Below are 124316 nucleotides of genomic sequence, written 5' to 3' on the forward strand. Positions count from 1 at the left end.
AAAGTTCTGACTTCAATTAAATGGGTACAGTATAGTGCAGAGCTAAAGTGGCACTTAAATTGGATAGTGAGAATTGCAAATTACGAAACATTCTGCGCACCTATAACTATAACTTCTCTTGCCAGTGCACTAAAATTGGTAGTAGTTGTGGATAGGATTTATTTGAAAGAAGTTGCATAGTACACTAAAATTGTGTGAATCCTCAAGAACGAATTAAAGTCGTGTAGAATTATTCTGGTCGAACAACCACTCGACATGAGATAGTAACAAAAGAAAATGACAACTTGTCAAGTACTTCCGAAGGTTAATGGTGTATAGTATACCTGTGGACGGATTTAGGGGCGTAGCCAGTTTGAAGCACCCTGAAATTCCAGGGATTTTGGGCTCCAAGCCCATTTTTACCATCTTGCACCACCTAGAAATACTCTGCCTCAGTGCCTCTCCTTGGTAAAGTTTCGTTAAATTTTATGTTACTTACTAGACAGCTTTTTTTTTTCCTTTCTTTTTGAAACCTGTTTTGAGGCATACTCATTTTTTGTGAGGCATACTCATTCATTATATCATTTAGGATGGTTTTATAAGGGGTGTCTAAAGGTAGTGCAATTACCTATGTATCCTTAAACAATTTAAATTACTAGAGTGCCCTTATCCTCAAAAACCTAAAATCAAAAATCAAAATAAACTCTAAACTTAAACATCTTGGACTCCAATTCAATCAAGAAATTGATCAAGCAAAGCAAACACGAATTGAAATGAGCGATATTGGAGTGCGAATCCAAATCTCAATTGCTCTTAGATGTATTTTAGAATGTATGTGTAACAAACTCATCTTGTTTTTGATTGATTTTATTTTGTTTGATCGATAGAATATGATTTCAAAGATGAAATTAGGGTTTTCAGAAGAACAGTTCGGCTGATCTTGGAGTATCAATTTTGAGCCGAACCTAGTGTATGATTTAGAGAAACGCTATGATCGGCTAATGCGACTTTGCAAAATTTTGTTCGAACCAGCTGAACCTAAATTCGTCAGTTTTAGACTGAAGTTCGGCTGAAAACTTTTCAGCTGAATCTCCATTTTTATACCTAGGTTCGGCTGATAACTTGTCAGCCGAACCTAGGTATATTTTCAAAAAAATGGAGGTTCGACTGAAAAGTTATCAGCTGAACTGTTCATCTGGTCAGTAGATCTGGGTTCTAAAAATTCATTTTTTTGACAGATTCAACTTATAAAAAGAAATTAGACCTCGTATAGAAGTCTACCTCTGATTTGAATCACCCATTTTGGTCACTTCTAATCACTAAAGTCGTGTAGAATTATTCTGGTCGAACAACCATTCGAGATGAGATAGTAACAAGACTACTTTGCAACAAAAGAAAATGACAACTTGTCAAGTACTTCCGAAGGTTAATGGTGTATAGTATACCTATGGACGGATTTAGGGGCGTAGCCAGTTTGAAGCACCCTGAAATTTCAGGGATTTTGGGCTCCAAGCCCATTTTTACCATCTTGCACCACCTAGAAATACTCTGCCTCTCCTTGGTAAAGTTTCGTCAATTTTTATGTTACTTTCTAGACAGTTTTTTTTTTCTTTCTTTCTCTTGAAGCATACGAAAATATGAGCTTTGACAAGAAACCTATTTTGAGGCATACTGAATTTTTTTAAGGCATAATCAAAAATGCCAAAATAAGGTCACTAAATAAAAAATAACATCATCCCTTATCCACCTTTTTTGATAATGGCATAACTACCCTGTTATAATTAGTGTTAATGATTATGATTAGATTTGATTAGGTAGGAATTTTAAGGATTGATTAAAAATTAAATTATTAGTGGTGAATTAGTAGATAAATCATATTTATGTGAGAGAGTTGGGATTTTTGAGAGGAAGAATAAGTGAAAAAGAACTTGGGTTCTCAATTTTGAGATTTTAGTGATTAGAAATGACCAAAATGTGTGATTCAAATAAGAGGTAGACTTCTATACGAGGTTTAATTTCTTTTTATAAGTAAAATATGTCAAATAATTGAATTTTTAAAACCCAGATCTACTGACTTGATGAACATGTGGGCTGATAACTTTTCAGCCGAACCTCCGTTTTCTGAAAATATACCTAGGTTCGGCTTAAACGTTAGCAGCCGAACTTCACTCTGTAAAAAAAACTTGTATTACTCTTGTTTTCTGGTTTATTTTTTTTCTGGATGCAAAACAGCTATAAAGTGAAGTTCTCCAAAGATCCAAGTGTCTAGAGCCAAAAAATATGGAAGAAGTGCGACGAAAAGGAGCGAAGAACGTCTAAAACATAAGAAGGACTAGAAGTCCAAGTTCAACTCATCCAAATTGAAGATAATTCAATTTTGAAAAGAACGCAAAAAGAATGAGGTCATTCCGACATCGGAAGAAAAAGTTATGGAAAAAACAAGGTTGATACTTGAAGTTACAGAGATAGGTTCGGCTCAAAAACATGCAGCTCGAGTCAGCCGAACCCGCAACATAAAAATCAAGTTTTCGGAAGATTTTAAGGAGAAAATTTCGGCAATAAGATGATCCAGTGACCTAAGCCGAACCCACAAATGAGTTTTGAACAAAGTATCCAGGAGAAGGCTATTTCTTCTTTTTTTTTATTTAAGTTCGGCTGATTCGAACAAAATCTAGCATAAAGTAGCACTAGCCGAACATAGTGTTTTTCTAAATCATGCATTAGGTTCGGCTCAAAATTGAAACTCCAAGATCAGTCGAACTGATCTTATGAAAACCCTAATTTCATCTTTGAAATCATATTCTATGGGTCAAACAAAATAAAACTAATCAAAATCAAGATGGGTTTGTTACACATGCATTCTAAAATACATCTAAGATCAGTTGAGATTTGGATTTCTCACTCCAACATCGCTTATTTTGATTCATGTTTGCTTTGCTTGATCAATTTCGTGATCGAATTGGAGTCCAAGATGTTTAAGTTTAAAGTTTATTTTGATTTTTGATTTTAGGTTTTTGAGGATAAGGGAACTCTAGTAATTTAAATTGTTTAAGGATATATAGATAATTGCACTACATTTAGACACCCCTTATAAACCCAACCTAGATGGTATAATGAATGAGTATGCCTCAAAAAAACTGAGTATGCCTCAAAACAGGTTTCTTTGAAAATTATAAAAAAATGTTATATGTTCCTGCTATCAGTCCATTTATGTTCTCCGGTGCATATTGTAGTTTGTAGACTAAAGAAGCCGAGGAATTTCTACTCCATTGTTGTCAATTTTGCACTTTGAATATAAGTTTCATACACAACGATTGCGACAACTACGTAGTGAAACATCCCTGAACCACACATTAGAAAACTTGGGTTATGGATGAGTATTGTCCTTCCAATTCTTCCGACCATTAGAGAAAATTTGGGTTCTAGGGTTTATTCACATTGAAAATAAGCAACATGAGTATACAATTCTCCTTCAGTGACAAACACATTAAATTTTTACATTTCCATCCTACAGGCATCTTAGGGTTCCATGAGCGTTTTCGCGCTGAAAAGGGTTAACATTTGTCAAGCTTCAGATGTACTAGGGAAGGCTCTAAAAAGTAAGAACTGACCGAAATGCTTTAGATACGACTGTATTCTGCCCCAAATGGTGAAAGCAAGGCTCTAAGAACTAAGCCATGATGGTCCCATATATATATATATATATAAGTGGTAATTATGCATCTCCATCGTCACCACCTCTGCAAATACTCCCACATTCGCCGCCGATAATCGAGAAGTATCAGTAACATATGAAACCTTCTTCTTATTTTATAATTGAGAAATCCATATCTGACTTTTTAGGTTTTGAAATCAAGTTTGAGCAAAATATGCGAGTGATTGGTGGTCGTTGTTGGCATTGAAGATGGTGATGTGATTCGATTCGATTAAGAAAAGGGGATCTGGGAGGTTCTACGATAAAATTGATCTGAGACAGTGTAGACGATAGGTCTAATGGGCAATTGAGTTCAAGAAGATGAAATTCAGTTGAAGAAATTGATACGTAATTGAACTTGTTACACTCCTTGGATGGTTGATTTTCGGAGGAATTGGAGGTGCGCCTGATGGGTGATTTCTCAACATATTTATATAATATTTTTTGTTGCTGATGGATTGGTTTGCTGCTGATGAAATGATGGTTCTTTTGCTAACTCATTATATGTGAGAAGCTGAAGTGGTGGATTTTGTTGGGGGGTGGTGGTGGATTTTGTTGTAGTAGCGAGGGTGGTGGTGGTGATTACAGACTTGGTTTTTATCAACTCATGTTGTTGATGCCTTTTTCAGTGGATCAACTACCGTTGTTGATCCCATTTATGATATCAACTCCTGTTGTTGCCAACATTTTTTATGGGATCAACTACTGATTCCTATTGTTTGATATGGTGATGGATGATGTTATATTGGAGATGATGGTAGTGGTGGTTGTGAAGGTGTTGGTGGTGGCTTTTGTCGGGATGGTGTAATCAACAATGGAGATTGACTTATTTTGCAACTATTTTGGCTTCAAGAGAATATTAGGGAACTACTACATTGGGGATTATGTATGTATCAGGTACTGAAATCACCAACAATGCATGATATTAATAATTTATGGGATCAAATCCTACTGTTGATACCACTTTTATGATCAACTATTGTTGTTGATCCAATAAATGAGATCAACTCATGTTGTTTACTCCATTTTTATGGGATCAACTATTGTTGTTGACATCATTTCCTTGGATTAGTACAAATTATGCCATACATTCTGATTTGTTTTTATGAATGTTATTCTTGTGTTTCTTAAGGATATGTCAGTTTGCGGGTTCCAGGTTTATTGGTTTTTACAGGAAACATACTTATATAAATATGTTGATCTTATTTTTTGTGGATCAACTTTCATTGTTGATCCCACTTAAAGGAAGTAACTTTTGTTGTTGACCCATTCACTGGGATCAACTTTGGTTGTTGACACAATAAAAGAACTGGAATATGTATTTGTAAATTTATTGTTGAACTTTTATTTCCTGGATCAATTTCAGTTGTTGACGCCAAATTTTGACGGCAACGGTGGTGGCGGCGGTGGCGGTGGTGGTGGTGGCGGCAGCGTTGGCGGAAACAGCGGTGACAACAATGAAAATGGTGGTGGTGGTGGTAAAATATTAATGACAGTGGTGAAATATTAGTGGTGGTTGTAGTTAGTAAGTGGTGATGGTGGTGGATTGGTGTTGGTGGCGGTGCTGGTGGTGTTGGAGTGTCGGTGGTGGTAGTGGCAGTGAAATAAGAAAAAAATTAATAGATAATGATAAGGTTTGTAAATGAAAATAATTATAAGTGAGGGTATTAAGGTAATCTATATATTAATGGATAAATTTTTTAAATGATAGGGGTATATTTATTGTTGTATAAGGGTATTTTTATTGGGTGTCAAACCTAAGAGCATTTAAATAATCTACCATATACATAATTCTCATAGTTATTTCTCAAGTCTGAACCAAATACTGCGCATTTACTTCGAGGCATTTGATTGGATTTATTAATAGTAAATAAGGAGTGATGCTAGAGATACCGTGGTTTTCTCCTGCAATATCTCCCGCGGGGAAATCTAATGGTTTTGGGTGCGTTTTTAACATCAAGATGGTGCAGTGTCATGTGGGATCCCTGTTTTGTCTGTGTCTTGCGCGATGTTGTGCCGGAATAGTTGACGGTCAATCTATCATTGTTGGTAAATAATTGTCTACTCCTATAAGCTACTCCCTTCGTCTCACCAAGATAGTCCGTTTTGACTTTCTCAGAATATTAAGGAGACAATCCTTAATTACTTACCTATTTTATTTTAATAAAAATGCTAGTAATAAAGACTATCCAAAATTGTTGTGAGAATTATAAATACGAAATGTAAAAGAAAAATTAAAAAGATATTGAATTTATGAAGTATAAACTTTATAAGGAATTTAATTTTTAGAGTTAAATCTATATTTTCTTAAACGAAATGAATGATATATTTGTTTCCTCAATTATACTAATTTCTTTAATATTTTAGATCGGGTCACGTTAAAAATGGATTTTTGATTATAAAGAATTCAAGGGTATATTAGAGAGTTCATTGAAAAAGTATGACTATAAACAGAAGCTAGACACAATTCTGAAACTGACGAAAAAGGAATAGAGGATGATTTTTCAGAAACAGAGGGATTATATATAAAGGTATATAAAGTAAGGATCATGTGGGTACAACTCAAGGAGGCACTGCAACGTTGATAATGGAGGCACGTAGTTCAGCGCAGCGCTGCAGCAGTGATAATGGTAGGACCTGACTGCAAAATCCAAAACATTTTATCAGCTGCTCCTATATTATGTTGCTGGTGTCATACGCCATTCAGTGTACAAGTAAAACTGTATGTTAGTAGCAGCGGTCATTTTTTCAAACTCAACATAGAACAATCAAATCCAAGTAAAAGGCAGAAACATGATACACCCCAAAATGAGACAAACTATAGACGACATTACAACTTTGTTCTAAACAGACAAAGTTCCGTGTTACTAGCCACTTGCAAGTTATATCCTAATTACATATTTTACTAGACCTGAGATATGAATATTGTAGGATCGAGCAAGAGAGAGGAGAGCACAACGCGGAAGCAAATAAACGATTATATTGATAATCAGTTTGGTATAAAAAGTTTATGGCTCAATAGCCTACTTATAGTCTCACAAACTTGACGATCACTCAAAGTACTTTCCTAATAAAATCAAACTATAAATAAATCACACCTTTCTAACATAAAACAAACTCTAAATAGAACTCTTTTATAACTCTCTAGAACCAAAACACCTTGCTTCACAAGTTTACCATATCTTGGTTTAACTTCCAACATCCTCCCTTAAACCAAGATATCATTCAATGAGAATTTTGTAACCCTCTTCTTCCATTGATCAACGTTTGCACGTTCTTGTCTTTTCTCATTTTCCATTCCTTTTCTTCCATTGATAAACGTTAACACGTTCTTGTCTTTTCTCATTCCAGAATTCCGTCATCATAAACATACTCAATTCACAAACCATATCTAACTTAGCTAACAAACCAATCTTCTTCATTACTTAACAGCAATCATCAAACACTCACTTCGTATTGCTATTATACCATAACAACAATCAAAAACTTCTTTCACATTCTTCTTCATCGCAGCGGAACACAAACCTTAGCAAGCTAGAAACACCTCATTGTGATCTATGCAACTTTCTAATCAAACAAAAAAACAAACTCATCATCGAGCATTGTATCTCATCCACTCAACTCTTGTTTACCTACTTTACAGGCAGGATTTCCACACTCTTCAAATTCCACACTAGAATTTCTTCACTTCTCTAGCCAAATCCCCACTGGGATTGCTTCATACTACTCTTAGCCAAATCCCCATTGGGATTGATTCACACAACTCTTAGCCAAATCCCCACACTGGGATTTCTTCACTTATCACGATCACAACCTTATGATGTCTTTTCTCTTCAATCTCTCATCACCACCTGATGATTACTTCTCTTTCTTCATAAACTTGTTGTTGTTTATTCTTCTCTTGTTCCAGTCACACTATTGTTGCGAATCCTTCACACTTATTTGTTTTTCAAGATTCTCTCACAATCTTTCCCTTGTTATGCTTCTGCCACAAGCAACAACTAACACAAAGTCTGCCACACTTCGCAGGTCTTCCAAGTTTCTGCCACAAACTCTCCAACTACACTTAAGCTTAGCATGTTTAATATTAAACTTCAATATCCTCCCTTAAGCTCAAACATATACACCCAACATTCTTTGTCATTCTAATCTCTTAATTTGATCAACTTAATCAAATTGTACCAATCTTGACTGCAATACCAGCTTTGACCTCCATCAAACTGTATCAGTCCTCCAGACTGCAATACCATCTTTGATCCTCTATCAAACTGTACCAATCCTATGACTGCAATACCAACTTTGATCCTATTGTGTCTATTTCGAATCCATGACCTAACCCTTCGAAACAACCACTCACCCTAAGCTTTTTCACCTTCTAAAGTCAAATCTGCTTTCTACAACGCCTTTGCCAGAAAACTGTCACACTTCTCCACTGTTATAACCCTTCTGTCACGCATACTGTCACAAACTGTAACACTTTCTTTTGTTACGCTTTTGTAACTGTTACCACTCTTCTGTAACAAACTCTTTTGTAACAACTTTTCTGCAACTATTCTGTAACTGTGATTCTTCTTTGTAACACATCACATATTGTTAACAACTTCTAATAACACTTTTTTTATTATTATTATTTTCCGTCGTTCATCTTTGTTATCGCTCCATTCATCACCAACCATTCCCATCTCCATCAACAACGGTCTTCATTGTCTACTGACGATACTAGCAGCAACCAACCACGGCGAGCTAAACCTCATCACCGCCTTTCAAGCCGATCAACATTACAGACTCAAGTTCTTAACTTCCCTGTCTTCGATCATCGAACCTTCTCCGCAACCCTTGCCTGGACTTCGAGAAACAATCACTAGAGCCTCATCGATCACCTCCAGTTCACGACAGCAACAAAACTCTTCTGTTCGATGTAACAACACCCTTCCAGTCTTCACGTCAACTCCTTTATCTTCTGTACAAAGTACTCTGAAATTCTCAGTAGTACGAAGAACGCAATCGCCGTACAACTCTTGACTCCAACAACAGCTTCTTGATGGGATTTTTACAGTGGTTGTAGTAGTAGAGTTCGTTCAAGACTTGTGAAGGTTGTGCTTTTAGATTTAAATTTTAAGACTAAGGAAAATAAAGCAAATTAAAAGATGTTGTGAAAATTATGGAGAGACTGAGGCTAGGATTCCACCTTTGGTCGATAGTAGTGATTTAATAAAACCATAATTATGCAACTCAACATTCAAATTGATTCTAATGGTATTGCCTAGACATGTAGATTTTCAAAAGAATAAATGTTAATCCAAGCATAGAATATCAAAACCCTAAAGCAAGCATATTCTATCAAGAGAAAATACACCTAACTAATCAAAATCATATAATCAATTTTTAGTTCAATGCAAAAATCATAATAGAGTTGTTATAATTAATTAGAAATAGAAATGTATCACTTTTACCGAAACAACGTCTTCCTCCATCGCCCCAAAGATTGGGTTTAGCTCATTATGTTGAAAACACGCTCAAAAGTTGATTTCATTGCTCAAAGTGTTTACAAATGATGAAAATGGGAGAAAAAAAGATAAAAAACGGATATTTGTTACAAACCGAACTGTTACAGAGAACGATAGTAGTGAAGTGTCGATGTCACTGTAGCAGAACGACCAACACGTATGTGTCGTTTGCACTGTTGGAAAACGACTGTCCTGGTCGGTGTGTTCTTCGTGTTATTCAGCTCTGCAGCAGCAGAAAAGTATTTCTCTGTAACTCGATTTTTATGATTCTGTGATGTTCCCAACTGCTCCCACTCCTCTATATCCTCCTTCTGATAATCACAACACCTATTTATACCCTTCACAGGGTCAAGAATACTGTGAAATAACTCCCGAAATCTTCATTTGCTCCCTGCCAGTTCACGAGAATGTTCTCTTTCCTGTTTCTTCTCCTGCACGCGATAATCCTTAGCAGATACGCTCCAAACATGCTGTAAACCATATAATATTGGTTCACACTCATGAAGCAACAAATCTTCACGTATCTTTCATAATTAATCCACAGAAAACCCGAGAAAAATGCATGCCCCCTGTTTTCTCCAATTCCACGTAGCTTTCCTTATTTTTCAAAACTAACAGCATTACCAGACCTGTTACATCGTTATAGCTCAGTACCAATCAAATCTTAGAGAATCCCCACGAGAATATCTCCCAAATTACTGCAAAAAGATTTTGCAGGTTCAAAAGAATTTATTCCCGCCAAAAACAGTTTGAACGTGAAGAAGAAGGGGCGCCCTTATCGACTGTGCGGGTGCCTTTAGAAACTGGGGTGTCTTGGTTGCAAATAGCGGCTAGTGTGCCCCTTAGTAAGTGAGTGCCCCTTATCCAATACGAGAGTCTGAATAGCAAATGTCCTCCGGGTTCCCCGAGCAACTTTTCGAGCAGAATTTTCCAAAAATGTTTATTTCCCCAAAAATACCTACAAACACATAAAACACCATAATAAGTACGAAATAGAGTACCAACAATACGGAATATTGAGGACAAAATAGACACATAAATGCGTCTATCAAATACCCCCAAACTTATTATTTGCTAGTCCTCGAGCAAATTATTCTAGAAAATAAAATTCAAACTTACTAGGTGGCCCCATTGACCTAGTTAATCTCGGGTGGGTTTATCAGAGATGTACCCACAAAAACCATGACTTCTAATTGGTCAAAAGTATCCAAAGAGCTATGAGGACATATATATTCTCAACCTATCTCCAAGTAACTTGAATGCCAGAGAAATTAAAGGTGCCAACTCTAAAGCTGACTAAAGAAAAGGGGAGACACATCTGCACCACGGGTAGATAAAGAAATATCCGCTACACAACAAGATAAACATTGTAAGATGCGTCCGCTGATTTACAGCTGGATAAGATTAGGAGAGAGATAAAGATGAGAGGGATATCTACTAAACAGCTGGACTAATTACGTGTGATGAGTTGAACCAGTGCTAGAAAGATCTTGTACCAAATGGAAAGCGGACTAACAAAGCAACCAAAATGCATCTCTCTTCGACTCTCTCATAGTGATCAGTAGAAATAACGTCTTCTTCGGCTTCAACTGTTGATGATAAATTCTCGAACTTCGTAGAACCTTGACAATTAACTCTTATCCTTAATTTCTTGCTTGAAACTTCCTTATATATTTCTACTTCCCTACGGCCTTACAAAACGTAAAGATGATTTTTTCAAAAATAAATTTATTTATTTATTTACTCTTCAATTCTTTTCATTTTTTTTAACACAAAAATAACAAGACAAAAATTTAAATGGCCAAGAGAGAAGGACTTTAGTACTTGTAATGTCTTGGTATCATGAACTTCAACAACTTATATCATTTGATTTTCTTTGCTCTTATAACTTCTTGTAACTAAGTCTTCAACTTTGATTTTTGAATTATTCTTTTCTATTGTTGCTTCTAAACCTTAGACGTCTTCAACTTTCTTCATATATTTTGATGTCGCTCCATTTTTTGATGATGATAAGTTTCTACTGAGAGAGTTGTAATCCAGTAACTAAGACTACATTGTGAGGTTGCTTTGTCATTCTGGCATTTCATTCTGACCTACTTGCCTTTCCATCATGGATGGTTAGGTCCATCACGGTTACCCTCTAAAAGGAACAAGTTCTCTCCTGAATTTCAAGGATCTCAATGTCTTTTTCTCTAATGTCTCATTAGGTTGTTATCCCTAGCATTCCAATTTATATCTTTTCGGTGAGAAACAATATGTAAACTTAGCTAACCGGATACTATGTGACGCTAAAAGTTTCTCCCTTACCCCCAAACTTAAATCTAACATTGTTCTCAATGTTCTAAAGATGAAATTAAAAACATGAACAAGGAGAAACTGTTACCACTTGAGGGAAAAGAAATAAGGAAGGATATTACCATAAGCATGAGCGTAGGTGCCTCCCAGAAAATGCTAAATTTAAAGTCTTTAGCTAGACATAAAATACCTCAAAACGAATTGTCACCTTCCAAAGTCGTATACCAATAGTCGAAACAATTGTGGGTCCATAAGACCAAATAGGGCTAACACAAAAATGAGACAACTGCACTGGTTTAGAAAAATGAATAGAAGGAGCACATTCTCATCTAAGGTTTCTATCAAGACAACTGGGTTTATCTGGGGAACATAACAAAGCTTCATATGTGTGTCTTGATAAATAGATTCATCCGAAAAATGGGTCTCTAATACCTGGGTTTCCTCCTGGATAATATCAGGAGGATCGGGTTGCGGAGTCTGAAAAGACTCAAGTAATATTTCAGACGCACAAGGATCGAGTCCCAAGTTAGGATCTCCAATTAGCGAAACTTTACGATCACAAGAACCATCACTACCCCCAAATTTATGGTTTTCACTATTCACAGATAAACCTCTAACTATTGCTTGAATTTTTGGGTCCGTAGAGTCCCTAAAATACTCAAGAGCTTCTTCTAGTTCTATATATATGAGACGTCTAATATTGTGCAAAACTAATCCCCACACCTTACATGTGATACTAGTTTGCATACTAGAATCGATTCTCCTTTAACCCTCTGGTTTTCTTTTCTCAAACCGGGTTAGCGACTTAAAGAATTCATTGGGATTGTGAAGCCAAACCGATACTACTTTTATCGTAGTTGGGTGATATGATCTTGCATCTTCCATCGCACGAGTACAATCAGATTGATTGGATTGAGATTTGATTCCAAACACTTCCTGTCATCGTTTGTGATTCCACAACATATTGTTTCGCTACCATAAGATTAAGATTGTTGTTAGGTGATTGATTAATCTAGGCTGTTCTTCGGGAATATAAGATCGCATTATCAATTGGTTCCTATTCACCTTGATTATTATCAAAAGACGGAACAAAACCTTTAGGGTTTATCTGTGGGAGAAATTGATCCTTTGATAGACTTGTCTGTGGGAGACAGATTTGTTTATTGTTAAAGCCTGCGATTTTGGGTCGTAAAAACTCTTAGTTGTGGGTGAGATCAACTAAGGGAATCAAGTGTGCAGTATCATGCTGGGATCAGAGATGTAGGAGCATAACTATAACTTGGATCAGTGGGAGATTTATTGGGGTTAAACTACAGTCTGGTCCGAAGTTAGCTTGGAATAGGCTAGTGTATGTAGTGGCTTAATACAGTGTGTGTTCAATCTGGATTAGGTCCCGGGGTTTTTCTGCATTTGCAGTTTCCTCATTAACAAATCTTCTGGTGTCCGTGTTATTTATTTTCCGTATTATATTTGTTATATAATTGAAATAATACAGGTTATGCGTTAGATCAATCAATTGAAGATTCTGACCTAACGATTGTTGATTGATATTGATTGATCCTTGGATATTGGTCTTTGGTACCATCCAAGTTATCTCTCTTTAATTGAGACTCGAAGTTTGCTTGAGTACGATTAAATCGAGAGATTGAGATATTAACTCCTTGAGATACTTTTATCTAGATTGTGTCTGACTGTCTTGTTGATTCTCTAGAAAGTTTTTCGGAGTTAGTCCATACAGATTTCTAAGAGAAATATTGGGTGGTGTTGTTAGACCCTCTATTTCTCAAGTCCTCTCAGATTGCCAAACGAATTGTTGGGTGTGGTTGTTAGACCCACGCATTTTCAAACAGGAAACTCAACTAATAATCTGGTCTTATACTTCCGGGGAGAAGCCTAGAAATATTAGTCACCTAAAAATAACCTAACTGATTAACAATATAAGTTATTGAGAAATCACAAGAGTCTGAGACGAAAAACTGTTGTGATTACTTTTTATATCTTACCCATCGGAGATAAATCTCAAGAAAATCTTAGAGAAGATTAAACTTAATACAATAGAAAAAGTAAGATCAGAATACGCAACTACAGAGAAAATAGTTGGTTCTGGCTTCACGAATCCCAAGTGAAGTATTCAAGTCGTTAACCTAATAATGGTTTTGGAAAATCCTAGGTTAATGGAGAATCGACTCTAGTTTGAAACTAGGACGTACGAGAGTGTCGGGATTAGGTTTCCCAGATGCTAGAAAATACCTTATATAGTCTTTCAAATTAGGGTTGCTTAAAATCAAAGATAATATAACTTAGTAACGAAGCAATTGATATTCACCTTTAGATGAACTTCTGATTTAAGATTCAAGCTAAGTATGCTTAGAAAATAAGCAATCAATATCCATCGTTAGATGGTATTAGCATGATATATACAAATAAAATATACCCATATTTAGATATGGATGAACCGTACCTAAACATGTATAACCGTTGGCTCAATAACAGTTAACCGAAGTTAGCCATATGAACATTTTTAGTTTAGCCATATTCATCTATCACTTCTAGATCATATATGATGATCAATCAATCATGATAGATAATCAAATGAATCTAAATATGCTTTAAGAGAGTTGTTCAAATGTTAAAATCTAAGTTAGCTATATCAATCAATACTGCAGAATTTTCTCAAAAAGTTCATTCTATCTTTTATCAATATTTGCATAGAGACATAATAGACTGAACTTTTGAGAATATATGAGACAATAGCATAGTTCACGAACGTAAAACATATATATCATAAGACATTTGCAATATATAAATCCAATAACATTAAATATTGCAAGATCATCTTCCAAATAACTTAGAATGTGAACAAAAAAATTTAAAGACATTGCAAGATGAAAATCGTCGGAAATAGCTATGTGTAATCACAATAATTGTTATACCAAAACCTAGTTATCCTTCTTAAACATAAAAATAAATTCTCATAAGAAATTTTCTAGACATTATTTGAAATACAACAAGAATATATTTCACTTACTTTAGAGACTTTTCTCATATTCCTTGTATTCATCTAGTTCGTCTTCGATCAGATCAATCCTGGATTCGAGATTATCGATCTTGTTCTAAATTCTTTTGGTTGAAGATTCGAGTTCATTTTTCAGAGCATGTAATGGTTCCAAAGAAAGATTCACAGTTTGTGAGCGCTTATCATCTACAATAACAGGTCCCATTAGTGAGGGTCCATAAACCGTCACAAATAAACATTTGTGACGAACGACTTGCCGTCATGACTAGTAGCGCCACAAATGTTATTTGTGAAGATTAATATTGAGATTTGTGAAGATTTAGAGTGATTGATTAAGAATTTTACATAATTTCTTGCAATATTGTTAACCTTGAAGAAATGGCTAGAAGAAGAAATACATCCGAACAACCGACTATTGTTAGAAGAAGAAGAGAATTGCTGGGAGAGAAAGAAGTGAAATGGGAGTATCTACTAGAATGAGAAGTAATAGAGAAAATCAAATTCAACCACCAATTCAACAAACACTAGTACAAGGGAGGAATACAGATTATGATAGGGTGAGTATACACACTTGGCAATCAAATTCGGCAGAAGAAGTATAAGAAGAGCAACAAAACAGATACCATAGACAGGTAGAGAGAAATCAAGAAGCAGATGAAGGAATAATTCATGGAGATGAGAAAATTGGAGCGCTAGAAACATTGATACGAAGAATACATGAAGAAAGAAGAGATGAGGCAGAAGAACGTGCAAATCTAACAAGGCAAAATCACGAATTAAGGATGGAGAATATAAGACTACATAATAGAATATCGAGAAGTATTACAAAATCATATTCAAGATCGACTAGAAGAGAAATGAGGCGAAACTCACCGACAATCAATGCTGGAAACAATATTCAAGAAGAAATATCAAATCCTAATGAAGAATATCGCGAAAATAGAGATAGAGCTTATGATTACGTTCCACAAAATGAAACTTTTGATGATGGGAAAAATGGTAGAAATCAATAGAATGGACAACGTCAGGGACGAAATGACCAAGATGGAGAAGGAAATCGAGAGGAAGGAAGAAGAATTTTACATGAAAGAGAAACTCAAAGAAATCAACAAACGATTGAAGAAGAAATTGAAAGACATTATGCTGAACAAGCACGTTTAATCTGCGAACGTGAAAGATTGAGAGCGAAAATTGAAGAACAGGAGCTTCATGAGACAATTCACCAGAACAATCACGACAATCGAGAAAGAAGGCGTACACAAAACCGGAACAACGGTAATCTCAATGAAGAGTATGATAGAGTACAGAGAATGGCTGAAAGACAGCGAATGGAATTGATAAGAAATGAACAAAATCATGAAGGGGAAAATGAGAGACATAATCATTTGTGAATTCAAGATAGGGGTGAAGAAGAAACTCGCAGAAGAAGACGAGATGAAGATAATGAAGAAGAAATGCAAAATTTCGCGAGAGAAGAAAGACATGAACGCAGAAGAAGAGAGGGGAAATTAAAAATACCAATGGATCAAAATTCAGGGGTAAATAAACAAATCTTGAAAGAATTAGAAGAAATGAGGGGAATTCTAAATAATAGAGGAGAAGTAGGCAGAAGACAATTGGATGAAGCAATAGAAGAAGCTGCGAAAACTCCATTTACAAGGGAAGTACAATTAGGAGGAATACCACCGAAATGCAATTTGCCCGCATTAACCAGCATTTTTGATGGAACAACTTGTGCAATTCAACACATTAAAGCCTATGTGAGGTGCATGTTACAATGGGAAAATCATGATGCCTTATTGTGCAAGTATTTTGCATCCAGCTTAACAGGAGAGGCGTTAAAGTGGTTTGAAGGTCTACCAAAGAATACAATAACATCATTCAATCATTTGCAGACTACATTCCTAGGGGCATATATAAGTAATAATTCTTCGCGACCTGGTATAGAAGATGTGTTTGGATTAAAATAGAGGATTGGCGAAAGTTTGAAACACCTGACTAAAAGATGGATAACAATGTGTAGCGAAATGGCTGGCCGTGTAGATGAGAGAGATCTTATATTATCATTTATCAATGCTATGTTTGTAACAAACCTATTGTATGTCCAAATTTTCAGAGTTAAGAATACGATCACAATGACCTAATTGCGAGAACTTCAAGAATAATACATTGCTCTAGAGGAAAGGCAAAATGAAATGGAATCATATCCAGTTGCGAACACCAACTCACAAACAGCGAATGCAAGCTTATTACCCAAGCTAATAAACACAGTAGCGAATACTTCGCAAGTACAACAAGAGAAGGTGACGGGTAACAATCAACATAAACTGGTGGCTATGGGAAGCCGAGATCAAGAGGAGTATGAAAGAGAAATAAATTTCTACAATCGTGGTGGAAATAACAAGATTCAAAGACTCGATCAACCACAAGAAACTTATGGAGGTCAAAGACAAAATTACAATAGAGGACAAGGAAGTCACAAGGTAGTATGGGAAGAAATTAAGATGCCACCTCTAAATGCAAGTATGGAGAAAATATGGGAAGCTATAATTTTGATGGAGAATATACCAACACCATGGAACATGGGAACGGAACCACCTCCAAACCATAGAATCCATGAGTTTTGTTCTTATCATCATTTTCATGGGCATACACCAAATGATTGCAGAAATATAAAAGAATTATTTTGAGAATGATAGACCAAGGAAAACTAAACCACTTTTTGGTAGGGAACCCACAATCTCAACCATTGCCACCACCACCAGAGCATCACAAAGTGAGCACGATGAAAAAGAAGGAAACATTCTTCATAGAAGTTGGTGCAAAAGCAAAAAACCTATTCTGTCACTCTATCATACATTCACATAAGACAATTGAAGATTTTCATGATAATTTTTTGAGTAAAGTGTTCGCAAGAGATAACGATGGAAGAGAAATTATGAATATTGCGAAAATCTCGCCACTAGAGGAATGGAAGAAACAGATTATTTCATTTACCGCAGAAGAGATTCCCGAAGGTGAAGAGGTGCATGATAATCCGTTGGTAGTAATTAGAAATTAATCCAAAGCCAAAAGAATATGAGGATGATGAAGCTGAAGATTCATGGGGAATTAATAGAATTCTAATCGATACTGGAAGCTCTGTGAAAATCTTATTTTATCATACTTATAAAACTATGGGAGGAAGAGATGATGATCTTATACCATCAACACATAGGATATATGGTTTTAATGGTACTGCTAACAAGCCTAAAGGGAAGGTTACTATGTGAATTCCATTAAAGGGAATATCTTCCGAAATCTTATTATGTGTTGTTGATGTAGGATCACCCTACAATGCGTTAATTGGTCGACCTTGGCTACATGGGATTCTAGGTGTAGCTTCAACTTTCCACCAGTGCATCAAATTCCCTCACACCAGTGGTGTAGGAATCATAAAGGGAGACTGGGTTGAAGGAAAGAGGTGTTACGAAACTGAGATAGAATCTTGTGAAGGAAGAGCAAACAAGAAGGAAAATTGGCGGCACAAAATCAATGATACACAGAGAAGTGAGAGGTTGATGGTGGATGCAATCGAAAGAAAATAAGAAGAGGTGTTGCGAAGCTAATGCTAGCTCAGAATAAAAATGATGAACATACCGCTGCCAAGGAAGCAGTAGTAGAAAGTAATAAAGAAGCACAGGATGGCAAAGGTAATAAAAACAGAAAATATATGAATGATTAAGTTGTTGCGACACTCTCGCAATAAGTAAAATTCTCAAGAATACATTTTATTGAATGACAAAATTGAGATTGTGAAATGCAAATACAATATGATGATATACGAGACTCTCGCGGACATAATGAATTTTACAGAAGATAATCAGAGAAAAATGACAAAAGAGAAAGAGGCGAACCTTTATGGCGTACACCCTAGTTCGCGAATACAATTTCGCAAGAGGCAAATGTAAGACCTAAAGTACGTCATATAAGGGGGTACCTGTTGCATGGCTCAGGGAAAGGCTACACCGCCACCAGAACCTGAGTCATGGAGATTTAGGGTCAATAAAGCCCATCCGGGAGAGGCACCTTGGATTTTTGGTAGGTTCGGAAACCTACAATAAAATACTGCAAGTGCACAGTGTCTAACTAGTAGATAATGGCAAATACAGGTCGTTCCCACGAGGAGTGTGAAAATACTACAACTAACTAATACCAAAAACTAACAAATTAGTAAGGTGATGTTTGACGATTTTTCAGATATTCGGGACAAAATGACCATAAACAAATGGGAAAGGGTTGCTAAGGTTTTCGATTTCCACCAATTCAATCATATAAAACTCTACTAATTTCTTATTTATTACTCAAGACAAATGTCGAACTCAATCTCATGTCTCGGAAGATGGCATTTTTAATTCTCAAAATATTAATAGTTTCTCCGCTGTAATCTCCTTCGCTTCATGGGTAGTAATTTTAAAGCATTACCTATCAATCCTAAAGCATATCACATCAAGGGATTTAACCAAAGCACGAAATATCAAATGAAAAGCATAAATAATCAAGAAAATCACATAATCGATTAAATGTCAAGTAATATGAATAGAAATTACTAGTTAATGAATCATTATTAAAAATATCATCGAAGAGTTTATATAATCAAATTGATTTCCATCTAAAACCTAACATGGATTAGCTAGACATCGCTTTCTCAAAAGCCATAAACATATACCGAGTCAATAGCTAATCAAGAATGAAAATGGAGGACACAAACTTCAAACCCTAAACACAGCTGTGCAGCTGCGCCTCTGTCTCCTTCCTTCCGGTTGCGGCTCCCTAGCCGGCCTTTTTTTTTCTTCTCTGTCTCTCTTCAGTTCTCATATAGTGCTCCGAGAAACCAAAACAAGACCTAACAAAATTCTGTCTCAAGGCTAATGGGCCCAATCCCCCGGTCCAATACTGGTTTCAATCCCAAATCTGAACTCTTTTCCAAACGCCGACCACAGCCATTGAACCCAAGGAAAACCATATTCTGTATCTTCACGGACACTGCAGGTCAACAAACCCTGACAGAAACACTGTCTATCGACTGCAATTCAGGCCACTGCACCAACTCCTATCACAGAAACACTTCTCGTTTCCTGACCATCTGAGTCTCCTTCCACAAGGTCGCACCATCTTCCAGACTAGGCTATCTGACTCGAATCAAAATTTGTACCACCAGCTCCCTAACTTCTTTGCTCTATCTTCTCACTGACTATAATTTTCTGCTGTCTTCTCGTCATCCATGCAAGAACACCCAAACTCCATTGTAGTTGTTGCATCTAAGCCCCGTGAAGGAGAGAACGACAGTCATGATCATCATCATTCATGCCTTCACTGCTCAGCTCAAAACATACAAACCAGCACCAACACTCCATTTCAAAACCCATGCAATCATCAAATCAACCCATCACTGCCTGCAACTGTTCACCATTGACATCAACTGAATGAACGGCAGCAACCAGTTCGACTGCACCTTCTTTTATCTCCTCCATTTGAATACCGGCCACCTTTCTCCATTGAACTAGCTCAACCTGAACCCTATATTTTAAGTCCAAACTCTTGGCAGTATAAACCACGGTACCACTAAGAATTCGTCTTTATTCCCATCTCCTCGGACAGACCAACGCCAATCTATTACTACCAATCGAACAGTCACGCCTTGGCTTCCTTGTTCCCGGCCATGGCAGCAACTCCCACTTCTTACTATCCATCTCAACTTCTAACTTCTCAGCTTTCCATCTCGACCGATTAATCAATCCAACCACGAAAACCACTGCCTGCGACCAAAGTTTTAGCTGAATAAAGTTCAGCCTATATGCTGAACTGATGATGCTTCATCTCCTCTTCAGCTCCATCGAATCACCATAGCAACTCCATCTTCATCTCAGTCACGTCGTATAAATAAACTCTCCATATAGCCATCGTTAGCACCAGCAGATCACAGTATACTTTCTCCGAATGTTCCGTCTCATCGAGCATAATCCCATGAAATCCAGTTGAGCCAGCTGTTGTAGAGACCAAGAATGACCACCACTGTCATGAGTAGTGCAACCATGATACGACCACCAAAATTAACACCAGTTGAGAATATAAAACCATGAAAATCCCCTTGATTTGGACCATCGGCTGCAACAGCTCTCTATTGTTGTTGTGCTCATTTCTCAACAGAGAAATAACTTAATCCCACATCTCAGATCACATAGGAACCTCATAAGTCCATTCATGCGCTGTTACAGACACCATCCATCACCATCATATCAGCCATCTTGAGAACTTCTTCATATTAGTTTCTCGCTCAACCACGGCAACCATGGCAGTGCACATTTCTTCTTCACTTGCTTTACGAAAATCATCATCTGTATCTCCAACTTGGCATCAAATAACTGAGAACTGCACCATTACCTTCCATTGAAGTGAACCCACCGAGATGGCCAACCGACGTATGCATGTCTCCACTTTCTTCATTCATCACTGGCGTTCACTAGCAAGCTGTAAGGACCCTCAGTTTTGTCTTCATGCACAGTCCCAAACTCATTTGAACTATTAACCCATGCCGAGATTGGGTAAAACCCATCACAGTACGATAACCTCATTGTTGCTGCACTTCTCATTAGCATTTCCAGCCAAAACTTTCAATCCTCCTGCGACGCGAATGTTTTCTTAACTGAACCATGTCAACAACGACCTAACTTCAGTTGACTGCACTTCAGGCCAAGTGACCCAAATCCAGCAGCATTACACTAGTCGAAATCACCACTGGCATCGGCAACCAAAGCCCACCTTCATTCTGTCTTCTAACCTCCATCGTACTCGAACTCAGGTGCCTGCTCTCACTCATTTGTTGCTCTTACTGGACTGAAGTGTCTGCATAAAAGTAAAAGTATGAAGTTCTTTGTTTGATTTGCCACTATCTCTGGCTGTGTGGCGGCTTAAGTGGCACAACTTCATAACTGTTGGCCTGACACCCCACCATCTCATTCATTAAGTTCTGTCTCCTTTGGTTCACACCCTTGGGCCTCTGGCAGTGAAATGTCTTTCATGCTGATGATATACGGAGATACCAGGCCAGCTACGGTTGCCGATACATGGAAATACCAGGACAAACCCATTTCATAATTGTGGTTGTTGATACATGGAAATATCAGGCCAACCCCATTTCATAATTGTGGTTGCTGATACATGAAAATACCAGGCCAATCTTATTTCATTATTGTGGTTGCTGATACATGGAAATACCAGGCCAACCCCGTTTCATCATTGTGGTTGCTGATACATGAAAATACCAGGACAACCCATTTTATCATTGTGGTTGCTGATATATGGAAGTATTAGGCCAACCACTTATTACCATTTTCGTCGCAAACACCATTAAGTCTCACATTTTGTTGTTTATTCGCTGGATGATCGAATTCACTTGTACCTTCTACAAAAGCACTAAAGTAATATTATTAACCAAAATATTGAGTCCTAGCTAATATAAATATGGGTATAAAATGTAGAATTTACATGCTTATCAATACCCCCACACTTATATTTTTCTAGTCCTCGAGCAAAACAGAGATATTTTTGCAATTAATTTTTTTTTTAAGAAAAATTCTAACAAAAGCGGCACTACACCCCCACACTTAAACATTAAATTATCCTCAATGTAATTTAGTCATCCAACGTAGAAATTAAGGTGGGAAATTCTAAAATACAATATGCAAAAACTACACATAAAAATAAAAGATAGAGAAAAGGAAACAAATCTGATGGGTTGACTCCCATGAAGCGAAAGTTATTTGTTTCCCTGCTTTCTAGTACCACGTTCTCAAAAAATTTGAGGTTGGTACCCCAAAGTAAACTGCCGCTCATATATATAGAGTCTGAAAAGTTGGGGATCAACCCAACTAGTCGGTTCGGCTGAAAATATGCACCTGCAAACACTATATTCATCCAAAAATATATGTGAACCCATTCCCCTTATAAAATAATCTTTAGTAATCAATCCTCCTGCGACTCGAATGTTTTCTTAACTGAACCATGTCAACAACGACCTAACTTCAGTTGACTGCACTTCAGGCCAAGTGACCCAAATCCAGCAGCATTACACTAGTCGAAATCACCACTGGCATCGGCAACAAAGTCCACCTTCATTCTGTCTTCTAACCTCCATCGTACTCGAACTCAGGTGCCTGCTCTCACTCATTTGTTGCTCTTACTGGACTGAAGTGTCTGCATAAAAGTAAAAGTATGAAGTTCTTTGTTTGATTTGCCACTATCTCTGGCTGTGTGGCGGCTTAAGTGGCACAACTTCATAACTGTTCGCTTGACACCCCACCATCTCATTCATTAAGTTCTGTCTCCTTTGGTTCACACCCTTGGGCCTCTGGCAGTGAAATGTCTTTCATGCTGCTGATATATGGAGATACCAGGCCAGCTACGGTTACTGATACATGGAAATATCAGGACAACTCCATTTCATAATTGTGGTTGTTGATACATGGAAATACCAGGCCAACCCCATTTCGTAATTGTGGTTGCTGCTACATGAAAATACCAGGCCAACCTTATTTCATCATTGTGGTTGCTAATACATGGAAATACCAGGCCAACCCCGTTTCATCATTGTGGTTGCTGATACATGGAAATACCAGGCCAATCCATTTTATCATTGTGGTTGCTGATATATGGAAGTACTAGGCCAACCACATTTTGCCATTTTTGTCGCAAACACCATTAAGTCTCACATTTTGTTGTTTATTCGCTGGATGATCGAATTCACTTGTACCTTCTACAAAAGCACTAAAATAATATTATTAACCAAAATATTGAGTCCTACCTAATATAAATATGGTTATAAAATATAGCATTTACATGCTTATCAATTCTCAGCTTAAACATATGACTTAGGTTGGGCAACTAAGGTAATAAGGACTCTCCCAAGGAGTGCAGATCTGATCAAGGCGCCGAGGTACACGGTTGAGTCAAGAGTGCCAGGGACGTTTGATGCGTACTTTTCCATTCTTGACAAGTCTTGACTTATATTGCACTCGGCCTGAAGAAAACCCCACTTAAGGTGCAGTCTCGTAACCATAAGCCATATAAGTAAAAGGGATAAGAGGCTGCGAAAACAATTGGTTGTTGTTAAGACTGGATGGGAGGATCTAACCTTGTACGGTAAAAGTACGCCTCCTTGAAGGGGCAACCAAGAGGAGATAAGGACGGCACCCTCCATCAGGGAGCTGATAAGTGTTTTAAGACGCAAATGTCATGAGGCTTTTTATTTGCAAGAGTATTAAGGCTTGTCATATTTGTGCAACAATCCTGAAGAGGCAATAATACAAAAGAAAAAAATAAGACGAGATCAATGGGTTTTCGCATGAAAATGCGAAGACGCCTGCGATTTCGTCGCAAGATGGAAATGTCATGGGGCTTTATTTTCGCAAGAATATTTAGGCCTGTCATATTGTCGCAACATTCCTGAAGAGGCCACAATACAAAAGAAAAAGTTAAGGCAAGATCAATGGGTTTTTGCATGAAAGTGCAAGGACGTCCTGCGATTTTGTCGCAATGACAAGAGGTGGCATAATAAGACCTTTAATTAGGAAGGCAAAATAAGACCACACGGGAATGAAATTTTGAAAAGAATCAAAATTCATTTCGCATAAGATAGCGAAATTATACATAATTAACTGCGAAATTGAGGCATAAAATAAGAAAAATTTATAAAATCTCTCATTTGGATACAAATAACAGAGGCAAGTATGGGAATGAATGAAATTAGAAAATGTTATTTGTCTCCATATGATAGATTTACTGAAAGATTCAAAAATTAATGATTATATTGATTAATTGTATTGCAAGGAAGAATTGTTTTAATGAATGCAGGTCAAAATGAAAGAAACACAAATATACAGAAAGAAGGAATAAATGTACAAGTATTAGAGAGAATCAAAGAAAGAAATAAAGACTACTTCTTAGTTGATCCTTCATTATCTTCATCAGACTTGTTCCCTTCTTCGTCTGCGTCAGAATCTTCATCACCATCAAAACCTTCATCACCATCAGATTCTTCATCATCAGCTTCGCTATCATAGATAATCAAACTGGGAGTATTTTGTGGGATTTCTTCCAAGAGACAATGATAATCAGAATGTGGGATATTATGATCGTCACAAACCATTTGGATAGTTCGATTGCGAAAATACATAGTATCATTCTTAAAATTCGCAACAGTGATCTTTATTTGATTCTTTAATCTTGAATACTTGTCGTTGCGAAAAGAAAGATTCTTTGCGAGTTCTTCCTTTTCATCTTCGAGTTCCTCAATCTTTTCAAGATATCTACTTTCAGAATCTACGAGCAAAAGACAATCAATTATTAACTTGATGAAAATTCATAAGAAGCAAAAGATTAGTAAAGAAGGGAAGTTAGTAACCTTCTCTGTCAGAAATCATATCTCTAATCAAGGCTGTATGCTCAACTTGGAGACTAACATTTACACCTAAATATTTTTTGGCATCATCTAAGATTTTCGCAGCCCAAACAAATTCATCCTCATTACTTGTAAGAAGACGAGAACGAATTTGATTTTCCCTTTCGCAGTTCGATGTTCTTATGGCTAGCTTCATCTCGTTCAAGTTGAAATTCAAGAAGAGTCTCTTGGAATTTCGTCAAAGCTTAGCACCTTGATCAGAGATGCGATCCTTATCATCTATGAGACCGCTAATTTTAGTTCTTAACTCATTGGTTTTCTCTTTAGAATCAAGAAAGAGACGCTTAAATCAGTTGGCTAAGCCTAAATTAGATCTATGGTCAATTTCTAAGAGGTGAAATTTGGATCTAAGCTCATTTAGAGAAAGAGATGAAATTCTATCATTTGAGAAACTATTTAAGGAATTGTAAAGACGCTCAAGAAGGGTATCATTATCCAAGGGATTATGAAATGAACGAAGAAGGGTAGCTTCATCAGAAAGACCATAAATGTCTGCAAAAAGGATCATTTAAATAAGATAAAACAACAGGATGAATGAATGAAGGGAAAAGAGAAAAGTAACATACCTTAAAGCTGATTATTAGCTTGCTGAATACTAGAGATTTTGTTCTTATAAGAAGAAGAATCAATTTCTAGTTGTTTACTTTTTTCGCGAAGATCTTTAACTTCAGCTTCCAATTCTCATTCTTTGTGAGAAATTGAAGATTCTTCTTTTCAAGATTTTCGCGTCTCCTCTCTAGAGGCAATAGCGAAAGAAGCTTTTCCATCCTGCAAGAAAATATAAAAAATATTAATATAGAAAGAAATTTTGAGTTATGACAATGAAGAAATAAAAGCATAAAAATATACCAGACTATTAAGGGAATGCAAGAAGTCAGGAGTCACTGATCTAGAAACTCCACGAAGAGAACTATCACCATCCAGCAAAGGGACATCGCAAAGTGTAGCGAGAGTCTTGCAGGTGTTGGCGAATTGATTATCTCACATTCCTTGCAGAGAATCAGAAAAGAGGCCAGAGAGCTTAGCCATAGAAGATTCAGGGGGAAAATCTTCACTTGCGTCAAGATCATCATTGTCCTCATCATCCTTGTGACTTTCGGAATTTTCATGAGGAGGAATATTTGAAGGAGAAGAAGAACGGACTTTCCTTTTCTTTGAAGGAGGAGCAGTTGATTTTTCTCTGTGAAGAGCACCTTTACCTTTATCACCAGTCTTTGCAAAATCAACGGGCTCTTCTATTTCAGCAATAATCTTCACACACAGATAGAAATAAGAAATGGAAGCAACAGTATACAGTTTAAAATCATAAGGAAAAATTTCTTACCTCATCTGTGTATGAACGAAGAGCTAACAGAGTGCTAGCTTTCCCAGTCCTGTTATTGATAGTAGACAACCAACGATCATGCATTCTGTTAATCTTGGCAGTTGTTTGTAAAAACTTCAAAGCATAGTTCTCAGTATTAACAACAAATTCTCTATGAATCAATAAGTATGTCATTGTTTCAAAGCTTGAACTAGAGAAAGTAATTCAAGTTCATAAATAGACCATTTCTTTTGAGTATCTGAATTCTTCTCACTATGAAAAGAAACATGGTGGATTTCTTGTAATAGTAAAACACCAATGCCAATGATATATGAATCTCAATCTATTTCAAAAGGTTTAGAAAAGTCAGGCATAGCTAGAAATGGATTTGAACATAACCTTTGTTTAAGAGTATGAAAACTCTTCTCAGCCTCTCCTCTCCTGTCCAAACAAACTTTTCCTTTTTGAGACATTCAGTTATAGGAGCTGCAATAGTACTAAAATTTCGAATAAATCTTCTATAGAATGAAGCTAAGCCATGAAAACTCCTAACATCTCTAATTGAAGCAGGAACATGTCATTCTTGAATATGTATAATTGTTGAAGGATCAACATGTATACCTTCATGAGATACAACATATCCCAAAAATTTAACCTTAGAAGACATGAAAGTTCACTTCTTCAAATTCACAACCAAAGTGTGATCTTGTAACACCTTGAATACTTTTGAGAGATGAATGAGATGTTCTTTTTCATTACGACTGAAAATCAAAATGTCATCAAAATAAAAAATTTACCAACGAAAGGTTGAAGAACCTGATTCATAATCCAAATGACATAACCAACCACTCATATAAACCTTCATATGTTTTAAAAGATGTTTTCCATTCAATTCCCTGACGAATACGTATTTGATGATAACCACTTCTTAAATCTAGCATGGAAAATATTATGAAACCAACCAATAAATTAATCATATCATAGATACGAGGATAGGGAATCTGTAAGGAATTGGATTCGATTCAAGCATCTACAATCAATACACATTCTCCAATCATTGCCTTTTTTGGTACCAAAAAGGCGATACAAGCACAAAGACTGTTGTTAGGTCTTATTAACCCTTTAGATAATAAATCATTAACTTGACCTTGTAAAATTTCATGTTCACTTGGGATTAAACGATAATGTGCTTGATTTGGAATGGATGCACCAGGAATGAAATCAATACAGTATTGAAGATTTCTCAAAGGAGGTAATGTGACAGGAAATTCATCAGGATAAACTATGAAATCGAGATAACAATGGTTGTACCTTGAAAATACGAAGGTACCCAAATACACCACAATTTTTCTTTTATCCACATATAAGTCCTCTTACGGAAAGTGATCATTTATGGACAAAGTCGAGACAATACAACAAATCGGTATTCCCACTTTGTGTGGTTGTCTATGGATACAAGATCGAGAAAATACGACTACCAAAGTGTGATACTTGATAATAGGTTCATATCATCTGGCCTCTTCCTCAACATCCTTCGTTCTTTCCCTTAGTTGGAATTACTCTTGACCTCGTTTCTTTTCCTTGAGTTTCTTTTCATATTTTGTCGCAGCCGATGACGTTGACATTTTTTTGTTGTAGCTATTTGTTTGCTTAACACTTCATTCATTACATTATATAATATACTTGTTAGGTGATGAAGATGAAGTTGCGTTTATAGTTGTTTGTTCTTGTTTTGCGCATCTCTTCTTCCACTGTCGCGCGCAATTGATTTGGTTGTTCGCTTGCATTTTCTAAGTATGTGCTCGACTGAATTGGTAGTTGTTGATGATCGACTTGACATCTCCAAATGAAAAAAATTAACAATGATAAAGATTTATTTGAATAAGGTAGTTTATGATAGAGAATAAGATATCCTCTTTATATACACAAAGGACCATTGGCTATAATTTCAAAGAAAAAAAAGTCGTTAACAGTTACAATCGGATTATATAGGTGCATGAATAATCTGATTATTGATTTCCCTACAAATCCGAACTTGAACCCAGAATCCATTGATGTGTGCATTAGCGTAAATATGGTTGATGTTCATCACATCAATCCAGAATCGGCTTATATAGGTGTACAATATAAACTGATTGCTTGTGACATCAACTACAGTCGGACTAATATAGTGCACACATAAACGGATTCTGGGTGTATTTTTAGAAGATTTGGTGAGTGAATTTCAAAGATTTAGAGGTAAATCATTATTGAGTTCCTCTTAGAAGGAATAGATTAAAGGGATTTAACTCAATCACATTGTTTGTTTTCGAGTTTTTTCTCAAAACCCAAAAAGAAATTAGATTCCAACTGTTGTTTGTGATTGATTAGGTTTTTAGTTTTGATTTTGATGGAAATTGAAAAAAAAAAAAAATTTGATTAATGATTTTTGTATTTGTTAATTAAGTGATTATGATTTTGTATTTGTATTAATGTTTCTTTAAAGGTTAATTTAAAATTTTACCGCCTTTTAGACACCCCGTAACCTTTTTTTTAGATTGGTTATGAAGAAATCATAGGCCCCAGACAATCTCCCTAGGCTCCAAATTAGCCAGGTTTGCAATGTCCTCGTCATGTGTAACAAAGCAGAGGCTAAGAGACAAATGCAAAAAGATATAGCTAAATACTTAAATGGTGCGCATGATATTGCCTAGTCTGATACCATTCAGGAGTAGTACACATTCTACTGCTCTCACTTTGACGTTCTCAAGTATCCGCTTCTCTCGTCTCCGGGAAGAATTAAAATGTTTTTGCATTGAGAACAAAAAAAGCAAAGAATAGTACATTACATTAAGAGAGAAGCAAGCCATTACAAGAACAGCAATGATACACCTATCGAAGACTTTGCACCGCAAAGTGCACTTCGGGGAATCCAACGGTCCGTGAACAACTTTAAACATTGAGATAGGGAGTGGGGCACTTCGGGGCATCCAACGGTCCGTGAGCAACTCTAAACATTGGGATAGGGAGTGGGGCAGGAGTTGGCCCCACTCCACCTCTCACACAATTGTTCACGGTGCTGCCTGCGGTGTAGAATCTCGGTAGATGTATCATTTTTGTTACAAGAAAGCCCACTTCCATTGGGCAAACCCAACAACCCTGACTTATTCTCAATTTCTAAAACAGTATCCCAGTGTGAAATTGGTTAACTAAACAACACTGTTCTAAAAAGATTTCGAGTAGCACTACAAAGAAAAATAGAGCTCAAGGACACTTAGTTCAGAGCAGCAGTGATAATGGTAGGACACTTAGTTTAGCTGCTCTTATAATATGTTGTTACTGCATTCACCTAACTTAGTTCATAAGGAAAAGAAACTTGTACAAGTAACAGGAAGAAACATCACACTGTTGACAACATTACAACTTTATTGTAGACAGACAAAGCTCTATGTCACTAGGCACTTGCAAGTTATATTCTAATCACATATTTCACTAGACCTGAGATATGAATATTCATCAAGTAATCATCCCAGTCTATGGATTTGGGATCAAAATAAAATGTATCTTGATCCACTTGGTTCATCTTTACCAGCATTCGCAATCTCTCCGTATTTGCATCATCAAATCTACGAAATAAACATGGTCCAGAATTAGAACATAAAACTGCATAAGATCCCTAGATGTATTAAGAACATGGAAATGAAGGCTATAATACAGCGATGCAACAACTTGTGGCTCATTTATCTGATCAATATCAATTACTAGAATAACAAATCAAAGACATACTTTAGAACTTGTGAAGAAACGAAATATAGGAAAAATAAATGTAAAATTTGTGGAAAAAGTAGAAACACATACTGTCCTTTGAAGAATAGGTATGGTTCATTTAGTTCGATCATTCTTGACATCTGATTAATTCTCCGTTCCACATCCTTGCAAGTATCAGAAATATATTGCAGAAGGGCGACATTCACAAATTCCAAAACCTACAACAAAACAACTTCAGTTTAAAAGAAATCTTACCTAGATGAAATAGAGAGACGAGGGGTTGAAAAAGTTCAATTTTACATATAATATAGCGAATTCTAGACCAAGCAGAGCAAAGGATCCCAAAATATACAACAGCCAACATATTAAAATAATGACAAAATTTCGTAATATGTGAAAACCAAAATCAAAATCAGACAAATGCTACATATGGAACTGTCAAGTATGCAAGACCCATTTATAGGTATCCCATGATATGTCTGGTAGCATGAGATCTTGATTCAGTTGAGGAGTATGATGCACGCACACCCTAGTGTGTGGAGTAGTTCCTTACACAATTTACTTGTATTAACATAGCAATGAGCAAAAATGGATCAAGACAAACCTTTAAAGGCAACTCGCATTTGAAAAATACGTATCTTCTAAAGCTATTCATAGTAGGGAAACGAACAGGATTGACAGCTTGAATAGGCTTTCCATTTTTGCCTATCAATGGATTCTTGGAAAAATATTTGTAGACACTGTTCATCACCCTATCTGAGTTCACGTGATCTGCTTTAGAAGAACACACTTGGTAGATAAACTGATTATTTGTCGATGATTTGTGAAGATTTGCATGAACCACCATTGCCACAATTGTGGCATTCACCACCATGTCTCCGGGAACCTGTTTTCCACAGATGCACATTAGTATGGGTGTGTGTAGTTTTGTATTCAGAAAGCGGGTATTAAACAGGGTTGAAGTAGAACTTAATATGGAGGTTGCTTGGAAACAAATTTCTTCAAGGTCAACATGTTTTCAAATATTCATGAAGCCCAAACAGCCAAAAGAATCATGAATGAATGCTTGAAAACATGGATTACAGATCCAAAATGCATCAAGCAAACACAACACCATATCCACATAGGTTTGGTGTCTAGTTATCAATGAACCATCTGTAAATATAATAAAGTCTCCAAAATAATTATAAAAAGATAGCTGGACTTGCCATATCAATAATTGTCTCGACGTTTCCTGGATAGCATGGTAACTTCCCTTTAGCAGAGGCAAGGATGAAACCGTTTACCGTTCTGTATCAAGCAATGAGAAATAGTTAGGAAATGAACAATACATAACGGCAAAAAAGAAAAGAAAAATAGCCTGACCAACCAGGTTTTAAAACACTGGTCCCCATCCGCAATCTCATGTTGGACTATAGTACCTGACATCTTCAGACCAACCAGGGAACGGCTCTTTGTAAGTACCGGTAACAATGGTAGGTCTTATGATGACATGTGGAACATTTTCTCCTAATTTACCAATTAACATCTCTCCCATTGCTTTTGTAAATACGTATGTATTTGGCCATCCAAATAGTCTTGCTCTGCTTGAAAAAAGGTGATAAACGAGTAAAATTGTCAGAAACATATTCAATTACAATTAGATGTAGAATCTCGGGTACATTATAATCTTTTCTTATTTCATAAGATTCATGCATTGGTTAAGAGAATCAAACCTTTGCATGCCAAAAACTCCCATGGCATCTTTTTCTTCTTTTTCAGAGACTTGAGCAGCCATAAGTTCGTTTAGACGCTTTTGCGCCAATTTCAGCTCTTCTTCCATGTCTAATACATTTGTGGTTGTGTTCAGTGTTTCACCCATCTTAAAAGGTTTTTCTAATACAACTCCTGACTTCTCTCCGCACACATAAGCTAATTAACATGCATGCATCCATATAGAAAGATAATCAGTATAGAAATAAATGAATCTATTTTACTCAATTAATCTTACTGGGGAATGCCTTAATACTCAAAGGTGAAATTTGACAGTGCATTATATTTTATATCATTCTCAGAAGTAGTCACATCATGTGAACTGCACAAACTTTCGAGTGAGGGGTGTGCTATAGAAATTTTATTTTGGAAGAACTTTGTGACAACGAATTATACAAGAGACCAATTAAAAGTTTGAAACTCATAACATAATAGGGATACGAAACTCACCTGTAGATATATGGACAAACATCTCTAAATTAACACATTTTTTTGCAAATTCCAGAACATTCTTAGCTCCAATGGTATTGGTTTCCAACACTACATCATATCTAGAAGATGTAAGAAATAAACATAAGGATTTGCGAGGACCTAAACCGTTTCACGATTTCGACATCTTTATATGGTGTATGTCTAATGCCTCCCCTAAGTTACACAAAATCATCTCTTTGGGAAGTCTGATGGCTAAGAGTTATACACATACTGGTTTAAATAATGACTTGGGTGTAGTATGGGTGATTTCTAGCATGTACATATAAGTTTAAGATTAGATTCTTAATGTCCGTTGTCTCTTTGGCAGATATGTAAGTCTGAGTTACCTTTCATCAAACTTAGCTGTTGCAGCAAAATGGGCAACAACATCAACTTCTTTCAACAACTTCTTGAGCAAATTAGAGTCATCTGTTAATCCAAAGTTTTTTAAAGCAATATCCCCTGCAACTGCTGTTACCTTTGCGGAGATAAAGGAGTTGAACCCGACACCATATTTTGTTCTCAACACACTAAAAACCTCCTTCCCCAACACCTTGAAATAAATTACAAAAACTATTACTTCCACATATAAATAAATTAAGAGTCATATTTCAATAACATTAGAACGAGACTCGTCTAAAAGTACATGTCATGTTACAGTGGCTATCCTAAGATATAGAGCCAGGAAAGAATGACAGCGGAGATGGACTTTACTATTTGGTACATATATGTGCATTAAGAGTGACAACACCACATGCGAAAAGATTTCTAACAAACAAGGGTATGTACCTCGCTATGCAGACGTTGAGCAGCAGATGTTGGATCTAGAGCTCTTAAAGGAAGAAAGAGATGCTTTACATTAGGCTGGACTCTGAGTAACTTTTCCACAAAAACTGCACAAATACATAATAATACGTCAGAATTAGCTTAGAAATTATACGTAATAAATTGGAGCTATTAAAAATCTCACATGGACTCCACATATTCTTGACTTAGTATAAATGATTCGGCCGATGCCTGTATTTTTAATATCAATTGTGTTGTAACGATTTGTAATATGTGGTTACATACCCTTTCCGAGAAAGCCAGTAGAACCAGTGACAAGGATGCTCTTGTTCTCAAGAAACTCAACAATTCTGCCATTAAACTCCATTATCAGCTAGCTACACTCCTTATTGCACCAAATAAGTCGTAGAAAGGTTACTCCCACGTATAGTTTAACTTAGGCTTTTTTATTTTCTTTCCCTCGTGTTTGCTAACACAGTTTTTGTTAGATTGAACGAAAGGTTTTTCATGTAGGACTAAACAAGTTTGACACACTTATAAACTAAAATAATTGAATTCTTTTGTTACGGTTTCTAGATGGTTTTCATAAATGTGCGATGTGAACTAATACTGCCACGAGTGTACGTATGGACTATATTTGACCAGCTAATATAGAAATGATAGAAATGTGCGTTGTGAACTAACGCTCCCATGCAAAAGTGGGCTATAACCCGGGTGTTATTTATGGAAATTTTGTTTTACCAATGAGTAATCTGAATGTTTAGAGAGTTTAGCCCACTTATAGCAGCTTAATATATATGTACAAACTAGTTAAGAAATTACAAGAACTTACTGAACTTTAGTTGTAGTTTTACGTGTTTTCACTTTCTTCCTTCCAATATCAGTCGAAACTCATTCTTTCTTCCTTTAAATTACTCTTGTACTACATTTTTAACACAAAATTTCAACGTATAAAGTCTAAAATGCTCTAAAAATTCGCCGCGATCTACGGTCGGTTAGTAATCGCCATGTACTAGCCCTACCTCATACATGATCCTGGGTCCGTCCCTGCTCCCATGAGTATGTGTGGCTATATTTGACCAGCCAATATAGATATGTGTGATGTGAACTAATGCTCCCACGAGTACGGATGGACTAATCAAGATTGACATGTACAGTTTTATAAGACTAAGTGAATGATTTCTTCTGTAGAAATGCTCAAGATTGATCGACATGCTTAGCTTATAGAGTGAAATTGTTGAATCTTATAGTTCATGGTTTGCATGTGGTTAGGGACCTTAGGGTAACAGTGCCAGTGGGATGTCGACCAGTAGTACTATCAGTATATATGGACTAAATTCAACCAGCTAAAAGAATCACTCTTTCTTATAAAAGAGGGGATGTAGACATGTACATTTAGTACCAAGAACCAACGTCCTACCATTTTACCGTAACATTAATACGTCCTATAGAAAATTTTAATTGTTCTGACTGTGAAATATACCTGACCCGTTACTCCACATGCTTTTGTTTCTGCACTGGCTTAGAAAATTCTCAGCCAATTTTTCAAGAAGACTCGTGATATGTACTAGACAACACAAATGTTTAAGACTCGCATACCCAAATTTGTTTCTTTGTCGAGATGTAGAGCCTACTTCCAACTGTTAAGAGGCTTTATTTCGCGGATAATGGTATACCCCTCAACAACTGTATCAGGTGCCACTTCAATACGCCTGTAATTTGCGGAACTTTGAGAAAAATTTAACATATACTTTGATGATCCAGTATACTTTCCAAAGTTAAAATGTGTATTAGCAATCAAAATGCGAGCTGTGAGTACAAGTAAATTTCCCTTGCTCATCGAATCTAATTTGTTTGAAGAAATTGATTACTGAATCAGGATTTTTAATTCTGGTTGAAGCAGAATTTGAATTTTCTGATGATAATCCAATTGAGTATTTTAGGTAATCAACTACCAAAGGACCGGTTTCTTCAGGTGGTTCAGATTTTGAACTTGAATAGTGGAAAAAAAAAAAAGGATACGTCTGGAGAAACGAAAAGAGACTTGTAGGTTTTGGAAGCTTCCATTCCGGTGGATGATAAACATATTTAGGGTTCAGGGAAGGAGGAAAATCTCCTCTGAAGCTTGTTGTTTTTCAAAAGAATAAAAGACAGACAGACAGACGGAGGAAATGTGGGGAAAAGACAATGGATCCTTTCTGTGAGAGGGCGAGTATACCAATGTGGGCTGGATATGTTCAAGTGGCAAAGGCCTAGTATCCGGAAGAAAAAAAATTGCTCATAGTTGGGCAGCATTTCTGATCCAGCAAGCTTCACCACCTGCCATTGTGAACGGTGAACGGAAAAATTTTCATTTGCAAGTATTATTATCACTAATCATATGTAAAATGTTGGTAATGATGTTGCTAGATCAGAAAAGTTAAAACAAAATGTTTGAACGAGCCAACTTTTTTCCACCCAAGATAGAGACAATATTGAGGGTAATTTGCTAATTTCAAAAACTAATTTGAGAATAAAGCACCAAACAGAACAACCATTTAAACTTGAACGATTTTTTGGGGACCATGGTTTTATTTTGGGTAAAGGCATTAGAAGTAATTCTAGGTCACCCCATATCTAGTTATTTATTTAATACCTAATCTACCCTCTTAATTATTTTAGGTTATGATTAATGAATGATTTAGTTAAAAGTAATTAGTGAGATTAAATTAAAAGATGGGTTTATTATTAGTTGAGTAGAATTATTGAGAGAGTAGAGTTAGAGAAGATGAAGGAGAAAAACATGGAAAATAAATTTTTTTTCTAATTCACAAAGTTTGAGTATTCAAATGATGAAAACTCATCTGGTTTTTCATCTCCATCCTCTCCTAGAATATTTTTTAATCTTCAAAATGATCCGGATTTGAACTGGATTTTGAACAGTTCGGTTTCTTTATATGAAGAACAAGTAACCGAACTCATCTGAAGCTGTAGTTCGGTTACTTTATATGAAGAATAAGTAACTGAACTCATCTGAAGCTGTAGTTCGGTTGCCCCGTGAGATGAACAAGTAATCGAATCATCTGAAAGTGTAGTTCGGTTACTTGTTCCAAACACGCAGGTTACCGAACTCTCTAATAATTCCTAGGAGTTACAGCATTATGTTCGGTTGCTTCTCAACTAACCGAACTTTGGTGTACAAAGTTCGATTGGTTCGCAAACTGCATGCACTTTTGATCTAACCGAACTTTACGTAATATAAGAGTATATAAGTTTACAAAGTTCGGTTCTTTCGCAAACTTGAACCTAACAGCTAACCAACCGAACTCTGAGTTCGGTTTCTGCGATAAAATTGTGAAGTTACCGAACTTAACAAACAAAAAAAATGTGAAGTTCCAGCGTCTATTGGCTAAGTTCGGTTACTTTGTAGTTTTAAAATTTTTTGCGAACAAACCGAACTCTATTGGCTAAGTTCGGTTATTTTGGAACTCAACATAGTGGCCACAACAACACAGTTCGGTTAGACTGGAATTATTTTTTTTCGGTTCTAAGGGTGGAGTTCGGTTACTTTGTAATTTTAAGTTTTTTTGCGAAACAACCGAACAGAGAGTTCGGTGACTTAGTTTTAAATCCAATAGAACCGAACTGTTCTTCGTGTTCTTCATTTTCAAGAAGTTCGGTTAGTAAACTAGGGTTTTTTGGAAAATCGACCTAACCGAACATGGCTCTGTAACTCCTATTAAAACCTTATTTTGATGATTTCTATTCGATTGAAGCAATCAAAATCAAATTAAAGCGAAGGGTTTGTTGGAAAATACCTCCGGAGTGGTCCCATTGCAGAATCAAGTTGCGGCTGCCGTCTTTTATACTCGATAAAATTATTATGTAACCGAACTTAATTGTGATTGCATTGATGTTGTTACATTTCTTAAATAGGCGGTGGTGGTGGTGGTGGGAGGAGGTGGTGGTGGTAATCGGTGGTGGTGATAATCGGAAGTGGTGGTGGTGGTAATCGGCGGTGGTGGTAATCGGTGGTTGATGGTGGTGATAATCGGAGGTGGTGGTGGTGGTAATCGGCGGTGGTGGTGGGAGGTGGTGGTGGTTATATATATATATATAGGTGGTTATTAGGTTGGTTTTAAATTAAATTAGGTTAAGGGTACGTTAGTCATTTCAACGCTTTAGGACACCCCTTATCACTATAGGGAAGGTGGCCTAATAAAACCATGGTCCTTAAAAAATCATTCTTAAACTTAGCCGAAGGCATCAAAAGAAGAACGGTTTTTTGGGACCATGGTTTTTTTTGGGGGACCATGGTCTTATTAGGCCACTTTCCATATAATTATAAGGGGTGTCCTAAAATGTGGAAATGACTAACCTATCCTTAACCTAACTTAATTTAAAACTAACCTAATAATCACGCATATATATATATATATATATATATATATATATAACCACCACCTCCTCCCACCGTCGCTGCTACCACTACCGACCATCACCTACCATCTCCGACCACCACCACCACCACCACCTCTCTCTATATATATATAAACATATATATCATCAAAATATGTATATATATATATACATATCGTTTTGGTTGAAAAAAATGAGAACTAATCACCAAAATGAGTTGAAAATGGAAGTTGTAGAGAGAAGTTCGGTTAGGAATTATGTGAAAACTTTGTCGAACTAACCGAACTCAACTTTAATGGAGGTTTTTCTTTTTCCGGAGAAAAGTTCGTTTTCGTCGCAAAAAGTTCGGTTACGTCGCAAAAAGTCCGGTTTCGTCCCAAAAAAATGTCCCAACCGAACTTCAACTTTGGTTACGTCGCAAAAATGTCCCAACCGAACTTTGAGTTCGATTACGCCGCAAAAAATTCAATTACGTCGCAGAAAAAAGTTCGGTTATGCCGCAAAAAATTCAATTACGTCGCAAAAAAAAAAAAAAAAATCGGTTTCGTCGCAAAAAAAATGTTCCAACCGAACTTTGAGTTCGGTTACGTCGCAAAAAAGTTCAATTTCGCCGCGAAAAAATGTCTCAACCGAACTTTGGGTTCGGTTACGTCGCAAAAAATGTCCCAACCGAACTACATTTGTAGAAACAAAAACTCCATTAAAGTATTGGTTCGGTTGCCTGTGATTTTGGATTTATTAACCGAACTACATTTGCAGAAAGTTCGGTTACATGTTCTTCATATAATATAACCGAACTTTATTGACTTGGTTGAAATTTTTTGTTACAATTTTGATTTTGACGATATTTTATGCCATTTATAACAACATTCACTAAGTTACAAGCATATTTCGGTACCGAGAGAATATTTTTTCTCCATCTTCTTCTTCTATTACTTTGGTCACTCAATAATTCTATTTCTTTTAAATACAATCATCTATTAATTTAACCTTAATCAATAATTAATCACATTAACTAATCATTATACAAAAATAATCAGGAAGATAATTTTGGTATTAATATAAATATTTAGATAAGGGGTGACCTAGATTTACTTCAAATGTCTTACCCAAAATAAAACAATGGTCCCCCGAAAAAAAGGCTGGTCCCAAAAAAATCGTTCCAAAAGAATCAATACAACATGCTTTGAATTACAAGAAAGCCACTTCCATTGGGCAAACCCAACAATCCTGACTTGATCTCAATTTCAAGAAGAGTATCCCAGTGTGAAATTAGTTAACTAAACAACACTGTTCTAAAAAGATTTTGAGTAGCACTCCAAAGAAAAATAGAGCTTTTCCCTTCATTGGTAATGTCATGCTCCTTCCTGCCCTTCTTTCTAGTCATTACTCTTCTGTTCTTTCTACCCAAATGACAGCAAAAATTAGTGATGGCCAGATTTTCGTACCTTTATTTTTCCCTCTCTTGTGCTTCCAAGCTCCTACGGCAAATCAGCACCTATTACTCAGTCCAGCTTACAACGATCCATCAAGTAGTTCCAGATCTTGAAGTATAAGTGCAATGCAGGAATATATGGCTGACAGATTCTTCATCTTTATCACAGAGAGAGCATCTAGCAGAAGTGATTGGCACACCCTCCTCTATTGAGATTATCTACTGTTAGCAAGGCATTTTGAATAGGTCGCCACATGAAATGTTGCACCTTGTGTGGAATGTGCTTAACCCAAATAGAAGAGCGAGGGAAATGTTGTACCTGAAGAGATTGGTTAGAACACAATTGCTGACTGCAGAGCCATGCATAAAGATCTTTAGTTCAAATTTTAAGTTCTTGTTTAGCAAATTTGCAAGATATCTCATCAGCCTGTTGAGTTAGCACCACCCTTCTCCAGAGAGCCATCTTCTCCTCATTATAGCCATCACCATTTTGCTAATAGAGCTTGATTGGTTAGCCTGAGATTTCTTATTTCCAAACCACCGCTTTCCTTGGGTCTGCAAATCTTAGCCCATGAAAGCCAGCAGATTTTCTTCTTTTCTCTCGCTGCTCCCAAGAGAGTTGTAAATCACATACATCTCAAAGAGATAAAGATATGCTTAATTGGATTTAAACTAACTCTACTCAAACAACTTGGCTTTCACTTCCAGAAGCTAAGTTATGCACCCCATCCATGTCCTCAGAACTATTAACATTGTTTGGATGCTAAACATCTTGAGGTTCTGAAAGAGAGAGCAAATAAGAAACAACTTCCTTGCAAGACTTGAACTGCAATCATTTGGGATGGAAACACAAACCAAGATAATTTATGTAAGAAACAGATCTGAAAAAACAATCATAAGCTCGTAACAAAGCACCTTAAGCATAAAGGTTCCTCTCTAATTTACATTGCTACTGAAAAGCAGCAAATTTAGCCTCATCAGCAAACATCGTTTTGAAGGCTAACAGTAAAAAAATATTGCTCAACCCCAAGGGGCAGGGGTGGAGACAGGATAGTACAAATAATGGTGCAAATTGCAACATTATAACACCATCTGTTTGCACCATTATTGCACTATCTGTTTCCTTTGGCTAGCTTAGGTATGGGGGCAACTGCCCCTAAAAAAAACACTATGGTCTCTCCTTTAGGCAACTAAGGTCTGGGGGGAGGGGGCAATTGCCCCTAAAGCCACTTTCATCTCCTTTGATCAGCTAATATCTTGCGGAAAAATGCCCTCCCATGACGTTGACTGGATCCCCAATGCTACTACGGTTTTACTGTTTTAGTGATAAAAATTGATTTCAAAAAAAAAAGAAAAACTGAGTTAAATGACAGGCTGGCATCATCAGTGATATATTGCTAATTCAACGCGAAGTGAAGAGGGCAAAAAAGAATAAGTGATAAGCCAAACGAGCACCCACCCTGTGATAACCCAAAAGAGAACACCGGGATAGATGATAAAAATCCCACCCAAAAAGTAATAAAACAAACCAAACTATACCTAGCCATAGCTAGAGAATTTCGAGAAAAAGAACAACGGTGAACTGCGATAATCCGTAGTACTTTCAACAGTTGAAATGTGAACACTGAGTCCAAGTCAATTCCCCTTGGTTAGCAATGAAAAAAATACAGAAAACGTCATAACACTTGCATGAACTAGCAAGAATATATTCCTGTTGTCAGATGCATATGATAGATTATCATAACAATAGATTATCAAATCCAGGTGATGGCGGAAAAATAACATTCTTTTTGAAGTGTAAGTCCAGAATTATACCAAGGACCAGAATAGTCAAGCACACACCAACAAAATAAAGATAATAATAAGTATAGGGAGAAAAGAGAACACAGGAAGAATCCAGTATACCTTCTAACGCTTCCTTTTCCACCAATGCACATTGCACCAGCCATGTTCTGAAGCTTCTCTATATTCATCTGCATTTGTACGAGAGAAAATTAGGGAAACGAGACTGCTTTCCATGTAGTCAAACTTCTAAGACGAAATTGAAACCAAGCTAGGGTTAAACAGTGGGGGAAGGAGGGATATTTGGCTCAAAATTTTATAGCTTATATGGATCAGAATGTACAACATATACTGTTTTTAAACCTCGCCAGTATAAGGATGGAAATACCCAACACAGCATAATCCTTTAATACTTTGCACTATTTGATCACCTTGACCACCAGTTCAACAGTTAATAATGTTAACGACTACAACTATGTTTTCCTTCTTAAATGGGTTCATCTTCTTGGGATGATGTTTTTAATAACTTAACGGCTTAAATTATTAATACTACGATTAGTATAACAGTAGTAATAGTTCTTAAAGTCAGCATAATCTCTAACAGCATCAGAGAATACAAACTCATATTACCAAAACTGTGGAGGATGCAGCTTCAAATCTTTCAGCCCCTAAATGCAAGGAAGCCAGTTCCGAAACAACAGTCTGTACTGTCAACAAAGCACTTGTACGATCCGAGAATACACTGCCCACAGCTAACATCGATCGTTACTCAAGTAGTGTGTCCTGTATTAAGTACCAATCAGAAACTAAATAAAGGATATATTTAACAGTATAAGGATTCAAGCCGTTCCGAAACTTGTTAACAAAATTTCGCAGAAATAACGTGCATGTAAAAATCCCATAGCTTCTGACTTCTAATTATAAAGCATATACCCACTCTCTGGGGAAATCAGATGGACATAAGAATAACCTGGTGTTTTCTACGTCTGTTTTTATATTTTTGACTCGCAGTATAATAGTCAGTTGACTCAATTCTGGATAATTGAAAATTAACTAATTCTAAACTCTCGCGCGAAAAGTTAATAAGATGGTTGCATATGTTCGAGACAGCTGAAACTCAGACAGCAGTTCTGTATTGACACAGCAAGAAAGTCGTCAAACCATCCAGTGAGGGTTCTCATAACTTTCTAAAAATAGTTTGCAGATTACTTTATTTATTAGTGCAAAAAGGTAAAATAAATAGCTGAAACTCAAGCAAGATTTTTGTATACACAATGCAAGAAAGTAACTAAACTACATCACATATACAGAGCACAGCATCGACCAAGGTGACCTACAGTCATGAGATAAGAAAAAAGTACTGTGAAAAACTTACTTGTTCAAGAGGCTTTTAATCTCTGGTCGAATGTAGTCATCATTAAGTTTGAAAATCTGCAGTGCAGTTTGATATTTCCAAGGAAAAACTAAAAATGTACCCAGATCCCTCCATTTCCTAAATGGGAAATAAGCTTAAGAAAGGCAGGACGGAAGACTAAATTGCATTCTCTCATTCATTTCAAATGGAAGTATCTAATCTCTGGAATACAGACCTGCATAATTTCGCTCATGGACAAAAAAATGTACAGTAAAGGCACAGAATTCAAATACCACTAAGTTACTTATAACGCTCAACAACGTTGACTTAGAGAAAGAAACTAGTGGCAGTACAATGTAAGTTGGTTAAGGGTATGAGCCACTAACAAGGACTAGGAAACTGATGACATGATATGCAGAAGTAATCAGTTACATTGACACAGGAGAACCAGATCACTTTACAAACATCCCAACAACAGTTTGCAATTCACTATTTGTCAGCGAGAAAACTCATGTATTCAGTCCAAAAAAAGAATCACAATTATAACCGAGAAAATGTCTGTTTTGTGATCTGGAAACATGATCTTTAGGTACTTTTCAAGCGAAAGTTTATCCGTCTGAATGGATCACAGTGGAATCCTGCCAGATTTTAAATAAAAATTTGCTCGAGACTTTCCACTACTATCACAAACAATAACAGGTCCATTAACAATCTTACCTCCACCCGACCACACGGCTAAGAGCATAAGCAGAAGCAGGTGTAGGATTTACTAGCCTGGAAGCGGCCATGTAACGCTTTAGTTGACTGCCATTAAAGTAAGTATAGATTTTATGCATTCTTTAAGCACCTCTATCTGATAAAAATCTAGCAGTCATTTCTAAAAATGCATGACCGACATCAAAATGTAGTTTCACATTCTGTGAAGCATTAATGGGGTTTTGATCTCACATTGCAAAAACAGCTATAACCAGTCAAACTGAAACTTCCCCTCCAGTAAAAAAAAAAAAGAAGGAAATAAAGTTTGCATAATAAGTCACAGACTCACAAGACAAACATACTGGCACTCCGCCGTACAAATTATCATAACTTTCTTTTAGTTTTTCAACATTGAGCAGTAGAAATGAGATAAGCCATATTATAAACTTCATCAGAAGAAGTATAAATAATTAGAGTCTTTGTTAAAGTGCCTTCATCAAACATTATATTCAGGACATGGGAAGTACAAACATCACTCTCTTATCGAACGCTAGGTCAAGCATTTCGTTTTAAGTGCCATTGATGTTAATAACACTAGATCAAAAGAAACAATGCATATATTTAAAACTAACGGTAAGCTATCCTTCGTAGAGGTATCCCAATAAATAAATTTAGTCAAACATATGACCAAGAGGAACTTCTCTAATACTTTTAATACAGAAACGAACAACTCTAACAAATCTATCTGTTCCCAGTACAATAACTTCTCTATATCTGCTGTGAGTTGTAATGGATTAAATCATGCCCAATTCATAAGTAAAATGCTAATAAACTAGGGGGTGGTGCTAACAATATAACATAGCAGTGGGCGTACATGCCCTATCCACCCTTGGATCACGAATTTAGCTCCAAGAGGTTCATCCATCAATCCCAAGGATTAGGGGCTCCATGTGTCCACCAAATTGACTTGCTAGCACCAACACAGGCACCCTGGCAAGCTCAAAAATTCAGAACAAGACCCCATTTCAATACCATTGCCCAAACAATCAAAAAAAAAAGGAAAGGAGATACCTATTAAATCCATGTGTCGATTCGATTAAACTACAAGCAGTGGCGGAGCCAGGATAGGCAATGGAGGTGGGGCAATTGCCACCCGATGGCCTATACTGGGTCCACCACTACCAGTAATTTCGTCTAAATAACACTTGGATACTAGCCAACCAAGCCTATTTCAAATGCTTTGCACCCCGACATACTTCAAGAAAGAAACTAGTAGCAGTAGTAGTACAACTATTGGAAAATACGTCGGCTGAAAGTATAGGCCACTGTCAAGGAATTAATAACTATTGATACGACATGCAGATGTATAATTACTTGCACTTGATAAAGTAGAACAAATTCCCGTTACAGAAAGCCCATCCAATAGAATTCCAGTTCCCTATTTGTGATTCTGTGAATAAAAATACTTGTCGTGGTCCAATATATGAATCGAATATATAACCTAAACAATATATGTTTTGAGATCTGAAAAATGGTTCTAGGTACTTCTCAATTGAAATCCAATCTATTTACGCTTTTCACAAAGCACAACTGACTAAGGCCTTGGAAGTATTATCTATTCCCCAACCAATGGGGTACAAATTATTGCTTACTTACATGAAACTAAGTAAACAATCTATACAGTGAGTGATACACATGAAGGATGAAAGTAGAATGACAACTTAAATTCATAAGATAGGAAAGAAATATAAGATCCTACGGTTGTATTTCGAATGTATAGTTTGAACATATCAACAAGCAAAAATAATGTTATCGCAGAAAAGTAACAATTGACGAAAATGCGGAATTGCTGATCCTTGGCAACAGGTTATACAGCTGCTGGAGATGGAGAGTGCTTGTAATTCATAAAGGTTAAGAAAGACCGTATTAAAGTAATTTGAAAGTTAATCTAACTGGGGGTAATTTCTTGCTTCCAAACCTAAATTTGGGATCAAGAGTCCTGCTCAGTTATCTCACATAAGCTTCGGGATTCATTAAGTCCTAAAAAACTCTACCCGAATAAGAATTTGGACCGAATTGGAAGATAGTAAAGTTGTTACTAAGATCATATTATCATAGGACATCTTTGTGAATTGTAATTGATAAGCACAAAATGGAATTGAAAGTGAAAGTAGCAGCAAAGTAACCATACATTACCGTGGTCTGCAACAAAGGAGGAGGTTTCTTGATCCCACCACCACTTTACATTTCTACATTTGATACCGTTTGCCTACCTTTTCATCATATTTTGAATTGAAGAGAACAACGCAGCTACATTTTACCACCTTCTTCACTTTCACCATCTTTATCTCCTCTACATTTTCTTCCAAGTAGTTTTCCATTGAGTTTTTTTGCTTTGCTTAGCTTTCATACTGTCTGTTGCAGTTCTTTTTTTTACAGTCCAACCAGTTGAGGATATCGCGATAAAGAGTCTCATCATTTGCTGCCAAAGTAGCAAGCTCAGCAAATTTAGTACACAAATCATGGCAACGCTTGGTCGCCTCATGATTAGTCCAGCAACTATAACCCACTTTAACGTTTGTATGAGCTCTTATCACGTCTTTCCGCCACCATCTCAAGATGTATTTATCTCACACCGTTATGACACAAAACACTTAGAGCATGCCTGCATTGAATTCCGTCAACTGTAAACTTCTGACAAGAACATCACATTCTTCTGCATTATATGTCACATGAAAAGTCATCTTTTTACGAAAATCCTCGATATACACGTCTTCTTGGATGATGTAGATCGTACTTGTGGGTGTTTTTCAATCTTGGAGAAGTTACAATACAACATTGCTAATAACTCAACTTGAAATTCTTTAAATTTGGAGTTAGTATACCTTTTTTGTATCTGTTTCTCCATAGGGTAAGTATTTACCAAGGGAATAGTTTTTAGAGACGACGCATCATCCGCTAACTTTTCCTTTTCCACATCCTTCCTTAACGCAACTTCGTATTGCTCCACCAACTGTTTAATCGAAGACCTTGCATCTAAATACCCGTCGAAAAACACGTTACTTCCTTCACTTCTTTGAGTCTTTGATGACATTCCTGCCCAAAATGTGTCTTTCAGATAACGTGGTACCCGGCGACTCCTTTCTTCAAACAAATCCTTCAACCATTGGTTGTCTTGCAAAAAATTCAGCTTGCCAATCCCGAGTTTTCACCATTCATCTTCGCAAAAAATTTCAAAAGCCCTTCTCCCTTGCCAATCCGTAGACGTCTTCCTTCACCAATTGCATTTTGCTCATCAACCATTTCGGCACATCCTACACCCTCATTTTGAACCGCTATTTTCGCCTTCTTCTTTTACGCAGTCACCCCCACCATTAAGATCAATCCGCCGCGCACCACTACAAACTGGTTCAAAACACTTATAGGATTTCACATCCTCCAGATTACACTTATGATTATGCTCCAACTTAACTACTGACATAACCCATTTCCCATCCCCTTGTCGCCTTCGACATGCAATATAAGCCCCACATCCAGTTTCCATATTCCCTCTTGGGTTTACAGCTTTTCTTTGATGTTTACCTCTTGCACAACCAAAAGACACATCCATCATCATTTCTCTTTTTTCGCTCTTCTGTGTACAGGAAACCCTAGTTTTTAGCGTATTCTTTGTAGAAATTGTAGATTTCATCATCATCAAAAACTCCCCCTTTTGATGGTATGTCAATGTTATGATCAGTTCCATTGCTTCCAGTAACAATGTAGTTCACTAATAATGTCTCTGAAATTCAAAAAAAAAAAAAGATTCAATTCTTTATTTTATAAAACCTATAAATGAATCTAATAAGAACAATTAGATATGAGTAGAGAGTAGATGAGTAAGATATTGAATGGAGTAAGTAGTAATTTAAGCTTACCTTTGTCAGTAGATGGAGATACATCATGGATTTCTACCTTTTGATCTAAACATAAAACCCTCTTTCTTCCTCCAGTTTTTTCTCTGAGCTAAAAAAAAAACTTTCCCAAGTGTTTTTAGAAGAGAAAGCTTGGACTGGGTGACCACAAGTGTTTTTGTGGCACGACTCTTCTGCCACTTCGGGCTAAGGAATCTTACGGGCCTTTTATTTCTTTCTTTCGTGTGCCGAATTGGTTGCCCAGATGCCATCGAAGCACCTCATTCCTTAATTATCGGGGAAACTCTTGAGGATTCCGATGAATTCTTTCTGGGAAAATGGCTTAATCTCATATGGAAAATTATTTATGATTCCAGTTTTTAAGTTCCAATATTTAGATATAGCAGATTTCTAATTTTTAAGTTCCAATAGATATATCGGATTTCCATGGTCAATCTATATAACTATTGTTTAGAAATCATAGCTTAAATGATTGCCAAACTTTATATCGCGTTGAGTAATTTGTAAAATGATTTTTAATTTTTAGATGAGATTTCAGTTAGTGTGCCAAAAAAATGCTTGACATTGGTTTCTTTTTTGTTTGGTTGTTTTCATTGCATGGTTATGATTTAGGGATGGGTGACAATTCTAACTTAAAATTGCAAAAAAAAAAAAAAATAACTATAGAGGAAAATTTATTAATTAATGGACCCAATATCATAGAATAAAAGGGCATAACATTGGACCTTCAGAAGTAACAATAAATGGACAACCTAGTGTAAAAGACATAAAAATAGAGAAAGAGAGGAAGAATTCTTATTGAATGTGTAGAATAAATAAAGATTAATTACAACATCTATTTATATGGCTAGACAAAAGGGCAACCCGGTAATAAATGACATTTGCACTAGATATTATTAACTAATATACACGTTTATAACACTTCCCTTGATGATTATTGTGTCTAAGTTACTATAATACGTTAGGAAAACTCAAGAGAGTAAAACTGAAAAATGAGACTTAGAATAGTGTTGGACACGCATATGATGACTTGTTAAAACCTTGACAAGGAAAATCCAGTGATACAAAACCTTAACGAAGGAAAAAGAGTACAACGCGATATATCCGATAACATACCTTTTACAAAGATGCTCCTCCTAATGGATACTTTAGAAAATCTTGGCTTACAAATCTTTAAGACGACGCATTCCAATCTTGTGAACCAATTTCTTGAACGTTGAAGTTGGTAATGCTTTGGTGAAGAGGTCTGCTAGATTGTTACTTGAACGTACTTGTTTATTATCAATCTCGTCGTCCTTTTGTAGATCATGTGCGAAGAAAAACTTCAGAAATATATGCTTTATTTGATCGCCTTTGATGCAACCTTCCTTTAGTTGTGCAATGCAAGCAGTGTTGTCTTCGTATAGTACTGTTAGTGAGTAGCATCTGCAGCATGTGAAGGCTTGAAGAAATTCCCTCGTTGTTGTTTCTTCAAAATTACAGGATATTGAGATTTCCAATAACCTTTTTTCTTACAAAAATTGCATTCACCATTAGTAGTCCCGTAAGGTGGTCGGCTGTTACACGCAAAATAGGGTTTTGAAGAAACAACCAAAACATTTTTAGAGGGGATGGGAAGAATCCCTTTTCTAACTTGAGAATTCAATCATAATTCTTCGGGTAACAGTTCACTAACTACTGAATCCACAGAAGGGAGTGGAGAACAATGTAAGATAGAACCTCTAAGAGCTTCAAAATCATCACGAAATGCCACCAAAAATTGAACCAAACGTTGTTCTTGTCTGTATTTTATATAAGAACTATGAGTTCGAAGATCATCAGGTTCAGTTAAAGCTAATGGGTCCTAAAAACTAGTCATTAAAGAGTAAAACTGATGAATGTTTTTATCTCCCTATCTAGCATCCCTAATATCAGTTTCTAATTTGTAGCGTTTGGCGAAATTGGATTGCAAAAAGAACTTCTTCAGATAATCCCAAACTTCTTTAGAGGTCTGAAATTTTGCCAAATACATACCAATATTTGAATTGACAGAAATGTTAATCCAAGTGATTATTTTAGCATTGTTACGATTCCAAGTCACAATCAAAGTACTATAATTTGTAGCACTAGGATCCGCAGGTTTGGTAATATCACCGGAAAAATATCCCCAAACATCTTTCCCAAGTAGAAAATTTTTCATAACATATTCCCAATATGTATAGTCACTACCATTCAAACGAACATTAATGGATTGCAAAGAATCATCTTTTTCGTTATCCATAATCACAAAAGACAATAATCAAATCATCAAGAGAAGAAAAAAAAAGAATACTTATCTAGATTCACAGCCAAAAGAAATTCTTCACAATGGCGAAATAGGGACAGACGGAAAAAACACCAACAACACCAAAGTTTCTTTCATTACGGACTTACACGACTGATAAAAGAAAGAAACTCATAACACATGCTCTGATGCCATGTGCGAGAGGGAGAATGAATTCATTAGATATAAGAAAGGATTACATTAGTTTATATACACAGAGCTTACAAAAATAGAGAAAGAAACACCTAGAATATAAGCTAATTATGAAACATATAATACGCCTTAACGAGTATATATGCTGGAGCATAATATACATTAACATTTTAAGCGACATTTGCAAACCAAGGGGTCGTAATGGGCATGCTTGTCTTTTTAAGTTCGTAGTACTCTTTGGTTGATTTTGAGTTTGTGTTGTTTACTAGTTTTGCGACTATAAGGGTTTGTGTCTGATTATGTCATATTCTATTTAGGTGTTGTAATAGTTCTTTCACATGTTTTTTTGCGCTAGGCGTCAGTTGCAAACTGATGGATGAGAATGTAAATGCTAGGGATAAGTTTTCATGCATGTACAATCCCCATCCTTTGGTTTGCCTGATATTGGTGTCATCACGTACGAGTATCATTTTGCATTCTAAAATCTATCTAGATGAAGAAACACGTTTACTATTTATTCTTTGCAACCCATGTGCTTCTTATTTTCTTGAACATTGTCTTCTTTTTTATATATAGAAAAATTATTTAGTCTGACGTGTGATAAGTGCTTTATTTACATGTTTTTGAGTGTCAATTCCATACTTGTTTTAGCTATATTTCTTGCGTATTACTTTGTATTATGATTGTTTTCTAGTTTATGTCTTTTGTTAGATGAATCATCCGAAAAGAAGTGGAAATAGCTACAAAAGTGAAGTTTACAAGTGGAGAATGGCCAAAGACCAAGTGGAACTCGTACAAATACAATATTTCTTCTGATTATCATGAAGAGGACGAAAAGATGAAACCAACGGTGAAAGAATGAGGTCAATTCGACATTGTATGAAGAAGTTATGGGCGAAACGAGAAGTTAAGCTTGTCGGTCATCCAAAACCGACAGTTAAACAAGAAGTGCTAAAGGAAGTCACTGGAGTTACTCTGGGATAGCTGAAATTCAGATATTTTATAAAGGTGCCTGCAGTTTTGATCAGGGCAACCACGAGTTAAGTGAAGTTCTGTACGTGACTTGCAGGTGGTTCTTCACTTCTTTGTGTTCACGCAGCAATAGTGATTCAGCTGTGTGTCGAGGTTAACCAGGGTAATGGGTTTGAGAAGGATCGGCAGTAGATGATGGATGGTGATGACGATAAGGAAGATCTAGAGCAAGACGGAGAAATAATGCTACTTTCAATGAGATACGAAGTAGGAAGATGAGATTATATTGATGGAGTTGGCCAGAGAGATGGAGTCTTAGAACTATGGCTCGATATGGAGGATGTCGTGAGTGATGGACGCTGAAGGTGAGGCTGTTGTTGTCGGATCATGATGATATTAATGGAAGTGGTGATAGAGATTGAGTTAAATATGAAGATGAGTACGGCCTGATGTTGTTGCCATTAATAACGAGATTGAGCAGAGATGGCTTACTGATCGGAGCAGCGAATGGTGAAATGGTGTTGGAATTGGGCTATGAGCAGAGTTCGATTGATGCCGCTGGCATTAATGGGTTATAGGAGTTGAGTTCGAGGTAGCTGAGCAGACGAAATGATGATCTTCATCAATATGGTCGTTGTTATGGTGAAGAAATTATGGAGAGGTTGACTTACGAGTTTGGGTTGTTTTGGATGTTGTTATTGAGAGATGCTGACAGAGAAGGTGGACTCGAAATTTGATGTAATGATAATGAGGATTAGCCAACGATGAAGGAAGCTGTAGTTGATGGTGATTATGGCAGTTGAGAACGAGAGAGCTCGGGTAATTGAAGATTTTATCAACAGAGAAGATTTGTGGTGCTGTCAAGTTCAAGTAGAAGTAATTGAGAATACGAAGTTGATCAGGACACTGAAATTTGGTAGTTGACGCCTTTTGCGTTTTGTTTTGTGAACGAGAAGTCAGGGAGGAGACAAGTCCAGATTGGATTGATATTTGGACAGAGTTTCACATATGGATTATACTGCAGCAGCTGAAAATACCGTTGATCGATGGTGTGATTTTGAGTTTTAGAATACGGAACTGGTATGGTTTGTACGCTTTTTGGGTAGTGCGTAAAGAGGAGTGCTTACCAGATTCAAAATTTGAAGACTTGAAGGCCTATGAATAGCCTTGTTACAGCCGCGATTTCAAAAGACTTTTAGGGCAGAAAAACAAAAGAGAGAGGAAAGGTTCTTAACCCATATTTTAGGGTTTACCCCTTTAGGGGGAAGCCAAGCTATTTTCTTATATTCAATTTTATGGGTTTTAGTAAACCCATGTGTAACTAATTCTATTGATTAAGGATGAATTCAATGTTCCAAGTGTGAAGCTTTGTTAGTAATATAAATCTTTTTGGAGTTCTTATCATCATCGTTTGTGTTCACAATATTTAGGGTTTATGAGTAATTATTGGATTAGTTTGGGATGCATACTAGATTGATCTATTAATTGTTCTAAATCTAGTGGAAGTTGGGGGATAAGTAATCGTTTCTTGACTCTCTACACAGTTAGATATCGCGAGACCTTGCGGAGGGATTCTGTGAAGCAATTGCGAGTGAAAACAACGTTAACAAGTGGACCTTGATCTAAGAGTCTAACTACTAATATCAACCTAATAAATTCACAAAGCTTAAAACGTTCGGTTAGGTTACAACTTGAGTGATCTACTACTTGGTAGTCGAGAACTTCCGTATCCAGTGAAAGAAGGAGTTTTGGGGATATCATTGATCTAGCTGTTAATCTACGGTTGGTGATGAATGATTCTAATGAAAGATAGATAAGTATACTAACTCAGTTATCGCTTGGTAACGGCGAAGGATTCTTTGATCATCTCTTTTCTTTTCTTATTTTCTTTTTATTTACTTTAATGCATAATCCAACCCCCCCTTTGTCTTTTACTTTATTTTGCTGATTCAAATAACCTATCAATTACACAGATCTCTGTGGGAACGATCCTTACTATCGCTATATTACTAGTTAATTAGTGAGAAAAATATTAATTAATTGGTTGTGGTTACGAAACGCATTGGCGCCGCTGCCGGGGAGCGGTTGTTAATTGATTTGTTATTTCTTTCGCGTGTTTTTGATTTCTTGTGATTCGTCATGTTTCCTTACGGTAATAACATGTACGGAGCACAAGATTACACATGTAATAGTGGTAATCAATATGGTTTTTAATTTCATTCATATGAAAACTACCAACCATTCTTAGGATACAATCAAAACCAATCTTTTGGCTATGATCAATTTCCTACAGAACCTTATGGATATTCTCATACATATCAACAACCTTATGACGGGTATGTAAGTGGACAATCACAAGGATGGGAGGATAATTATGCTTTTGATCAGAAATTCTCTAGTTTTGCAGATAAGATGTGTACCATGATGGAAGAGCTTCAAGGACAAATCACTCAATATTACCAAAGTCAGAACGAATCAATCCAACAACTTCAAGAGGGCATTGACAAATTACGAAGAGACATGGATCAATAGAAGGAAGAGATGGATAAAAAAGAACTTTGCTATCAAAGAAACAATTATTCTAATGTGCATGTGGTGTGTAATGAATATTTGATCGATGATTATGTTGGAAAAGACCAACCTTTGGAGACTTTTGATGACGCTAGTGTAGCTTACTCGAGCCTTGATCTTAATAATGATCAATCACCTATTCAAAAGGTAGAGCTTTAGGAAGATGCAATTAGTGCTTTTAGAAAATTCCTTAGGGAAAGATACGAATCCGCACAAGTGTATGAGCGTTGCAACAATGAGGAATTTATTCCAACTCTGGATCATAATAAGCATCCTTCACCTATTCCAAATGAGGAGTTTGGATGTCACTTACCTATTGTTATAAGCGGTGTAACACCCTCACAACAATATCTTACAATTTATACCGATGAGAATTATTTTAGTGAATGTCCCGATTCTGATGACGAGGTTGTTGAAGAGATGGAGATTGAGAATGAAACCAAATTTATTGAAGTCTTGGAAGACCCAATTGAACTTGTTAAAGAACATAATGATGCTAAGATTTCAGTTGAAGCAGGTATTGAAAGTTTGATAGAGGACCACGACATACTTGAGATAAATAATTCACTATTAATTAAGCAAGATGAGGATCCGATACAAGGTTTCTATAATCCTTTGCACAATTCTATATCTATTGACCCTTTCCATCCAATTGAAGTACTTCCCAAAAGAGTTGTTAACCCAGCTTTTAGGATTGGATTTGTGTGCTTCCAAAGTTTTAACGGATTATTTTGCTTCCAAGTATCCACCACTAATTGTGTTTGATCATAGCGATGTGCAGGTTCACCAAGATGAACCTTTTGAAGTTCCCTTATTTTATGTTCTCTATCCACTTCCAAGTATAGAAAGGACTAAGTGTGGGGGAAACTTCAATAAAGTGATAGATTCAATATTTATTTCTTGTGCTAATGTTTGTGTGAAGTTGTTACTAGAATAGCAGATTGTTGTCTGGATGGACTACCAAATTTTCAGATTGTTGGTTTACGGACGATAACAAAAGAGTCGGGCTGACGACTTTAAACCAAGCGCTGCATGGGAGGCAACCCCATAGGTTTTGTATTTCTTATCCTTTTGTCTTTTTTATTTGTCTTTTTTATTTATTTTCTTGTTCCATATCATGTTAGGATTTCCCACCCTGACTTTACTAGGAAGATTCAATTACATTGAGGACAATGTACGGTTTAAGTGTGGGGGAGTGGTTAAGCATATATTTAAAAAAAAATTGCATAAAAGCTCCAACTTGTAGAGATTTTAGAGTCATTAGTATACTTCTAGCTATGTTTACATATGGAATTCTCGGCCGAAATAATGGAACTTAGAAGTGCTAGAGAATACTAAAAATTAGGTGTTATTAATCTTTGCGAGAAGTCATTACTATTTGTGGCTCAACTTAACCATGCCGGTGATGCAAATGTGGTGCAGAAAGATATTTAGTCATAGAGTTGCTGATCAATCATTAGTGGAGACTACCCTATTTATATCATGTGAAGCACCGTCCAGCGGAAAAGCGAAAACTAGGGTTTCACGAGAAGGAGCTCCGGTTTTCTCTCCTTCCCTTTCTTTCTTTGCGTTCTTAATATCCTTATGATTTTGCGCATCAATCGAGCAAAACCAAGACAATAATCCGCCTGTTTTAGGAAATCATCAAGATAATCAACCTAAAAGGATATGGAATCAATCTCGAACAAGGAGCATCTATATCCCAAAAAATAACGCTGCAAACCCTAATGATATGAACCCTTATCCGACCAAGTTTGGGAAGCAGCACGAAGATGACAATCCTAACGCGTTTAGGAATCTGCAAGAAGATGGCAATCCTAACGCGTTTAGGAATCTGCATGAAGGTGACAATCAAGGCGCGCATAAGGAAGGCTCTTATGCGGCTATATTAAAGAAGAGAACACATGTTTTGTTAAGGATTGATGTTGAAACGCTCTCTCATCCTCCTATTCGTTCTACAACAAACAATGATGTTTTGATTAAAATTCCGCGAGAGACTCACGCAATAATTAAGGCTGTATGGAGATTTAGTTTGGTTGGGCGTTTGAATTTTTCAAAACCCTAAAATTCGAAAATGTTAAAAAAGATTTATTGAATCAATGGAAACTATCAGGTTCGGTTCAATTTATTACATGGAAAAAAGTATATTTTGTTATTAAGCTATACAATGAATATGATCGAAAACGAGTAAGCTATGATGGTCCGTGGAGGATTAAGTCTGCAACGGGGTTCCAACAGCTTAAAATTAATCCATGGACGCCTATGTTTGATCCTGGGAAGGATAAGATTACTAGAGCTGCAGTTTGGGTTCGTTTCACGGCTTTGCCAATGGAGTTTTGGGATGAAGAGACGATTTTTCGAATGGCAAGAGGGCTTGGTAAGCCGGTTTCTGTTGATCCGCGTACTTTGCGTCACGAATATGGTTACTTTGATGCTGCTTTGATTGACATAGATTTCTCTCAACCTTTAGGAAGGATTTTGATTGATGGTAAAGAGAATGAAGAAATTTTTGTTCAAGATTATGAAATTTTAAACAGGCCAAGTTTTTGTGATTATTGCAAATCTATTGGCCATAAAAAATCTGATTGTAGAACAAAAAAGTATGATGATTTGAAAGACAAGGCTGATGAAGAAACAGATCCTGAGATCAAAAAATCAATTGAAGCTGATATGGATGATCTTAAGAATTTCTGGCAAAAAGAACGAATTCCTAAAGGTAAGAAGAACGTGCCAGAAGATCCTCCAATCATGGAGAAAGATCAAACTTACAAGCCTGGAGATGATCCAAAAAAATGAAGAATTCAATTCTTGAGATGGCTACTGGAAAACACACAATTTTCCCCAAGCACAGTGCTAGTTCTGGTGAAACATTGGGTGAAGATAGTAATGAATCATAGATACGCAATGATGATGCAGCTTTGTCCGTGCCGCACAATGATGGTGCGTCATTATCCGGGGTTCGCAATGAAGGTGCTGTGTGCAACACAATGATGGTGTTGTTCTTTCTGTTCAACGCAGAGATGGTGCCAACGATGGGGCTCATCCTGGGATGCACAATGATGGTGCAGAATCTGTTTTGCGCAATGATGGTGTTGAATCAGTTTTGCGTAATGATGGTGCAGAACTTGCGGAAACTGTGCAAGATAATTTGCGCAAGGAGGATGATACTAATCTGGAGATGGAATCTTATAAGACTTATGAGGCCATGAAAGAGACAGCCCGACAACGTGAGGTTGATGCTGAAGTTGCTAGAATTCAACAAGAGATAGCTAAGACAAGGCTAGAGAATTTGAGGAAGAAGGTTTTAGATTTGCAACATGCCGCAACCCAACCAAATTTGGTTAATGATATTGACAATGAACCTGATGATACTATGGTAGCAGCTTGTTCCTCAGCTGCTAGTCCGACTCCTATAGATGATCATGATGATCCTAGTTTTAGTGATGCAACTAAAACTTCTAGAAGATCTACTCCGGTTAAATCTTTAGAGAACTTAATGCTTTCTAATAGATTTGAAACTGGGACCGAAGAAATTGATGAGGTAGTTATTGAAACTGATGACGAAGTTGCAGATGCGGTGGACACGGTAGCAACAAATACTTCCAAGACAGTTGAAGAGGATGCAAGAAATTTGGAGTTACTTGCTAACAAAGAACTGGATGAGCGTGAGAAGAAGGAATTGGTTGACAAAAAGAAAAAACCAAAAGTTACTAAAAAGAAGACTATTACTGTGGCAAATGTTAGTCAAGTTCAAACACGAGGCGGTAAATCTTCCAAACAGGGTTCGGCAAGCCCTTCGAATAACAGAGTTAATTAATGCGTGTCTTTTATTGGAATGCTCAAGGCTTGGCTAAAGATGGTGCAAGGGCCAAGTTGAGTAAGCTTTATCGCTTGCACAATTCTGATGTAATTTGTATTGCGGAGCCGCAGGTTCGTTGCACTACACGTTTTGTTAGGAATTTAAATTTGCTTGATTTTTGTGAAGATGTTATCACTAATGATGTGAATGGTGAGAGAGGTAACATTTGGGTCTTTTGGAGGAATTCTCTGGAAAGGCCGAATGTTCTATCTTCTTCAAAACAAGCTATCACTTTGGATTTTTCTGGTAATTATATTCTGATGCGGTGGCAAGGAGGTCTCTTTGGCTTCAACTGGGGTTGGGATTTATTTCTATTCCGTGGTTGGTGTTGGGTGATTTTAATTGTGTTTTTCATTTAGATGAAAAGAGGGGTGGAAGGCCGATCAAATAAATATATATATGAATGAATTTCGAAGTTGGATCTCTGACAATGGTTTGGTGGAAGCAGATGCTATTGGGAAGAAATATACTTGGTCTAATTGTCGGAGTGGCATTCATAGAATTGTTTCTAAACATGATAGGGCTGTTATTAATGATGCTTGGCATGATAATTATGCTAATTGGAGGTGCAAAGCTATGCCAAGAATTTGCTCTGATCATTCCACTCTTTTTGGTTTTGCTTTTGATAGTCTAAGGCCAAATAGGGATCCTTTTAGAATTCAGAAGATATGGCTTTCTCACCCATCTTTTTTGGATTTTGTAAAGGAAAATTGGAGTGTCAGGCTGGATGGTGCGCCTCCTTTTGTTTTCACGTCTAAGTTGAAGAGACTGAAGGATGCATTGAAGATTTGGAATAGAACTGTGTTTGGGGATGTTCAGTTTCGCTTAAAACAAGCGGAATTGAATCTTGATAAAGAGAATGATATTCTGGGTCAAAATGTTAGGTGTGAGCTGCAATTTTTGAAGGTTGCCGATGCTAGGAAAGCTGTTGATGAGGTGCTAACTGAACTGGCAGTTATGCTTAAACAAAAATCGAGAACTAGTTGGTTGGAAGATGGTGATCACAATACTCGATTTTTCCACAACACCATTCGTATGAGGAGAAGTCAAAACACAATCTCTGAATTGAAGATTTCTACTAACTCTACTTTGTTTTTGCAGGATAAAATAAAAGATTACATTGTTGATCACTACCGTGCAAAATTCAATGGTGGAGATGTGCATATTGATCCAAAGTTGTTTGAATATGAGCATGAAAGCATCTCAGCTGCTGAAAGTGCTTTTATGGATGTTATTCCGTCTTTGGATGAAGTTAAGGAAGCTGTTTTTGATCTGGGCGCGGATTCTACACCTGGCCCTGATGGATTTACAGGTTCTTTCTTTAGAGTCTGTTGGAACATTATTTCTAGAGATCTTTTTAATGCTATTGCAAACTGTTGGGCGATGCGGAAAATTCCTAATGGCATTAACTCTAGTTTTATTGTTCTAATCCCAAAAATAATAAATCTGATGCTATTAAGGACTATAGGCCAATTGGTTTAAGCAACTTCTTTTTCAAAATCATTACAAAGATTATGGCTACCAGACTTGGTACAGTGCTTAATAAATTGATTTCTGAGGAGAAGGTGGCGTTTATGAAGGGAAAAAACATTCATGAAAACATAGCTTTGGCGTCGGAGCTGATCAATGAGATTAGTATGGAAAGGAAGCATGGTAATGTTGGCCTCAAATTGGATATATCCCAAGATTTTGACATGGCTAGTTGGGAATTTGTTGTTGAGGTTATTCGTCAATATGGTTTTTCTGCTGCATGGTGTTCGTGGCTGCTTAATATTCTTAACTCTGCTCGGATTTCTATTATGATTAATGGTAGCCCTGAAAGTTTTTTCAGTATCACTAGAGGTCTGCGGCAAGGTGATCCTCTTTCACCTTTGATTTTTATTCTTATTGAAGATGTCTTGAGCCGCAATATCTCTAAGTTGTTTGCAGCGAAAAGTATGCACCATATGGTGAGCAAGAAAGGTGTGGCGCCAACTCATTTACTCTTTGCGGATGATATTCTTATTTTCTGTAAAGGTAATCTTCACAGTTTGCAGCATTTAAAGGAGATGCTTGGTATGTATCAACTTGCTTCTAGTCAATACGTTAGTTATGCCAAAAGCAAGTTCTATTATGGTGGAGACAAACATTCTCGTGTTGTTGCTATTGCAAATTTTATGGGCATGGAAAGGGCGCTATTCCCAGATAAATATTTGGGAATCCAATTAAAACCTAGTATTGTGCGTCATATTCATGTTCGACAAGTAATGTAGAAGATTATGGATAAACTGGCAGGTTGGAAGGGTAAGCTCTTGTCTTTTCAGGATCGGCTAGTTTTGATTAAATCAGTGATTTTTAGTTATTTGCTTCATTCCATGGCTGTGTATAAATGGCCATGCACGGCTATCAAGTCAGTTGAGAGGGCCATTCGAAATTTCTTGTGGCCTGGAGATGCTGAGAAGCGTAAATACTTTACGGTTCTTTATGATGATTTATGTCGTTCTAGGCGTGAAGGTGGGCTTGGTCTTAAGAAATTGATTGATGTTAATAGGGCCATGCTTATGAAGTTGTGGGTTTCGATTCGTGACTCTGATAAGACTTGGGCCAGATTCTTGAAGGCAAAGTATTTCAAGATAAATGGCAACTTGATCGATTATAAGTTGGATTCTTCGGTTTTTCCAGGAATCAGATTGGTGCGTAATTTTGTGCAAAGGCATACGCGCTCAATTATAGGTAATGGTGCTAATACTTCCTTAATTTTTGATAATTGGTGTGCTGATTTTTCAATTGCGCAAAGACTTGGCATCACTAAAAAGGGTCCTAATGATTTTAAGGCCAAAGTTAGTGATATTATTGTTGATGGCTCTTGGGTTATTCCTCCAAAGACTAAGGAATTGATGTTACGATGCAATATTGATGTTGATAATGTGCCTCTTATTGGTGGTGGAGATGATTACAAAATTTGGGACTTGGACAACAAGGGTGTGTTCTCTATCAAGTCGGCTAAGGCTACCATCAGGGGGCCGGTAGAAATTTCGCCAACTGCAGTTCTATTCTCGAGAAGTGTTGTGCATCCTACTTTAAGTGTTCAGTACTGGAAGTTATTTAATAAGCAATGTTGAGCTACTGATGATAATATCATGAAGAAGACAGGTAGGGAGATGCCTTCTATGTGCCGCTTGTGCAGGGAGGATTGCGAAGATGTTAGCCATATTACTTGGGATTGAAAAATTTCTAAGAAGATTTGGAATTGGGCAACTGATATTTTTAATCTAAAACCGAATGAAGATCTTGTGGCCTCTTACAAGGTTGCAAAAGGGCGGAGTAGGATGATAAAGGATCTGTGGCTTGTTGCAAATCTTGCAATAGTTACAGAATTATGGAAGCTGCGCAATAAGGCTTATTATGAGAACATGCGAGTTCGACGGCTTGAATTTAAGGGACGGGTTCATCAGGTAATTCGTGATAACTCAATTTGAATGAAGGGCCATATGTATAATACCTTAGATGATTTGCGAATTTTAAATTTCTTTAGAGTGAAACATAGATCTTGCAAACACTCTGTTCCAATTGAAGTTACTTGGACGCCGCCTAACCCAGGTCAGCTTATGATCTGTTGTGATGGTGCTTCACTTGGCAACCCGGGCCAAGATGGTTCTGGTGTAGTTTTTCGTGATTCAAACTCGGCAGTTTTGGGAGTTTTGTGCATTGGACTGGGCTGTAAGACCAACTTCTATGCTCAAGTTTGTGCGGTTATCTATGGCGCAGTTGTTGCTCAAAGATGGAATGTCAAAAATCTATGCATCAGATCGGATTCGATGAGTTGCATTTTCGCTCTCCAAAAAGGAGAGTTGCCGTGGAAGCTAATGCAGAAGTGGAAAATGGTGAAGAGTTTTTACAACTATATTAGTTATGTTCATAGCTACAGAGAGGCTAATTTTTCAGCTGATGTCTCGGCCAAACAAGCATGTTTTTTGGCTGAGGAAAATTATGAGTTTTATGAGGGTAGTCCAGGTTTTATTCATTTTGTTGAATGGCCTGGAGAGGTTTATTTTCGTTTTAAATAGGTTTTATTGGCGTGCAGCCTTTTGGCTTAGCGCTAATATAGCCTAGTCCATGTACAATTTTGCTTTTTTATTCTATTTTTGTTGACCGAGTAAAAAAAAGAGGCACCGTCCAGAGATTCTTTGTAGCTGACTAAAAAGCTTTGTTTTGAGTGTGTGTCACCGTACGTTAATTCCGGGTAGAATGGTGAGCTACCTAACTTCACACCATTTTCAGCACTATTTTTGATCTCTTGAGTGCCAATTTTGTCAATCATGAGGGTGACGTCTATAGATGAAAGCTTCCTTCTTGTAGTCCGATTTGCAGTTAACACCATTCTCTCAACAACAATGGGTCCATAGAAATACCGTTATCATCAACGAGGAGCGACATCAAAATATACAAGGAAAAAGTTGAAGACGTTCAAGGTTTACAAGAAACGAAACGACAAAAAGAGCAAATTTCAAATTCAAGTAAAGCAACATACAATGAGCAGATTTTTACATATACGTTGAAGACTTACAATACAATGAGCATAATTAAACATACAAGTGGAAGACTTATTTACAAGAGCAAAGAAAATCAAAAAGTGAGAATTATTGAAGTTTATAATTTCGAGACGATACAAGTTGTGAAGAATTAAGCGGTAAAGTACTTTTCTCACGGCCATGATATGTTTAATTTCACTTTGTTTTGTATTTTATTTCTCTTGTCATCACGACAAAAAAAATGAAAAAAAAATGATGATAAGAGAATTTTTGGTATTTTGGGTTTTTATTTATTTAATAAGTCGTGGGGAAGGAAAATATATAAGGAAGTTTCAAGCGACAAGGATTTAAGGAAAAGGGTTACAAATTGTCAAGGATCTGCGAAGTTCGAGAGTTTATCATCAATAGTTGAAGCCGAAGACGAAGAAGATGAAGACGAGGAGCCGAACGTTTCTATTGGTGTTGTGAGAGTGGTGTTATCATCATTGCGATCGGATGTGAAGGTAAGTAAGTAATCTCATCCTCGATAATAGTGGTTGATTTCCTTTCTTAGAGATCATCAGAAAAAAATATTTTTACTTCCCATGATTATGTGGGGTCTCCAGAAATTATTCGGAAGGTTTCCTTCCTACCATTCAACGTGTCGCAGGATTCTCTCTTCATTCCTACCTGCACACATGTGAGAACCATAAAAGTACTTCTTTTGAGTGCAGTTTCATAAAACCCTTTTGGTGAGGCAGAAGACGAGGCGAAATGCTTATTGGTCACTCTCAAACCTGAAATCTTTCATTATGGCATAGGTTGAGCGGTCATACTTTCTTCGATTAATCACACTTTATATTTGAATTTTCTCTTATACTTCTGACTTCTTGACACTAGATTGAGAATCTTTATGTTCTTATAGCTCTTTGGATGCTTGCGACGTTGGAACGCTTTGAAGTTGGAGTAGGTTTTGTGGGTATATCTCTCGTAAGCCCTCACGAGACTATAACTCATCCACTAGGGACACCAAGGGGTTTCAAGGCTTGTTATACGTGCTAAGTTTAACCGTATTCTCGATGAAATGGAGTTGTATGTATTTAGGTAGTTTATTTTTGCATTAACTCTGATCGCAACATATTATATGCCAATTAAGCTAAGTCCTCAGTGAAATTTGTGGAATTTCCTAAAAGTAAAAATGGCAAAATGATGTTGTTCGAGGACTAGCAAAAGTGAAGTGTGGGGGAATTTGATAAGTGCTTTATTTACATGTTTTTGAGTGTCAATTCCATACTTGTTTTAGCTATATTTCTTGCATATTACTTTGTATTATGATTGTTTTCTAGTTTATGTCTTTTGTTAGATGAATCATCCGAAAAGAAGTGGAAATAGCTACAAAAGTGAAGTTTACAAGTGGAGAATGGCCAAACACCAAGTGGAACTCGTACAAATACAAGATTTCTTCTGATTATCATGAAGAGGACGAAAAGACGAATCCAATGGCGAAAGAATGAGGTCAATTTGACACTTAGTGAAGAAGTTATGGGCGAAACGAGAAGTTAAGCTTGTCGGTCCTCCGAAACTGACAGTTAAACAAGAAGTGCTAAAGGCAGTCGCTGGAGTTACTATGGGATAGCTGAAATTCAGATATTTTTATAAAGGTATCTGCAGTTTTGATCAGGGTAGCCACGAGTTAAGTGCAGTTCTGTACGTGACTTGCAGGTGGTTCTTCACTTCTTTGTGCACACGCAGCAACAGCGGTTCAGCTGTGTGTCGAGGTTAACCAGGGTAATGGGTTTGAGAAGGATCGGCAGTAGATGATGGATGGTGATGACGATAAGGAAGAGCTAGAACAAGACGGAGAAATAATGCTTCTTTCAATGAGATACGAAGGAGGAAGCTGAGATTATATTGATGGAGTTGGCCAGAGAGATGGAGTCTTAGAACTTTGGCTCGAGATGGAGGATGTCGTGAGTGATGGACGCTGAAGGTGAGGCTGTTGTTGTCGGATCATGATGATATTAATGGAAGTGGTGATAGAGATGGAGTTAAATATGAAGATGAGTACGGCCTGATGTTGTTGTGACGAGATTGAGCAGAGATGGCTTACTGGTCGGAGCAGCGAAGGGTGAAATGGTATTGGAATTGGGCTATGAGCAGAGTTCGATTGATGCTGCTGGCATTAATGGGTTATGGGAGTTGAGTTCGAGGTAGCTGAGAAGACGGAATGATGATCTTCATCAATATGGTCGCTGTTGTAGTGAAGAAATTATGGAGAGGTTGACTTACGAGTTTGGGTTGTTTTGGATGCTGTTATTGAGAGATGCTGGCAGAGAAGGTGGACTCGAACTTTGCTGTGATGATAATGAAGATTAACCGACGATGAAGGAAGTTGTAGTTGATGGTGATTATGGCAGTTGAGAACCAGAGAGCTCGGTAATTGAAGATTTTATCAACAGAGAAGATTTGTGGTGCTGTCAAGTTCAAGTAGAAGTAACTGAGAATACGAAGTTGATCAGGACACTGAATTTTGGTAGTTGACGCGTTTTGCGTTTTGTTTTGTGAACGAGAAGTCTGGGAGGAGACAAGTCCGGATTGGATTGATATTTGGACAGAGTTTCACATATGGATTATACTGCAGCAGCTGAAAATACCGTTGATCGATGGTATGATTTTGAGTTTTAGAATACGGAACTGGTATGGTTTGTACGCTTTTCGGGTAGTGCGTAAAGAGGAGTGCTTACAAGATTCAGAATTTGAAGACTTTAAGGCCTATGAATAGCCTTGTTACAGCCGCGACTTCAATAGACTTTTACGGGCAGAAAAACAAAAGAGAGAGGAAAGGTTCTTAACCCATATTTTAGGGTTTACCCTTTAGGGGAAGCCAAGCTATTTTCTTATATTCAATTTTATGGGTTTTAGTAAATCCATGTGTAACTAATTTTATTGATTAAGGATGAATTAAATGTTCCAAGTGTGAAGCTTTGTTAGTTATATAAATTTTTTTGGAGTTCTTATCATCATTGTTTGTGTTCACAATATTTTGGGTTTATGTGTAATTATTGGATTGGTTTGGGATGCATACTAGATTGATCTATTAATTGTTCTAAAGCTAGTGGAAGTTGGGGGATAAGTAATCGTTTCTTGACTCTCTACACAGGTAGAAATCGCGAGACCTTGCGGAGGGATTCTGTGAAGCAATTGCGATTGAAAACAACGTTAGCAAGTGGACCTTGATCTAAGAGTCTAACTACTAATATCAACCTAATAAATTCACAAAGCTTAAAACGTTCAGTTGGGTTACACCTTGAGTGATCTACTACTTGGTGGTTCAGTTGGATATAATCTGGTAGTCGAGAACTTCCGTATCCAGTGAAAGAAGGAGTTTTGGGGATCGCAATGATCTAGCTGTTATTCTACGGTTGGTGATGAATGATTCTAATGAAAGATAGATAAGTATACTAACTCAGTTATCGCTTGGTAACGGCGAAGGATTCTTTGATCATCTCTTTTCTTTTCTTATTTTCTTTTTATTTACTTTAATCCATAATCCAACCCCCCTTTGTCTTTTACTTTATTTTGCTGATTCAAATAACCTATCAATTACACAACTCTCTGTGGGAACGATCCTTACTGTCGCTATATTACTAGTTAATTAGTGAGAAAAATATTAATTAATTTGTTGTGGTTACGACATGCATCAACGTGGTGACATTACATTCAGTTTTACATTTTCTAAGAATTTAAAGTGTCATATGGTAAAACAATGGGTTTAAAATGAAAGGACACAGTAATTCAAACTCATGTATTTTTTCCAAATTATAGACATGTCTTTCACAAGAATCAACAATACTTTTCAAACAATGAGTTTAAAATGAAAGCACGTAACTTATATTATAATTGCCCATATATGTTTAACACATAAGACATATTTTTATTTAGTATTATTGCATATAGTAGATACATTGCGTTTATATAAGTTGATCCAAAAAGTATTATTATTTTATAAAGTTTTACGTCGATATGTTTGCTCTTGTCAAATATATTTTTTCGTTCATCTTTTGGTTCTATTACAATTGTAATCATGATCTAAGAAAATAAATAATTTCTTAGTTGTGTTAAGAAGATGCCTAAAAAGAAAATTCTAGTTTTTTCTCTTCTTCATAGCCTTATATAAGGACAACATCTCGAAGATTAACTTCGAGGAATCAATTTCTCAGGACCGGCCTGGATTGGAGTAATCAAATTCCAATCGGATCCATCGCTCAAAGGAACTTGTGCCGTCCTTGGAGGGATAGGGCATACGAGAGTGGTTAATGGAATCACGACGACGACCGACATCCCTATGTCGATAAAGAGAACTATTTCCCCTGTTGTACCTTCAATGCTCTACAATGAGGTTTTGGGCGTAAAGATGGTTTTGGAGTCTGCTAAGGAGCGAGAGTACCCTAAGAAATATCACGATTTTATGATTGCCTTCGATTCCAGAAACGCTATCGGCGTCATCACTTCATTTGAAAAACCAAGGAATCAATGCTTCACAAATATTTAAAGAAAGAAGACCGTTATGCCTTTTATAAAAACCATTAAGTTGGCAGAATATCATAAAGGTTGATTGGCAGGTGATGGATACAGAGGAAATAAAATCCAAGTTTATATAAGAGCCACGCGAGATGAACTATCTCGCGGACTACTGTACGAATCATGCAGGCCAAGAAAATGGGGTGGTTGAGGTTAGAAGGAATCCTACATTATGGATGATCTATGTACACCTTCGTATTACCATCAGGATTACTAGAATTGTTTTTGTATCAGAGTTAAGCTTACCCTCTTTTGGTTGTTTAACAGTAGGAAAGGCATCGAAGAGGTCTCGAAGTCGCAAGGAAAAAAAAATACAGGGTGTAACACGTCTCCAGTTCCAAATGCCAACAATACATGTCATAAGGGATTTAGTGTTGGAGGAGGGCCTCCAAGTCGCAAGAGAAAAATACAGGTCCAAGAGTAAGAGTCTCCTAGTAAAACTACATAGAGGTGGTGGTGGTAAGACCAAGAAGCCTTGAAGACTTTCTTCTTGCTTATCTCGAAATGTATCTCGGTTTGAAATATTGGTGTCTTGTCTACATTTGAAATTTATCTCGAGTCCTGCATTTGAAAAGACGAGGGTACCCAAATACACAACAATCTTTTATTTATCAACCTATAAGTCATTTACGAAGTGTGATCGTCTATGGACAGAGTCGGGAAAATATAACAACTTCGGTACACACTTCGTGTGATCGTCTATGGATACGAGATCGAGACAATACAACAACAAGATTACTTGTGTGATTGACTATGGATTCAAGATCGAGACGATACAACAACGAAGTGATCACTTGATAATAGGTACGGTAATAATCGAAACTCTATTGGATCAATATCAAGTTATACAAATTAATGTACAAGTGCAATTTACTTTAATTATAATCAAACAATTATAATGTGGAATAATAAAGCAGCAAAATTTTGTTAATGAGGAAAACCCCGGACCTTTTCCAGTTTTGAATACTCTCAGAATTAAGTTGTTATACAAAATCTAATACCAACTTCGTATAGTGGAGACCAAGCAGACTACCCCTAGATACTTGGTTTCCTCAATATCCATCCGCCTTCGACTTCTAGAGTCACGCACGTGATCACCAATCCTTTAGATCGTATTCCAAACAGTAAAGGATAAATCTGTTTGGTAGCCACTCTATTCAATCTTGGTAATAAGAGTTTGACAAAGGCTCTTCCGTTTAATCTAATAAATTCCTTTGTTGCGTTAGGTCATTCTAATAAATTCCTTTGTTGCGTTAGATCATTCCGAATCATTAACTTAGATTCAGATTTTACAACTATCTGATTTGGACACTGAAGAATGCCACCAAATGATTGTTTGTCGATCTCACAAAACTAGACAATCAAGTCTATCAAAGATAAACCGATTCTAGTTGGACCTCAGCATGTCAAGACACACAATTCACAAGATACGAAATCTAATAAGAAAAACTTTATCGTCTTCAAATCTTTGTTTAATAACCTGCACAACCCCACTTGAAATATCTTGTGATCAATCCCGCACAAAATAGAGTCGGTTAACAATGGATTATCACAAGATGTCTTTAGATCGGAAGATGGTTCTAAAGATCCCGTAAATACTTAGATTTAGTTTGTGTGAGCCTTATATCATAAGAGAAGGTTCTCAAGAATAAACAAACTAGGTGCAATCAAAGTTTCAACAACCGTTAGTCAATCAAATCAATAATCGAAAACTGCAATAACAATGCAATTATCTAGTTTCCCACCAATGGTACTCGTAGAGCTACTTGATCCCACAGAAGTCTTTAAACGAGCGGTCGTAAGATATTTATCCTAATTAGGGTACTTTCCTCTCCGGATAGACAGATCCACCTAAAACAACAAGAATAAAGTTTTCATAGCTCTTAGGATAGTTTCCAAGAAATGCAAATTCAAGTATTTATAAACCAAGGTTGTTTGGACAATAAGGAAATTCCAAAACCGAAAATATTCTTAAGATATTCTCATTAGAGTACCTAAATTTAATTTTACTATTTCCACATAAATGCCAAACCATATTCCCGAAAACTCTCATAGAAAACTTCTATTATTATTCTAGCACATTAACTAATAATATTTTCCAGATGATATGATTTAATTTCTGGTAATCAAAACATATATGATGAAAATTATAATTAAATGTTTTTCACTTTTTTGGATCCAGGATCACCTTGAGTATGAAGGAATATATTTGAACAATTAATGATAAGATCTATGTACATGTTCAAATAATGTCGACATCTAGAAGCTTCTCAGCTTTCCAAACCCAAAACTCTAATTCACACACATCATGAAGAAATATGTGAATCATGGTTTTTCTCATGGAACCGATTATACCATCACTCCAAAGTATGTTGTAACCGGTTATAACATGATTCCCAAAATAGGCTGTAATGGGTTACACCTTGTTCCACAAAGTACCTTGTGACCGGTTACACCATGCTTCCCGAAGTAGCTTGTGATCGGTTACACCTTGCTTCTCAAAGGTAGCTTGTGACCGATTATAACTAACTTCCCGATTCATCTTGTGACCGGTTATACCTTGGATCCCAAAGTAACTTGTGATTACAACTTGCATTCCAATATAGCTTGTGATCGGTTACACCTTGATTTCCAATGTAACTTGTAACCGATTACAACTGGCTATATTATATAGGCTATGACCTGTTATACCATAAATCTTAACAAGTTAAGATAGGTTCTACCTTTTCATCTTATATTGTCCAATCAAAAAATATTCACTACAGAACCTGACCAATCATGATTTCCTTTCAATAATGAAACAAGTTCATATATGTATTTCCTTTAAACAAATGTTATAAAACATTATTTACTAGTGTAAAATCATACCTATATAATGCACATAATCCAACAATTATATACAATAGATTATGTTGATTTCGTATTTACGAAGTTCAAAAGATAAGTGTTACACTTCGTAATTCAATAAATTCCTTGACACTTTGATCATGATGTTATGACCAAGTCTAACCACTAGAATATTATTTATATACATCTTCGCATGTTATGTTTTCAATATAATACGAATTGAAAGATACGTTAGGAATGGAAACAAGATCAAGTTAATATTACTAACCTCAAGAGGAAGGATGATGTTGTCGTTGTAGTCGTTACTTCTTCACATTCTTCAGGTCTTCAGAGTAATACTTGTACGTCTGAACATTCCTAGACTTTCTAGTCTAACCTAAACGAAGTTGACTCTAGTATTTAATCAAGCGACTCTAAATGAGTTTTGATATTAAAATATTACAACCAAACTTGACATACCAACGCTTGGTGGGTTTAACCGAGCTATGCTCTAACAACATTCTTCTTGCTGCGACAAAATTTTGATATGAGAACTTCTTTATATTTGGCGTTCTTCTTCGTTGTGAACTTTTAGTTCCGTGACTCAACTAAATTTTGTACCGTTGGGTATCCTCTATTAATTATTTTTCAACTATAACATAATGCAAGTCTATTAGTTTCCCATATAATTGATCACAAGATTAGGCTTACTACTGACCACATATTGGGTAAAAGTTTTACAAGGGATTGGATTTCTACTGTTGGGTTTTGAGAGGCAGCTCACCTTAGTGATAGCAAAAATTAATTTCCTAGAATTCTTGTGCTATACAATCAGCTGATTCACCCGTCGATAATATTTAGCTGACCATGCTCTAGAGATGAAAAAGACACGGATGTCAGTAACAAAATAAAGATGATTTGTATATATTGGTAATCCGAATTCTCCTGACATTGCAGGGTAAAACCCAAAACTGTCACAGAGAACCAAATTTCTACATCAAGAAAGTACGAGTCTTGCTCTTCTTGTTCCAAAGAAGTCGGGTTGTAAATAAAATTACTACCAAGTACCGGCTTCCTATTCTTTGCCTTGATGATGATTTTTTTAGACAAACTCTATGGTGCAACGATTTTTTTCTTTCTAAAATTGATCTACGAAGCGCGTATTACATTATGAGATTGGAAGACGAATGGAAAAACTGCAATCAAGATAAGAGATGAAGTGTATGATAATTCCTTTTGGGTTATCTAATTCTTCTAGTATTTTTATGCGTTTTCAAATCTTTCGTGGTGGTATACCTTAACCAAGTTTTCCATGTTTGTTCCCCCACTAAAAATAGTGTGAGTTCTTAAAGAACAAGCTTGTATTTTTTAGGTTATATTGTTTCGGGAGAATGGTGGACCCAGCCTTGCTTCTTTTTATCGGCGTTCCATCATTAGAGAGTAGGTTTCTTGGTAATCAATACCAGGTCATTGAGAAAAACCTTGTGCAACTGGTCGATCTTTGTATCTCACAATTTTATTTTTCTCGTTACCTTTTCGTACGAATATCTATTTGTATCCGACGGCTTTTACATTTTCAGGAGTTTCAACAACTGGACCAAGAACTTTACATTTAGCCAATGAGTTGAACTTTGCTTAGATTGCATCCCTCCACATTGGCCAATCTTTTCTACGTCGGCATTCATCTACAGATTGTGCATGTTTCAGGATCATCAATATTTTTAAGACATCTAGAGATTTAGTAAAAGCAAATTTACCATCAGGAATTCCTTTTGTTGTACCAACATAGTTTATAGAGATCACATTGTTTTGAGGTACATGTGCCTTTGTAGGTGCAACTTGTGTATCAGTATTTGATTGATCAATCAATGTTTCAGAGAGAATTGCTTTTTCCGGAATGCCAATTACAGATCTCTTTTTCCGCGGAACTGAATCCTTTGCATCAAGAGGTCTTCCACGCTTTAAGCGTACTGTGGACTGATTATCATGATGTCCTTATGGGATATTTACTCTCGCTGGAGTATTTGCAGCATGTATATGTGATTTTGTTATCCTACCCGTATCAATAAATGCATCAGGCATTTTATTTGCAATGTTTTGCAAATGTACGATCCTTTGAACCTCTAGTTCACATTGGTTTGTACGAGGATCAAAATGGGCTAATGATGGTATATTCCATGAGATCTCACGAAGTACCTCAATCTTTAGCTTTTCTCCCCTAACGACGGGAAAATTGACTCATCAAATTGGCGATCAACAAATCTTGCCTTAAAAAAATCTCCTACTTGAGGCTCTAAATATCAAATGATAGATGGAGAGTCATAACCAGTATAAATACCGAGTTTACGCTTAGGACCCATGTTCGCTCTCCGATATGGTCTATGGGAACATACACTGCATAACCAAAAGTTCTAATATGGGAGATATTTGGTTGTGTCCCATGTACAAGTTGTATATGCGAGTATTTTTTATAGCTGATTGGTCTGATACGGACAAGTGTTGCAGCATGTAATATAGCATGACTCTATGTTGTAAATGGAAATTTCGACCTTAAAATTAATGGTCGGGCAATCAATTTCAAGCACTTAATAAAAGATTCCGCTAGGCCATTTTGAGTATGCACAAGAGCAACGGGGTGTTCAACATCGATACCAATCGACATGCAAAAATCGTCAAATATTTTTGATGTAAATTCATCAGTATTATCAAGACGAATAGTTTTGATTGGAAAATATGAAAAACTGAGCTCGTAGTCTGATAATTTGCGCAAGAAGTATTGCAAATGCAAAGGTACGAGTCAAAAGTATGCAAACATGGGACCAACGTGTGGAAGCATCAGTTACAACCATAAAATAACGAAATGACACACATAAAGGGTGACTTGATCCACAAATATCACCTTGAATGTGTTGCAAGAAATTAGGTGATTCAATGCAAACTTTCATCAAAGATGGTCTAATGACTAATTTTCCTTGATAACAAGTGTTACACTGACAATCTGTAGTTGCCAAGACTTTTAGATTCTTTAGAGGTTTATCTGGAAGGATAAATGTGACTCAGTTTTTCAAGGAGTCTCTCTTAACCTCAAAACTCTGCACATAGAATCCAATATCATTTAAATTCTCATTTTTACAATAATAACATGTGTGCCCCCTGTTATTGATGTTGATAGGTTATCTAATTAGAAACCTCCTATTCAAAATGTATATATATTAAATGTTGATGCTTTTTTTAATTATGATACTAATCAACTTGGCACGGGCAATGTGATCCGTGATCATGCAGTTAGATGCTCAGGTATCCAAGAAAGCTACTCAAATTGAGTTTTAAGTCCAGAAGTTGGGGAATGCATTTCCATTAGAGAAGCATTACTATGGGCTAAGGAGTTACAACTTACCAAAATCTATATTGAGGCAGATGCAATGCTAGTCATTCAATCAATAAGTGAAGATAGTCTTCTCATTTAATGGGAAAATAGGAATATTCTCAAGGAGATTAGACATTTAAGTTTAAGTTTTATTCAGTGTTCTTTTATTTTTGTGAATAGAAATGATAATCAAGTTGTAGATAATGTTGCTAAATCAGTTAGAGAAACGACATCATCTGTAACTCGGATCAATAACTTTCATGTTCATATCTGTAGTCTCCTCGGGAGACATAAGTAACTCCACAACTACTTAATAAAACCGTTTCTTTTATAAAAAAGAAAAAAAAAACAATAAAAAACAACTTAATAATAATTATAACTCTTGAGAATGTAAAAACAGTTGATATGAACAACAAAAAAACTTGATATTCTTTCATCCGGCAACAGTTCAAAATGAAGCTTCAAAATAGAGGCTTGAGAATCACTTTCCAATATCACATGAGACAAGTAAAGCTTCGGCGCATTTTTCATATCTGACCCTATGCCATGAAATTCTTCTCCCGAAGAATTGTTGATATTAGGCACAACAATAGCAGTACTTTCTAATACCAATTGACAAATTCAAACAATAAGAAAACAATTAAAAAATAATAATTTCGGCATAATGGATTATCATTTCGTAGCGAATCCGGACGCATAACAAAGAACCAATGTGATTAGAGCAGATATCAAAGTTACTTTCGCAGGCATTCTTCCTCCATCTTTTCTCCACACCATAGCTTCATAAATAGGCCAGGAATTCACCAACACAAATCCACTTAGAAACAACTGAACCAACATCTCTTCTAATTTTCCATCAATAAATATTATCTTCATGATCCCAAAACTAAATGAGACTAAATTGACCAATGCAAATGTTGATAAGCTCACGAAAATTGGCGAATCTACTCCAAAATCAAATATCTCTCGGTTGTATCTTTTTTGTTGCTCATCGTCGATGACTTTGCTTGTAAGGCTGAAATCTGGCGTGATACCAATTTGGTACAGTATGAGTTCTATAAATGAAAAAACGCAAGACGATGCTGCTCGCATCAACCACATTCTTTGTTCGTTCCACCAGCTTTTGAGGTTTATACCATATACATAATAACTCTCTATAAAATCTTGAATATATGTTGCTAAAAAGAGGTATGTGTATAGATAAAACCATGGATCAGAGACCTGCATCCAATTGTGAATCCATCAATATGCGGTATTATATGTCATTATTGTTAGTAACACTAATTGAAACACGTTATGTTTGGTTTTAGGGTCGATCAATCATGTTATGTTTGGTATTATATGTCATTATTGTTAGTAACACTAATTGAAGCAGTTAATTCCAAAATTGGTGATTTTCGATATTAATTTACCGAAGAAAAAGAAAACGTACCATTCAACTAACAAAGATGATTACACCTACTATGAATTTATGATAAATGGATAAAATCTATATTGATGCTGCAAAATGGTGGAGTTATGATTATGCTTTTTTTGGGTAATGTTATTTTTATTTCGTGAAGACAATTTTTTGTGCAAGGACACGAATGTTTCAGCCAGAGTTGAAAGCCCGGAGGCAAAGCAAGTAGAAAATGACAATAGCTAAAGTAATTAACATATGCACCTTAAATGATAAACCAAGCTTAGAGAAAGTTACGGGTACCTTAGGGAACAAATATATGTTGTGTATAAGGCAAAGCTGTGGAAGAACACCATATATGATCATAGGGATTGCCCACAAAGGCCAAATTGAATAGAATCCATACGCCATACCCATAAGTAGAGAATGGTTTTTTGTACCAAATATGAATGGGCAATACTTTGAGAACCCAACCTCAGTCAATCCAAGCGACCATCGTTGCACTTGAACTAACGAAAAGTTCAAGCTGATTGGGAAATCTCCGAGAAATGCTGGAGTTGTCGGATTGCAAAATACTGATCGCCATCCTTCACATTGCATCCGAAAGCCTGTTAAAAAATCCTCAACCATGGATCCATATCTGAAACCCAACTAAGAACGAATAGTATATTAGTATAAAAAAGAAAATCTCAAGTGGTGCATGGTTAACTAAATATTGTAGTTAACATAAGCAACTAAAAAAGGAATTAAAGCTTACAGTTAATCCCCAATTTGTTCCTCGTTCATAATTGCAATCTGTAACTCTACTAGCTGCTTCCAAAATTAGTTTTGAACTACTCATTGTTATTCTATCCAAAGCACCTTCAAGATCACCGTTGAATCCGGGGAATATGTTTACTTTCGATTGAGTTGGGGCACCATAAAATGCTTTTCGGTTAACGAAGGGACCGCTGCCAACACAATTGACAGCACCAATCCCGTCTAACCCTTCAGGATTTATTATATACGGCCTTGTGAACTCACTATTATATATGTCACTTGGATTAATCCCTCTGAAGCGTGGAGGAAATTGAACAAAAGCAATTTTTGAGCCTTCGATGGGGTCTAGTAGATGGCACAGTGCTAGACGTGGAGCTTGAGGATTATTACAGTACATGTCACAGTCAATGCAGAGAACAATTGGTGCGCTAGTCATTATCGCCGATGCACGAATATATCTTCATCGAATTTATCAAGAAATATTATTAAGCAAAATATACTTACACATAAACACGAGATACACATATATACCAATTCCTTATGAGTTTGAAATCTTAGGTATTTTTGCCTTGAAGATGGTTTTTCTTACCAATGCATTCAGAGCGCCCGCTTTGTAATTGTGGTGAATATGTTTACTTTTTTGTCGAGAAAGGTAGATAAAATTAGGTAGAGATGTCCCTGAGACATCAGCATCCTTCAGGGTTTCCATGAGCATCTAATCAAAAACTTAAATTTATAAGATTACTTTCAAAGATTTCGGCAACAAAGTGTTTATAAGCATGTCAAGGATTCTATCACTTTATATGATCCAAAAAATACCTGAATGATTGTAGGATGATCTTGACGAGTAAATCCATTTACTTTCCATTTACTGAAAACTTGACGCTCTTCTTCATTAACGAGCATATCATCGTCTACACATCCTTGTTCCATAACATGCTCTACCTTTGTTCTCATTTCCTCGTATAAAATCTGCAAAGAAAAGAAATGAAGGCCGATATTTAAACACTAATACAGTAATTAGGCAAAAAATATTAAGAAGTAGTACAATAGCAAGAATTTATCATTTTCAGGCTCATAACTACAGAGAGTGAGTACCACTAAAATGGACCAACATGGCCCTGCATTAACTATTGATTCCTGTATTAACTTCCAGACGGGTTGTTTCTTAATCTCGTCATGTGTGACTAGGGAAGGACCCTAGATTGGATTCGATTGTATGAGGAACTCCTATTAGTTAATTAGAGCAGTGGTAGGGTTTTGATGGAAGTATAGAAGTCCATAGGCGGAACTAATTTCCGAACATATCCAATTGCCTTGAACTTACTATTTTAAGATATTATACAAAAATATTCAGTAGTATCGTGGTCCCAACATAATAAGTCAGAAGGACACATAAATAAAAACAGCAAACAGGATCAACTATGCTCAGTAATGCAGGGAACTCATTATTATTATACGATTGCAAAGAGAAATAGAGTTGACCTTCATATTCAGAAACTCCTCTTGAGGGATACATGATCTAAGCTGATCAGCATCAGAATCATGCTGGTTGAAAACCACTTTAGGACATCTCTTACTGAGATTATGCTTTTTACAAAATGGTAACCATTCTCTGGCAAATTTTGCTCCTTGAATCAATGCAAAAAGAGTCATTTGAGATCCCCCATCATCAGAAACATAAACAGATATCCTATTTGAAGGGTAATCAAATGCTAAAACAGATAACGCAGTATTCACGACTTCCATAGGAGGTTCTTTATATGGATCAGCAGTACAAATAAACACATCTAAAGTTGGGAGATCATCCTCATCTACGACTTTTGACAGATTCTCTGGATAAACTTCTCTACGAACTGGACACCATCGAAAAGCTTGACATGCAACCCACATGAAGGATAGAACTAAATCAGCAATTAACAGAAGGATTGATGGTAATAAATCTACTGAATGGATTCTGAGACTAGTTAGATGATGATAAAGTAGAGCTATGATTCCACATACATAGATTAACATGAATACACGACTAGGTATTGTTCTTGGATGCACTTCATAACTATTCAGAGGAAATGCAGAGGTTTTCTCTCCGTTTTTCATTGTCTCTCTCACTATCTCAGATTCTAATCTACTAACTCACACTCTCTACAGATTGATTCTTTGACGCTTATTTATTGAATCTAGAATTTTAGTTTTGTTTAATTTCGTTGTGGTCCAGAATCCAGAATGAAAATAAAATATATTTGGAAAACTCTCCTGATTAGTGGGGTTACCAGCACTATGCACCTACCACTTGATCCTAATGATTCAACATTCTAAACTGCCATGCAACATTACTATATTCACTCTCTCACATCTGTTCCTAACAAACAATAAGAAAACATAAAAGAAAAAATACATTGGCACTAATAAGTACAGCAAAATTTGGAGAAGATATTTTATTACGGTATGCCATATATGCGACACCAATACTAACTTGTGGACACAAATTAAAGATTATAAGCATAGTCAAAGATAAGAAAGATACATAAATTTGGGAAAACAGGGAAGCTTACATGTTTCTCTATGTAGCGATTCTTGACCTTAAGCCTGCCCGATTCTTGACAGTAGCATAAGCAACTGTGGATACTGCATGCCTGAGTGATGCACCTGAAGGTGCAAAACAATCAGCTTAGATCGGTCGATCATACCTCATTGCTATGTGGGTGTGTATCCTCTGATTGAAGGCATTCCTCCGACTGAACCTGACTACTCTCAGTATGTTCTTCCATTTACTATATTTGCTTTTCCTCCATGAAATTCAATCACTGCAAAACGGACACACATACAATCACATAATTTTTATACTTTATTCAACTAACATGATGCAATCCTAACGTGCCAAATGTAGCTGAGTGAACTGTTGAACCATAGGTCTATCAAGTGTTTATAGTTATAACCAAAATTGTTAGACAAGAAAACGAATACATCAATGCAAAAAAAAAACAATCTAAGACCCCGAAAATATGAGTGTAACAATATCTCAAGGTGCAACTATCTAAAAGTTGTGGTATCAGTGAATAAGCTTTGTTTATGTAATTTGTATTTCTTATACCCCTGATTTTTCTAATTTGTAATATTAGACATGAACCATGATTCCGAATCTGTAATGAATTCAGGCATTGAATTCCACAACAACACTAAACAATACCCACTTATTAGAGTTGTCCAAACATAAATGTAAGCGATCGAGAACCATTAATCTATCAGTGATAGAGGTTTCTACATAAAAAAATGATCATCATGGAACCCAGTCTTCCCATTTCAGCATTCAATTAATCAAAATTATAATTGAATCAACATCAAAAAGAAGACAACGCAAAGGAAGTACCGTGTAGCAGAAATGAGAGATGGCAGAATAATTTCGTCCCCAAAATCAACCCATAATTGATTTCGTAATTCTGCTTGTCACAGAATTTAACATTCCAAACCTTGTTAGGTCATTCTTTGACAAACAGAATTTGGAAATTAGGTTACTTGTCAAGAATCATACTTCTTCCATCAAAATCGATAGCCTAGGGATTACAAACCAAATGAAATCAAGGAGCAAACTCTACTGAGCTTCGAAGGGTTTTTTTGGCAGAGCGGGTTGTGGGGGGTGATATTGCGGAACTACCAAGAATTAGTGATGGTTTGTTTCTGTCATGAGAATTAGTGCTGCCTTGGTCTCTGACTCTCTGTCTAAAAAACAGAAAAAATGTAAAAAGGGTGTATGGAAAATGCATAGTAGTAGAAGGAGAAGTTTTTTTTTCTCTTTTCTGTCTCCCATCAAACAAAAAGTAAAGTAGTTTTCTATTGCTTTTAAAAGCCACTTACACTGGTTTTAAAATTCCTTGCGGGATTGGGTAATTTCCAGATTAATTGGGGTATATCTAACGAGACAAAAGTTAGGTTATTTTGAAGTAAAAAAACCCATCCCTTAACCTTGTATTTTCTAAATGGCTAATATGCTCTTTTTTAATTAACACTAAAAATTCTGATTAGGTTAATTAATTGAGTTTAGATTAAAATTTTCAAATTATGAATTCAGTAGATTAAACCTTTAATCCGTCTTATGATTTCGATTTAGATCAAATAATTTAGATTTGAAAATATGAACGGTCGGCAAGGTCCAGGTTTGAATAAGGTGTCGGCTATGTTACGCCGGCATGGTCGATATTTGAATAAGATGACGACCAAGCGTAGCCGGGATTGTCCTTGGATGAGGCACACGCCGACCCTTTATTGGCCGGAAGGGTCTTTGAATGTAGATTATGCCGACTTTCTTGGGACAGCAATCTTACGGTCGGTATGTAAATATTTCCTACAATGCCGGCTATCATATAGTCGTCATGCACATAATTTATAACACTGTCGGCTGACCTGTAGCCGGCATGTTAAGGATTTATAACCTTGCCGACCTATACTTATACCAAACAGAAAACAGAATACGGGAAGATGCAATTCACTTTATTCATGCAATTTTGGTTACTACATTGATTGAAACATAAAAACGAATGCACTTAGCATGTGCATCAAGCCTTTGAACCCCTAGGCGACCCTAGTGAACGAGTTATAGTCTCGTGAGGGTTTACATAGAGGTCTACCCGCAAAACCTACACTAAAACTTCTAAAACCATCAATCTTCCTCCTCCGAAGACGATACAACATCCAAGTAGTTCGGGTTATCCTCCGGGATTCTTTCTGCCAAGAAGTGATAGCTTGCATCGAAAGTGAATGCTTCCCCCTTTTCCTCCAAGTAGCGCGCTTTCACGACTTCGTGCTACAAAAACAAACTTACATTTGTTAGTGGTGTTTCATTGGAAGATAAAACAACATGGGTTACGTAAAACAAACCACAAAAATACTCACAAATTGTGCAATGGACAAGGTGAAGGGGCGAGTGTTAAAAATCCGAGGTTGGAGAGCTAAAAAGCAAGTATCGCGTTTTCGATTACTAGGTGCCTCTCATGGACTTGTTGAACACTTCTTGCGTTAGGATTCCCAAACTCTTGGATAAATTTGTTGTGTACCCTAGCCCAAAAGGTTGTGGAATCCACCCTTCGGAGGATTGACGTCTAAGTCGTTTTTCCACATACCAAGCTTTGGTGATTGCCAAATCTTCATTAGAATCAAATGAAGCCATTGTTATATGTAGAGAGCTATTGGGTGAGTTAGATGGAGTGTATGATGATATGAGCTTTGGAGAGTATATGAAAATAGTTGTGTGTTGTTTTGTGGAGATAAGTAGTGTATTTATAGGATGCTGCCCAAATTTGGCCTTTATAGAGTATAAGTACAAGTCAATCAATGCAATTGTACTTGCAAAGATTTGAAATTTGAATCCGCCGGCACGCTTTTTATTTCCCCAGTATGCCGACCAGATTCGGCCGGCAGGATCGAAATTTTGTTACCATGCGGACCTTATGATGATTTTAGGCATCAGGAGATCATTTTCTTCTTTGTAACCGCCGGAAATGTATTTGGTAGCGTGCCGACCACAATAAGGCCGGCAGGGTAGGAAATTTATAACCATGTCGACTTTTGATGATTTTAGGCATCAGGAGAACATGCAATTTTCTGTTTAACCATCGGAACGGTATTTGGTCACTACCGTGCCGGCCATGATGTGGTCGGCAAGGAATAAAATTTATAACCATGCCGACCTTTGATGATTTTAGACATCAGGAGAACATGCAATTTTCTGTTTAACCGTCGGAACGGTATTTGGTCATTACAGTGCCGGCCTTTACGTGGTCGGCAAGGAACATAATTTATAACCATGCCGGCCTTATGATGATTTTAAGCATCGGGAGAAGGTTTTTTCTGCAACAAATAGCCGGAAGGGTCGATAAGATAAAACTCTACCGGCTGTATAAAAGTAGGCTTGGTATTGATCTGATTACCTTGCCGACCCTGGTACTCAAGCATTTTCTGCTGTCAGGGCCGGCAGACTGACAGTTCAATACCTTGCCGGCCCTGGTGTGGTCGGCACTGTAACTTAAAAAAAGCATGCCGGCATAAGTATTGAAACTTTACATAGCTAAAAAAACCATTCATTCAACAACTATAAATCCAACACTTGTTGTCCAAAATACGAAAACATGTCCCATAAACCTTAAAAAAAACATTTGTCCAACCTTTAACGTTAACATTTTTCCAACACAACATAAAGAAATAAACTAGGAAAGCATTCATTCACCTCGACGACGACGACCACGACCACGGCCCCATTTAGGAACACCACCACTACTGCTACCTTCACCACCACGACCACTACTACTACCTTCACCACAACGAGCATTGCGAGCCTTCTTTTTATCAGCATTCATCTTGGCTTGTGCTTCTCTCCTGGCTCTTTCTTCCCTCTTTACTTCAGCATCAACTTGCTTGAACAATTCATGGGCATCCTCATTGTCATTGTTGCAAGCATAGTCAATGTGCTTGCTTTGCTCTTCAATCGACAAAGGCTCTCCTCTGTCTTTCGCGCAACACAATACCTTCACAAAGGTCTTCAATTTCTCCTTTTATTTTCAATTAAACAACAAACAATTAATAGAATGATTCGATAATGTAATCTTAAAATAGTAAGAGCAACTCTAAAATACTTACAAAGAACTTAAGACTTATTGTTGGGTCTTTCGATGCCATCTTCCTTTTACGAGCCAATTATTCAGCAGTCATTTCTCTAATCACAGTAGTAGGGGTGTACAAAATGCCCGGAAGCCTGCGGCCTGCCATGTACCTCCCGGGTCCGAAGGAGCCCATGGGCGCCCGACAGACTTTCATGGGCTTTCCCGGCCTGCCCGATAATTATAAGTGGGCGGACCCGAGTTTTTGTTCAAATATTGGAGTCCGGCCTGTTAGCCTTCCCGGTAGCTTGTTTAGTTATCCGGCCTGCCTGATTGCCAATAGTCTAGAATATAGTTTTCTACTAGTGTGATGGATTTCTCATGAACTTAAATTTCATATTTGGAAAATTTATGCGGTTAGAGAAAATTCTGAATTACATTTTACAATAATGAATATGAACGACTTGAACTATCATTTGAACGAGTTACAGGTATATCATACTTTAAAATTTTTGAATTATCTCTTGGGCCCAAGGCCTGCCCAGCCCGACCTGGCCTGTATTGTTTCATGGGTATGGATGGGCCATGGGCATTAAATTTTTGTTATTGCCCGGCCTGGCCCGTTAAACTTAATGGGTAGTAAAGACTACAAGCCCGTCCGACCCGGCCTGTGCTAGAATCGGGCTTGGGATGACCTGCCCGGCCCGACGTAGACCCCTACACAGTAGGACGAGCCCAACCCAAGTACCACGCTATGTATTTCTCAATGGCTTCACAACCGGTGGCCACCTCGTCCAAAAGACTCACATCGATTTTACGGCCACGTCTATTGTCCCACTGTTCTTGAACTGGCGCTGGATCGTAAGAGACGTTAATAGTTTTTTGGGATGTGGTGCATTCATCCATTTTCACAGTAAAGAACAGCTTATCTTCATCGAAATGAGGTTCTTCTTGGACGTAACCCAATTGTCGCATTACCCGATGCGGATCGTACATTGAATATCCTCCATCACACAACATCAAGGGTCCATAATATAATGCAACTTCATCTCTCCTTTGTATTAAACCTTGTTGTCTAGCATCTCGATACAGATCAAATATCACATCATCCGCAGTCAATTTGTCAATGGCCATTCGGAGTTTGATAAGTTGTTGCGGCATTTCCTTATCCTGGGTACCCTTAAAACTGTACCTTTGCCCTCTTGGCTTATCAACCGCAACAGTCGCATCCACTTTGACGTAGGAGTTGGTTTTGAACAAAGAAGGGAAGTGCTCATATATCCAAACCTATGCAAAAATAAAATAAAATAGTAAGATAAGAATCTTATCTTACGAGAATTTTGCAAATATAAATGATTTAGACAATACAATTACCTGGAAGAGACATATGTTTCCGTTAACTTGCTTGGTGAGTGCCCTAGAACCCTTTGTCAACTCATTGTTAAAGAAGGCGACCACCGCAGTACCCCAAGAATATTCACGCACCTTATCTAAGGGATCCATTATTGCAAATAACTGGCGTCGACCAAGCTTCCAGAACTGTCGGGGAAGATACATTTGCCTAGGACGTAAAGAAAATAAGCTGACGCGGTAGCATTTATTCGCACCGGGTGCACCCTTCCTTCCTCATCAAAGATTTTCTTGGTCCCAGATAATGTGTCCCTCAACAGCTTCAAATTAAACTTCTATGTTAGACGACCTTCTTTCTTTCCAAGCATAGACTTCGTCTCAATCTAATTACAACCGAACATTTTCTGGCTCAATTTGTAATCCTTGAAAGAAAAATCATAATCGAAGCCCTCACTGACTGCTTTATATTTGGGAATTATCGCCATCTCACCGAATGGGAATAACATTGTATCAGTCTCTCCGTAGAACCTCTCACAGAATGCAGATATGGTAAATTTATCATGCTCAATATTCGAACTCTCCACCGCAGGCCACAACCCGGAGTTCTTGACACTCACTTTCACCTCCTCATATTCATTCTCAAGATTCCAAGTCTTAGTCACTGAACATGAAGCTTGGCGCCTCATGAGACGGATGGCATGCTTGTGATCCTAAATACCAAAAAAAAAAAATGAAAAGAAATACAAACACTTGACGCAAATTTAAGATAGATACACACTTGAATAAAAAACAAAGATGGATTGAGATTACTTACGATAGTATTATGGATCGTACATGCCCATGAGTCTTTGTATCCAAAAAGAACTTCTCCACCATCTCTTGGGGTCCCCATTGGACGCTCACTTTTTTCACTATAACCATCAAGTGAGGGGAAGGCATGTGGGAATTAGCTGGTTTAGCGATCACCCTCTTCTTCTTTCCGGTTGAAATTGAAGCTTGGGTTTGTTCAACATTAGCTTCAGTTTGTTCTCCATCACCTTCTTCTTCTTCTTCTTCTTGTTCCTCTGCCTCTTCAACAATTTCATCCTCCACATCCTTATCTTTATCTCCATTACCATCATCATCATCAGTACCTCCTCCAACATTAGGCATTTCTTCATCACCATCATCATCATCATTGTTACCTCCTCCAGCAGCCGGAGTTCTTTCATCAACATCATCATCATCACCTATTCTACCAGATGGATTTGATTGGCCTTCATCTGGAGTATCGTATGAATCACTGGGTTCCGATGGTGGTTGAGAATCATTCGATACATGGATCTTGAGCGTTCCCGGCACAACGTATGCCCCTCGATGTGTTAAAATCAAGAGTTTATCACCAACATGAGGAGGTCTTGAAGGAGGACTAAGAGCTTTCATAGCTTTCTTTTTTTCCTTTTCCAACCTGAACAATAAAAATTAAGAAAAAAAAATTACAGGTCGGCAGGGTCGACATATATAACCTATCCGACGGAACAATGGCCGGAAGGGTCGATATCTACATTACATGCCGGATAAAGAGCAACCAACAGGATATCATTCAAATAACCTGCCGGCTTATAACAAATATGAACACAGTAGATACAAGGATTTTCCACATTACAGGTCGGCAAGGTACATTACCCATACATTGCCGGACAACTAACATCCGACATGGTTTTATCCAAATACCATTCCGGTTTTAAAAATTCAAGGCATCAGGAGACACAAAAAACATGAAATACAACCGGCAAGGTAAAAAACTATAACCAACCCGGCTAGAAAAAAAAAATTCCGCCGGCAGGGTCTGAGGTTGAATAACTTGCCGGCCCTGCAAGTACTATAACCAACAGCAAGCACGATCTTCAACCAAAGAGCCTGCCGGCCAAACCCTAACTATGAAAATCCGGCAAGGTCGATAACATAATACCTTGCCGACGACAATAACTGAAAATTAAAGAATCGATTTTTCTGACCTAATTTGACATGCAAACATCAAATAGAAGTACTAGAGTGAGTTTAAGTAAGCCCTTACTTTCTTAAGCGCACAATTTCCCGTGTTTCAGCGGCTGCGAATTCTCCTTCTTTGACGGTTTTTTTCTTCACTTTCTTTTGAACCAAACTTGCAATTCCAGGGTTATACTCATTGGGTTTTCGATTAGCGTCTTTCATACGAGTTCCCTTCCGCCGTGGTGGATCCATTGATGAAGACTAATCGGAGTTTTCGAATCGACGATTTCAATGAATTCGTCGACGATTTTTGATTGTGGTGGGGGTGATGGAGCCAGTATGGTTGTGGAGGAGAAGAATAAGAGAAGAAGAAGATGAAATGAAAAGATTAAAACTGATTTAGGGTAATAGGTTTTTAAAGGGTAAGGGTAGTTTTGTAACTTAACCATTAGGACTCCCCCTAAAACCCTTAAAAAGAGTCCCTTTAAAATTGGGTATACCCCATCTGGGTATACCCCAATCAAGCCAGGTTAAAATTGTGTTCACACCCTAATTTTTGGATTTTTGACTTTATAAGGAAAAAATATTCAACCTCGTAAGAGAGAAAAAAAAATTAATTCACAAAAACTTAACAATTTTTTGCTTTTAGAAGTCAATTTCAAATTTTAGTTTATTGCCGACCTATTTTCGGATTTTATTGCTTCTAGAAGTTGACAAACAACTACTGCGAGTATCCAAACACTCTATAGTCATTTTAGATATCATTTAAGAAATTACTTTTCAACTTTCAAAAATAAAAAGTTAAAACTTAGTGCGGAAATAGTTTTTTAATAAAAACTTTAAAAAAAAAGAAAAAAAAAAGTTAACCTTTTATGAAGCAAAATATTTTTTCCCTTTTGACTTTAGCTTCTTTATCCAAACACACTTTAGAAGTAAAAAGATTTTACCTCATAGAAGATCAACTTTTTTGCTTCTGAATGTCATTCTTAAGTTGTCTCCAAACTAATTTATGAATTTTTGACCTAGTAAAATCGGAAAGTGATTTTTCAATGTGTATCCAAATACCTCTAAGTGAAAATATAAAATGCGTCAATAAAAAGTGTTAAACTCAGTTGAACTCACCAAGCATTGATATGTCAAATTTGATTGTCATACTTTAGTTCCAAAACTTCTTGATTTGATTACTAGAGTTAACTTTGTTAGGTTAGACTAGGAACAATAGAAATGTTGAGACTCGTTCGTTTTACTCTGAAGAACCTGAAGACGTATCGATATCAACAGACACATCATCCTTCTGTTCGAGGTTACGTTAGTAATACAGACTTGACTTGTTGCATTTCTTTATACGTTTCTTTCAAGTCGTTTAGATTGAAAACTTATAATACGAAGTTTACTTATACATCTCTAGTATTGGTGTCTTGATCATTTCATTATGATCAAAGTGTCAAGGAGTTTTACATAACTTTTCTATATTGGATGACGAAGTATCATACAAACTACAAAAGCTATAAACCTCTCTCTAATCTCTCTAACTCCTTCTTCTCCTCTTCTTCTTCTTCTTCAACAAAACCATCAACAACAACCCTTCTTTGCTCAGATCTGGTCTAGTTTGGAATGGATGAGCAGATTTCTTCACTATTTCATGTTTTCTAGGTTAGTTAGTACTTTTAGATTTATTTTTATTATGTTTTCTAATTATCTACACAATTATGGTGGTTTTATCTACTCTTTTTGGGGTTTATTTTCGCTTTAGTGGCGATTCTTGGTTATTAGGTTGGGTTATAAGGTCCATAGTGATGCTCTCTAACGACAAAATCTTCATCTTCATCGGTAATGTCTTTGACGACGGAAGCTTCATCACTAGTTACAAGAGATTTGAGCAAATCACTCCTATTTTGGGAGCATATTTTTTTTAAGAAGAAAAACAAACTAAATGGTTGGATTTTAATTCCGATCAAAACCGTTCTTCCTACGATCTAATCGGATCTAATTCATATTTTTATTTGTCTTACTCAGGTAATCCTTCTCTTTCTCTTGTCGGATTTCTCGGTATTGTACCTTTACCATATGTTCTTGTTACTTTCTACTCTCTTATTTTCGAATCTTAAACTCATTGTAACCTCGAATTTCCATTAATGAATTAAAGCTTTATTATTTATCAAAAAATAAATAAATAAATTACGAAGTATGGTTTAGCTATTTGGACTTTGTAGATTTGACATAACGCTAATTGATAACTTGTTATTAGTTAGTGTGTTGAACTTTCAGATTGATTCTATTTCTCGAAGACTATGTTTATCTACACGATCAGTTTAAGAAAGTAGACTTATGAAAGTTGTTTCTTAGTTGAAAATAATCAAAGGATCTATTCAAGGACGGATTCTAATTAAGGATCTCTAGTAGGACCGATCCCTTACCAAGGATCTCTACCAGGACCGGCCCAAAGGATCACTACTAGGACCGATTCTCGGGTTAACCCAAATAGATGTTTCCGGTTAGGTTGTTATCTTAGGGTTTCATAGCTACCAGAAATGTAGTTTGGTTAATTTGTAAAGTTTATAAGAAGTCTATATAGTATTTTAACATGTGCTAAACTCTTAATTCTTAATATTAATGTTTAATTATTTTCCTTGATATTCAAGGTGAGATCCCGAAATCGAAATATTCTAAATATCATTTTGATATTCGGAATTTTATATACTTTTCATATCCCAATGGATAAGCATGTTGAAAAAGAGAGGGTACCAAGTATATTACCAACTTTTTCATTAGGCAACCTGTATGGTAAAAACCTAATACAATTGCAAGTAGGTTTATTAGAGATCCTTGAACAATATGTATATATGTATATAAACTTTTATCTTATCTCTTCAATATGTCTAGAGAAAAAAGTCTGTATACCTGATTGTGTAGAAGAATTCTTGGACGATCTCACAAATCAATATCCAAGGCCAATCCAGTCGTATCTAAAGCAAGAGAATCTGAATTCTGCCAAGTATGAAACTTGTTATATATCTTTCAAGATACGAATTCTACAAGACAAAGTCTCGTAATATATTACAATTAATAAGGACTTAAACTACCTAGACTGAATACACACTACTTGTGATATTTCTACTATAAAGATAAAGAAATATAATGCGAAAAAGGAAAAACACAAGACACCAGAAGTTTTGTTAATGAAGAAAAAAACACCTGTAGAAAAACCATGTGATCTTGTCCACGATACAAACATTATCCTACTATCAAACCTCGGATTGGAATGTAGTTGAGACCAAACTAACCCTTTAATCAATTCAGTAGCAGTCTTGATCCTTATGTCTCTTTAGCCTCGCCAGGCTCTACACAATTAATTTCCTTAGATGGCGTCCTTTACATCCTAAGAGTTACTTCAACCTAAATGAAGACTTTTGATACCAATCTGTATCTAACAGATAAGCCTATTTGTCCCTTTGGATCGTTTGGATCAAGGCTTGGAAATATGTTTGCAATATACAAAGCTAGCAAACCTCACGACTTCGGAATACTTATACTCAGTTAGCTGAGAAGCCTGAATTACTAAGCACCTCTTAATAACAATCTTAAACTGATCAACAAAGAAGTGTTTTAGATATCTATCTTGAGGAATCACAAAGTCTGAGACGAAGAGAACTTTGCGATTTCTCTGCATCTCATTCCTTGTTGAAGATTTAAAAAAACCTCGATGATCAATAAGAATAAGATTAGGATATACAAAATATCAAGTTCAAGACAGTCAGACCTGGCTTCACGAATCCCTAAATGACGTCTTTAAGTCGTAAACCTAATTATGTTTCTGAAAAACCTGGGTTAGTAGAGGACAACTTTAGAAAGAAACTAGGACACAAAATTCTCAGTTGCTTGAGTCTCTCTATTTAAAGACTTTCAAGACTATAGGTAGCTTCGAATTCAAGCTAAGATAACTCAAGATTGAAGCAAAGGTTTTCTCAGTTTAGATGAAACTTTTGTTAGGAGTTTATGTAAGCATGTGAGAAGTTTGTCTTGAAATTACATAGAATAATATACATTATGGTCCAGGGTACTGGAACCGTGTACGAAGATAGGTCATGGAAAATATGCCATATAAACGTATAAGAATAATCATGTTCACGAACACTCAAGATTTAAATCATGATTCACAATACATAGTGACTTAGTGATCAAAGATATCTAAGAAGTGTTCATGAGAGTTATAGCATTGTCAAACATATTTGTGAAAATAGTTTATGAGCATCTTATTAATTAGTACAGTGTAGATATGTGTAGGGTACACGTATCTGTGGACCAGTTCGTGAATTTAAGGAGCTAGAGTACGTGTAATGGTCTGCATATACCCTAAGTTATTCACGAACTCATGCCCTTGGGGTACGAATACTGGGTATGCATACCTCCCCTCTTTATACGAATTCAGAACCTTGTGGTAGGGGTAAGCGCACATACCTATATTACGGAACTCAGTTGGCTATGGTACACATACTGGGTATGCATACATACCATATGTCCAGAATCAGTAGTTCTTAAAACTCTCTTTCAATGATTTGACACATTCCCAATTGCTATAAGTAGGAAATATCATTGATTGGGTAATTTCCAAATGATCAACTTGAAACAAAAATACTCCTTGAACAATAAATAGTTCTTAACTAAGATTGCTAAGGATCTATGAACATCATTGCTTAAGTCCTATTTCTAGATATTTAACAAGACAATCTTGACTCGAAACTTTTGCTTTCCAATATGAAATCTACTAATATCATACGACATGGTCTCATAAAGGTAGAATATGTTAGATCACTTCTCGGTCGAACTCGCAAACGTTGATATCTCAAGCTTGTTTGTCAAGTTTAGTTTCCAAAACCATAAGTCTTGATTTCAAGTCTACTTATAGCTAAGTCTCGGATTAGGATAGTAAGTGTAGTTGAGCATTAGACTTCACGGCGTTCATTGATTGAAGACGAAGAACTACTAAGGGGAGCTTGTGGAACTTCATCAACAAAAGGTATGTGGAGACTTGGACTCATCTATCACTCAAAAGTCTATCTACTCTATCTCCTATTTAAGACAAAAGTCGTATAGCTATATAGACTTCAAATATACACATTGGATATTTTGAGCTGAGTTTAACTCGCTTACATATTTCTCGAAATATGTGTTGGTAAGCTTTCGCTTTAACCAAGTTCATCTTATATTCTTGACGAAAGTCAAAAGATGATCATGTGAAAATCGCCTGGTAACATCTTACATGATTTGTGTGAGACAGCCATTTGATGTAGACTCGGAATGTTTCGTATTGATCATTCGATCACTTGAAAATTGCTTTGAAGCTAATAGTTTATGTGACACAGCTATTCCCGTCTTCCGAGAATGTTTTAACGGTTGAAATGAGAGTTTAGAAAAATTGGATATAAGCACATTATGTGTACTTGTATATGTGTAATCCAAGTCCGGGAACCATGGTATGCCTACCCGTATACGTACTGATTGGTTTAGACAAGATCCGGGAACTCAGTGCGCATACCGGTGTGCGTACTAACGTGAGGTTTAAGTTCCGGTACTTTACTGAGTTTCATGGTATGCGTACCAGTTCGCGTACTGGCGGATCCAAACTCGGTCCGGCCACTTAGGTATGCGTACCCGTTTGCATACTTGAGTAGGTTATGTTCTAAAATCGGTTTGTTCATGAACTAATGCATTTATATAATAAGGAATGCAATCTTTTGCAAACCGTGGCTATAATGTTCATGAATTGATTCGAGTGCATTAAAATGGATTTTGCTTCAATTGTATCTTGTATACTTCTATGAGAGTATAAACAATTAAACAACTCTAGAACTAGTTTCATTTGAGTCATTTGAACTAGTTATGGTTAAGATGAATATGGTTGATATGAAAGTGTTCATATGGATAACTTCAGTTAACTATTATTGAGCCAACAAAGGCACACACATTTTGGTACATTTACTCATATCTAAATGAAGCCACCTTTTATTTGTGTGTAAAAAGCTAAGTTCGATCTAACGGTTGAAAGATATTAGCTTGAGTCTAATCAGGTTTTCATCTAACGATGAATATTGAATGCTTTGTTACCAAGGTAACATTGATTGCAAACCCTGATTTGAAGACTATATAAGAGAGAACTCTAGCAACTTGGAAACCTAATCCCCACACATACTGTGTGATATTAGTTATGACTAGAGTCGATTCTCCTTTAACCTTAGGTTTTTCTAAAATCTTGTAGGTTAACGAGTTGAAGACTTCATTGGGATTATGAAGCCAAACCCAACTATTTTATTTGTAGTTGTGTGATCTAATCTTGCTGTTTTCTATCGTGATTGAGTACTATCTTCTCTAAGATTGGATCGAGATTTAATATTCGACAGGTAAGATAAAAAGTAGTCACAAACATCTTCGTCTAATCGTTTTTGATTCCACAATATCTTGTTTCGCTAGTATACGATTAATATTATTGTGAGGTGATTGATTTTTAGGTTGTTCTTCGGGAATATAAGTATGGTATATCAATTGGTTTATGTTCACCTTGATTTATCAAAAGACGGAACAAAACTCATAAATTTATCAATGGGAGACATATTTATCTATATAATAAACTTTTATGTGTGAGACAGATTGGTTTATCAAGTCTTCGACTTCGGGTCGTAGAAACTCTTAATTGTGGGTGAGATCAGCTAAGGGAATTAAGTGCGCAGAATCCGGCATGGTTCTAGAGGCGTAAAGAACGCGACTGTACCTTGATCAATGTGAGATTGGTTAGGGATCAACTACATTCCAATCCGAAGTTAACTTGGGGTAGGCTAGTGTCTGTAGCGGCTTAATAAAATGTTGTGTTCAAATATGGACTAGGTCCCATGGTATCTTTTGCAAACCGTGGCTATAACTGCATCCATTCAATCTTTTGCAAACCGTGGCTATAATGTTTATGAATTGATTCGAGTGCATTAAAATGGATTTTGCTTCAATTGTATCTTGTATACTTCTATGAGAGTATAAACAATTAAACAACTCTAGAACTAGTTTCATTTGAGTCATTTGAACTAGTTATGGTTAAGATGAATATGGTTGATATGAAAGTGTTCATATGGATAACTTCAGTTAACTATTATTGAGCCAACAAAGGCACACACATTTTGGTACATTTACTCATATCTAAATGAAGCCACCTTTTATTTGTGTGTAAAAAGCTAAGTTCGATCTAACGGTTGAAAGATATTAGCTTGAGTCTAATCAGGTTTTCATCTAACGATGAATATTGAATGCTTTGTTACCAAGGTAACATTGATTGCAAACCCTGATTTGAAGACTATATAAGAGAGAACTCTAGCAACTTGGAAACCTAATCCCCACACATACTGTGTGATATTAGTTATGACTAGAGTCGATTCTCCTTTAACCTTAGGTTTTTCTAAAATCTTGTAGGTTAACGAGTTGAAGACTTCATTGGGATTATGAAGCCAAACCCAACTATTTTATTTGTAGTTGTGTGATCTAATCTTGCTGTTTTCTATCGTGATTGAGTACTATCTTCTCTAAGATTGGATCGAGATTTAATATTCGACAGGTAAGATAAAAAGTAGTCACAAACATCTTCGTCTAATCGTTTTTGATTCCACAATATCTTGTTTCGCTAGTATACGATTAATATTATTGTGAGGTGATTGATTTTTAGGTTGTTCTTCGGGAATATAAGTATGGTATATCAATTGGTTTATGTTCACCTTGATTTATCAAAAGACGGAACAAAACTCATAAATTTATCAATGGGAGACATATTTATCTATATAATAAACTTTTATGTGTGAGACAGATTGGTTTATCAAGTCTTCGACTTCGGGTCGTAGAAACTCTTAATTGTGGGTGAGATCAGCTAAGGGAATTAAGTGCGCAGAATCCGGCATGGTTCTAGAGGCGTAAAGAACGCGACTGTACCTTGATCAATGTGAGATTGGTTAGGGATCAACTACATTCCAATCCGAAGTTAACTTGGAGTAGGCTAGTGTCTGTAGCGGCTTAATAAAATGTTGTGTTCAAATATGGACTAGGTCCCATGGTTTTTCTGCATTTGCGGTTTCCTCGTTAACAAAATTTCTCGTGTCTGTGTTATTTATTTTCTGCATTATATTTTCTATATAATTGAAATATCACACGTTGTGCGTAAGTTCAATCAATTTAGAATTAAACCTTTGGTTGTTGATTAAATTGATTAACACTTGGATATTGGTCTTTGATACCGTGCAAGTCGTTTCTTATAATAATCAGGCTTCACGTATTTCTATTTGTTTGACTTTCTGATTACATTAAGAAATAGAGATATAACTCTTTGATATACTTTTCTTAAGATTGAGTTTGACTGTCTAGTTGATTCTCTTGAAAGTATATTGGAGTTAGTCCATACAGATTGCGAAGCGAAGTATTGGGTGTGGTTTTTAGACCCCCTCTTTTTCATTTGGTATCAGAGTAGGCAAACACGTTTAAGACCTTATAAGTCTGTGTTTGTAGCGATCTGACTCTATGGACAGAAGTGTTATCTCTATAAACATACCACCAGTCTTCGATGGATCGAATTACTTATGTGGAAAATTTCTATGCATACCTTTATCCAAGCGCGTGATTTTCAATCATGGGTTTGTGTTGTTAATGTCTATAATCCTCCGGTTGTTATAGAAGGCGATGTAACTGTTCTAAGGGATACCGGTGATTGTGATGATGTCGAGATTCTTGCCGCAAAGAAAAATTCTGACGGACTGAATGCAATCATCCATGCCATTACCCCAGATCTTCAGCACATTGTGACTACGTGCACTCAGTCTATAGATGTGTGTGATATCTTAGAATCCGTATTTGAAGGGACTACATGTGAAAAAGAAGTTAGGCTTCAAAACCTAAATTATGATTGGGAAAACCTTCGTATGGCAGATGAGGATTCATTTGATGAGTTTAATCACAAAGTATATGAAATTGTTAATGCATCTTTTACATTGGGTAAGACTATTCCTGAAAAGGACATTGCGATGAAAAATATCAGATCGTTGCCTGCCATATACGATTCTTAGAAGCATGCCATCGTTGAAGGAAATAACCTTGATACGCTTTCCAGAAATACTCTTGTTGGAAAGTTAAAAATAGTTGATCTTGATTAGAACACAGTCAGAACATCTGCGCTCAATATTGTGACCAACACAAGTGAATCTTCTAACTTGTCTTGGGCTGATGAATGTTGTTCCAATTATGTTGATTTTGATAAATCACTGATTACACAAAAGATCAAGGATATTGTAAAAAGAATCAAAAGACGTGAGAAAGGTCTCTCTCTGGTTAATCCTTCGGATGATTCAATACAAGAAAAATCATCCAGATTGTCAATATCTTGCATACTTCCGATGTGTGCAATGAATTTTCGACTCTCACAGCAGAAACTTTTTCTTACTCAATTCTGATTCATAGGTTGAGTATGACACTGAGTTTTTTGAATTCTTGAATAAGTGTGAAGAAATTCACCAAGAAAACCTCCAACTAAGGCTTTGTTGGAGAAACTTGAATCATAACTTCGGGACCTTATCTCTGAAGGAAAAAGAGATTAATACTTTTAAGTGTGACCTGAAAAGGTTGTTTGGAAGTTCTGACAAAATCTCAGCAATGTTATTCGGTCAGAAGTCTTTTGGAAACTCCTTTGTTCCAGCGGGTTTTGGAACCATTGATGATGATGTTGTGATAAGCAGGAGGAAAATAAGCAAGATAATAAATCTTCCTTGATTTGTTCGTTTTGTGGAAATGCAAATCATGTTCAAAGTAAGTGCTGGAAATCCAAGAGGAACTACAAATGGATTACCAAACCTCAAAATGACATGCACAGAATGAATATGGCCTTGGGTAACCAACATGGTACTCCTGAAGACAAGAAGAAATATAAAAGAACCAGATTCAGACGAGGTAAGAAGTCTGTTTATACAACAAACCTTGATAAGTCATTATGTGATAAAAGATGTGATCATTCGGCTCACTCCGTCACTATCTAATTCTAGTGATGTCTGCATCCTCATCTTTAACTTGAGAAAATGAGGATTGCATCAAGGTTGCTCAAGTTTTGTATAATTGTTAATTTCTTATTTTGTTTGTTAAGAAAATATTTTCTTAGTTAAAATAGATAATGGATCATGAACCGTAAAACACTTTTTCAAAGTTCTTCTAGGGTTTAGATGTCCATTGGTCTATTTATATTCATTTGAGATCAAAATGTCCTTCACTTCTCTTATCTTTGAAAGATACAGTTTCATGGCTCCTGTAACTAGAGGTACCACAAAAATGGATGCAGTTGAAGCAGTTAATGTGTATCTTTGTGAATGAATCATCTCCTCAAAGAAGAAGGAGAAATCTACAAATGATGAAGAAGATTCTTCCTCAAACTGCCTCTTGTCTGTTTGACATTTTGATAATAACTTTAGAGGTATGATGTAGGATTTCATCAACAAAATAAATGTCTCTTAGAAAAGATAGATCACTGTGAACATATGTTGTCTCTAACAAAGAACACCTTGTGTGGACTAAAAAGAGAACTTAGTGAGTTAACTGATATTTCTGAAGATTTGTAGGAATTAAACGATCCCAAAATCAATGTGTTTTTCTATAATGAGAAGGAATTCTCTGTAGATGCTCTGAGAAAGCTCTATGATGGCTAGGAAACTTCTTATGAGAATTTATTCTTGTGTTTTAAGAAGGATAACTAGGGTTTGGACTAGCCATTATTGTGAGTACACATATCTATTGCCAACGATTTTCATCTTGCTTTTTTTAGATTTATTTATTTAAATTCTAAAGATTATTTGGAAGATTATTTTTGCAGTATCAATCTTTATGGTTTTATATTTTGCAACTTGTTATGGGATATGTGTGTTTGCGTCTGTGAACTATAATTGTTCCATACATGCTCAAAAGTTAAGCCTATTGTGTCATTATGCAAATAATGATGGAAGATAGGATGAACTTTTGATTACAAATATTAAGTCTATTATATGTCAATACGTAAATATTGATGAAAATATAATGAATCTTTGATTATTCCGCAATATTGGTCTTTCCCTGATCCACATTCTTGTGTATGTACTGTGCGGCTCCATAAGTTTTCTTATGTCGAGCATTTCCGATTAAATTAATCATGGGTTTTCTTGTGGTTTATTTAATTGAGTATTTTGGATACAAATTCATGTTTCATGAGATTTGTTAATGTCCAAAGAAATCCTTCTTTTCTTGTGAAATTAAGGTTTCTCTTGTTGTTCTTTCGGGAATGGCATTTTATGGGGGATAGTTCTTAATGGAACCTGTGCTTAATTGCCAAATCTTTTTGGGGAGTGCGGCTTTGGAATATTGTAGGATTTTTCTTGTATCTATATTAACTCCTTGATGAATGCATTTAGTTTCGGCTATATGATTATATCTAACAAAGTTGATATGTTTTCTTTTAGTCATGAAGAATCTCCATGAGAATTTCATTAGGATCCCACTAGTTTTCGTATCTTTGCTAATTTATATTGAAAAAAATGGGGATAATTAATGTGTAGTTCGCACTACAAATACATATGGTTTACGGATCATTATGTAAGGAGGAGAGGTTTCATGTAAGATGAAGTATTGACCAAGGGGGATCGATACATATCACCATAGTATTATTGTCAAAGTTGTGATGCAATTGGAATTTGATGCTGTGTAATAATACTACGACATTGTATAACAATGATTGAGAGAAACTGTTTTCTCATTGTTATAGCTACATATCTTCAACAACTACGATACTGAGAACACATTCAGAATCACTGGAGTACTTGGAAGTGACTAAGATTTCGAGTAATGTTGAAGAACCAAGGAGATCAAGCATTTGGATGAGAATCTACAAAGTTTATTTATTTTGTAATCCATATGTATTGATAGTTTTGTCACTAAAATTGACAAATAGGGAGATTGTTAGAGCACTGCTCGGTCGAACTCGCAAGCGTTGTTATCTCAAGCTTGTTTGTCAAGTTTAGTTGCCAAAACTATAAGTCTTGAATTCGAGTCTACTTATAGCTAAGTCTCGGATTAGGATAGTAAGTGTATTTGAGCATTAGAAATCACGGTGTTCATCGATTGAAGACGAAGAACTACTAAGGGGAGCTTGTGGAACTTCATCAACAAAAGGTATGTGGAGACTTGAACTCATCTATCGCTCAAAAGTCTATCTACTTTATCTCCTATTTGAGACAAAAGTCATACAACTATATAGAATTATATTATACACATTTGATATCTCGAGTTGAGTTTAACTCGCTTACATATTTCTTGAAATATGTGTTCATAAGCTTTCGCTTTAACCAAGTTCATCTTATATTCTTGACGAAATTCAAAAGATGATCATGTGAAAATCGCCTGGTAACATCTTACATGATTTGTGTGAGACAATCATTTGATGTAGACTTAGAATGTTTCGTATTTATCATTCGATGATCACATGAAAATTGCTTTGAAGCTAATAGTTTGTGTGAGACAGCTATTCCCGTCTTCCAAGAATGTTTCAATGGTTAAAATGAGAGTTTAGAACAATTGGATATAAGCACAATATGCGTACTTGCATATGTGTAATCCAAGTCCGGGAACCATATGCATACCCGTATGCGTACTGATTGGTTTAAACAAGGTCCTGGAACTCAGTACGCATACTGGCGTGAGGTTTAAGTTCCGGGACTTTACAGAGTTTCATGGTATGCGTACCAGTTCGCGTACTGGAGAATTCAAACTCGGTCTTGCCACTTAGGTATGCGTACCCATTTGCATACTTGAGTAGGTTATGTTCTAAAATCGGATTTATATAATAAGGAATGCAATCTTTTGTAAACCGTGGCTATAATGTTCATGAATTGATTCGAGTGAATCATAATCGATTTTTCTTCAATTGTGTCTTGTATACCTATATGAGAATATAAACAATTGAACAACTCTAGAACTAGTTTCATTTGAGTCATTTGAACTAGTTATGGTTAAGATGAATATGGTTGATATGAAAGTGTTCATATGGCTAACTTCGGTTAACTATTATTGAGCCAACAAAGGTACACACGTTTCGGTATGGTTACTCATATCTAAATGAAGGTGCATTTCATTTATGTATAACAAGCTAAGCTCGATCTAACGGTTGAAAGATATTAGCTTGAATCTGATCAGGTTTTCATCTAACGGTGAATATTGAATGCTTTTTTACCAAGATAACTTAGATTGCAAACCCTGATTTGAAATCTATATAAGGGAAAACTCTAGCAACTGTGAAACCTAATTCCCACACCTCTTGTGTGATACTAGTTGCGACTAGAGTTGATTCTCCTTTAACCTTAGGTTTTTCTAAATCATGTAGGTTAACGACTTGAAGACTTCATTGGGATTGTGAAGCCAGACCCAACTATTTTATCTGTAGTTGAGTGATCTAATCTTCCTGTTTTCTATCGTGATTGAGTATTATCTTCTCTAAGATTGGCTCGAGATTTAATAGGCAAGATAAAAAGTAGTCAGAAACATCTTCGTCTCATCGTTTGTGATTCCACAATATCTTGTTTCGCTACCATACGATTAAGATTATTGTGAGGTGACTGATATTTCTAGGTTGTTCTTCGGGAATATAAGTTCGGTATATCAATTGGTTCCCGTTCACCTTGATTTATCAAAAGACGGAACAAAAATCATAGGTTTATTTGTGGGAGACAGATTTATCTATACAATAGACTTTTCCGTGTGAGACAGATTGGTTTATCAAGTCTTCGACTTTGGGTCGTAGCAACTCTTAGTTGTGGGTGAGATCAGCTAAGGGAATCAAGTGCGCAGAATCCGGCGTGGTTCTAGAGGCGTAAGGAACGCGAATGTACCTTGATTTGTGTGAGATTGGTTAGGGCTCAACTACATTCTAGTCCGAAGTTAACTTGGAGTAGGCTAGTGTCTGTAGCGGCTTAATACATTGTGGTGTTCAAACCTGGGATAGGTCCCGTGGTTTTTCTGCATTAGCGGTTTCCTCGTTAACAAAATTTATGGTGTCTGTGTTATTTCTATTCCGCATTATATTTTCTATATAATTGAAATATCACAGGTTGTGCGTAAGTTAAATCAATTGAGAATCCAACCTTTGGTTGTTGATTAAATTGATTGACACTTGGATATTGGTTTTTGATACCGTCCAAGTCATTTCTTATAATAATCAGGTTCACATATTTCTATCTGTTTAATTTGCTGATTACATTAAGAAACAAGATATAACTCTTTGATATACTTTTCTTAAGATTGAGTATGACTGTCTAGTTGATTCTCTTGAAAGTATATTGGAGTTAGTCCATACAGATTTCTAAGCGAATTATTGAGTGTGGTTGTTAGACCCCCGCTTTTTCAGAATTGTAATGCAGTGAGTAAATATGATGGTCCAGTCTTCACATACCTATTTGTTGATGAAGTTCTCCAAGTGTCTTCGTTTGATCTTCAGTCTTCAATCTTCGAAGGTTAATCAGTGATGTTTGATATTTTCTTAAGTACCATGCTCTAATCCTAGTCCGAGACTTGACTTTAGTAGACTAGAAACCAAGATATAGTTTTGTTCATATAACATTGACAACAAGCTTGAGATAGAAAAACTTACGAGCTCGACCGAACAATGCTCTAACAGTTTCTCCCTTTGTTAATTTTAATGATAAAACTATAAATACATATGAATTCAAAATAAATGAACCTTTCTGCTCAAAATATATCATGATTGATTTTCTTGGTTCTTCAACATTGTATTGAATTCTTCGTTCTTCAAGTTATTCTAAGGGTCTACATATTATCATTTCAGGACCTTTGTCGTTGAAGATCCGTGGCGATAACAACTTATGAGAATACTCGTTTAGATCTTTTCTAGAATGATAAATCACTCAACTCAACGGTTGTTATCTTGAAACATAGTATTGTTACCTTCCTCAAAGTCCAATTGTACCAAAACTTTGAAGCAATATTACGGTGATATGTTCTCCCTCATAGTCATTACTTACATCTTTTGCATAATAGGTAAAACCTATAGTTTATAATCCACCCTCCCTTACATAATGCTCCGAAAAGCCATATGTAATAGCAGAATACTACTAAATAATTCTTCCCATTTTTGTCAACAAATTGGCAAACGTGAAAAACAAGGTATCTTAATGAATTACACAAAAGAGTTATCGAGACTAGTGAATAACACAAACGATTTTTATTTAGAAGAATTCACCAAGTAAACTTAGCCTCTTCCTCAATGAGATATAAAGGTACTATCATCTCCTATAATTCCACACCCGCACTCCCCCACAAAGATATATCAATTAAGCCCAAGTTCAAATTGAATTCTCCCTCATTTGATGTCATTCTGAAAAAACCAACATGAGAAACCTTTCTTTAACTACAAGAGACTAACAAATTTACTCGCCAGTTATGAACACGGTAGATTTGTATACCAAATATTTTTCTCTCTTCTTGCCAGTTACGAACAAAGAAGTTAAGAAAAATGAAGTTACAAAGAAAAGTCTTCAGTGTTTCTAGAAATGAACCCTGACAGGAGGGCGGAAGCGAGCTTAAGCAATGCTGGACCAGGCCAGACTCAGGTAAGTTCAACAATGCTCTTCTAAAGTTTGATAGTTAAGCATACCATGACTGTTTTCTATGCTTCATATCTGAAGTTTGTTGGCTAAAAACATTCCATCCCTATTTTCTGTGCTTCTCATTTTTTTCCTTTACATTATCTCTCATTTTGTTTGCAACCTTCTTTTTAGTTCTTCCCATTTTGAAGTTTTGATGATAAGTTCTGGTGTTGGTTTTAAGTGCAACAATTGTCATTGCGAGGTCTTTAGATATTTGGATGATGCAAATGTTCGGAAACATTCTATTGAGCCTATTGATGTTGTTTTACAACAACTTTTGTTTATTGCAGGATATGTGACACGAAAATGTGCAGGAAGGGTTCTTATCTTCTACAATAGCTTTTTCGTCTTGATGAGGTCTTTAGGCACTTCTGACGCAGGAAGGGCTTGTTACCGACAAGAAAAATAATACTAATTGTAGTTAATAGATGGTACGCCGATACACCATTAATTGTGTACGAACATTTAATTTTAGTTTGTATTTGAGAATGATCTTGAATCTAAATTTTAACTGTATGAACTTGATTTTTGATAACAACGTCCAACTATTGGGAACATCGTTGCTGACCGTGGTTCGCAACAAACTTATGTTGTTGCTAAAAATTGCAACAGGGTGTTTTCCAATGGCAACATCACCTATGTGGTCAGGTATAGAACATATCATTCGTATGCTTTCGGAAATAATAATAAGTGCTGGTTAATTTTGATTAGAAGTTTCGATTAATTACTTTTAAAAAGAAAAAAAGAAGATATACGCAAGTGAATTATGCAGAGTATTACATTAACCTATCAATTTTGATAAGATAATTGGTGTTTTGAGTTTCTTCTATGCACAACAAAGCAATTTTTATAGCAATACCTCATAGGCTCGTAGGACCATTATAATAACTTCAACTGTCCCGGGAGCTGGGTTGCACGGACGCTCCATTTCCTGAGACGTGTCCGCGTCCGACTCACGTCGAACACGGGATGCGCGTGGGATGCTGACACGACGTGTGTCCGACTCATCAATTTGCGCGTCCTGCGTGCGTATGGTTTGGACGCACCGGTGACGCGTGTTTGACGCACTTTTTTTTCATTTTCATTAAAACCTCTTCCTTTATTTTTACTATTATTAACCAAATGAAGAAAGACAAAACATTTAGATCAATAATTTAGGTCTTTATTAGGGTTTTGTAATTGGAAATGACATCACGTTTCACGTATACCCTTAGTTGGGCATGTGTTGGTCTAAGAATGCATTTATATTGTGCCATGTGTTAAATAGTGACTGATTGTTTGACCTTTGGCGTGTATAAACAAACGATATCTTCTTTTCTTTTGAAATTTATACACATGTAGCATCATTTTCTAATTTTTAAGATCAAAACACTTGACTTTGATATATAAATACATGATTATATATATAAATAATATATAAATTAAATATGTATATACGTGTCTGCGTCCTAGTTTTTTGAGAATTTTGTAGTGTCCGCGTCCATGTCGTGTCGTGTCCGCGTCTACGCGTCCGCGTATGTGCAACCTGTATCCACATAATTCATCACTTGCCACGTGTCTGGAGAGACACACGTGGAGGACACACAACCTGGAGCATCGAGATATGATGCCATGCGTAGATACCCAAGCAACACGTTTCATCAGTATAAGACCATCATCTGATGGATCAGAGGGCTGAGAATCGAGGAACATTGAAGGAAAGGGTTACTGCGAAGCACTGAAGAACACCCAAGAGTTCACTTTATTCCATCTCGATAGGGATCCAAGATCAACGACAAGGGTTGGTCCAACTGACGCGGATGTGACAGGGGTGAAAGGCAATTAGCTGGCGCGTGCAGACGACCCAACCACCCGCATTAAACACCCTAGATTAGCATACGTGTCAACCAACCTGTGCAGGGGGAAGAGGAGACTCATCGTCACCAAGTATAAACCGCTGGGGGCATCGGTTCAGAACGAGGATACCAACGGGATCTACACAAAGAACAAGAATATAAGATTCCAACGGCCTCTGACGGTGGACCCCATGTACCACTACTATAAATACCCCTCTCCCCCAACAGAGAAGGGGTCGACCAATTGAGATAAAAACTAGAGAAGAGTTTAGGAAAGAGAAATCGGAAGAGTAAGTATGGTTTTTATTCCCCATGGCATCGTTATTCACCTAAAAGTAATTCGACTATCTTTGTAATATCTCCATACAAAGTGAAACCCTCAACCCCGTGGCCGTAGGCATTAGTGCTGAACCACGTAAATCATTGTCTCATTTACATTTCATCACTTACTTTCTGTTATCATTATTATGTCTTGTGATATATGCTTCGGAACTGCGTAGAATAATTGAATCGATCCCTCACGACTAGACAAGGATGAGTCCAAAGGCTCTGAGTCGATGAGTCAACGTGATCCGTGTCGTTTTATATTTACATTATTCTACGTATTTTTTTATCGTCTCACGCGAATATTGTTTGTGAACACGTGGATGCCTTCGTAATTTATGTGTTCACAATCTGGCGCTAGAAACATGGACTCTGTCCCGGTAAAAGATTTATCTTTATTGTGATTTTACCCTCTTGGAATCTCAGCGCTATTCCATGTGAAATAGTTTCTTGAATATGACTCCATCGCTTTGTTATATTTCTTCTCAAAAACATTATTTCTTATAACAAAAGCCCATAAGATCTGGTTTTCCCTCAGATTTGACTTAGATTTTGAACCATTTTAAACCAAACCGCCAGGATTTATTCTTTTCAAGTTTATGCTAAGTACTTTTCAAACTGCGCTTTAGATCTGTTATCTTCGGATTTAGGATCTTCGGATCTAACCTTCATTTTGAAAAGATTCTCTTTGAAACCTTAAAGCGTTCAAATGGATTTCCTTCGGGCTCATTCATAAGTGCTTTCTTTGTATTTAACCCGTTTGATTTGAAAATATTTTCCTCCAAGAGGATCCCGCTACGGATCTGTGCTTTCGTCGTATTTATAAGTTTTCATAGTCCCTTTAACTTTGATCAATTAAATAAAACCGTCGAATGATCGCATGTAAAACCATTTAAGAAGTCCAATACCTCTGAAGAGGGGAATAATAAGTGGATTCTGTCTTTTTACCTTCGGTGTCTCGGATCCATGAGTAGATCTGTGTTTTCAAAGTGTTTGGATCTCTCCATATCTCCATTTTTATTTCTCTATCTCTTGGAAATTTTCGATCAAGTTACGCGACGCTTGACTAGCTTTACTAACAGGATCCACATGGATATCGGATTTTCGATGATGTTTTACCTGTGCAGGCAAGGAAAGCAAAAATGGAAAGCACGAAGGATGCATGAAAGGCTAAGTCATTGTCCAATGAAACACCCAGGACAATACCAGTCATGACACGCAGCAAGCAAAAGGGTGAAAAAACGAAAAAAACAAACCAAAAGCCAGACACTGTGGAAATCACCTCCCCGTCAAATACCAATGATGTAGCAGCAGCGGCTCTCAAAGCAGCAGCAGAAAAAGCCGATGCAGCAAGAGATGAAACAACAAAAGCTGATGCAGCAAGACCAGCGGTAGTAAGAGGAGATGCAGCTAAAGCCGAGGCAGTAAAAGCCGCAGAAGCTGCCCGCGTCCTTGAGCAACGGGAAGGAGTTGCAGAATCATCAATACCACAGCCAGCATTTGGGATGCTGCCAACAAATGAGCAGAATCAAAATCTGCCAACAACCCAGCCATTGCTGACAAGAAACCGACCCTTACCCCCGCAAGTGGAATTACAGATAGTGAACACCGAACCTCCCATCCCCCTAATCCAAACGGTTGGTGAAGATCATACCATGGCCCTTGGGGGCAGGGACGACTCGGCACCCCAAACCAATGATCAAATCATTCCCCTCTATTGATGGCAGAGCTTTAGGAGATAAAGAATAACCAAAGGGTGTACGCAGAAGTAGTGGCACTGCTGGCCCGAGAAAACCAAGAACTCAGAGATAAGATCGCCCAAAGCTTGGGAGAAACTCACCAACACAACGAAGCCTTGCACGAAGCCAACTCTAAAGCACCTGAGCCGAATCATGACCGAAGAATGGTCGTGACAAATGCAGCAAATCCCAAACCATTAAATCGAAGACCAACCAGAGGAAACAGATCCAGCGATCCAGATTATGTCCCAGAACACTCAGACTATTTCGACAGCGAAGATCAAAGACCAAGGAAAAACCCAACCAACTGATCACCATCGTGCCATGGAGGACCTTCGTTCCAAAATGATGGCAGAGATCAAGCAACTAAAGACTAGGCAAGGAGGGGGAAGACTAGAAGAGGTGATGAGGGAAGCAAACACCACACCACTGACCCCACGACTAGCCAAAGCGCTGATCCCATAAAAATGCCCTGTTCCAGCATTCGAATGTTACGACGGATCCAGCGATCCGGCAGCGCATACTCGTTATTACAATCGTATCTTAGCCCGATGGGAGCAGGACGATGCAGTCCTCTGCAGGTATTTCCCTTCAAGTATAAAGGTATCAACACTATCTTGGTTCGAAAACCTACCTCCCAACTCCATCAACTCTTATGGCCAGCTCACTGAGAAATTCTTAGAGACTTACATGGACAAGCTCTTCTCGCTAGCAACCACTTACAAAGATACAAGCAGGGAGTATACCGACAAATGGAATAGAATTTTCCAATCCATAGGAAATGTAGATCCAGTGGTCAGCATCAACTGTTACAAGCGGGGACTCGATAGAATGATCCCGTTATTTGTAGAGATCCACGGAAGTGTCCCCAAGACAGAAGGAGACCTTCGAGTAATCATTGAAAAGCATGTCAGGATGGAGGAGATCCAACGAGAAAACCCTAGGGCCCAAGCTCAAAGATCTCATCGAACTAATTCTGTAGAACAAACCAGCAGATCAAAGAGAGGCGGTTCGGCTGAATGTCTTAATGATTATAAAAGAGGACGAAGGGATGACCGTCGACGTGATGATCGGAAATTCAAAGATCAAGTCTTCACGAAGCTAAACACAAGATACACGCACATCCTGAGGGAGATCAAAGGAAGATAAAACCTTGAGTGGCCATGGTCCAAAGGGAAGCATCCCCTAGGTACGAAAAATCAAAAGATTATTGTGAATACCACTGTTTCAACGGCCACCAGACCGAGAAGTACAAGAATCTCAAGATAATGATCCAAAAGTTGATTGACGAAGGTGACCTCAAGAAATACATACAGAAGGAAGATAACGAAGATAGGACCAAGCGAAGCAAGCAAGTTCAATTGCTAGAGGGTAACCGAACACTCAACACCATATCATGTTCCGAAGCTACATGACCCTCGCTAACAACACAGATAGGAAAGAGATTGAGGAAACAATTCGAAGACTACTGTGAATTATATAAAATCGATGGGGTATAAGTGGACGAACACGAGCAATGGATGAACGCTCCTATCACCTTCGACGCAGAAGACATCGATGAAGATATGGAAGATCATAACGACCCTTTGGTCCTTACCTTACCAGTAGCAGGGTGCAATATCAGAAAGATCCTCATTGATGGAGACAGTTCAGTTAACGTTTAATTCTATGATACATTCAAGGGAATAAAGCTTAACGATGAACAACTGATGTCTTCGTATTATATCATATAAGGATTCAATGGGGCACCTACAAAGCCGTTTGGGGACATTGTTTTGCAAGTGGATGCAGGACCAATGAAAGTAGATACTCGATTCAGTATAGTAGACGCTCCTTCCCCTTATAACGTCATCATTGGCCGAAGATGGGTGCACAAGCTCAAAGGAGTAGCAGCGACCTATAATCATTATCTAAGATTTCCAACACTCGAAGGGGTAATGGAAATAAAGGGAGATCAGGTCACCGCTAGGAAATGCCAAGCTATGCAAAACCAGCTCAACAACGAACAAGATGAGCAATGGAAATCTCGAAGAGCCCGAAACAAAGAGGCCGCGAAAGAGAAGGATATTGATCTTTATCTCGAAGAAATTTCTGGAATGAGCCTGACGAAGGAGAGTATCGTTCTAAACACTGAGCCAAGTACTTCGACAGCTAAGGAAGCTGAAGAGACTACCAAATAGCAATTAAATAATATCCCTCTCCTAGGGGAACCAAAGCCTACATTCACACTTGTAGAACCCGTGAAAGAGACCAACATAGGGACTGAAGAAAAACCGAAGATGATCAAGATGGGGACTCTAATGGATGAAGAAAGAGAGATTTCTATAATCAAACTACTCATGGAATATGCGGATGTCTTCGCATGGAAGTTAGGGGATATGCTAGGGATTGATCCGAAGATAATTCAGCGCGAGCTTCATATAAAGCTAGGCACGCCCCCTTCAGACAGAAAGTACGAAAGGTAGCACCAGAGTATCACCAAGTGATGTGTTTTCAAAGTTGTTGTAGATAGTGATAAAAGGGTTGTTTTAAGACTTGTGAAGGCAATGAATTTTAGATTTAATAAAAATTTAAAAACAAACAAAACTTATTGCAAAATCGATTTCAAGATATTGGAAATAACCAAGACATTGATTCCACTATTACACATGAATAAATTATGGTAAATAATCCAAAACTCTAATTATCTTTTAAGTCCTTTATTTCTTAATTCACATATAATCCGGCAAATTCTCAAAAATTAATTGTATCCTCTAAGCATAGATTATCTAAACAAAGTATAACATATCTAATTGAATCACAACTAATGAAGAAAATTATGCAAACAATTAAAAACTCCGCAAAAGCGGTGATTGAGTGAATTATAAATTATAAATTAGAGGAAATAAATGATTGCCAATTATTCATGCGTAAATAGCTTCCTCATTTCCTTGGTTGTGGGAAAATTTAGCCTCTCATCATGTTGGAAACACGCTCAAAAGTTGATTTCATTTATGCTCAAAGATGGGTTTACAAATGATAAAAGTGTGAAAATAATTAAAGTTACAGAGAACGATATATGTTGACTGTTGCTGTCACTGTAACAAATAAGACTGTCTTGCGACAGTCGCTGAAACTGCAGCTTTTAGGACTCTTCGGTAACAGTCGCAATCACTGTAGCATAAACGACACAAGGGTGTGCGTCTTATGTTCTTCGTGTTCTTCAGCAGCAGCAGAAAAATGGCAGCTCTGTAACTTGATTTTTTTCGACTTTCTGGTGCTCTATCTCTCTCCCAAACTATCCTCCCCTTACTGATATCCCATCACCTATTTATAACCCAGAAACAACAATATCTCCAGAATAACTTCACATAATTATCCATTACTCGGCAGTGAAGAAATATATTCTCGGGAATATTTTCTTCCCTGATTTGATTTCTCATGCGCCTGTTGTACACGGAATTTCTCCAGCACGTTTCTACCTAATACCAGTAGCAGTTATACATGTAATATCCTCACGAAATCTCCTCAACATGGCACAAAAATCCCGAGTATCTTTCCCAGACGTGGCTTGCCCTGTTTTCTTCTTGCGAGTTATCCAGCCAAATTCGATCGAAACAAACACCCATACCAGCTTTGTTATGACATATCACGTCTACCCACTAAGTTTCAGGGGTTGAATCTCACTAAATCACGTCCGAAATTCGATCGAAAATTCTGCCAGCAACTGTGACTATTTTCCCGCCAATTTCAGTTTTCAAAAAATGAAGAAGAAGTGCCTTGAATCCATTTTTCGGGTGCCTTTAACACCGGCTGCTCTGGGGGTGCCCTTATCCAAAATGAGGGTACCTTTAGTACTTTTCTCTGGGGGTCCAAATAGCACTTTTTGAGCAACTTTTTTCACACAAGTGTATTTCTCCAAAAACACCTACAAAGACACAAAGCATCAAAAATCGAGCACTAACAATAGAGACATTGAGTACAATTTTTAGACACAAAAATGTGTCTATCAAATACCCCAAAACTTATTATTTGCTAGTCCTCGAGAAAAACTAATAAAAATAAAATCGAGTTAATCTCGGGAGGGTTTACCAGAGGTGTACCCACAAAACCATGACTTCTACTTGGTCACAAGTATCCAAAGATCTACGAGGACATATATATTCTCAACCTATCTCCAAGTAACTAGAATGCTAGAGAAATTAAAGGTGCCAGCTCTAAAGCTGACTAAAGAAAAGGGGAGACACATCCGCAACACTGCTAGATAAAGAGATATCCGCTACACAGCTAGATAAACATTGTAAGATGCGTTCGTTGATGTACAGCTGGATAAAATTAGGAGAGAGATAAAGATGAGAGGGACATCTGCTACACAACTGGACTAATTACATGTGATGATTTAAACCAGTGCTAGAAATATCTTGTGCCAGATTGAAAGCGGACTAACAAGGCAACCAAAATGCATCTTTCTTCGACTCTCTCATAGTGCTCAGTAGAAAAAACGTCTTCTTCGGTCTTCAACTGTTGATGATAAACTCTCGAACCTCATAGAACCTTGACAATTAATTCTTCTCTTCGATTTCTTGCTTGACTTAAAAATTTCTACTTCCATATGGCCTTATTGAACAAAGAACTAATTATAGAACAAAACGAACGAAATGATGATTTTTTTATTTTTTTTTAATTTTTAATTTTTTTTTTAATTTTTTTTTTTTTTTTGGAAACAAAAATTACAAGACAACAATTTACATGGCCGTGAGAGAAGGACTTTCAAAACTTGGATCTTCGCAACTTGTGATGTCTTGGTATCATGAATTCTAACAACTTATATCATTTGCTCTTATAACTTCAACTTTGATTTTTGAATTATTCTTTTCTATTGTTGCTTCTAAACCTAAAACGTCTTCAACTTTCTTCATAGATTTTGATGTCGCTCCGCTTGTTGATGATGATAAGCTTCTACTGAGAGAGAGTCGCAATCCAGTAACTAAGACTACATTGTGAGGTTGCTTTGTCTTTCTGGCATTTCCTGACCTACTTGCCTTTCCATCATGTATGGTTAGGTCCATCACGGTTACCCTCTAAAAGGAACAAGTTCTCTCCTGAATTTCAAGGATCTCAATGTCTTTTTCTCTAATGTCTCAAAAGGTTGTTATCCCTAGCATTACAATTTCTATCTTTTCGGTGAGAAACAGTATGTAAACTTAGCTAACCGGATACCATGTGACGCTAGAAGTTTCAAAAGTGCAACTAAAAAGTTCTTCCCCACCCCCAAACTTAAATCCAACATTGTCCTCAATGTTTCTAATGAAAGAGCAATACCAAAAGTAAAATAACACTAGGAGAAGTTGGAAATATAGTACCTGGGTGAAGAAAATCAAAAACTAATATACAACATACAACTTCCTCGATGGTCAATCAAGGGTAAACAGGGTCCTCCAGAGGGACCTCCTCAACATCACCTGTAGGAAAGGGCTCTAAAAAGGGTTTCAATCTCTGACCGTTAACCTTCGAAGAACTACTACCATCCGGTGTCTCAATTTCAACAGCTCCATGAGGAAAGACTGTGCGAACAATAAAAGGACCCGTCCACCGAGAACGTAACTTCCCAGGGAAAAGATGTAAACGGGTATCATACAGAAGAACTTTTTGACCTGGAGAAAATGACTTCCGTAAAATATTTCTATCATGCACAAGTTTCATTTTGTTCTTATACTCCTTCGCACTATCGTAAGCATCTATACGAATCTCGTCCAACTCATTGAGCTGGAGTTTCCTATGGGCTCCTGCCTTGTCAAGTGAAAAATTTAGTTGCTTAACAGCCCAATAAGCTCTATGTTCTAACTCAACAGGTAAATGACATTCCTTGCCATAAACAAGAAGATAAGGCGACATTCCAATGGGGGTATTAAACCTAGTGCGGTAAGCCCATAAGGCATCAGTAAGCCTATACGACCAGTCTTTCCGATTAGGATTAACTGTTTTCTCTAATATACGTTTTATCTCCCTATTGGAAACCTCTACCTGACCACTAGTCTGCGGATGATACGGGGTAGCTACCTTATGTGTAATACCATATTTCTTCATCAGAAGCCTAAAAGGTCCATTAAAAAAGTGCGACCCTCCATCACTAATTATAGCTCGCGGTGTACCAAAACGTCTAAGTATATTATTTTTCAAGAACTCAATCACAACCCTATGGTCATTGGTTTTACACGCAACCGCCTCAATCCACTTAGAGACATAGTCTACGGCGACAAGGATGTATAGGTTACCAAAATAATTAGGAAACAGACCCATAAAGTCAATACCCCACACATCAAAGACCTCAACAACTAAAATAGGGTTCAAGGGCATCATGTTCTTACGGTAAATGGTTCTTATTTTCTGGCAACGCTCACAAGTAACATAGTAACTATGGGAGTCTTTAAACAACGAAGGCCAATAGAATCCACACTGCAATATCTTAGCAGGAGTCTTCTTAGCACTAAAGTGACCTCCACAAGCATGATCATGACAAAAGGAAATAATACTGTACTGGTCACTCTCAGGTATACATCTCCTAATAATCTGGTCTGGAAAATACTTAAACAAAGAAGGATCATCCCAAAAGAAGTGCTTAACCTCGGCTAAAAACCTAGAACGATCTTGTTTACCCCAATGTTGGGGCATTCGACTAGTAACAAGATAATTCACTATATTCGCATACCAAGGTGCTTGGGTAACAAAGAGAAGTTGTTCATCAGGAAAACTATCCCTTCGGGGAATCAACAACTAGCCTAGACAAGTGGTCTGCTACTACATTTTCGGCACCCTTTTTGTATCTAATGTCTGGAGAAAACTCTTGTAAGTATCCACCTAATCAATCTAGGTTTCGTATCCATCATAGACAAAAGATATTTCAAAGCAGCATGATCAGTATATATGACGATCTTAGATCCTAAGAGATAGGGTCTAAACTTGTCTAAGGCAAACACAATGGCTAACAGTTCCTTCTCGGTAGTGGTATATTTCAACTGGGCATCATTCAGAGTTTTGCTAGCATAGTAAATCACATGAAGTAATTCGTTTTCTCGCTGACCTAGCACAACGCCAATATCACAATCTGAAGCATCACACATGATCTCAAAGGGTAGGTTCCAGTTGGGTGCCTGGACTATGGGGGCGATAGTGAGTAAAGTCCTAAGCTTCTCAAAAGCCTCTAAACAAGCATCATCAAAGACAAATTTAACATCTTTTGCAAGCAAATTGCAAAGAGGTATAGAAATCAAGCTAAAATCCTTAATGCATCGACGATAAAAAACAACATGCCCTAAGAATGACCTAATATCTCTTATGGTTTTTAGGACCTGTAAAGTCTTGATAAGGTCAACTTTGGCTTTATCTACCTCTATACCCTTAGAAGATACGATATGCCCTAAGACAATTCCTGATCGAACCATGAAATGACATTTCTCCCAATTAAGCACTAGATTCTTTTCCTTACACCTAGTCAACACTAATGACAAATGATGCAAGCACTCATCGAAAGACGAACCAAATACTGAAAAATCATCCATAAAGACCTCTAAAAACTTTCTACCATATCGGAAAATATGTTCATCATGCAACGCTGAAAAGTCGCAGGGGAGTTACATAGCCCGAAAGGCATGCGTCTATACGCAAAGGTACCAAAGGGACAGGTAAAAGTAGTTTTTTCTTGGTCTTCTGGGGCAATAACGATCTGATTGTAGCCTGAGTAGCCATCTAGAAAACAGTAATGACTATGTCCAGCTAATCTCTCTAGCATTTGGTCGATAAAGGGAAGTGGAAAGTGGTCCTTCCTAGTGACCTTGTTCAATTTCCTATAGTCAATACAAACACGCCAACCCGTGGTCACTCGAGTCAGGATTAACTCATTGTTATCATTCTGGACTACAGTAATACCGGATTTCTTGGGAACAACCTGAACGGGGCTGACCCACTTACTGTCTGAAATGGGGTAGATAATGCCTGCATCTAACAGCTTAAGAAGCTCGGTTCGAACTACTTCATTCATATTATGTTTTAGTCTTCGTTGCATCTCCCTAGAAGGTTTGGTATCTTCCTCTAAATAGATCTGATGCATACAAACAGTAGGATTTATACCCTTAATGTCTGCTATGGTCCACCCTAAAGCTTCCTTGTTATTTTGAAGGACGGTCACTAGCCTACTTTCCTGATCACTATCCAAGTCGGAAGCAACAATCACAGGTAAAGTCTCAGACGGGCCTAAAAACACATACTTCAGGGTATCTGGCAATGGTTTTAGGTCCAACTTAGGAGGATCTTCTAACGAAGGAACGAGGGTAGACTTAGAAACTGGTAGTGGTTCGAACTTAGGTTTCCATCCGTTACAAATGTCTAACAAAGGGGTTGAATCTAACAAAGCATTCACCTCATTAATCACATTATCATCATCGAAATCAATCCCAAAGTGAGCTAGGCATTTCTCTAACGGATCTTCTAACAAAGTGTTTGGTAATGACTCCTCAATTAATGTTCCTATCATGTTTACCTCTTCTATGCTCGAGTCATCTAGTTCAGAGGGTAACTTACTAATATGAAAGACATTCATCTCAATAGTCATATTACCAAAAGACAAGTTCATAATACCAGTTCGACAATTAATGATCGCATTGGATGTTGCTAAAAATGGGCGACCTAAAATTACTGGTATCTGGTTCTCTGGGTCAGGGACAGGTTGGGTATCTAGGATAAAAAAATCCACTGGATAAATAAACTTGTCGACCTCAATAAGAACATCCTCGATCACACCACGAGGAATTTTAACGGAACTATCAGCTAACTGAAGTGTCATCTAGGTAGGTTTCATATCACCAAGTCCTAGCTTGAGGTACACATGGTATGGAAGTAAATTCACACTGGCTCCTAAGTCAAGCAAAGCTTTATCAACACGGTATTTACCTATTGTGCAAGAAATGGTAGGGGACCCTGGGTCTTTATACTTAGGAGTACTGGTATTCTGAATAATGGAACTCACGTGACTAGCTAGGAAGGCTTTCTTTTGGACACTAAGCTTACGCTTTCGTGTACACAAGTCCTTAAGAAACTTAGCATAAGCGGGAATCTGCTTAATCGCATCCAACAATGGTAGGTTGATAATAACCTGCTTAAAAACCTCCAATATATCATTAAAGTTCGACTCGCTCTTAGTTGGAACTAGAAGCTGGGGAAACGGGGCTCTGGGAACAAAGCCGGGCTCAGCATGACCCCCATTGGTCTCTTTACGGTCTCCTCATTTTCTGGATCAGAAGGGTGAACTATAGCATGTTCACTATAAGCCGGGCTCAGCAACCTTATTGTCAACTTTCTTTCCACTCCTAAGGGTTGTAATAGAGTTCACATGATTGTACGATTTCTCTGCTTTAGGATTGGGTTGAGTTTGACTAGGAAACTTACCTTTTTCCCTCAAAGATTCATTTATCTGACTAACATGGTTTTTTAACTCAGAAATAGCTTGGGAGTTAGCATAACCTATATTTTTACTTTCTTCTATCCCTTGAGAAACCATTAGGTTGATCTTATCAGAGTTTTTAATAAACTAGGCTAGAGTGTCTTCTAAACTTATGATCTTTTTATCCGAAGGGTTCTGAAACTGGGGTTGACCTGAAGAGTTCTTAGCATAACCAAAACCTGGGGGAGGCTGAGAATTACTAGACTGACCTTGATTCTGGCCCTTAGACCAAGAAAAATTAGGATGGTTTCTCCAACCAGGGTTGTAGGTTTCTGAGTATGGGTCAAACTTCTGACGGTTCTCAAACCTAGCGTTGTTATAGACAACATGGGATTGTTCTTCACTAACATGAACTTTCCAAAACGAGTTATTGGGCTCTACTCCACAACTAGAGACTTGAGCAGATCTAATCCTATCATCAGGTTCAACAAGAGACCTATAATTAGGATGATTCAATTCCAAAGCTTCTAACCTTCTAGACAAAGCAGCAAACTTAGCATCTGACTCGAAGCTTGTATCTACCACATTGGTGCTACTTTTATTGACCAAGAGTCTTTTAGGGGGTTCAACACAAGACTCCCACTGTTGGGATTTTTCATCAATAGCTCCTAAGAAGGTAAAAGCATCATCAGCATTTTTACTGGTGAACTCACCAGCGCACATAGACTCGACCATGGCTTTGGTCGAATAGTCTAAACCATTATAAATAATCTCAACAAGTTTCATCTTATCAATTCCATGGTGAGGACACTGGGATAGGAGATCATTGAATCTCTCTAAAAACCTATAAAGAGACTCTCCCTCTTGTTGCACACTAGCACTAATTTTCTGCCTAACAACTGCAGTTTTATGCTTAGGGTAGAATTTCATATGGAAAGCAGCAACAAGTTCCTGCCATGTTTCAATGGACTCAGGTGGTAGGTTGTTCAGCCAGGTCTTGGCTTTATCTCTCAAGGAAAAGGGAAACATCTTAAGTTTCAAAACTTCATCAGTGAGGTCTTTTATTCTAACTGTCCCACAAATTTCCTCAAAGTCCCTAATATGAAAATAAGGGTTCTCATCATCTTTTTCTAAGAACATAGGGATCATCTGAAGAATACTAGGTTTTATCTCGAAATTATCCATACTGGTGTGATTTTCAATTGAGTTGTAGTAAGATGATTCATTCACTCAGATTTGTTGAGAATTTGTTTTAATACTTAATAAAGAAAATAAGGAAAAATATATATACAAAATTTGTCACAGGATGAAGAGAGACCGGGACTCGGGATTTCACTACTTTTCATATTGTTGTGGTTCAGTCATTACTTCTAGACAATAAAGCTCAAACAAAAGAAGTTGTGACTCTAGTTCTTTGCCAAAAATAGATTTCGTAAAATATTATTTGTAAGTTAAAAGCATGGCGCATCTGAAGTAATTAAAACTAAGCGTGCGGCATCTAACAAAATAACAAGTAATTAATAGAAATCATAAAACAATTAAATCTATGCAAAAAGTCAATAAAAGAATTAATTCATTTACCACAATCATGAAAAGTTGCTTCCTCCATGGTCCCGGTGGTGGGGTTTAGCTTCTCATGGTGAAAACACACTCAAAGGAATTTTTCGTTGCTCAAAAAGGTGCTTACAAGGATGAAAATGGAGGAACAACAATTAAAACCGGGTTTGTAACAATTATATTTGTTACAAACCAGAATGACCCACAATATGTGCCACTGATACTGTTGCTCTAAGACTGATGTCGCTATGTCGTAATAACTGTAGCGAAATAAGATTGCTTCCGATGTGTCGCAAAATTTGTAGCAAAATAGGACTGCTCAGTGTGGCTCTTATGTTCTTCGTGTTCTTGGTGCAGCAGCAACAATGGAGGTTTCTGAAACTCTGATTTTTTCGTCTCTGTTGTGTTCTCTCTCTCTCCCCCAACTCTCCATCTCATCTCTAAGACATCCCAGAACCCTTTATGTACCCGCATCATCCAGAAAATCTTCGTCATAATTCCCAATAATCTTCTTTTATTTCTCGGAAATATTTTCCTTCTTTATCTATTTTTTAGCCAACCACGGGTGTAATTCACCTCTGCACGCGTTATTCTTCAGCTCAACCAATACAACACGGTTCAACTAGATGTGTACACGTCTCAGATAACGTTAAACTTGCAGCAGCCACATTAAAACTTTCCGAGAATAATTCGACCTCCGTCTTGCCGAGTGTATATCCTTTTATTTTTTCACACGCGTCTTCTGAGCTGGCTAAGTCCAAAATATTTCGCAAGATCAAATAGAATCAAACAAGATACACAATGTCCAAATCTCCATGCAACTGCCAACTATACTTCAAAACCAAAACCCAAAAAATAACTCTCTCCCTGTTTCACCCAACACCGGATTATCCAACCCAAGTTTGTTGATTTGAAGGCCTATACCATCCCTGTTAAGCCCAAAAAGGTCCACTGAAACCAATTACGACGATTGAATCTCCTCCAAAACCTCCAAAAATCCGAACCCTAATTCTGGTCGGTGAGATGAAATTTTCCCGCCACTTTTGAATTTTAAATTAAAGAAGATGACCTCCCCCTAATCCTATATGGGTGTCCCTTTAGTACTTGCCTAATGGGGTGTAAACAACAAACAATATGCCCCTTATCCAAAACTGAGAGTACGAATAACATGTACCCTCCGGCGGGTGCCTATATCAACTTTTCGAGCCGAATTTTCCAAAAATGCTTATTTTCCAAAAATGCCTACAAACACATAAAATACCAAAATTAGTACAAAATCGAGTGCCAACAATATATAGTATTGAGATCAAATTAGACACAAAAATGCGTCTATCACGTACTGGCTGGCAATTTAATGCACGAAGCTCGGTTGGTCCTAGTTGGGAACATGTAATCTTTCAAAGTTGCCATGGCTGGCACAGCTGAAGTACTAGGGGTACCTTCCTCACGAAGAGACAGATTTTCAAAACTGAAGTTTCCAAAAACGGGGCTCTCAAAAGAAGAGTCTTCGAGCTCCCCGCCTTCACAAGAAGAACTACTAGGTTTATCACTAATCAAACGACTTAGAGTGTTTCTTTTCCAAGCCCGCTCTCTGATAACCTCGGGCATACACTAGAAAAACAAAAGAAAAAGAAAAGTCCTAAAAGGAAGGGAAGTTCTATGCAAACACAAACAAGGCTGACTCCACCACAGCAAACCTACTGATTTCTAGCAAACAAAAAGCATGATGGCTCCACTTAAATTGTTTCTAGACCAGCTTCTAATCCTTTGAATGGGAATTCGTTACAATTTGAGCAAACCCCTCTGGAATCAATCCGAGTCAAAGTAAGTTGAATAGAGGCGAGGGAAGATGCGTAGAGCTTTGATACCCAAGGCCTCACCGCATTCCAAGGCGGCGCAGTCACGCATTCAACTCACAGAAACCATAATGAACTTCGAATTATGCTCAAAAGAGTAACCAATATTTTTCGAACGACTTTCCTATTAAGCTCGTTAACCTATAGGTCTCGTTATATTCCAAGTTTTAGGTTTAGGTTCGCGTTTGGTTTTATTTTCCTAAGGCGGGCAAGAAGAGAACGGTGATGAAATCCGAACCCTTATCTTGTATGGCCAGTCCTTGCCCTTTACTAGGAAATTAAAGCAGCCATTTTCAAGTCCTCAGCATAAATGCAAACGAAGGAATACAATAACTCGCTGACAGGGGATTCGCGAGTGTTTCGACAAACTTACCTCCCGTTCCAAACGGGTGATGAACCGCTGAAGTCGACTCGGGCCACAACTCCAATGTCGTGTACGAACTCGAGGGGCCGAGGTGATATCGTAATCACCGTCCTTCTCTGCAAACAGTTTAATATTTAATACTACCCTTCCGTAGGGTTTTAAAATAAAAGAATGTCCAAATGTCCAAGTCCAAAGTCCAAAAGAAAAGGAAAGTCTAAAAAAATAATAAAAAAATAAAATAAAAACAAAATAAAATGTCTATCTTTTTTAATAAAAACAAAAAAAAATTCTTCTTTCGCTCCTTTCGCTTCGTCTTTTACTCCAAGTCTTTAAGTATTCCCCAAAGCTTTGGCAAAATTTTCTTTCACTCCCAATTCTAAAATCTGTAAGGAAAAGACAAAAACCCAAAAAACGTAAAGAAGAACAAATAAAATAAAAACAAATTAAAACGTAAAAAAAATCTAAAAACTCTATTCTAAAGACATGCCCGCGTCGGCGGCGCCAAAAATTTGATGTGTTTTCAAAGTTGTTGTAGATAATGATAAAAGGGTTTTAAGACTTGTGAAGGCAATGAATTTTAGACTTAATAAAAATTTTAAAACAAACAAAACTTATTGCAAAATTGATTTCAAGATATTGGAAATAACCAAGACATTGATTCCACTATTACACATGAATAAATTATGGTAAATAATCCAAAACTCTAATTGTCTTTTAAGTCCCTTATTTCTTAATTCACATATAATCCGGCAAATTCTCAAAAATTAATTGTATCCCCTAAGCATAGATTATCTAAACAAAGTATAACCTATCTAATTGAATCACAACTAATGAAGAAAATTATGCAAACAATTAAAAACTCCGCAAAAACGGTGATTGAGTGAATTATAAATTATAAATTAAAGGAAATAAATGATTACCAATTATTCATGCGTAAATAGCTTCCTCATTGCCTTGGTTGTTGGAGAATTTAGCCTCTCATCATGTTGAAACACTCTCAAAAGTTGATTTCATTTATGCTCAAAGATGGGTTTACAAATGATAAAAGTGTGAAAATAATTAAAGTTACAGAGAACGATATATGTTGACTGTCGCTGTCACTGTAACAAATAAGACTGTCTTGCGAGAGTCGCTGAAACTGTAGCTTTTAAGACTGTTCGGTAACATTCGCAATCACTGTAGCATAAACGACACAAGGGTGTGCGTCTTATGTTCTTCGTGTTCTTCAGCAGCAGCAGAAAAATGACAGCTCTGTAACTTGATTTTTTTCACACTTTTATCATTTGTAAACCCATCTTTGATCATAAATGAAATCAACCTTTGAGCGTGTTTCCAACATGATGAGAGGCTAAATTCTCCCACAACCAAGGCAATGAGGAAGCTATTTACGCATGAATAATTGGTAATCATTTATTTCCTCTAATTTATAATTTATAATTCACTCAATCACCGCTTTTGCAGAGTTTTTAATTGTTTGCATAATTTTCTTCATTAGTTGTGATTCAATTAGATAGTTATACTTTGTTTATATAATCTATGCTTAGGGGATACAATTAATTTTTTAGAATTTGACGGATTATATGTGAATTAAGAAATAAGGACTTAAAAGATAATTAGAGTTTTGGATTATTTACCATAATTTATTCATGTGTAATAATGGAATCAATGTCTTGGTTATTTCCAATATCTTGAAATCAATTTTGCAATAAGTTTTCTTTACTTTTAAGTTTTATAAGTCTGAAAATCCATTGCTTTCACAAGCCTCAACGAACCTTTTTACTACAACATTATTGAGTCTCATCACCAAGCAATTGAGAAAGAGCTCCGCAAATTGTTAGAGGCAGGATTCATCAAGGAGGTCAAATACCTACATGGATATCGAACATGGTCATAGTATCAAACAAGAATGGGGGAGTAAGGATATGTATAGACTTCACCAACCTCAATAAAGCATGTCCGAAGGATAGCTACCCTCTCCCAAGCATCGATCAACTGGTTGAAGCTGTCGAAGGATACGAAGAACTATCATTCATGGATGGATATTCTGGCTACAACCAAGTAGCCCTTGCTGAAGAAGATCAACAACACACGACATTCTACACCCCGCACGGCCTCTATTGTTACACAAGGATGCCCTTCGGATTTAGAAACGCAGGGGCAACATACCAGAGGATGATTGATGCCATCTTCAAGCCTTGGATTGGGAACACCTTAGAAGTCTATGTCGATGACATGCTTGTCAAAAGTAAGGTGCGCAAAGACCACGATAAGGACTTGAGGGATATTTTCGAAGCGATGAGGAAACACAACATGAAAGTAAACCCGGAAAAATGTACATTCGGCGTTACATCAGGCAAGTTCCTCGGATATTTAGTAACGAAAAGGGGCATCAAAGTCGATCCAGCCAAGATACAAGCTATCATGGAGATGCCATCTCCGAAGAACCTGAAAGAAGTTCAAAAGCTTAACGAATCCCTAACAGCTTTGGGCAGGTTCATCGCCAGGTCATCTGACAAATGCAAGCATTTCTTCAATATCCTCAAAAAGGGAAGCAAGTTTGAATGGACCACAGAATGCGAAGAAGCTTTCCAGAATATCAAAGAATATCTCGCAACAATTCCAATCCTACAAAAACCTGACCCCGATGAGGTCTTGGCCCTTTACATAACATCTACAGAGGATACGGTCAGCGCAGTGTTGGTCAAAACTAACACGAAGATAGAACAACCAATCTACTATGTCAGCAAGACACTCAATACGGCAGAAAGAAATTATACGAAGATCGAAAAGCTCATCTTGGCGCTAGTATGGGCCACCCAAAAGTTGAGGACTTATTTTTTGACTCACTATATTCGCGTCCGTGCAAAGCACCGTTGAAAGCTGTTCTCAAGAGCGCTAGGAAAGTGGGAAGGATAGCCAAGTGGAACACTCACCTGGACCAGTTCAACATTATCCATGAAATCCAACACTCCCAAAAGTCACAAGTCCTGGAAGATTTCCTTGCAGATCTACCCCTGGATAACGACGAGGAAGTAAGGGGCATGCCAGAAGCAGACGAAGGCAAAGACCCAATCGACATCCTTGAACCCTCAAGCCAAAGGCGATGGGAGGTCTTCATAGACGGATCAAGGAATAGAGAAGAAGCAGGCATCAGCATCGTAATCACTACCCCCACTGGGGAGAGGATTGTGCATGCGCTGAGGTTGGAATTTAAGGGGCACACCAACAACATCGTAGAATACGAAGCTGTAGTACATGCTCTGCGTTTAATAATAGAAATGGAAATAACCGATGTGCGACTAACAAGTAATTCACAACTAGTCATACGACAGATAGGGCTAGAGTACAATGTCTAGGATGACACCCTTTCCGCATACATGGCTTTGGTCCAAACCTTAGCCTAACAGATACCAAACATCAAATTCCGACACCTATGTAGAAAATATCTTAGGAACGCCGACGCCTTGGCATACATATCATCCATGCTGAAAGATGAGAGTGTTAAAGCCATAAAAATATCAAGGGTGTATGAACCTTCGATCACCCCACATCAGTCCTTTGCTACGAATCGTGAAGACGATGTAGGGGAGGACATTGCTGACGATGATGTGGGGGAAGACATTGATGAAGACTTCATCGAAGACGACATCATGACAAGGGAAAAAGAAGACGGGTACTTCAGCAATGAAGAAGACTGGAGAGCCGAGATTCACCGTTATATTGAAGAAGGAACGTTGCCAACAGAATTGAAGCAAGCTAGGAAAATACAATCAAAGGCAGGGAGATACGATCTTCGTGATGGGATATTGTACAAGAAGTCCTTTCTTGGACCACTGCTACGATGTCTTTCCAGAGAGGAGGGGCATCGTATTTTGAAGGACATCCACTACGGGGACGCAGGTAACCACATCAGAATGATATCACTGGCGGATAAAGCAAAAATGCAGGGATACTATTGGCCCCAGATGATCCGAGACGCATCCAGGATGTCCAGGAGATGCGAAGAATGCCATCGGTTTGCTAAGAAAATTCACGCTCCTGCCACAAAGTTGAATTCGGTGGATAGTACCTGACCATTTTCAAAGTGGGGTGTAGACATCATTGGCCCCTTTATCGAAGGATCAGGTAAAAGAAGATTCTTGATCGTAGCCACAGACTACTTCAGCAAGTGGGTAGAGGCCAAATCCTTAGCTAGAATCCAATACATGGATGTGTTCACATTCATCTTTCAGAACATCATTTGCAGGTTCGGCATTCCCTCAGAAATTGTCTCGGACAATGGCAAGCAATTACAGGGGAAAAACATATATATGCTCTTCGACACTTTCAAAATAAGGAAGAACAAATCAACCCCATCTACCCCCAGAGTAACGGCCAGGCCGAGGCTACAAACAAGATCCTTGGTCTCATTCTCAAAAAGAAATTGGAAGAACATAAAGGACGATGGTGCGAACAATTACACAACTTTCTATGGGCATACCGAACAACACGAAGATCTGCCACAGGTGAATCACCTTTCCTCCTTACATACGAAGCCCGAAGCAGTCATCCCGACAGAAATAATCATGCCAACTACGAAAACCGAAGCCTGAGAGAAGAACCTCACCACAGATATGATGCTGGAAAGGCTCGATGATCTAGAAGAAAGAAGAGAGACAACACTTCAAAGGATGGAAAACTACCAACGAAGGTTAGCCAGAGAACACAACAAGAAGGTTAGGATTATGAACTTTGTAGAAGGACAGAGGGTGCTGAGAACCATACCACAATACCAACGAGATAAAAAATGGGGCAAGTTAGCACCATCATGGGGAAGACCGTTTATAATACACGACATTGCCGGGAATGGATCCTACTAACTGCGTAATCTAAAAGGAGAATTCCTCAGACACCCATGGAATGCTAAATACCTCAAGCCATACTATCTATAAGGCAGCGCAGTTCTGCACCTGCGTGAAGGGTACCAGAAGAAGAAGAAGACAGCGTATCCGCTCGACGTGTTTCTATCTCTGGACGAGGCGTAGCAGACCTCAACCTATCCATCAAACGAACGAACTTTTGCAAAAACTATTGGGGAAATTAGTCATATAAAATCTCTCCGGACTCCCTATCAGCGTCTATAAGTGTAGGACCATGGGGAAGGCATCCAACAGAAAGATATACCCAACCACTTACAAGGAAGTAGTTCAGCGGAATGGGTGCATGTAAATATTCTTATAACGCACCACATATCCTAGGACGCTTCCCCGACCCCCACTGTCTGGGAATCCTCTGGACAAGGATTAGCCAGCGGGGTGACATGTCCAAAGACGATCACGAAGGTACATACTTTCGACATCGTTACCAAACACTTTTTGTCATTTTGCTAAGTTCACTTCTTACTATAGTTACCTCTATCTGGAAAGAACAAACTAAACTAACAATGCAGGTAAGATTTAAACTGTACATACTCAAGCAAATGATGATCTATTCCATAAAAGTTGATTACAAGATAGGGAAATGTACACAAGAAACACAAGACATATCAAAAAATGGCTCGAAGCCGAGTAATCAACAAAGATCAACTTACTAGGACAAACAAGGGAATCTATTTTCCTTTTGATATTTCAACATGACCTACGGGGTTTTGTTTCTGCGACGAAGGTACGCTTCCACCCGAAGAAGGACCCGAGGAGTGAGTTAATGGCTCAGGCATACGACGGCGAGGGTAATTCTTGACGATGCCATAATCTGTCTGGAGGCCATGCTCAATCTGTGCAAGAGTCTTGTTAATCTCTTCGGTCAGCTGGAAGCAAGCCTTATAACTAATAACGGTGTTCTTCAGCTCATCCTGCGAAAATAAAGATGACAGTCGGTTGACTTCTTTAGCCGCCTCCTTAGCCGCTGCATCCCGAGACCCTGCTAGGCCGTTGTAATACGTAGTCTGGCTCTCATGCTGCACTAAGGAAGATTGAGCTTTTTCAAGTTTTTCATTTGCAGCGAGAAGTTGTCCCTCGAGCTCTGTAGAGAAAAAAGATAACACCAAAGGTTAGAAGTCTGGAACTACAGAATCACACACGAACAAATAAATGTATACCTTCGACATTGGCCGAAGGTATTTCATATTCGTTAACTACAGCGTCCCGGGCTTCGTCAAGGAAATCATACTCATCTGATATCTTCTTATAATACAATCTAAGGATCGTGAGAGCAAATTGACACTCATCTAACTCTACATGCTTCATGGAGTCCAAGTGACGAAGGTGGTTGAATTCATTGTTTATCTCTTCTATCCCTTTACTAAACCTTTACATATTCATTTCCATACTTCTTTCATACTCGACTAAAGGAGCAACATCGTCCCGGGAAGCGGCCAAAGAATTTCTAAGGTAAAAAAACCTCAGCTCTGGCATCATCCCTCTCACGAACAAGTCGTTGTATATATACCCGGACTTCAGGATCGTGGGAGGATCGAGCTTGATGGAACTCTTCTTCCAAGCCGGCTGTTTTAGCTTCCAGGCGAGAAATTTTCTCATGGGCCTCACGAAGATTTTCCCGAGTCCACAAAAAAGCACCATTAAATAAGCGGCGCTCAGAGTTATACTTATTCTGCATATCAACCATCTGTCCGCCTTTCTCGAAGCCGTGCAACCAGTCCGTTATGTTCATCAGCTCGGGCATCCCACTTCTCAGCTTCACCCTTAATATTCGTCACTAGTTACCGAATTCGAGAGGCTTGGTGAGCCCTCTCACTTTGAAGCCATTTTAACTCTTTGACATCACCCGCTGAAGATAGGGCGGGGAGACTCAGACAGCATGCTAAGAAGACGAAAGGGAGATGAAGGGGAAAGTTGAATAAGAATACAAACCTTTAGAGGACGAAGCATCGTTACAGGCCTTCTCCAACTCACTACGAGCCATGGAAAGTTGAACACAAAGCTTTTCCTCTTCGGATCCAAGTTGTTCTTTCCCCTTCAACTGGTTCCTTAGTTCAAGTATCTCTTTATCTCTAGCAGAGATAACAGCCTCGGCGGCAGACAATTTTTCCTCCCTATGACGAAGCTTGGCCTCCAACTTGAGGGATTTCGCCTTGAAAAACTGATACAGAGTATGGTTACAATGTTCGCTTCTCATCACCTGCGTTCCAAATAAGTAGATAATGATTATAAGTGCTCACGACAGAACAACATGCAATTTATGAGGAATTACGATGGCTTACCTCAAGCATCCGTTGTTGAGGAAAACCATACTGATATCCATAAGCTATGGCCATCATATCAGCAACGGTAGACGGGGGATCAACTAGAAGGCTAGAATAAGTGGCCCTCAAGTCCTTGTCCCACACTTCCGCAACTCTCCCTTCAGAAGATCGTTGCATCATCTGGCGAGTAAAAGCATCAGAATTCTTCTCACCAGGGATTATTGGAGCAATATTGGGCACGAACATCAGGTTCTTTTTCTTCAACCAGTCAAGGATGGCATCATCACCATCACGCATTAAGGATTGTGGAAAATCCTCGGAAATAACCCCAGCGGAAGTCTCAGTAGCAACGACATTCTTCCCAGCATCGGAGTCCTTCTTAGCTTCGGGATTTCTCCCAGCCTCCGTTTCCTTGTTAGCACGGGCATCTGCATCCTCGCCATCAGCACTCTCTTCCGCCTCAATATTTTTCTTACCAACGGTCTCACCAAGAACATCCCAATCATCGTTTGGGGAAAGTAGAGAAAACTCTGAAGCAAGCCCCAA

General features: G+C 37.2%; 4 protein-coding genes and 1 long non-coding RNA gene across 7 annotated transcripts; 1 reads left to right on the forward strand and 4 right to left on the reverse strand.

Annotated features, from left to right (window-relative positions):
• Window positions 1-6288: 6288 nt before the first annotated feature.
• Window positions 6289-34654, reverse strand: LOC113282463 (alcohol-forming fatty acyl-CoA reductase-like). 3 transcript variants are annotated; one of them, XR_003326966.1, is made up of 11 exons: window positions 33334-33542; window positions 33052-33155; window positions 32610-32815; window positions 32242-32342; window positions 31755-31950; window positions 31461-31622; window positions 31248-31329; window positions 30644-30925; window positions 30130-30257; window positions 29544-29897; window positions 6289-6310 (listed from the first exon to the last, which is right to left on the reverse strand). XR_003326966.1 is itself a non-coding variant. In XM_026531487.1 (10 exons), the coding sequence occupies exons 1-10, from the start codon at window positions 34548-34550 to the stop codon at window positions 29741-29743; spliced, it is 1437 nt and encodes a 478-aa protein (XP_026387272.1). In that variant the 5' UTR covers window positions 34551-34654; the 3' UTR covers window positions 29494-29740. The 3 variants fall into 3 exon arrangements, 2 of the variants coding, with proteins under 2 accessions (XP_026387272.1, XP_026387260.1); XM_026531487.1 differs by lacking the exons at window positions 6289-6310; window positions 33334-33542 and adding an exon at window positions 34532-34654 and having other exon boundaries at window positions 29494-29897; XM_026531475.1 differs by lacking the exon at window positions 6289-6310 and having other exon boundaries at window positions 29494-29897.
• A 3902-nt stretch (window positions 34655-38556) lies between these two features.
• On the reverse strand, window positions 38557-46749 carry LOC113282487. Its single transcript, XR_003326972.1, has 7 exons — window positions 46631-46749; window positions 44905-46494; window positions 42039-43703; window positions 41294-41446; window positions 40787-40854; window positions 39201-39707; window positions 38557-39087 (listed from the first exon to the last, which is right to left on the reverse strand). It is a non-coding gene; the product is annotated as an uncharacterized LOC113282487 (long non-coding RNA).
• A 25441-nt stretch (window positions 46750-72190) lies between these two features.
• Window positions 72191-76003, reverse strand: LOC113278271 (cellulose synthase-like protein G3). The gene is made up of 6 exons (XM_026527184.1): window positions 75392-76003; window positions 74726-74878; window positions 74496-74621; window positions 73905-74364; window positions 73451-73798; window positions 72191-72969 (listed from the first exon to the last, which is right to left on the reverse strand). The coding sequence occupies exons 1-4, from the start codon at window positions 76001-76003 to the stop codon at window positions 74335-74337; spliced, it is 921 nt and encodes a 306-aa protein (XP_026382969.1). The 3' UTR covers window positions 72191-72969; window positions 73451-73798; window positions 73905-74334.
• On the reverse strand, window positions 72421-74303 carry LOC113278182 (cellulose synthase-like protein G2). Its single transcript, XM_026527108.1, has 3 exons — window positions 73905-74303; window positions 73412-73798; window positions 72421-72969 (listed from the first exon to the last, which is right to left on the reverse strand). Exons 1-3 carry the CDS (start codon window positions 74301-74303, stop codon window positions 72421-72423), a joined length of 1335 nt encoding a protein of 444 aa, XP_026382893.1.
• A 44069-nt stretch (window positions 76004-120072) lies between the features above and the next one.
• LOC113278375 lies at window positions 120073-120663 on the forward strand. Its single transcript, XM_026527256.1, has one exon. It carries the CDS (start codon window positions 120073-120075, stop codon window positions 120661-120663), a length of 591 nt encoding a protein of 196 aa, XP_026383041.1.
• The last annotated feature ends 3653 nt before the right edge of the window (window positions 120664-124316 follow it).

Source organism: Papaver somniferum, chromosome 1, assembly GCF_003573695.1.
Source record: "Papaver somniferum cultivar HN1 chromosome 1, ASM357369v1, whole genome shotgun sequence".
Lineage (NCBI taxonomy): Eukaryota > Viridiplantae > Streptophyta > Magnoliopsida > Ranunculales > Papaveraceae > Papaver > Papaver somniferum.

Coding starts and splice junctions, on each gene's coding strand:
- LOC113282463 (XM_026531475.1), bottom strand. CDS start 33,415: ATGGAGTTTAATGGCAGAATTGTTGAGTTTCTTGAGAACAAGAGCATC. Junction 31,623..31,754: donor GGAGTTTTTGGCATGCAAAG/GTTTGATTCTCT, acceptor TTTTTCAAGCAG/AGCAAGACTATTTGGATGGC. Junction 31,330..31,460: donor GGTTGGTCTGAAGATGTCAG/GTACTATAGTCC, acceptor TGCTTGATACAG/AACGGTAAACGGTTTCATCC.
- LOC113278182 (XM_026527108.1), bottom strand. CDS start 74,303: ATGTACTGTAATAATCCTCAAGCTCCACGTCTAGCACTGTGCCATCTA. Junction 73,799..73,904: donor GAACAAATTGGGGATTAACT/GTAAGCTTTAAT, acceptor ATTCGTTCTTAG/TTGGGTTTCAGATATGGATC. Junction 72,970..73,411: donor AGCTTGGTTTATCATTTAAG/GTGCATATGTTA, acceptor AATTGGATGCAG/GTCTCTGATCCATGGTTTTA.
- LOC113278271 (XM_026527184.1), bottom strand. CDS start 76,003: ATGAAAAACGGAGAGAAAACCTCTGCATTTCCTCTGAATAGTTATGAA. Junction 74,879..75,391: donor AGGAGTTTCTGAATATGAAG/GTCAACTCTATT, acceptor TTTTCTTTGCAG/ATTTTATACGAGGAAATGAG. Junction 74,365..74,495: donor CGGGCGCTCTGAATGCATTG/GTAAGAAAAACC, acceptor AATTCGATGAAG/ATATATTCGTGCATCGGCGA.
- LOC113278375 (XM_026527256.1), top strand. CDS start 120,073: ATGCTGAAAGATGAGAGTGTTAAAGCCATAAAAATATCAAGGGTGTAT.